General features: G+C 40.1%; 10 protein-coding genes across 11 annotated transcripts; 9 read left to right on the plus strand and 1 right to left on the minus strand.

Moving 5' to 3' along the window:
• Positions 1–1,289: 1,289 nt before the first annotated feature.
• LOC310830810 (olfactory receptor 14I1-like) lies at positions 1,290–2,153 on the plus strand (the record flags this gene model as incomplete). The annotated part of the gene is made up of 1 exon (XM_083710646.1): positions 1,290–2,153. The coding sequence occupies one exon, from the start codon at positions 1,290–1,292 to the stop codon at positions 2,151–2,153; it is 864 nt and encodes a 287-aa protein (XP_083566772.1).
• A 7,001-nt stretch (positions 2,154–9,154) lies between these two features.
• LOC310830483 (olfactory receptor 14A16-like) lies at positions 9,155–10,111 on the plus strand (the record flags this gene model as incomplete). Its single annotated transcript, XM_083710263.1, has 1 exon — positions 9,155–10,111. One exon carries the CDS (start codon positions 9,155–9,157, stop codon positions 10,109–10,111), a length of 957 nt encoding a protein of 318 aa, XP_083566389.1.
• A 5,427-nt stretch (positions 10,112–15,538) lies between these two features.
• On the plus strand, positions 15,539–16,507 carry LOC310830484 (olfactory receptor 14A16-like; the record flags this gene model as incomplete). Its single annotated transcript, XM_083710264.1, has 1 exon — positions 15,539–16,507. One exon carries the CDS (start codon positions 15,539–15,541, stop codon positions 16,505–16,507), a length of 969 nt encoding a protein of 322 aa, XP_083566390.1.
• A 4,789-nt stretch (positions 16,508–21,296) lies between these two features.
• Positions 21,297–22,286, plus strand: LOC310830485 (olfactory receptor 14A16-like; the record flags this gene model as incomplete). The annotated part of the gene is made up of 1 exon (XM_083710265.1): positions 21,297–22,286. The coding sequence occupies one exon, from the start codon at positions 21,297–21,299 to the stop codon at positions 22,284–22,286; it is 990 nt and encodes a 329-aa protein (XP_083566391.1).
• Positions 22,287–27,597: 5,311 nt separating this feature from the next.
• Positions 27,598–28,554, plus strand: LOC310830486 (olfactory receptor 14A16-like; the record flags this gene model as incomplete). Its single annotated transcript, XM_083710266.1, has 1 exon — positions 27,598–28,554. The coding sequence occupies one exon, from the start codon at positions 27,598–27,600 to the stop codon at positions 28,552–28,554; it is 957 nt and encodes a 318-aa protein (XP_083566392.1).
• A 4,197-nt stretch (positions 28,555–32,751) lies between these two features.
• Positions 32,752–33,720, plus strand: LOC310830487 (olfactory receptor 14A16-like; the record flags this gene model as incomplete). Its single annotated transcript, XM_083710267.1, has 1 exon — positions 32,752–33,720. One exon carries the CDS (start codon positions 32,752–32,754, stop codon positions 33,718–33,720), a length of 969 nt encoding a protein of 322 aa, XP_083566393.1.
• Positions 33,721–39,955: 6,235 nt separating this feature from the next.
• Positions 39,956–90,520, minus strand: LOC310830488 (olfactory receptor 14I1-like; the record flags this gene model as incomplete). Its single annotated transcript, XM_083710268.1, has 5 exons — positions 39,956–40,615; positions 46,428–46,750; positions 46,863–46,873; positions 47,178–47,374; positions 90,455–90,520. The coding sequence occupies 5 exons, from the start codon at positions 90,518–90,520 to the stop codon at positions 39,956–39,958; spliced, it is 1,257 nt and encodes a 418-aa protein (XP_083566394.1).
• On the plus strand, positions 79,817–108,280 carry LOC310829574 (olfactory receptor 14A16-like). 2 transcript variants are annotated; one of them, XM_083708220.1, is made up of 5 exons: positions 79,817–80,642; positions 82,602–82,814; positions 84,500–84,626; positions 105,012–105,106; positions 106,625–108,280. In XM_083708220.1, the coding sequence occupies exon 5, from the start codon at positions 106,656–106,658 to the stop codon at positions 107,613–107,615; it is 960 nt and encodes a 319-aa protein (XP_083564346.1). In that variant the 5' UTR covers positions 79,817–80,642; positions 82,602–82,814; positions 84,500–84,626; positions 105,012–105,106; positions 106,625–106,655; the 3' UTR covers positions 107,616–108,280. The 2 variants fall into 2 exon arrangements, with proteins under 2 accessions (XP_083564346.1, XP_083564345.1); XM_083708219.1 differs by lacking the exons at positions 105,012–105,106; positions 106,625–108,280 and adding an exon at positions 85,463–86,405.
• On the plus strand, positions 100,891–101,865 carry LOC310830811 (olfactory receptor 14I1-like; the record flags this gene model as incomplete). The annotated part of the gene is made up of 1 exon (XM_083710647.1): positions 100,891–101,865. One exon carries the CDS (start codon positions 100,891–100,893, stop codon positions 101,863–101,865), a length of 975 nt encoding a protein of 324 aa, XP_083566773.1.
• A 4,302-nt stretch (positions 108,281–112,582) lies between the features above and the next one.
• On the plus strand, positions 112,583–113,557 carry LOC310829605 (olfactory receptor 14A16-like; the record flags this gene model as incomplete). The annotated part of the gene is made up of 1 exon (XM_083708311.1): positions 112,583–113,557. One exon carries the CDS (start codon positions 112,583–112,585, stop codon positions 113,555–113,557), a length of 975 nt encoding a protein of 324 aa, XP_083564437.1.
• Positions 113,558–117,287: the final 3,730 nt, after the last annotated feature.

A 117,287-nucleotide genomic window follows, 5' to 3' on the forward strand; every position in this document is an offset into this window, starting at 1 on the left:
CATTATTACTTGTCCTTCAATAGCACACCATTTTAGAAATATGTCTTCCTTTGCTATGCCTTTGCTATTTCAACCAAACAGCACCCTGTTTTCATATGCTGAAACAGATGGCAACCAAAATGTTCAAGATTCAGGAACAACTACCCTCTGGGGTTTGGTTATAATATTTGGATGGGGGAGGGAAAGAAGTTTCAACTTAGGAAACAAAGCTGAGTTGGGGGGGACATAACAGAACTGTATAAAATTATTCATAGTGTGGAGAAAGTAAATAGGTTTCTCCATCTTTCATAATACTTGAACCTGGGGCTATCCAGTTTTGGATGTTGGAAGATTCAGAAATGGCAATGGAAAATACTTCTTAACATAGTACAGATGACCACCTCCTTGCATGGCTTTAAAAAGGGGAGTAGACAAATTCATGGAAGATAAGTCTGTCTCTGAATGTCAGTTGATGGGGAAAGACAAGTAGGGAGAGGGCTATTGCACATGTGTCCTTCTGTGAAAGAGGCACCTTATCTAAAGCAACACATTAGCTTGTGATAATTCACATAGAATTTGAAAAATGCATAATGACTTTAAGTGTAAATCAACTGAGTAGTGTTCCTTTTTTCATGGATGTAGAATTTCTCATAAATCCCTTTCATTTTACAGAAGTTGCTAGCCTGACTGAGCCAGGAACCTACCAGCTCAGCTGGACATATGCTGGATCCAAACTCCATGCATCCTGGAGGATCAAGCCATAGGATTTTGCCCTTTGGAAGAATATCCACTTCTTAAGATTTACACGAGCCTATATTTGACTGAGCCAAGTTAGGAGCAAGGAATCAGCCAGCTGACCTGGAGCTGTGTTGGAGCTCTGCAGCATCCTAAACTGCTCATCCCCGTAGATCTTGCCACAGGATTGCCCCCTAGTCTGCTAGTCTTTTTAAATTCATCACATGATTCTTTTCAGTGTCTCATTTAACATATTAACAAAAGTACCCATCTTCAATTCACATCTTTTCAAATTCCCTCACTTTCCCCATAAAAAAACTGATGAATAATTGTGAGTTATTTATACTAAAAAATTAAAGACAGGAAAAATCCTTCACGGAGACCTGTCCAAATAGTCTAACACTTTCTGCATGACTTCATGGCTATCTTCCTTTCCAGAAGCAGCTGAGTTTCCTGAGGAGAAAATGTCCAACACAAGCACAGTAACATTCTTTCTACTTGTGGGTTTCTCTGAGATTCAAGAACTGCCCAAACTAAACTTCATAATGTTTCTCATAATATATTTTGTTGCCTTAATGGGAAATATTCTCATAATAGCCACGGTAGTTCTCAATGTCCACCTCCATACCCCAATGTATTTCTTTGTCCTAAATCTATCCATTGTTGACCTTGGATACATTTCAGCCACTATCCCCAAAGCCATGACAAATTCCTTAATGAAGACTAGAGTGATCCTATATGCTCATTGTGTTGTTCAGTTATTTTCATTTGTTCTCTGTGGTGCATGTGAATTTTTCCTCTTGACAGTCATGGCCTATGACCGCTACGTTGCCATTTGTCATCCACTGCATTATGAAACCGTAATGAGCAGAGGCAGATGCATTCAACTGGCATGCTTTGCATGGACATTTGGCCTTCTAACAGCAACATTGCACACTGGGGCCACATTTGCAAGTCCCTTCTGCTCCATCGTCATCAACCAGTTCTTCTGTGAAATACCACAGATGCTCAGACTATCCTGCTCTGACTTGTATATTCTTGAAGTTGGAGCTATTGGTCTGACTGGCTGTTTATATTTTGGATGCTTCCTTTTCATCCTTGCATCTTATGTGCAGATATTTAAAGCAGTGATGAGAATCCCCTCTGTACAAGGAAGGCAGAAGGCCTTCTCTACCTGCCTGCCCCATATAATTGTACTATTCATGTTCTACTTCTTTGGCGTCTTTGCCTACATGCGGCCAGTCAATAGGATTCCATCACTGATGGATCTGATTGCTGCTGTAGCCTATTGTGTTGTGCCTCCATTGATGAATCCAATAATATATAGCATGCGAAACAAGGATATCAAAGGAGGACTCTGGAAACTGATTGCCCGGAAATCTCCTGGGAAGACAATTGTCCAATTGTCACTGCTCACTTCAGCATTTTCTTCTTCATGAAAATTCTCAAATTGTAATTATTTATTAATAATGTAGCTGGTGGAAAATAAGTGCTGCTTAAACTTTTCCTATATTTATCTTTTTAATAAAATAAAATAAAAACCTGAAGGAGACTGAGAGAGATATCCTCACTGAAGATGGGTGCTGGGTAACATGACTTGTATTTGGGGTGCATTAATAGATAAAATTCACCCTTGTGAAGAGGTCTACAATTAACTGACTGTGGTAGCATTTGAGATTTCACAGCAGCAAGGTATTATTGTTCAGGGAACTCTGCCCAGTGTCCCCTCACTCCCCATCAGAGGTTCAAAGTATATGGAACAAAACTTTGGTGTTTTTTATTACACTCTATGAGGGTTTAACACTGGATAATAACTGGATAATAACTGTAATAAGGAAGGCACACATCTTGGTTTTAAAAACAAATTCTGAACATTTTAAAAATGGGTCCTCTGATGCATATTTGGGTTAAAAGTGGGTCCTGAGACTAAAATGGTTTAAGACTACTTGTTCACTGGAGGGCACAATGTTGGCTATTCCTGCTTCGTATAATAATAATATAATATAATATAATATAATATAATATAATATAATATAAATCAAATCAATACGAGGAGTCAAGTGTTGGAATAGACGGATGACTGGGAGCAACTGCCAGGATCATATAACACCAGTCCTAAAGGATCTACATCGGCTCCCAGTACATTTCTGAGTACAATTCAACATGTTGGTGCTGACCTTTAAAGCCCTAAATGGCTTTGTCCCTGCATATCTGAAGGAGCATCTCCACCCCCATCGTTGAGCCCGGACACTGAGGTCCACCTTTGAGGGCCTTCTGGAGGTTCCCTCACTGTGAATAGTGAAGTTACAGGGAAACAGGCAGAGGACCTTCTCAGTAGTAGCACCTGCCCTGTGGAACACCCTCCTGTGAGATGTCAAGGAAATGAACAAGTATCTGACTTTTAGAAGACATCTGAAGGCAGCCCTGTATAGTGAAGTTATTATGTTTGATGTCTTACTGTGTTTTAATTTGTTGGTAGCCACCAAGAGTGGCTGGGGAAACTCAGTCAGATGGGTGGCATATAAATTATTATTATTAATAATAATAATAATAATAACATTACTAATACTGCTGTATATTAACAGTGCATACTCTGATGTAATGAAAAACCATTTCCTCCTCTACCACCCACCCACAAATAATTTAAAGTGAAGCTGTCTTTCTGGGCTGGAGGAGCATTGGACAATTTCCTGTTTGGGCTGGAGCTTTCCTCAAACAATAAGATCTTCCTGCTTCTGGAATGTTCCTGTGTTGTCCTTGCCTTTGATGCCCAGTTCAACTCTTTGTTTCTCGTTGACCTCAGCTTCCTGTGTGTGGCATAGTAATGAATCCAAAGGACTTACTCAATGATACCTGTTTTGTGGTATCTATCCAACATTTTTTCTCACTTTCTTATATTCCTTTATGTTTGCCATCTGTTATCCATGTCTAGACCCCCCTTCCCTTCAGGATTATATCATTCTGAAATTTCACTCATGATACATTTAGATTTATTGCTGATGTACTCAAATATCAGTTGAAGGCAGAAGCTGGAAAAGTTTGTGAAGAGATTAATCTATGGCTGTAATTAAGAAGGGTTTGAATAAAATAATTTGGTTGGAATTGACACTTCAAATATTTCAGTAGCTGTTTGTTGTAAGCATTACATCATTTCTAAAAGAAAAGTACATTTCCCCTCATTATTTCACAGTCCATTGTGCTCAGCTAAATTAGTTCAAAGGTATAAGACTGTCCCTTGAGGAACAGTTAAGCTAAATTCTTCCATCAAGACCACAAACACCTGAAAAACTGCCTTGATAATTACACTTCATTATATTGATTGGAAAGCATTATCTCAATAATGTTCACCTATTTCCCCTCTTATTTCTCTTCAGAGAAATAAAATAAGTGTACCATTTAAAAATAGTTGCAATAGTTAATTCAGAATTTGAATCCTCAGCAGATGAGAACTTTAATAAATCATGCTCACCTAGCATTGACCCTGAAAATCTTCCAAGTCTCACATTAAATGAGTTGTATAGAATGTGTGTTGTGTGTTCTCCTTATTTCCCTCAGAGACTAATTAAAACAGTTTGTAGATGCTAATGATTCATTATTTGTGTTTCATTATTCCTGCCATCCTAGTCGGGGGGGGAAATGTCAAAATCTTACTGAGGTGTATATTTCACAGTTTTTCTGCAGAGAAAAGGAAAATAAAGCTTAGATTCAAACACTTTTTTAAAAAATCCAATGTCCCATTACATAGGCCTACACTTTCAGATTGTGATTAGGTCAGGTGCAATCCTATAGTACTTACATGGAAGTAAGTCCCATAAAAATCACTGGGCTTACTTCTCAGCAGTCATGAATAAGAGTCTGCTGTAACTTCCCAAAAATATGAGAATCACCCTCACATTCTCCAAAGTAACAGAAATATGACCAATGGTGACACCAGGAAAATGGGGCATAGAGTGGTGAGAATTTGCTCCATATAGTAGATTCCTGAAAGAGAATGAATGCTATAGTACTCTATTTCACAGTCAAAATACATTTTCCCTGAAGGACACCTTATAGATTTTGATGGTAGACTTTCAAGTAAGGCTATGTAGCATTCCCTTGTTTTGAAACCTAGCTTAAGATAGTGTTTGCTGAATCACAGAATCGAAGAATTGCAGACTTGGAAGGGACCGCAAAGGCCATCTAGTCCAACTTTCTGCAATGCAGGAATACAACTCATGACCCTTAGATTAAGAGTCTCAAGCTCTACCGGCTGAGCGATTCTCACTGATCTCTACTTCTCAAAAGCTTTTCTCCTTCAACAAAAGAGGATCTTGTTTCTGTCATTTGGAGGGCAGTTGGGATTTTTTAAAAGAATTTCAGAGGTTGGAGGGTTGAGCTTTCCTTACTGTTGCAAGGTGGTAGAAGACGGAAGGTGTGTTATTCTAGCCATTACATATTTGTTCTGCACTCTGCAGTCTCAATGGTCACCCATATTTTCTGGGGGCACATTTTCCATCACTTTCTGCTCTAACGTTCTCAACCAGTTTTTTTGTGAAATTCCACAATTGCTAAAACTCTCATGTAATGACAATTATATGGCAGAAGTTGGTGTCCTTGTATTTCTTGAATCTGTAGATTTAGGTTGCTTTATTTTTATAATTTACTCGTATGTACAGATCTTCACCAACATACTAAGAATCCCTTCTGTGCAGGGAAGAAAGAAAGCATTGTCTACCTGCTTGCCAAACCTCATTGTTGTCTCCTTATTTATCTGCCCTGGCACCTTTGCCTATATGTGTCCAACTCAAAAAGCCCCAAAACATCTGGTCATGATGATTTCTGTGTTATATTCTATGTTGCCACCCATGATGAATCCAGTGATTTATAGCATGAGAAATCAAGAGATCAGATCCGCACTGTCAAAACTTTTTGGATGGAAAAACTATGTTCCAAGCATCAGATGAGAACCATCATTTTATGATCCTGTGCTAGTGTGTTTCACAACTTAATTTCCTAAGAGAAATATACCCATATCTAGATAACCTATACCTAGAGTTGCCTTAAACAGGGACAGACTACTTGTCTATCTAGCCTCATGAAATCATATATTATTTCTGCTTCTTTGCTCATCATTGTTGTGTGTGTGTGGTGAGTCAGATAACATTAGGCAGTGTGACAGAAGCAGCCCAGGGAGCAAAGATCGGCACTTCTGAATAACTATAGAAAAAAGCATGTTTATTTCACACTATGCATACCAACCAAATTATTTGTGTATTGTCAGGAAATGCACAGCATTCAGCTGTGCTATGCACATTCCCAAAGACATGCTGTGGATTCACTGCACTCAATTTGGCACCTGCTGTAAACATTTTTGTTTAGGCAAACCTTCCCAGAGATCTAAAAGGTTAATGTTTATTTCAGTCTGTTTTTAGTCTGTTTCAGTCTGTTTTTAGTCTGCTGATTCTATTTTTTTGAATGTTTAAATAGTTGTTTTTAACTGCTTTTGCCAATATTTTTTTTATTCTTTTGTAAACTGATTTGATTTTTTAAAACAAACAAACAATGTATAATTTTTTCTAAATAAAATATATCATTTGCCCTACAGAATCATGCACATGAGCAGGGTTGCCATCTCATCCTCCCTGCCCTGCCCTATACCCAATTGCAAAAAAATGAGCAAATGCAGATTTTGTGGCCCTGGAATATCAAGACATTTTTTTAAAAAAGATGCTCTACCCTTTCCCACTGCATGCTCTCATATACAGGCAGGGGGGTAACTGCTACAAGTCTAGGCTGCGGTGGAAGCTTTTTGCATGCCTGGAAGTGGGCTTGTCCCAAAATGGGAGGAGGAGGAAGAGAGAGTCAAAGACAGGTGGCAGGGAGAGAATGCTAGAGAACCTCCACGCAGAAAGGAAGTGGGAAGTGGATAATGGCATAACCTCTCAACATTGTGGGAGGGCAATTTGAGGCACTCCCTCCATGCTGCCAGCCTTGTTGCTCTTCTTGCTGCTGACACCTTCCTTGCCTGACTGGTCACTTGCCCCCTCCCTCCCCCTTGCCCATTTGTCAGCTGTCGTCCTCCTCCTCCTCCTCAGCCTCAGGGAAGAATTGGGAGATGCCACAGGACTTGCCATGGGCCTGACGCTACCTGGCATGAGGTTGCACCAGCCTGCAGAGTGTCAGAAGATTCCTGTCCACAATATCCTTCTTAATAGGTTGTCTGCTTGAAAGACTAGTGGTAATTTCATTTCCTTACTTCTGCTCCTCTTTGGAAGTTTGACTGTCATCAACAGTGGTTTCTCTTGAAAGTGAAATATCTCTGGAAGGGAACTTTTTGATATCCCCCCCCCCCACAAATACTAGATTCCTTCAGAAACTTAATGTACTCAGAAACATAGTTTAAAATATGCACAAGAAGTTGCTGAGAACCAATTGAGCGCCTCTTCAGAGTATTTTAAAGGGTTAATTTGTCTTTCCTACAGATTTGAACCACTTAAGAGGAATAGAATTAAGAGAATTATAATAAACTAAAAGCACTTTCCCCCTCTATTTATAAAAGATAATTTCCCAGTTGATCTTGTACGCTGAGACATAGTGGTCCCAAGGCAACAAGTTTCTCAAGTGCTCTGAAACAAAAAAGGAAGAAATGTTGCAACAATCAAAACAGCTTCAGTCACATGCACACATATATACCTCCTTGGCGGACTTGAATACTAGAATCAGTGGAAGACAGTCAATTAGATGTATATTTCAAATCCGAAGCTCATAGCGGTACGTATTAGGAATGCACTAGCTGTGAATTTCCTCCACTAAATGGATGGACTTGATTGCCTACAAAGCCCCTTTGCACTCCACGATGCTGCAGTTAAGACATTAAAAGTACTAAATTGGCAGGTATTACTTTAAACCATTCACTGTTTTATGCTTTAATTTTGGGTGATGGAGAGCCACCTGTTCAGTACTAAGGGCTGGTGAATTTGAAGGGCAGTGGTAAAACTACTGATGATTAATGATGCATTTCCCATATTCACAATTAGAGGCAGATACATACTCTTGATTTTAAAAATAATAATTTTCAATTCTTTTTATGACTTCATGGTTCTTGTACAAGATGAAGCTACTGTCCTGATCTAAGAACTAAGGAATTTCTACATGTCTCTCCTCTTGCTTTATGGCAGGAGAGTGAAAAACATTTCCCCCTTATTATTATCACATTTCCTTGGGGTAACTAAAAAGATGCTGGATGCTAGCAATGGTTGGGGACTATGCCAGTGGAGGACAGTGTGAGAGACAAAATTGCATGGGGCCATCCACTCTTTCCTTCTGCAGCCCCTTTTCTCACCCCCCTCTCTTTCTCGCACAGAATGGTGCTGGGGAGATACAGATCAATTATGCCAGAGGGTCTAAACTGACCATTACCTAAGAGCATTTGAAAATATATTGATGAATGCAGGTTGTGGTTTTTTTTAAAAGACAAATGTTCAGGTAACAGATGATATGGAGCAAGTCAGATATTATGGGTCATTTGTTCCAAATCTTTCTCTGTTACATTCTCCCTGTCTCATATTCTTTTTTTATGTCTACTTTATTTATATTCCTGAGTCTTGGCTTCCTTCAATTATCGGTTCCAAATTCAACACTTGTTCTGCACTCAGCAAATGTGGGAGGATCTGTCCTGCTGATAGTGCTCAAAAGATTGGAAAGGTGGTGTTTGCCGTTGTTCTCATTGATAACTTCTTTTGAAACAGTGAATATGAGCTAGGGCACACAAACATTTAAGTAGTTGATTTCTTTAAATTTTAACAAATGGTGTCTGAATGTGTGAATCAATTCAAATGACATGATGGTTAATTTGATTCATTGTGATACCAAAATATGACTTTTTATGGGCCAACTGCACATGAATGTCCTTATTTCTTGGGCCAATGATTAATGGATAACAATAAAACTTTAGGTAGGGCTAGAAAAGATTCTGCTCTGAATCGTGTCAGCCTGTGTAAACAATACAGTGGTACCTCAGGTTAAGAACTTAATTCATACTGGAGGTCCGTTCTTAACCAGAAACTGTTCTTAACCTGAGGTACCACTTTAGCTAATGGGGCCTTCCATTGCCACTGCACCGCCGCTGTGCGATTTCTGTTCTCATCCTGAAGCAAAGTTCTTAACCCAAGGTACTATTTCTGGGTTAGCAGAGTCTGTAACCTGAAGTGTCTGTAACCTGAAGTACCACTGTATTGATTAAGATAGGTGTGACTCAGCTTCCTATATTCCTAGCTGCATATGGTGCCAGCAGCAAATGTGGAAGAAGGCTTTTGCCCTTGTTTACCGCTTATCTACTAAAGAAAAAAAATGAGCTGGACTGAATAAGGTTTTGGTTTCATCCAGCAGAGTTCTTATATCAAGGATCAGGCACCTCCAAATTCTATCAGTTCTTTCTCTCCTTCTTCCCACAGGGTAGATGATGTCAAATGAGACCAATTTTCTTCTTCTGGGATTCTCTGATATGCGGGAGCTGCAAATTTTACACTTTGTGATATTTCTTCTGATTTATTTGGCTACTGTCATGGGAAATCTACTCATAATCATACTCATAACCCTCAACCGTCAACTTCACACACCAATGTACTTTTTCTTGATGAATTTATCCATCGCAGACATTGGCAACATCTCCATCAATGTCCCCAAAGCCATGAGCAACTCCCTCATGAACACCAGGTTGATTTCATATCCAGAATGTGTTTCCCAAGTCTTTTTTCTCATCTTCTTTGCAGTGACTGACCTGGTCCTCCTCACAGTCATGGCTTATGATCGATATGTCGCCATCTGCAATCCACTACGATATGAGACAGTGATGAACATGAGAGCCTGCATCCAAATGGCAGCTAGTGCATGGATGACTGGCCTTTTCAATGCTATGTTACACACTGGGGGCACATTTTCCATCACTTTCTGCTCTAACGTTCTCAACCAGTTTTTTTGTGAAATCCCACAATTGCTGAAGCTCTCCTGTAATGACAATTATATGACAGAAGTTGGGATCAATGTATTTGCAGCATGTGAAGCTTTCAGTTGCTTTATCTTCATAATCTTTTCTTATGTTCAGATTTTCACCAACGTACTAAGAATCCCCTCAGTGCAAGGGAAGAAGAAAGCCTTATCTACCTGCTTGCCACACCTCATTGTTGTCTCCTTATTTATCTGCACTGGCACCCTTGGCTATTTGTGCCCAACTCAAAATGCCCCCAAAGATCTGGTCATGATGATTTCTGTGCTATATTCTATGTTGCCACCCATGATGAATCCAGTGATTTATAGCATGAGAAATCAAGAGATCAGATCAGCACTGTCAAAACATTTTGGATGGAAACCATGTTCCAAGCATCAAATGAAAATCATTTTGCAATCTACTGTGTTTTGATATGGGCATTAAGGAGGGATAATAAATTATTTTGGATTGCATTTTAACATCACTCACCATACTTTGTCAGTCCCTGACTTCCTAATCGATTGGAACATGACTCTCAGTGAGATAGTGCATTTCTCCAATTTTTGCAATGCAGTGGCAGGTCAAATAAATGTGCAAGAATATGTTTGTTTTAATGAAAAGGTGCATAAAGAATAGGGTGAGAGACAATTTAAACAAACAAAATGCACATTTTAGGGGCAAAATGGATACCTCAGGTGAACAAACCTACAATTTTAATTGGATTTTAGTAAAAAAAAAAAATTAAAAGTGAGTGGTTTGATGAATAAATCATTGTGTATATGCAAAATTGACATGGAGTAGAAATATTCTGGCCCATTTACAGCAAGTAGATATCTTCTTAATAGTATATGTTCTGTAGTAGCAATGGTGGATTTGGTGTGGTTTTTTTAAAAGGTATGGACTTATAATTATTTCATAATCGAAAGAAAGAAAGAAAGAAAGAAAGAAAGAAAGAAAGAAAGAAAGAAAGAGAGTCCTTTTTGTTTTAGGGCAGAAGTACTGGGATTTAAATTCCTACAATTCTTACCAGTAAGGCCCAAAAGAGCTAGGAATCTGACCAGGGGCACCGACTCGCTCCCCATTGAGGGGGTGAGGCTACGTGACATGTCACGTGACTCTACCCAGCTTGCCCGGCAGGATGCACAGAGGGCGATCTTCATGTTTGTTTGTCCCAGCTGCTGCCCGGCTCCTGTGCTTCCAGGCTGCTGGGCAGAGGCTGGGGTGCACGGACATTGTGCAGCGGTGGCAGAGATTGGTGGCAGCCCTCCCCCCCCCCAATATTGTGGGGCACTGCCCCCTGCTGAAAAATAGTGGGGGAGCTGAAGCCTCCTCTGCCCCTTATACCCGGTGCGCCTGGATCTGACTATCTGAAATACCACTTCCTATTACACATGCCTTCACATGAAGTGCTCTTCCATCAGACACCAGTTATGTGGTGTTTGGTGTCCATGCTTGTTGCACTTCTTGGTTTAAATACTTTCCCCAGAAAAGCTAATCTTTCACCATACTTACATTGTTTCAGCACCACTGAAAAGGCTTGGTTATTTGTAAACAAGGTTGGTTTACATTTTCTATTGACATTCAGAAACACCGTATGTGTTCGTATGTGTTTGTTCATTTATTTAATTAATTACATTTACTTTCCATAAAATATCTCAAAGTAATTTCATAATAAGAACATAAACAATAAAGAGATTTAAAAACAGGCTGCTGTTTCTAGCCATGAACCTGAATAATTGCACTCCCAGCCTCTGAAGATTGGGGGCTCAAATTGGACATAATGGGAGATAGCAGAGGCTTGCTTCCCCCTTAATTCCCCCAATGAATTTGGGGGGTGCCTTGAACCCACAGACACCTTCTGCTGTCAGAGTTGGAAGACATCACCAAGAATGGAGGGGCAGGGTGCTGTGTTATGCCGTGACTCCATTTTGAAGAAAGCCTTGATCAACTACCTAGTTCACTGTGGATCCCCTTCTATTTTGGATAATTGGGTTAAGTAAAAGGCACCCCAGCTGGCCTGATGTTGACAAAAGCTGATAACAATTTGACAGCTAATTTGCAGGTTAAATTGCTGCTGGGATGGGACTTTGAAAAAAGAGGGGTAGAACCTTTGACCACCATTTACTTACCTCCATGTACTTCTAAATCCTAAATTATTTCTGTCAGAAATAATGGGAGCCATGTCAATGAAGTACCCTCCTAACTCCCATTCCCTCAGGATGATCCATGGTTGACAATACAGGAAAACCAATGGGGCAACATTTCCCCTTCCAGCTCCTGGCCCAAAGCGGTTTCCATGCTGAAGCCTGGCCAGAAGCCAGAATGGAAAGGATCTCAATTATCAATTTCATATAGAAACATTTGAAACTATGTCAAACAAACAAACAAGCAAACCACTTGTTCACACAACTTGTTCAAAAAGGGGGTGTTGAACACAAAATGACAGTTCTTCAAATTGGAGGAGTCTGATTATGTTTTCATTTTCAAAAGAGGCCATATTATCACCTTATTTAGTACTTCCCCCGAGATAAGTGTTTATAACTTTGCTAGCCCAAGTGTAGAAGTCTAAACATCCTGATTTCAATGACTAGGATGAGAATACAAGCAATTAGCTACACTTCTCCCAAGAGCCTGTCCACATTTCAAGGTCAACAACAGTAGAAGGTATTCAAGAAGAGAGTGAGGGGGCAGGGTAGGACAACATCAGGGCCTCTTTCTATCAGAATGACCCCCTCTTAATGCTAAAGGACACCATCTGCCCTGTGAGAAATTAGAACAGAGTGATATATGCAGGCAAGCAATTTCAGGTCCTCCTCCAGTTGAACTGTCCTCTAACACTACCCCAATTCACCTTTATATTTTATATCATTTTATCATTTTAAAATTGTAAATGGTCTTGGCCTCAGCAGAAAGGTAGTATAGCTATATGTAACAACCCCCCCCCCCCCCGAAAACATAGCCTCCTCCAGAATACCTACTGAAAAACTAGAATACAATCAAAATGGATCTCAGCAATGCTGTCTGCAAAGTGCTTTGCAAGCATATGTCAGTGGGCCTCAGTGTCATCATCTATTTTCTCTTGAGGAGATAGCTACTGTCTCAAAGGCCTTTCGTAATATGGAGCAGCTTCTTGCAGCATAGAATCCCTGTACTCTTGAGTCTGAACCTGGACCTGAAGCTATGAGAATGAATTACTGACATAGGTCTAGCTCCCATGAGTTGAACAGTCCCATTAGTTTATCAGTGCCAATTATCTAGGCTAGGGTAAAGGAAATAATAATAAAGGGAAAAGAAGAAATATCAACAAACTTTTCTGATTAGCTGCAATGAGCTCCTGGGAACACGTCTCCAAGAAACCAAAGACAGACATATAAATTCCTTTCCACAACTGAAAAACTGAAAAGCTACACTGAAAGACACAGAGTCTTGATTCAAATGAAGAATGGAAGTGATGCAATGAAGAGACAAATGCAAACACTTCACTGATCCAACTGGAAGACAAATTGCATCTACAGTACTGTTGATAATACACAGTGTTTTTTTCTGGGGGTACTCAAGGGCATGCAGTCCTGAAACTCATCCCCCCTTCAATGTTTAAAGTGCGGTACTTACTGTAGCAACTTCATGGTGAGTACCAGTACCATTTTTCTTTTTAAAAGCACTGATAATATGTATGAGGAAAAGTAAATAAACAGTTTCTTATTCCCACCCCCTTTCTTCTCAGCATTCTCACCCCCATTCTCTTGTCTCTTTGCCCATTCATCTTCCAAGCACAATTTCTCCATCTTTTACTTTTCCCTCAGATGTTCAGGGCAGACAGAAGACACACAATGAACAGAATGAGTTAGCTGGGATATATATGGGGAGAGAAAGAGAGAGAATAGAATAGAATAGAATAGAATAGAATAGAATAGAATAGAATAGAATAGAAAATAGATAAATAAATAGCCCAACTTTCTTGAAACCAAATGTGCTTGCTTGCTGTGTTTGTGAGACACTTTATATGAAGGTCTTACATTCCTAGCAAAAGAGACAGGAAAAAAAATAATTGAATGTTGCAGGGAGTTTTTTGGGGGGGAGCGTGGGGAGGGGGGGGGAGAAAGCAGGCTTTGATACAGCACAGCATGATGTTTAGATCATGTAACAGCATTGCCAGAATAGCCATGGGGAGAGTTGTCATCTGAACTGACCACAGGGCCTATATCCTGTGTCCATATCTTTGTACTGTGGCTTGTTGTTGCTGGTTATAGGTTGGGATACTGGTCTTAGAAAGCAGACCCTCCAAGTGTCCCTTTTTTCCAGGGATGGCCCTGATTTAGAGAAGCCGTCCCAGTTTCTGATGTGATCCTGGAATGTCTCGCTTGTCCTTATGGTGTTCTTATTTTCATTGGAGAAATGTTGGAGGGTATGGTAGGATGTCCCTTTTTCATTTGTGAAATGTTTGAGAGTTTGGAGTTATCCAACCCCTGAGCCGTCTGAAGGCAATCCTGTATAGGGAAGTTGTTGTTTTTTAAATGTTAAAAGTTTTATTATGTTTTTATATATGTGGGAAGCTGTCCAAAGTGCTGGGGCCACCCAGTAGTATATGTGAGGTATAAATATTAAAATTATCATTATGGAGTGGGGTGTCCCAATTTTCATCGGAGAAATGTTGGTGAAAGTAATGTGTGAGTACTATCAGGTGGGAAGTAAAAGTGAAATCAAGATATAGCACCTGTATAAGTCAGTAGGTTTCCTGTATAAAGTGGGGGGTTCCCTTATATCTCCAGTATGTTGTTGCAGTATATTCTCCAAAAAGTGAATGTCTTCCATGGATTGGTCTAGGCTCGGGTTGTTGCTGGGGTGTAATTGCTGTTGGAATAGCCTACATGTCTCAGGTGTCAAAGGTCTCATCAAAGCAGAGGAGAGACTATGGTGGGCAGAAGCTGATAAAGTGTTGTTCTAAGCCACCCATGAGGATGCTAACCTACTGCATGAAAATGCATCATCATCATCATCATCATCATCATCTAAGGTCCCAGGGTAGTATACAACACTATATTAAAATCACTTAAAACAATTTCAGTTTGGAAAAAAGAGGTATAACCCAAGATGTGTGTGTGTGTGTGTGTGTGTGTGTGTGTGTGTGTGTGTGAATATGTTTGTATTTGTGGTATCAAGAAATAGGGTGAAGATATCTGCCTTCAGTATGTGGTGTAAACTGTATAATGAAAGTGCAAAATTCACCTTTTTTGAAAGTGGTTTGTTTAAAAAAATACCCTATCCAAGAACAGTCCCATGAACTTTTAAGGAGACTGGAACTACCAAGAGGGGCCCCTCTGCCATTCTTGACACAAGGCAGAGTCTTGTAGAGAAGGAGGTAATATAAGATATCAGGAGGCCAATTCACTTAGCATTCTAAATAGTAATATGAGTAGTTTAATTGAGCCCAGAAACTAATTTGTAAACCACTGAAGGTGATTTGTGAGTTCAAAATTGAACCCTAGTCAGTAATAAGACTGCTGCATTGTGAAGCAGCTGTAATTTCTGAGATATCTACATATTCTTCTCAAGGCTAAAGTACCGGTAGTTATATAGAATTTTCTCCTATGCCTCAAAGCTTATCATCCATTCAAATGCATATATGACATCCACTTTGTTGTACTATGAGGAAAATGTTGCAGGGGCAACAGGATTATCACAGTCCTCCCTACATAAAGCACAAATTTCATGGTGGATTGCAGCACTGCCCAAAATATTGTTAATTATGAATTTAAATTATCTGCATACAAGCATTAAATAAAATGGAGAATCAGTTCTGATATTTGATGGGATTTTCTCTCACTCACAGGTAGCTCAAAATTTTGTGTGACATGCAAAATGAATAATCTCACTTTCACATCTGGATTTCTACTTCTAGAATTTTCTCAGATCCGAGAACTACAGATATTACACTTCCTTGTGTTCCTAGGACTATACTTGATAACTGTAATCGGGAATCTTTTGATCATCTTTGTAATAGCCCTTGACCATCACCTGCATACACCAATGTACTTCTTCCTCATGAACTTGGCCGTTTCTGATATTGGCTCAGTTTCTGTCATTCAACCCAAATCCATGGTTAATTCAATCATGAATAACAGGCACATTTCTTATGGTGAATGTGTCTCTCAAGTTTTTTTCTTTTTTCTCTTTGGATGCGCTGATATTACTGTGTTAACCATAATGGCACATGACAGGTATGTTGCCATCTGTAATCCACTACAATATGAAGTAGTTATGAACAAAGGGGCCTGCATTCAGATGATTACCATTGCATGGATCACCAGTATTCTCTATGCTGTGCTACACACAGCAGGCACATTTTCCATGACCTTCTGTTCCAATCGTGTTGATCAATTCTTCTGTGAAGTCGCAAAACTACTAAAATTGTCTTGCTCTGCTTTATACCTAGTTGAAGTTGGACTTCTTGTACTTAGCTGGATTTCTGTGTTTGGATGCTTTGTCTTCATTATTGTAACTTATGCGTATATCATGACTACAGTCCTCAAAATGCCTTCTGAACAAGGACGGCATAAGGCCCTCTCCACCTGCCTGCCCCACCTCCTGGTTGTCTCTCTGCTTATGTTCACTGGACTTTTTGCCTACATCGGACCAGCTACTAATAGCTCATCTGGGATGGATCTAGTCTTTGCTGTGATATATACAATACTTCCTCCTATGATGAATCCCTTCATCTACAGCATGAGAAACAAAGAGATCCAAACAGCATTGAAGAAGCTATTGAGCCTTAAACACTTTTGTGACACTGTTCCCAGATATATCCAGAAATGCTTGGGATTCCCTTGAACAGTCCTGCCCAGGCAATGAAAGTGTTGAGATCTGCGAAAGAATTCCCATTACTGGAGACAGATAAAATGTGGGGCCACAGAGGTGGTCTTCCATGTCTGCTATTAGTTATCATGATCGCTAAATATTATCTCTTTTAATTTATATTGATGTTTTTAAAATATATTCTATTTGCTCTATTTAGCTTTGCTTTTATGCTGGGGTGGTTTCTTTATTATTGATGATGTGTGCTTGTTTTAAATGATGCTGATGCTGGTTTATTTTAGCCTTATTGATGTACAGCCTGAGATCTCTGCGTTAAGCATAGATGTAAATATTTTGCCACCCATGTTTAACTATGTTTGCTTGCACCATTTTAGCTTTTCAGCACATGTATGTGTAATCTCCCCGCATTCCATGCATGTTTTTTCTGGAGCCTTTAAGCAAGAAGGATTGTAGGATTAACTTCCTGTTTTTATATTAATGTGCGATGTTGATGCCTGGTATTAATGGTGTATTTTTCTCAAAAGTCTTATGTGGGAACAGTTGAGGTAATGCCATTGCAATTCAAAACTGCAACAGCAAGTCAATCGACCATACCAGCTATATTGTACCAATATTTCTGCGAAATCCAAAACTACTAAAATTGTCTCGCTCTGCCTTGTTCCTATCTGAAGTTGGATTTCTTTTATTTAGCGCTATCATAACATTAGGGTGATTTATTTTCAGTGTTATAACTTCAGGCTGGATCTTAACTGCTGTCCTCAAAATCCATTCTGAACAGTGGAATACTATTATTATAGTATTCATATTTAATATTAATTAATATTAATAATATTAATAATGGCACAAGGGCCTCTCCATTTGCCTGCTCCTCTGCCTTGTTTTCTCTGTACTCTTGTTCACTGGACTCTTTACCCATGCAGGACCTCCTGGCAATAGCTCATCTGATCTGGATCTTGTCTTTGCTGGGGTATATACTAACTAGAAATAAATAAATGCACAGGATGGTTATTAGAAGTAAGAAGCTGCTCAGAAATCCAAGTCAAATTGTGTGTGTGTGTATATGGACATACTGATACAGACTAATATTGTTGTAGGATTAAAAGATTTGCTTTGAATATTTGGGTCCTCTTTAAGCCCATTATGTTGTATTTCCATGAATGGACTCCGTAGGAGAAGGCACTGCAGTCCATTGAGTTGCCATAAAGAGACAGTGATTCATGCTTGCAGAAGGAGGCAGGAGGCTCCCCCTCTTCAGCTGAATGCCACATCATCCTAGTGGTAGGAAAACCATAGGCCAGAATAGCTCTGGCCCAACCTTTTTATGACTGGCAGGCACCTTCCTGAAAGGTGATGGTAAGGGTCACGCCAAATCACCTCCAGGAGGCTCTGCCTGCAGCTATGGGAAGCAGTGGTGAAGGAAGTTGCAAAGGTACAAGGGGGGGAGGGAGGAAATAGGTGAGTGACAAGGGGCAGTGGCAGGGTAGTGGTGGTTGTGGGGGCATGATACATACCAGCTCTTATTTTTCTTTAAGACCAAACCAAAAAAACACTTAATACAACAATGCTGTATCTTTTTTTCATGTTATATTGAAGTATTTTAATTAGTAAATAAAATGCAAAAGGCTAAGGTGGTTCAATGATTTTTCTCTGCAAGGGAAAACCAGTGCTCTGTCACAAAAGCCACCTTGTAGATATTCCTGTCATGTTCCTGAAAAGGAATAACAGTCAGCACTCAAGGAACTACCATCAAAAGAGTGTCACCTTGTGCTTATTGCAATCTTTCAAGTGCTTGAAAAATAATAATAATAATAAAAGATTCACCACCCTTTTCCATTTTGTGTTTCTTTTAAATTTTGAATTGGAAGATTAGACGGAATCTGAAGATTCATGCTGTTCTCCCACAAAGCACTGTAGAAAATGCAATACCTCACTTTCTCTTTGAGAGCCAATATGGATAGGAATGGCTTCAGATTTATGATTATGCCACAGTGACAACACAGCTGATTTTGTATCTCTAAGACTGGGGTTTGTATTGGGAAGCCTTTTGTTTGGTTGAGGGGAGGTTGTGGCCTCACCTGCCCCTCCTCAGTAAGGGTATCCAGTTAGAGGGATCCGGGGTGTGATTTTTTTTCTGGAGCCTTCGCATGGGCTAGAGCCATGTCACAGTTCCCTACGGGAACCCCTGACTTAAGTTATAGGGCACTTCCTAATGGTGGACTCCCTGCAGACAGGCAGGAGTCAAGATATAGTCTGGCTTCACCCAAAGCCTAAGCCAAACCACTCACATCTGTAACCAATAAAGTTGTGGTCTTTTTGAACCCATGAACCATAATATTCTGCATCAGTGTGATTTATTGTTCTCCTGGGAACTTTGTGGCTCGGTTGCCTTGGGATGCAAGGAACTGCTGAAGTGGTCAAACCAGTCTCTTTAGTAATGGCCCTAGTCAGCTTGCTAAGAATACACGTAAAATGTCTTAAGTATCAAAAAGGAGAATTATTTTAGTTTTTTTTTTGGAATATCCCATACTTGTTTTTATAATATTCAGTATTGTCCAGAAATTCTTAATTTACAGTATTATTAAGGGTCCCTGAATGGATTCCCAGCAAAGTACTTTCACGGTGAAAATGACACAAAGCAAAGGAAAAAAAAGCAGTAAATTCATTCATTCATTTTACATACATGTCATAAAATAAATAAAAAAGAGAACTGTCATTGTGAAGTTCTGTGTTTCAGGTTGTGTCACCACCAAACCCCTTTGCTGAAGCTTGGTCTTTCTGTTGACTCAGCTCCTCAACAGTTCTGTCAAACAGATTAACATTTGGGAATCAAATTATAAAACCCTATGTAACATAGAAACATCATTTACAACAACCAACTGCATCTGCAAAATGCTTTGTTGAGCCAGCCTCTCAACAATGTTCTATTTTCTCTGGAGGGAACAGCTGTAAAAGGCAATAAGGAACAACTCTTTGCAGGCATAGTACTTGTACTTTAAGCCTTAACTGGAACATCGGGGGGGGGGGGGGAATAGAATTAGACATCAACATTCCTATTGCCTTATTGGTGCCAATCATCTATGTAGGATAGTGTGGGAACAAACAAAGAGAAGGTAATGGGGGGGGGGGAATTCAACACCACTTTCTTGATCAGGTGTACTGGGCTCCTGAGAGCATGTCTCAAAGAAGTCAGAGAAAACAGAACTATAAATTCCTTCCCACAGCAGAAAAACCTCAGTGTTAATAGATACATACAGAGGATTAATTTTCAAAGAAAGAATTAAGGAAGTTCAAAGGACTGGGTGAACTACGTGCCTTGTCTGCCCATTGAAACATTGTTGAGACAAGATAAAGTTCAATCTACAGATACATGCAACATAATACTTCAAAGCCTTCTTCCTGAGCAACTGGAATATCTCTTTTGAAATCTGCTGCATTTGAGCTGATAGGAGACTTCTGCATGGAACCAGTGATGGTTACTTTAACAATGAAAGTGAGTAAATCCATTTTCAATCATTTAATGATAAAACTCTATGCTCAAAGTAGGTCTCATTAAATTTAGTGGGATTTACTCTCAGCTAAGTGTTCACAGTATTGCAGCCTACATTACTAAAATGTATATATGATCTGTTATGCCAAAAATAAAAGTTTTATTGAGGACTAATAAATTTATTGTGCAGGGAATTTTCATATATAATACATATTGATCTCTTAAGAAGTCAAAGGCCAAAGAAGAAGAAGAAGAAGAAGAAAAACCTCCTATACAAACTTATCCTAACTTTTTGACTTCATGGTTAGTGCACAAACAACCAGACAAAATTGAAGATGCCATTGTAGGTTTGTCATCACATTCCTGAACAGTATCAATAGTCTGTTGGTGCCTGAAAAACTTACACATTTATTATGGCTTTTTGGGAACCAAGGTCCACAAATCATTATCTTGAGTATACATGTGGCTGTGGTTAGCTTTTGTGGTAGGGGATGGAGGGTGTAAACAGTGAATCACTAAAAGTACAGAGACAGTGAAAAATAGACAATTAACTAAGTATATGGATTGGTAAACCATTTAATACATGTTTAGTTATTAAAAAGTACATTGGAACAGTTCAATTTAGAAGTTATAACACTGTACCTCTTGCAATTTAGTAGTTTCATGGTGCAATCTCCTTTTGCAGTTTCTTTTTTCAGGTGCAACCATATTAAGGTCAAAAAACACTCTCTCCGAGTCCGGTCCCATGAACTTCTGAGGGTGCTGGAACTACCAAGAGGAGCCCCCTTGCCAATCTTATCACAAAGCAGAGTCTGTACGGAAGGAGGCAATATCAGATATTAGGAAACCAACTCGCTTAGCATTCTAAATAATATGAGTAGTTTAATTGTGCCCAGAAATTAATTTGTAAACCACTGCAGGTGACTTGTGAGTTCAAAATTGAACCCTGCTCAGTACTAACACTACTGCATTTTGACCATCTGAAATTTCAGAGATATGTACCTATTTTTTTCTGAAGGATAGAGCAATTGTGCAGATTTCCTCCTGTACGCCAAAGATTATCATCTACTCACGATGCATTTATGACATCCACTTTGTTGTACTATGAGGAAAATATTGAAGGGGCAATAGGAATATCACAGTCCTCCATACACGAAGCACACATTTCATGGTGGATGCAGCACTGCCCATAATATTAATAAATATGAATTTAAAATACCTGCATATAAGCATTAAATGAAATGGAGAATCAGTTCTGATATTTTGTGGGATTTTCTATCCCTCACAGATAGCAGGCAATCTTGTGTGACATACAAAATGGACAATCTGACATCCACATCTGGATTTCTACTTCTAGAATTTTCTCAGAACCGAGAACTACAGATACTACACTTCTTTGTGTTCCTAGGACTATACTTGTTAACGGTAATCGGGAATCTTTTGATCATCCTTGTAATAGCTCTTGACCATCACCTGCATACACCAATGTACTTCTTCCTCATGAACCTGGCCGTTTCTGATATTGGGTCAGTTTCTGCCATTCAGCCCAAATCCATGGTTAATTCAATCATGAACAACAGGCAAATTTCTTATGGTGAATGTGTCACTCAAGTTTTTTCCCTTTTCCTCTTTGGGTGCTGTGATTTTACCCTGTTAACCATAATGGCACATGACAGGTATGTTGCCATCTGTAATCCACTGCAATATCAAGTTGTTATGAACAAAGGAGCCTGTTTTCAGATGATTACCATTGCATGGATCACCAGTATTCTCTATGCTGTCTTACACACTTCAGGCACATTTTCCATGACCTTCTGTTCCAATCATGTTGATCAATTCTTCTGTGAAGTCCCAAAACTACTAAAATTGTCTTGCTCTGACTTACACCTAGTTGAAGTTGGACTTCTTGTGTTTAGCTGCATTTCTGTTTTTGGATGCTTTGTCTTCATTATTGTAACTTATGTGTATATCATGACTGCAGTCCTCAAAATGCCTTCTGAACAGGGACGGCATAAGGCCCTCTCCACCTGCCTTCCCCACCTCCTGGTTGTCTCTCTGCTTATGTCCACTGGACTCTTTGCCTACATCAGACCACCTAGGAACAGCTCATCTGGCCTGGATCTAGTCTTTGCTGTGATATATACAATACTTCCACCTATGCTGAACCCATTCATCTATAGCATGAGAAACAAAGAGATCCAGACTGCATTGTGGAAACAATTGAATCTTAAGCAATTTCCTGACACTATTCCCAGGTTTATTCTGAAATGTTTGAGATTTCCTTTTATACCCCTTCCTAGGAGTTGAGATCTACTGGGGTTGTCCTTCTTAGGGAGCAATCCAATATTCAAGAAGCAGGCATGAGAAGTATGCAGCAGAATCATCTGGTAGACATATTTGTTGTTGCTCTGTACCCCATAGATATTATTTTGTTGAGTTTTGAAAAATTAAACCATTATTGCAGTTCATAGTAGTGTCACCCAGATATACTGTGAACAGGGTAATTTTGCTATTGCAGCAATCCCTACCCTGGACCTTTCCGTATTTTGTTGGCATCCAACTACTATCAGCTAGGACCACTTATCATCCTGTTTTTGGTTGAAGGGAGATGGAGTCCAACAAAATAGTAAAGGCCATTGGTCCTCACTCACTAGACTACTGGAGTGCTACTTAAATGGCTTGGTTTTGTATTGTCATCTAAAAGCAATGCATGGTATTAAAGTAACAGCATTTATTTTTCCTGTGTTGTTTTTTGTGTTGCTATTGGATAAGGGTAAACGAAATGGAAAGGTATCAATTCTTTTGCTATATGGAGAGGAGTTATAGCTCAAATCACCTGGAAGGTTGATCTTTAGTGATTCTTTCTCAATTCCAAACTCACCTCTTCTTCCTAACTGAGTGATTAAGGTTGACCTTTGTGACTCTAGATTCACCCCGGACAACAGCCTAATGTGATGTAGGCTACTGTGTCAATTTCACTAGCAAATTCCCATGGCAGTTTAGCCAAGCTCTTGCTCAGGGTTTTCATTGGGAGTTAGCTGAGGAAACTAAATGAAGCCCAGGATTTTCATCTCTCAGGAGGGAAAGAGATTGTCGATTTTAGGTTGATTTAGGCCTGCAGAATGTAGTAGAAGCTACCTTCCTATATTATATTAAGTTTAGAAAGTAGGAGCTACATTTTATTTTAATTTTACTACAGTTCTAAGTTCTGTATATTTTACATATACAGGAATGGTATCTTCAGGCAACATTAATGTAAACATGCAAAATGATGTTCTCAATTATATATGCAATATCAATTGCAACAAGTTCGCAATGTGCTCCGTTTTGTGAGTCCAAATATAGACTAGGATGAAGGATTGATTGACTGAGCCCTTAAAAGTCCCAGTTGCAGAGATTCCAAAGGAAGATTCACAAAACACCTGAGTGATCAGTTCCAGTGCTTTATCATAAAGTTATATCAAGAGACTTACATACAGCAATGCAATGTAGGATTCCTTGCTGCTACACTTCAGATCGGACACTTAAGCAGCAAGCACCATGGCTTTGTCTGTGAAGGGCCAAGTGGATATGGGCTGCTCTTTTGCCAAGAACAAAATGGGTTCCATCTTAATAGATTTCTGAAGTAGCAACATACCAACAGTGTAGAAGAAAGTTTGAATTTATTGAGCAGAATAGGCCTTTATACACACATTTTAAAAGTGCAAAAACTCACCCAGGATCAAATAAAGAGGCAGACAATAAATTCTTAACACAGAAGACTAAACAGCCAACAACACACACAAACCATCCCAAACAAAACATTAACCCAACAGCCAACATCCAATAGCAGACAACCAACTGAACCCCTCCAGCCAGCTGCAGGGAGTCCCAGGGGTATCAGGGGCTATGCAGGACCAGCAATAGCATTGGCTTGCATCAAGTCTCCCTCTTGTCTGGCTCAAACCCTGCAGTTTTTATCAGCTCCAGGCAGTGGCGTAGCTAGCCGCTCATGTGCTGGGGGCGGCACGCACATCCTGCAACTGGGAGTGGGACGAGCCGCCCATGGGGGTGGGGCGCACTGCATGAAGCCTCTCCACCATCACCCCCTCAGCCATAGGGCAGCTGAGGGAGAGGTGGAGGGCAGACACATGTCCCATGCTGCCATTTTAGGCAGCGCGGAGCCTGCAGGCACCCAAGCCACCACGTCAGTCACTGGTGTGGCGCCTAGTGCCAGCCACATTTCGTTACATTTGTTTACTGATCTAAAAAATTTCGTGAGCCCATTTTTTTAAAAAACACACTCATAGTTGTGTCATTTTGTCACCCCCTCCCCTCAGTGATGACACCCGGGGCAGTCAGCACCCCCCCCCCTTCCTCCACCACTGGCTCCAGGCAGATGAGGCTTAATGACTGAACTGCAGCCACCTGGAGTGGTTGATCCTATTTTCACCTGGCCTGTGAGTTCATGATCCAGGCCAGTAAACCAGCTAAACCTCAACTGCCCCCCCCCCCCCGGAACAGGAGTGCTCATGAAAGCATGTAAGTTGGTACTGAATCAAGGATTACTAGCATAAGGCCACCTATGCCTCCTCGATTGCGATTCTTTTGCATTTCCACTACAAATACTTATCCAACAATCAAGCAATGCAAGCTTGCAAAAAGAGTCCAATTAAACACCCTTTGCTTAAAGGTCTGTTCCCCACTGCCATTCATCTCTTATATAAGGGAGTCAGTGCCAGGCAATCAGCGTGAGAAGTCTCAACTCTCCCAACCAAAATTAAGACAATTAAGACAAAATTCAAAACAACCATATAAGAATATATGATCTCATTCTACAACTTGCATCAGTTAGTCGCAGGGTTATCTCGACTACCAAGATGTTGTTTACAGGCATTCCAGGACAAAACATCATTTGGTTCTACAGTAAATGGGCCTCTGAGAAATCCTTAGTTTTGTTAGGATAACTTAACTTTAATATGTCCTTCTTAATACAGAAAAGCTCCATGCTGATATAGCACCTGTTCCCATGCTTGAACTCCAAGTCTAAACCTGAACATCAGTAAGGAAATTAAAAATGATTGACATTTATTTGGCTCAACAAGCTTTTCAGATCAGCTGTGCAAGGCTCCTGAGAACATGTCTCCAAGAAAGCAAAGCAAACAAAAATATAAATTCCATCCCACAACAGAAAAAAACACAGAAAATTGGCAGACACACAGAATACCAAGTTTCAAAGGAGCAATGAAAGTGCTTCAGTGAACAGACAAATGCAAATATTTATTTTATGCAAAAGCAGTTGGGAGAGAAAATTAATCTTCTGTTCATGATACTTTGAGGAATAGTAAGTAAAAGTTTTCTCATCCCCCTTTCTTCTCATCATTCTTATTCCTATTATCTCATTTGTTTGCCCACTCATCCATCTTTATTTCAAAAAACCAATTTCCCCTCCTAGCATTCTCTCACACCCATATCTAAATATGGTAGTGGCTTATATTTGTGGTTAATGCACAATCAAACATATAGTAGTATCTAAGAGACACAACAAGCAGATTTTATTTTCACATTTTCAAGCAAAATCATCATTTTTGTAGCACCTGAAAGACTAACACATTTATTACAGCATATTCTTTTTTGGGGGGAAGGATTGCAAACAGTGAGGTCAGTGGAATATGAAATGCAGTAAGTACAAATAATGAAATTTATATTATCATGGTGGCAATTCACAGAACAGTTGCTGATAAACAAACCTCCTGAATTGTTAAGCAGTTTAAGGCATGCAGGATGTTCAAAGTCCACTGTTCTAATTCAGTCAACAAACCTCTTGCTGGATTGTAGCCCAGTGTTTTCCTGTTATATTCAGCTTTTGAAGCCCATTTATTCTTCAGTGCAGAGACTGGCCAGTTCATCCAATGTAGAATTCAGAAGGGCGTGACCGGCATCTGATGACATATATCACATTGGAAGCAGGGTGAATGAAGCCCTGTTATTCTGGATAACACCATGGCAAACCTTTACACAATGTATACTTCAACCATCCAGTATGTTTGTGTGAGAAGAAATGATGCTTTCAAAGAGCAGGTAATGAAGAGTAGCACTTAAAGAAGAAAAATAGTAATGCTGTATAACTAGGGCAGTGAATTATGCTTACGCTATAAATGCAACATGGCAGCTGAGGGATTTTTATTTTTATTTTAGTCAAAATACGCTTGAAATTCTGTGTTATTGCTTCCAATTGTGACATTCTCTTTGAAAATAGGCTGGCAACACCTAGAGAGCAGGATGTTGGGAAATGCTGGTTCACAGCTTTGTCATCTGTTGAAAAAATAGGACCAAGGAGCAAGTCCTGCACATTTTGGATCACATTCCTGATTCTCCTGATAAATCTTTTCCAGTATGGTCCAAATGTTTTGTGTTACACTGGAAGGAAAGAAGTCTATTTTGGGGGTAGGGAGCAGAGGGAGTGGAAGTCAAGAGTGAGGAGAGTATCATGTCAAGAATGTTTTTCTGAGTGATGGCAAGGAGGGCAATTTTCCATTGACAAACACTGGCAGGATTTTCTGCAAGCATTCCCGGACCAGCCATTTTTTCACCAGAGATGCAGATAAAAGAATATCACTTTTCCAGAGATTGAAGATAGTTGGGGAAGGGTAGGGAAAGAAAACAGCACTACATGTGGATGATAACTATTATATCCTATAATACTAGTGATGCAAGAGTAGACACAGGAACAGAGTGGACTTCTGCAGTGCCCACAAAGTCTGGTCACTTTGTCTACAGTATATCCCTGTGAAGTGGACTGCTCTGGCTGATGACTGATGATAACAGCTTTAGTTTGGGACACTGTCTGCAACAAGTACAGACCTATTCTTAAAGACCTGTGAGAGGGAAGTGTAATTCAAGTGGTTTCAGCTGGGAACTATCAGGGCAAGAAGTGGTGTCTTGTCATTTTCTCTTCTAGGCCTCTCAAGAGGTAGATTATTCCTGGATACATGTCCGGCCTTCATTATCATTTTTCCCCCACTTCAATTGATGGACGTTTAACCAGCTCAGGCTGATGGTGGGTTGTTAGTGTTGTTCTAGATCAATTGTGATGATGCTAGCATATCCCATGACATCTCTTGTAATAGATGTCCTCCTGAAAATTTTAAATACCGTAATTGCGTAGAATGTCCTCCTGTACATCCCATTTCTTGTACAATGAGGAAAATATTGATGATGCGAAACGATATCAATCATTCTCTCTTCAAGGAACACACATTTGCCAATGGATTATAGCATTTCCCATCACATTAATCAGCATGATTTTAATGGCTCTGCAGACAAGTATTAAAATAAATGGAGAATTAGCTGGATAGCTCAGTTGGTTGGAACATATGTGCTGATAACACCAATGTTGCAGGTTCGAAGTCTGTATGGGACAGATGTATATTCCTGCATTGCAGGGGTGGGCCTAGGTGATCCTTAGGCTTCCTTCCAACTCTACAATTCTATGATTGTATTATTCTAATAGATTTTATTTGCTATACATACAAGTATAAAAATAAATGGAGAATCACTTTTAGTATTCTTATGGGTTTTATTCTCTCTCTCTCTCTCTTTCTCTTACAGGTAACACACCGTTGTTTTCACATACAGAATGTCTAATCTGACCTCCACTTCTGGATTTCTGCTTCTGGAATTTTCTCAGGTCCGAGAACTGCAGGTCTTACAGTTCTTTCTGTTCCTAGCATTATACTTAATAATCATAATGGGGAATCTTTTGATCATTGTTGTGATAGCTGTTGACCATCGTCTACATATACCAATGTACTTCTTCCTAATGAACTTGGCCATTTCTGATATTGGCACAGTTTCTGTCACTCTACCCAAATCAATGTTTAACTTACTCATAAACAGCAGTCACATTTCCTATTTTGAATGTGTCTCTCAAATTTTCTTCTTTTTAGTCTTTGAATGCTTAGATTTTGCTATTTTAATAATAATGGCACATGACCGGTATGTTGCTATCTGCAATCCACTGCAATATGAACAAATCATGAATGAAGGAGCCTGCGTTCAGATGACAACCATTGCGTGGATTGTCAGTATTCTCTATTCTGCGTTACACACTGCTGGCACATTTTCAATGAACTTCTGCTCCAATCGTGTTGATCAATTCTTCTGTGAAATCCCCAAATTAATGAAATTGTCTTGCTCTGACTTATACCTAGTTGAAGTTGGAATTCTTGTATTTAGTTATATCATAGCATTGGTATGCTTCATTTTCATTATTAAAACGTACGTGTGGATCTTCACTACAGTCCTCAAAATCCCTTCCAAACAGGGACAGCATAAGGCCCTCTCCACTTGCCTGCCCCACCTCCTTGTTGTCTCTCTGTATGTGTTCTCTGCAACCTTTGTTTATGCAACACCACATAGTAATATCTCACCTGACCTGGATCTAGTCTTTGCTGTGATATATACTATACTTCCTTCTTTACTAAATCCCTTCATCTATAGCTTGAGAAACAAAGAGATCCAGACTGCATTGCAGAAGCTATTGAATCTTAAACACTTGTATGGTACTGTTCCCAAATTTGTTCTGAAAAGTTGAAATGCTGTAGAGCCCTATCTGGGAGGTGAGATCTCACATGGTGATGATTATTAGTGTCCCATCGCTAGATGATGTACACAGTGTGGGGACATGTGGGTGGCCCTGCTCCATGGTGGCTCCGAAGCTTTGGAATTCCATTTCCCTTGAGATTACTCAGGCATTCATGATGTTTCCTTTCTAAGCTTAACACAAGGGTTTTTTTGGGGAGGGGATTGCTATTGAATTGATGCTGAGTTGCTTGTTTATGTGTTCTTGATTTTAACTTGTGCTGATTGTATTCTGTTGTAGGTTCCTGGTTTTAAACTCTGAAATTACTGGATTGGATTGGGATATTTATATTTTAAATACATAAGGCGTAATGTCCTTATTTTCTTAGAATACACCCTTACCAGATTGTTAACCTTACTTTTTAAAAAAGAAGCTGTAGATACACACAGTGGGAACATATGTTGTTCTCTACCCATATTATTTTGGCAATGCTGCTTCTGTTCAGGTCTCCCAACAGTTCCAGCCAGCATGGCTCATGGCTACATTGTTCTATACTCACTTGAAAGTGAGTATAAATTTCCCTGAGCACTTGTTGAGCACTTCTACATTGTTTATACTCACTTGAAAGTGAGTATAAATTTCCCTGAGCACTTGCTGAATTTGGAAATTTATATCATGAAAAATGAAAGTTGCTTTGTGGAAACTAGGGGTTTTTCTTGGTTGTTATTATTTAGAATTAAACTCTTTAAATTTTGACGATATACACACTGTAAACATGAAGACGGGACTTAACATATTTTCATGTGTTGAGACTATGTGGCTCAAGAGATAAAGATTTAATTTACCACAAATGTTAGTGAAACAAGGCACAATTCATGTGATATGTTTATTCTAAATACAAAGTACCAAGGAACTGAACATTATATTTATTCATTCATTCCATTACCCCTAGCCAAGATACCTTTTGAACTAATGAAATACCTGTACATCTTTTTCCCCAGACAGAAATAAATAAATGCACAGGCTGGTTATTAGAAATAAGAAGCTTTCCAGCTATCCAAGTTCAATTGTTTGTTTGTGAGTGTTTGTGTATAGATGGGCAGATTGATACAGACTAATATTGTTAAAGGACTACAGGATTTGCTTTGAATATGTGCTTCCCCTTTAAGCCCATTATATTGTATCTCTATGATTGGACTCTGTGGGAGAAGGCACTGCAGTGTCTTTAAGCACCCTTTTTACATGTCTCAAGAGTCCATTGTGTTGCCATAAAGGGTTTTGAAGCAAAAAATTCTTACAGGTGTAAATGACATAAAGCAAACATAAAACAGCAGTAAATTCATTCACTCATTCATTTTACATGAATGATAAAATTTATGTAACTGTCATAAATAAAATAAAATAAAATAGAGCACTGACATCCTGAGGTTCTGTCACCACCAAACTGTCATGTGACAAGGGTCTTTGAGAGCAAAAGCAGTAAAAGGAAGCAGTAAAGAAAAACTGCAAAATCACTCTAGCATGCTGAATATCTGTGACTTATCCAGAGGATGACCCATTCTCTCTATAAATGTTTTGTATCTGTTTGCAGGCAGACTCAGTGGAGCCATGAGACTCTGAGTCTCTCTGTGTGTGGAGCCTGACTCAGGAATGGTGCCTGTGCTCAGTGAAGCCTGTACTCTGTTTTATGCTCTGAATGTGGTTTAATTTTCTGTTACACTATGCTGTTATTTGCAAACAAGTTTATTTTAAATCAGTAAAGCTTTTATTCTTTTACCGAAGAAGACTCTGCATTATTAATTTAAGCTGTGCATCACAAACCCCTTTGCTGAGGCTTGGCCTTTGTACTGGCTCAGCTCCACAATAGTTCTGTCAAACAGGTTATCATTTGGGAACTAAAATTTACAAAGTGTGTTCTCCTTCATAGAGAGCATATGTTGTGGTGGGGTCTGACAGGCCACCCCTCTGTCGCTGGGCGGATTAGTATGGATGACCATCCACAGTGATTGGGCAGTTGGGTTACTGGGCAAATTTTGGTGTTGCCATTTAGGGGGATGGACCAAAGATTATAAAATCAAGTCACTGACTGGGCTTTTTCACTGCGTGCATCAGATCACCCGCCCACTCTCCCTAATCTAGGGCTATTGCGTTGACCTAGCTATGCCTGTCATGGGGTTGTCTGCTTTTGGGGCAAGAGCCTGGTAGGAATTTTGTCCATTTGGCTGATTGGCTGGTGCCATTTGGTTTTTGCCTACTGCATAGCAAATTGTCACAACTTGTAAGGTTGTGGTTAGGCATTGGTTAAAAAATTGGTTGGTGGAGGGGTAAGGATTAGTGGTGCCTGCCCCTCCAATGCTGCTGCTGCAAGGGAATTCCATTAAAGGAATCCAGGGGCTTGCCATTCTTTCGTCTGTACCCCTGAATGGGACTTGGGCCTCGCAGGGGAGAGGTGAGGGTCTGGTGCCCGGCTCCATGGTCCCCCCAATATTGTTTTCCCTTACTGGCTTTTGCTGGAATCCGGAAGTCAGTTCTGTCCTGGGGCAGGGGACAGATAGTCGGAACCAATGCCTAAGCAACCACTCACATTTCTGTATTTTAATAAAGTTGTGGCCATAATTATGCCAAAAACCTTAAACAAAAACTATGTGTGAATTGTCAATTATTTAGGGGTGCCTTGGGGGACCTCGAAACACAACCCTTTGTAACATAGAAACATCAACAACAACCACCAATGGCATCTGCAAAATACTTTGTTGAGCCAGCCTCTCAACAATGTTCTATTTTCTCTGGAGGTTACAGCTGTAAAAGGCATATAGAACAACTCTTTGCAGGTACAGTATAGTACTTGCACGTTAAGCCAAAACCGGAACATCAAGGGAACAAAATATAATTAATTATAGACATTAACATTCCTATTGCCTTATTGGTGCCAATCATCTATTTAGGTTAGTGTGAAAACAAACAGAAGGCGAAGGAAAAAAATTCATTTTTCCGATGAGGTGCACTGGGCTCTTGGGAGAATGTCTCCAAGATGTCAAAGAAAATAGAACTACAAATTCCTTCCCATAGCTAATAGACCTCAGTGTTGGTAGAAACACACAGAGGGCTAGGTTTCAAAGAAAAATTAAGAAAGATCAAAGAACTGGGTGAACTATGTGCCTTGTCTGCCCATTGCAGACATTGCTGAGACAAGATAAAGTTCAACATACACATACATGCAACATAATACTTCAGAGTCTTCCTCCTAAACAACTGGATTCTTTCTTTTGAAAATTGCTGCATTTGAACTGATAAGAGATTTCCACCTGAAACCAGTGGTGCTTATTTCAATAATGTAAGTGAGTACATCCATTTACAGCCATTTAATAGTAAAATTCAATGCTCAAAGTATGTCTCATAAAATTTAGTGGGACTTAATCCCAGCTAAGTGTTCACAGGATTGCAGCCTACATTACTAAAATATACATGTTTTGTTATTAAAATAGCAATTGTAAGAATTCAATCCAAAAGTGATAACACTATACCTCTTGATGAATTGCAATTTAGTAGTTTCATGGTGCAATCTCCTTTTGCAGTTTCTTTTTTCAAGTGCAACCATATTAAGCTCAAAAAATACTCTCTCCAAGTTCGGTTGAATGAATTTCTATGGGTGCTGGAACTACTAAGAGGGAATCTTTTCCAATATTAACACAAGACAGAGTCTGTTGGAAAGGAGGCAATCTCAGATAATAGGAGACCAATTCACTTAGCATTCTAATATGTAATATGAGTAGTATAATTGTGACCAGAAACTAATTTGTAAACCACTGCAGGTGACTTGTGAGTTCAAAATTGAACCCTGTTCAGTAGTAACACTACTGCATTTTGAACCAGCTGAAATTTCTGAGATATCTATCTATTTTTCTGAAGGATAGAGTAATTATGCAGATTTCCTCCCGTACCCCCAAAGATTCTCATTTACTCAAGATGCATTTATGACATCCACTTTGTTGTACTATGAGGAAAATATTGAAGGGGCAATAGGAATATCACAGTCCTCCCTACACGAAACACACATTTCATGGTGGATTGCAGCACTCCCCATAACATTAATAAATATTAATTTAAAATATCTGCATAAAAGCATTAAATGAAATGGAGAATCAGTTCTGATATTTTGTGGGATTTTCTATCTCTCACAGATAGCTGGCAATCTTGTGTGACATAAAAATGGACAATCTGACATCCACATCTGAATTTCTACTTTTAGAATTTTCTCGGAACCGAGAACTACAGATACTACACTTCTTTGTGTTCCTAGGACTATACTTGTTAACGGTAATTGGGAATCTTTTGATCATCTTTTTAATAGCCCTTGACCATCACCTGCATACACCAATGTACTTCTTCCTCATGAACCTGGCCGTTTCTGATATTGGCTCAGTTTCTGTCATTCAACCCAAATCCATGGTTAATTCAATCATGAATAACAGGCACATTTCGTATGCTGCTTGTGTCACTCAGGTTTTCTTCTTTTTCCTCTTTGGATGCTCTGATTTTACCCTGTTAACCATAATGGCACATGACAGGTATGTTGCCATCTGTAATCCACTGCAATATGAAGTAGTTATGAACAAAGAGGCCTGCATTCAGATGATAACCATTGCATGGATCACCAGTATTCTCTATGCTGTCTTACACACTGCAGGCACATTTTCCATTACCTTCTGTTCCAATCGTGTTGATCAATTCTTCTGTGAAGTCCCAAAACTACTAAAATTATCTTGCTCTGACTTATACCTAGTTGAAGTTGGACTTCTTGTGTTTAGCTGTATTTCTGTTTTTGGATGCTTTGTCTTCATCATTGTAACTTATGCATGGATCTTGAGTACAGTCCTCAAAATGCCTTCTGAACAGGGACGGCATAAGGCCCTTTCCACCTGCCTGCCCCACCTCATGGTTGTCTCTGTCTTCATTTTCACTGCAGTCTTTGCCTACATCAGACCACCTAGTAATAGCTCATCTGGCCTGGATCTGGTCTTTGCTGTGATATATACTATTCTTCCCCCTATGCTCAACCCATTCATCTATAGCATAAGAAACAAAGAGATCCAGACTGCATTGTGGAAACAATTGAATCTTAAGCAATTTCCTTTCACTGTTCCCAGATATATCCAGAAATGCTTGGGATTCCCTTGAACAGTCCTGCCCAGGCAATGAAAGTGTTGAGATCTGCGAAAGAATTCCCATCAGTGGAGACAGATAAAATGTGGGGCCACAGAGGTGGTCTTCCATGTCTGCTAGTAGTTATCATGGTTGCTACACATTATCTCTTTTAATTTATATTGATGTTTTTAAAATATATTCTATCTATTTGCTCTGTTTAGCTTTGCTTTTATGCTGGGGTTGTTTCTTTATTATTGATGATGTATGCTTGTTTTAAATGATGCTGATGGTGGTGTATTGTAGGCTTATTGATGTACAGCCTGAGATCTCTGCATTAAGCATAGATGTAAATATGTTGCCTCCCATGTTTAACTATGTTTGCTTGCACCATTTTATCTTTTCAGGACATGTATGTGTAATCTCCCCACATTCCTTGCATGTTTTTCTGGAGCCTTTAAGAAAGAAGGATTGTAGGATTAACTTTCTGTTTATCTATTAATGTGTGATATTGATGCCTGGTATTAATGGTGTATTTTTCTCAAGAGTCTCACATGGGAACAGTTGAGCTAATGCCATTACTTTTCAAAATGGCAACAGCAAGTCAATCTACCATACTAGCTATATTGTACCAATATTTCTGTGAAATCCCAAACTACTAAAATTGTGTTGCTCTGACATCTTGTGTTTAGCTGTATATCTGTGTTTGGATGCTTTGTTTTCATAATTGTAACTTACATGTGGATCTTGACTGCAGTCCTCAAAATGCCTTCTGAACAGGGACACCATAAAGCCCTCTCCACCTGCCTTCCCCACCTCCTGGTTGTCTCTCTGCTTATGTTCACTGGACTCTTTACCTACATCGGACAACCGATGAGTAACAGCTCATCTGGCCTAGATCTTTTCTTTGCTGTGATATTTACTGTTCTTCCCCCTATGCTCACCCCATTCATCTGTAGCATGAGAAACAAAGAGATCCAGACTCTTGGACTCTGTGGAAACAATTGAATCTTAAGCAATTTCCTGACACTATTCCCAGGTTTATTCTGAAATGTTTGGGCAATCCTAGGAGTTGAGATCTGCTGGGGTTGCAGGCATGAAAAGTAGAATACACATGTGTTGTTGCCCTGTACTCCATAGATATTATTTTGTTGAGTTTTGAAAAATTAAACCATTATTACAGTTCATCGTAGTGTCACCCAGATAGACTGTGAACAGGGTAATTTTGCTATTGCAACAATCCCTACCCTGGACCTTTCCATATCTTGTTGGCATCCAACTACTATCAGCCAGGACCACTTATCATCCTGTTTTGTGTTGAAGGGAAATGGTGCCCAACAAAATATCAAAGGCCATTGGTTCCCCACTCACTTAAATTGATTGGTTTTCTATTGTCATCTAAAAGCAATGCATGGTATTAAAGTACTAGCATTTATCTCCCCCTGTGTTGCTTTCCATGTTGTTACCAGGTAAACCAAATGGTCTTTGCTGTGATGTATGCTATACTTCCCTCATCATTAAATCCCTGCATTTATAGCTTGAGAAACGAAGAGAGCCAGACTACATTGCAGAAGCTATTGAATCTTAAACACTTGTATGGCACAGATTTGTTCTGAAAAGCTAAAATATTGTAGAGCCCTGCCTGGGAGGTGATATCTTACACGGAGACACTTATTATTGTCCAATCACTGGGGGACATGTGGGTTGGCCTGTTCCCATGGCATGTGGTTACATTTTTCATAGTGGAACAGTTAGGGCCAGAGGCGCTAGCTTGCGAGGGATGTGGGAGGACAATGTCATGAGTGCGACATTGTGGTGTCCTGTTGTTGACCACATGAGCATTGCACCTCCCACCCTAAGCTGGGCATAAGCTTCCCAGACTTTGTGAAGGAGATGCTAGGGGTCTGACAGGATGCTGGAATCCTCCTGCCTCCTTCCAAAAGCCAGATAAGGTTTGGGAAGATGGCAGGATGGATCTTGGACCCATCAGAGCCTCGTGCCTAACTCCCAAATCTGGGCAGAAGCTTCCTGGGCTTCAGGAAGGAGGCACCAGGGGAACATCTAGGGGACTAACCTAGGACTCAGCTATACAGCTCTAATAAAATGTTTTAAGTGTGTTTTAAGTGCAGTATACAATGTGACACTAGATGGTGATGGTGAGCCTTATGGAAAATTCAGTGTGTTTTTAAAAAAGCTTTTAAAACAGCATTTTCAGAATGGTTTTTATATGTGTGCAGATTCCACCCTAGTCTCCTTAGGCCAATGACTGCATGCCACTGGCCTGCTCCATGGTGGCTCCCCAGCTTTGGAATTACATTTCATTTGAGATTTCACAGGCATCCATGGTGGGGGTTTCCCCCTGACCCACTTCTGATTCATTTCAAGCTGAGCTCCTTGTTTTATTATTGTTAATGTATTTATGTTTTCACTGCTGTTGATTAAAGTTTATTGTAGCTTGATGGGATAACAGGATATCAGTATTTTAAATAAATAAATAAATAAATAAATAGTAATGCCCTTTTATATATCAGAATACTCCCACAGTTCACTGTTAACCTTGCCTGCAGAGTCACACAATAAGCGTGAGTCATCATCATCCATATCATTATGATGTATGCCATTATTATTTTTAAAGTGTGCCATAAATGTATACCATGGACAAGTGGAATTTGTCAACACTCAAGCATTACAGTCAATGGAGTGGCACCTTGAGTTTATTGAAGTGATAATAATAATAATAACAATAATTTTATTATTTGTACCCCGCCCATCTGACTAGGTTGCCTCAGCCACTCTGGGCAGCTTCCAACATATTAGTATATAAAAAACATAATAAAACATTACACAGTCTTTCAAGTGCTTGAATAATATTTTTAAAAAAATTAGTCACCCTTTTACATTTTGTGCTTTTTCTTTTTAAGATTTTATTTATACTTTTAATTTTACGACAAACACAAAACAAGAATTTGAATTATTCCACTTCATATTTCGACTCCCATCTCCCCTATTTGTGGTTTCTTACATTTATACTGTTTTTTACTGCAGTTCTAAGTTAACCTTATTTATTGTTTATCCCAGATAGTCAATATATGTTTTCTGTCACTGTACATTTTACTTTAGTAATAATAATAATAATAACAATAATGTATTATTTGTACCCCGCCCATCTGGCTGGGTTTCCCCAGCCACTCTGGGCGGCTTCCAACAAAGTTGGAACAAAGTCCTGCTAATGTCTTAATTTGTTTACAATAATTGTGTAAATAGTCAATAAACGGTTTCCATTCTGCATTAAAAAAATTATCTTGATTTCTTATTCTAAAATTCCTATAATTCCTAAAAGAAAAGCCTCTGGTTTCCTAATAAAAGTTATTTTAAACATTTTTTTTTTCAATTCACCATATATCATTTCCCAGTAGACTTTTACCTTATTACAAGTCCATCACATATGGAAAAATGTACCGTAACTTCTTTACCTTTACATTTCTAACAGGTATTTTATTTAGAGTTACACATTTTTGCTAATCCATTGGGTGTCAAATGCCATCTATACATCATTTTCATATACAGGTAGTTTTTCCTCAACCATAACTTGCTATAAAACTTAGATCTATATTCCACAACCACTCCCATGCCAACATTTCAATATTATGACCAATATTCATTGCCCGATGTATCATTGAGGATTTCTCTTGTTCATCCACTCTGTGCTTCATTTTAAATCAGGAGATTAGACTGAAACTGTAGATTCATGTTGTACTCCTACAAAGCAATGTAAAAAAAATGCAATGCCATGATGTAACTTTCTTTTTCAGATATAAGATAGATGGGAATGGCTTCAGATTCTTGGCACAATCAAACTCATTTGATTTTGTATCTCTAATACTGGAGACTGTGGGAGAAGGAACTGCTAAAGTGGTCAAACCAGTCTCTTTGTTAAGGTAATGACCCCAGCCAGCCTGTTAAGTATCCTTATTACATGTCTTTTGACCTAGACAAGTTTGTCTAGTCTCCAGTGGAGCTATGAAGACAAAGAGATTTGACTTCCTCTCTGTGCTGAAGCTAAAGTTATGGGTTTGGGGCTCTGTGGGAACCTAACAGAGTAGAAAGATAGATTTGCCCTCACGGTCACATAACGGCCATGGCAGGTGAAGGGAGGGCCACAGGAATGAACACAGAAGACTGGTATTGGGTTGAATTAGGCCAAAACTGATTACAGGAAAGAGTTGGTTTGGCTAAGGCACTGGGCATGTATCCAGCATCAGGGAGACTGCCTTCCACCTGATAGGAATGTGATGGGGTTGAACTTGTGTTGGACAAGGAACTGCAGTCTCTTTTTTAAGCACCCCTTTTCACATGTCTCAAGAGTTTGCTCCTCATTCCCTGCAGCTTGATGCCACATCATCCTAGGTGTAGGAATTTGTCATTGTGTAGACTTATATGGGGCTAGGAACACACAAATACATGATTAACTGAAACCTAAATTATGGCATGGGGAGCGAAGGACTCCTTAGAACCCTGAAGGAGGAGAAAGATGTGTTGGGCAGTTAATGTTATGGCCCTTCCATCCTTTGCTCAGGGGTTTCTGTGTGTGTGTACCATATATTAAAGACCAGACTCCACTGACTTAGTGACTTTCATTCTAAAAACACCAAAACAGAAGTTAAGTGCTTGTGTAACTTATTTTAAATATATATATTGTATGACTACTACTACTAACAACAACAACAACAACAACAACAACAACAACACTTTTATTGATCTTGAACATTGCACTTTGTAGCCAAGACGTTGTACATCAAACAACCTTTCTTGTCAGGAAAAAAAGAAAATAAATGAAGTAAAAAGGGAGGGAAATAAGATAAAGAAAAATGATGTGTGAATGAGAAAAGGGGCAACATAACAAAACAAAATAAATAGATTGAAAGGGAAAATATCATCATTTACATTGTCATTCCAGAAATGTAAAAATAAAACCCATAGCTCAATAAATTTGTTTTCTTGATAATTATGTACAGTATTGTTTTATGTAATTATGTAAGTTTATCCTTAAGATAAATTTGCCAGGTTTTCCTTAGCCAATGAGTTGTACCTTTTTCTTGATTTTATGTGTGTTTTTTTTGTAAACTACTTTGAGTCTTGTTTTTTAAATAAGTGTGGGGGGTATTTTTTCCATTTTTTGTGCAATATACCATTTTGCTGTTAGCAGTGTAGCAACCTGCTGTAAATCAGTATTACTGACTTCAGAATGAACTTTCAAAAAGAAGAGTTATTTTAGGGTTTCTGGGAAGATCATAGCCTGTACTTCTTTCAGTATTTCCCCTCAGACATTCTTAATGTATTTTAATAAGGGATTTTTAGTGAAGAACTTATACAGATGAAAGTGATATAAAACAAACATCAAACAGCAATACATAAATAAGGCTCTTACATGAATGATATAATTTACACAAGTGTCCTAAAATAAATAAAACAGAGCACTGTCATACTGAACTTCTATGTTTCAGATTGTGTCAGCAGACAACCTTTTCTGAAGCTTGGTATTTGTTCTGGCTTATCTCTACAGCAGTTCTTTCAAATGTATTGACACTTGGGAACTAAAACTTGCAGCTAAAACAAAAACATCAACTAACAAAAACTTACAGTGCTGCAGACATTCCTAACTCATTTTAAAACTTATGGGGAACATCATAAGATTCAGGGCCTTAGAGCAAGGAGACAACAGGCGTAACCCAAATTACTCTGAGATAATGAATTTGCTGCCCATAATAGTGGCCATGTCTTGCCTCAAATCTCCCACTGAGTATGTGCAACCTTGTTATACTGCTATACATAAGTGGATTACCTTCTGCCCTCGTAACAACATGTAGTAGATTCCAGGTCAGTATCCCAGAGGCATTAAAGAGATGTCAGAAATTTGTTCTAAGAGTGGCACTCAACCTCTCATGAAAAAACATTTATTTGTTCACTGGCAAATAGTCTCTTGGTAGACTTGTCTTACCTGGAAGGAAGCATTCACGTTTTTCAAAATGTCTCTGGTCTTTTAATGGAGGAATTTGGGGGCAATTGGAGAGAAACATGTATATATACCAAAATGTTTATATGCATTTAATTTAGCGGATGCCAATCCTAACCTAAACCTAAACTCCCATCATCCTTTACCATTGTGCACACAGACTGAAACTGATGAGAGTTGAAGTCTAAAACAGATGGAAGGCATCAGGTTGGCTAAAGTATAAGTTTGTATGAAGAGCTATCACCAAGAAGTTTGTGCTTAGGGATGAAATTCAGAAAAGGGATTCTTAGAAGAGCCCTTCAGATTCAACATTTTCCACAGGGCAACCTTGATATCTTTGTTCCTCAAGCTGTAGATCAGTGGATTCATCAGGGGTGGAACCACAGAATATATAACTGCAAACGCCAAATCCAGATCAGATTGTGAATTAGTGGGAAGCCTGAGGTAGGCAAAAATTCCAGTGAATACAAACATGGAGACCACAATAAGGTGGGGAAGGCACGTGGAGAAGGCCTTTTGCCTTCCCTGCACCGAGGGAATTCTCAGCACTGTAGTGAAGATTTGGACATATGTTACAATGATGAAAATGAAGCAACTGAGCACTATGCTGACACTCAGCACAAGAACACCAACTTCAACTAGGTATAAATCAGTGCAGGAGAGCTTGAGCAACTGTGGGATTTCACAGAAGAACTGATCAACCACATTAGAGCAGAAGGAGTTTGCAAAAGTGCTACTTGTGTGTACTATTCCATAGACAAGGCCGCTTATCCATGCGCTTGCAACCATTTTCATACAGGCTACTTTGTTCATTATTGTCTCATACCGCAGCGGGTTGCAAATGGCAGCATAGCGATCATGTGCCATCACTGTGAGGAGGGCAAAATCTGATGCTACAAAAAAGAGTAGGAAGAAAACCTGGGCAACACATCCAGAATGAGAAATCAATCTGGTATTAAAGAAAGAATTAACTATGGATTTAGGTATAGCTACAGAAATTGAACCAAGGTCCAGCATTGCTAGGTTCATCAGGAAGAAGTACATGGGAGTGTGGAGGTGATTGTCAGAGACTATTGCAGATATGATGAGAAGATTTCCAGTCACAGTTGCTAAGTACAATGCCAGGAATACAAAGATGTGCAAGAGCTGCAGCTCTCGAATCTCAGAGAACTCCAGCAGTAGAAAATGGGACACGAAACTCATGTTGGCTGTAGTTTCCATCATTACAAATTGTATGCTATGTCAAAGAAAAGGAAAAGAAATAGATACATGTAACACTTCACTAAAATCTGCCAAGTACAGAAGTTAAGCAATGGTACTTGATTTGCATTCATGTCAACATTTGTGGTCTAGGTGCTGGGTAGCATGGGTCTTACCTGAGATACTTGAGGAATTCAGTTTCTGTGAATTCTGAGGTGAACTCAGTTGATCTACCCCTGCTAGACTCTTGTGCAGATCATGCCAAGATTATCCTTTACATTCTGCATTCTTTTGAATTCTGCAATACAGTTCCAACTCAACGCCCCCCCCCAAAAAAAAACACCTCTACTGGAATGTGTATTTGGATACAATATATTTAGAAATGCATATACTGATGTAAGATGTATAAGTATACATTTTATATCCATGTATGCATTTCTAAATATATTGTATCCAAATACATACCATATTTGGATTTAAGTAAATATATACGTTATATAAAAATACTTTACAGTGGTACCTTGGTTTACAGCCATGATCCGTTCTGGAGGTCCGGTTGTAAACCAAAACAGGTTGTAACCCAAGGCTTAGGTTGTAATCCAAAAAAGGGACACGCATCCAGGTTTGATGTGGTTGTAATTCAAAATGGTTGTAAACCAAAGTACCATTGTATAATAAAATAGAAGTTGGAATCCAAATCATAGTCTGGGAGTACTCCTACATTCCAATTTATCACTAGCAGTGGTTCTCAACCTTTTTTGGGGGCCAAGGTCCACTTAAGCATCTCTAAAATCCTGATTCCCCCCCCCCCAACATATAATTGTTATTATTCAAAAAGTGAACTCCTATTCACATGGAGGAAGTCTAAAAGGCCATTGACTTGGTCTGACTCATTCTCAGATTGCCCCCCTTAAAAATGAAAATGCTCCCCTCTTGGGCGTGTGTTGGGAACCACGGCACTAGAGTCTCAAGTCTCTGTAGCCAGGGGTGCTTATGCCTGGTTGGCATATGACCATTATTGGGCCATGATAGCATAGCCTCAGTTGTCCATGCTCTAATGACCTCCTATGTAAGTTATTTAAAATGTACTCTGCATGGGGCTGCTCTTGAAGATAGTCCAGGAGCTACAGTTAGTGCAGAAAATAGCTGCTAAGTTGGTAAGTGCAACAGTCTGATTGGACCATGTGTCCAAATGTGTTTTGGCTTTAACAACCCTCTGCACTGGGGTATGTATACTGTAAAAGCAGTGCTTTTACATGTCTCAGTATGTGTTTCAACAGCCGTCCTTTATTACATTATGATTATATATCTCCAAGTTTGCAGCAGCATGCGTGAGCCCAGTTACACGCTATATCAAGCCTAGTTTTCCCCAATAGCTCCTATTAGGATTGCTCTGCCTATGCTCTGTAAAAGACCACTCTATTTCTATTAACAGAATGCTCTAATTAAACTAGCAGTACAAACACAAAATGCTTCACTTGAGCCCAGGATAACCATTTTAAATTTTCTAATTTCAGTGAGTTCAGCGTTAACATAAATATCTTCCCAAAATAGTTTTTCTGACTATAGTAGTTCCTAACTGAGTGGATCTTGCCCTAATAGTTAAACTCAAAGTGTACTGAAAGTTGGCAGAATTTCGAATGCACTACAGCCCCAGCCCCACCAATTTCACATGGGTTCGCACCCCTTATTCTGCAAAGAGGCTTTTCATAGGTTACAAACTGCTGCCTGAACTTACTTAAGGCAAATTATGTTAGGATTCAAGCAAGAGTTTTTAGTGGCTACAAACTCACCAAGTCAGAACCACAAAGGCATACCATAATTAAGCTCCAATCAATTATAACCATTATAAGAGTTTCCTTACTGCTTTTGCAAGATATCTGAATGTTTCAATTTCATTTCATTTTACAGTGCAGTCTAAACCCAGGCTTTACCGAAATGATGGAATTTGGATTTGGTAGATCTTGGGCATTCCCATCTGAGCTGGGGCTATGCTAGCATATGTTCTTTACCCCACCTGAGCTAGAAGTATACTGGTATAAGTCCCTCAACCTCAGCTCCAAAAGGCAGATTTCCGTGAACAATGAAGCTGCCCACAGAAAACTACACTAGCAATTTCTAAATTTTCATTATATAAATAACTCACCATCTTCTTTCTAGACAATGCAGTCACCAGATGCAGCTTCTTCATTTGCTGCTTCCAAGTGATGTGTATCTGTCTAGCTATCCGGGATGTTTTGAAGTTCTTCAGCTCTTCTTTGTTTTGAGACTCATGAAGATCTTTTTAAACAGATGATACAAATTTGACACCCTGAGGCAGAGTTTTGTTAATCAGTTTATGTCTTCGTCTCAAGAGCCCCAAATAATTCCCCCAGATAAGCATGCAGATAAAAGTTAACTTACCTGCACTGTGCACTATTTCAAAGTTATCTACTCCTCACAATGTCTCTTTCTGTACTACAATAAAGATGTAAAGGCTCATTGGTAACTAGCGTAAGAATGGCCCTCTATTTGAATAGTTGTCAGAGGGCAGTGCTTTTATGTTCTCTATTTGATATCTACTTACAATTACTGGGTGCCAAGATCCAGGTTTGGGGCAAGTATACACTTCAGTGAAAGAATCCCGGCAGAGATTTAAAGTCACAAAATATGCAGGAAAGTAAAGTATAGAAATATAGGCTGCTTGACGTTTAAAATATACCCTTCAAAGTGAGTTCCAAAGTTTCATTTTCTCTCAGCATAGGAAAATACCACATTTTTGTAAGTTAGAAATTGGTTTCCATGTAAACTTTTCAAAGGTCAGGTTCACATGTTTTTCCATACATCAGTCAAAAAAGTTGCACACGCAGTAAAATCAGGCTTAGTTGCAAAGTGGTGAAAGTTATTGGTACAGAAACTCAATAGTTTATAGGAACTCAATAGAGGCTTGTTAGAGCCATGTGACTAAGCCATGTGATGCACCCATCACCCTATTTGCCTCTCTTCCTACACTGAGGAAAAGTTCCGTGCCTATAATGTAATGTATAGTTTCAGTTGTAGATAAATATAAAACGTTATTAAACCCATTTAGAGAATAGGTTGTCAATGGTAGAAATCCAAATGAATTTCCCCCCAAATTGTCTATGGGGGGTATTACTTGAAATACTTAGGTAGGGAATGAATGAAACACCAATTTAATAATTAAAGGCATTTATTTGCTAAACAAGAACAAAACGAAGCAAAGTATATAAATTCAGATAGCTTTGAGCTACTGGGAAATTTCCTCCGGAGCAGCAGCGCATCATTTTACTCCTTCGGTCAAAGGCTGGCATTGGTATCTCTTTAAGCAGGGGCACTACTGGTCCTAATATACTATCTGAGTGTGAGAATATGGAAGACAGCCACATTCTTGGGGTCAACCAGGGAAAGGACCAATGACTTACATCAAAAGGTTGGCAAGCTGCCATCTCCACTGTCAGTCTAATATGCACTTATCCCTATCATGTCCATGATCTTGCTAACCCATAAATCAATGACAAATCTTGGCAATCAGCCCAGATTGACCCCATGTACTGATAAGATACACCACCACAATCATGCCAGTTATCTCTATAGTCCAAAAATAAGCTTGCATTCCATTATATGACGTCTACCATATATAGTTAATTCCTCAAAACATGCAGCTTAAAATGTCAAAAAATTGCAGTGGCTGTCCATTAGCTAAGCAGGTTCAAGTTTTATACATGTCCTACATAAGACCCCAGAGGTGTAATATGTTCAAATGCCACTTTTTCCGCGTGATCACATGCCTTAAATATTTTACAATACACCTACATCACCCTTTTGTTTTGATGATCAATGGGGCAGTGAGAACTGTCATGAGTTACTTGGACTTGGACTTGCCTGTGTACTAAGAATGCCAGAGGAAGCTGTTCTTCATATTTCATCTTTAGAGGGAAAACACCATGTATTATTATTATTATTAGTAGTAGTAGTAGTAGTATTAAAGAATTTCATTTTTAAAGAAATAAAGTGATACAGAGAAAAAAAGGGGAAGTGATGGGGAGAAGAACAAAGATATGTATACGAAAAATACACAGAGGTACCTTGGTTTAAGAACAATTTAGTTTATGAACAACTTGGATTAAGAATGCGGCAAACCCGGACGTACATAGGTGTTTTGGTTTCTGAACTTTGCCTTGGAAGCAGAACATGTTCCGCTTCCTGTTGAGTGTGTTCCATTTGTAAATCGAGTCCCCTGCTGCTATGGGAAAGCACACCTTGGTTTAAGAACACTTTGGTTTAAGAACAGACTTCTGGGACAGATTAAGTTCATAAACCAAGATACCACTGCATATAGAAAAATGCAATGTACTTTACTCCCATACATTCTTATATAAATAACCTCCTACATTCTGTATAAATTCATTCCAAATATTGTCATATTTATCCAAAAAAGTCTAAGTCTGTAAACAGTCCGTCCACAAGTTGTGAATGTTGTTATATTGTTGATCCATTGATTAAAGGGTATCATATATTTATTCTTCCAATTCATGTATGATGTATGATTTCTGTGATGGTGACCCAAGTATGGAATCACTTCCAAAAATGGGTACTCTTAGCACCAACATACTATTCTTTTTTTTTTAACAGAAGGTTAAAGCTTTATTGTTTTCCCAGGCATTTTTATTTTTGATTATGATATTTCTAACCAGGTTGAATGTCTTTATTCCTCTTCATTTCATTGTATTGTTGATCTGTTATTTCTCAATGTATTTGTCATTTTACATTTATCTCAATACCCTCCTAAATTACTGATTTATTTTTAATGGAAGGGATGGATAAAATATAATTGCATTTAAAAAACAAACAAACCAAAAAACATGGTGCACCATTGCTTAGATAAAGGCTAAGACGTGTGGGTACACACACAGTTAAAGAAGAAAACTGGATGATGTGTTTTGGCTAAAACCTAATAGCTTTGACAAGGCAGCCTTGATCTCCTTGTTTCTCATACTATAAATCACTGGATTCAACATGGGTGGAACCATAGAATATACCACAGTAAATACCAGATCCTGATCAGAAGGGGTGTTAGATGTAGGCCTCAGGTAGGCAAAGAATCCAGTAAATAATAATGTGGAGATAACAATGAGGTGAGGAATGCAAGTTGAGTAAGCCTTTTGCCTTCCCTGTGCAGAGGGAATTTTCAACACTGCATAGAAAATCTGCACATAAGTTACTATGATAAAGGTAAAACAGCTTAGTCCTATGATAATGCTCAACATAACAGCTCCAATTTCAATTAGATATAAATCGGAGCATGCAAGCTTCAGTAATTGTGGAATTTCACAGAAGAACTGATTGACAACATTGGAGCAAAATGGGGTTGCAAAGGTGCAGCTGGTGTGTAGTACTGCATGGAGAAGACCACTAGTCCATACACATGCCAGCATTTGTATGCAGGCTTGCTTGTTCATCACCATCTCATAGTGCAATGGATTGCAGATGGCAACATACCTATCATAAGCCATGAGTGTAAGAAGAGTACTTGAGCAACACATCCAGAATAAGAAATGTGTCTAGTATTTAAGATAGAATTGGCTATGGATTTGGGGATAATAACTGAAATAGAACCAATGTCCTGCATGGCCAAGTTCATCAGAAAGAAGTACATGGGAGTATGAAGGTGATGGTCAATAGCTATTGTGCAAATGATGAGAAGATTCCCTGATATAATTGCCATGTACAACACCAAGAACCCAATAAAGTGTAGAATCTGCAGTTCCCGAATCTCAGAAAATTCCAGGAGTAGAAATTCAGTCACTGAGGTTGTGTTCCATTGTTTGCCCTCAACAGTCTGTTGCATAATTTCTGCAGAAGAAAACATAATGGAAATTATAACACTTATGATCTACTCTGCTAACAATGTCAGTTTCAATTTCAATAATTCAAAGTATGATGATTTTGCTTCCAGCCCTCTCACTCTGTTTTGTGCTTCAGGTCAGAAGAAGAAGAAGAAGAAGAAGAAGAAGAAGAAGAAGAAGAAGAAGAAGAAAGTCAGATTAGCCTCAACCAGGGCCAGGGCCTTTTCAACACTGGCTCCGGCCTGGTTGAACGCTCTGTCTCATGAGACCAGGGCCCTGTAGGATCTGATTTCTTTCCGCACGGCCTGTAAGACAGAGTTGTTCTGCCTGGCCTTTGGCTTGGAACCAGCCTGATCCCCTCTCCCTCTTTCCTTTTCCTTCTGTGATAGAACCCCTATTTGGGGACTTCAAAATGAATAGAGTAAGAAATTTGCCTAGTATTTAAGAGGGAATTGGCCATGGATTTGGGAACAATAACTGAAACTTGTCCGAGGTCCTGAATAGCCAAGTTCATCATAAAGAAATACATTGGTCTGTGCAGGTGGTGATCAAAAGCTACTGCAGAAATTATGAGAAGGTTCCCCATTAAGCTTGCCAAGTACAATACTAGAAATATAATGAAGTGCAGAATCTGCAGTTCCCAAGTCTCTGAAAATTCGAGGAGCACAAAGTTAGTCACTGTGGTGGTATTGAACATTTTTGCACTTTTTAGAAGGCCTGTAAAAGGAAGGAGGAAAATTAAAACTAAATAATTATGGCCAAGGTCCTTAAAAAACCCAAAAACACGTTCTTGTATTCACTGAAATCTCCTTGTTCAGAGAATTTCACACACATGGGAACAGTAAAGTAATAATTGTCACTCTAGAAGACTAATACATTAGATTTGGCTGAATCCTGACCCAAATCAAAAAATTTAGACTTTGGTCCAGTTAGGCGGATTTGTTGGGCTTACAGATTGAGCAGTGGCTGCTGGCTTAGTGATGGAGGGTGCAATTCCGCTGATTGCAGGGTGCTGCTTTGTTAGCCCGTTCTCCACAAGAAATCCTGCACTCTAAGTATCTGAAGTATCTGAAGAAGTGTGCATGCACACGAAAGCTCATACCAAGAACTAACTTAGTTGGTCTTTAAGGTGCTACTGGAAGGAATTTTTTTTGTTTTGACTATGGCAGACCAACACGGCTACCTATCTGTAACTGTGTCATGAGACTCAAGTTCTTCTTGGCATGCATATACACACAACATTTTCCAATTTTTAGTATGAGATATAGGGGCATGTTCTATGACTTGATGTGCAGAGGTCTGAGTACTGTCATGCTTTCTCCTTGAAATAATGAGAAAGCATGTTAATAGGAATTTCATATGTATGGAAATTCATATTCTGCACCTTCATCACAGATTACGTTACAATTATGGTGCAGTGGCCTATGCTTCTACTATCATAATGGGATTTTCACTCTGAGTAAATATCTGAACTTGGCCATGAAGGTCAAACATTTAGCTGTTAAACAACAATAATATGCTTCAGAATGCAGGTGATAACAAAGATAAATTTGGGATTGTGGGTAGACCTGCCTTATGCTGACTCAAACCACAATATTCTTGTTGGCAACAGCTATCCAGGATTTCAGGTAAGGGTCTTTCCCAGCTGTACCTGGGCGTGTGGATTGAACCCTGACTTGCAGAGTAGATGCCCTGCCATTGAACTATGGACCTTTAAATTTCTGACCTTTCACCAGTAGCCCTCATTCTTGGTCCCTCATATAACCTTCTTGATTTGCATTAAGTGGAAATGATTTGAACTTTGATGTTCTCTTTGTAACAGAACAAACCAATGCCAGAACTTTAGAACTTTCCCCATGCAGACTTTTTAATGGCTGCACTCCAGTTACACAGAAGTAATAATTATTATTTATTTATTTATTTATTTATTTATTTATTTATTTATACATACCCCATCCATCTGGCTGGGTTTCCCCAGCCACTATGGGCTGCTTCCAACAAAATATTAAAATACAATAGTCTATCAAACATTAAAAGCTTCCCTAAACAGGGCTACCTTCAGATGTCTTCTAAAAGTCTGGTAGTTGTTTTTCTCTTTGACATCTGGTAGGAGGGCATAGCACAGGGTGGGTGCCGCTACCAAGAATTTCCTCTACCTGGTTCCCTGTAACTTCTATAGTCATAGCTTCTTCACACACCCTTGCCATATAGACAGGCAAAAGTCATTATCACAGATCAGTGACACATTTCCAGCTTGGCAAAAATACCGAAGGAGGGCTCAGAACAAAGTGAGTGAAGAATGTGTCCAGGAGTGGGGTCATTGTATGGAGCAAGGCCATTGAGTGTGTGTCTTTATAATTAGACATAGCCTAAGAAGACCCCTGAGGGTTGAATAGAGAGGTTCAAAACTCTTGATGTAGAGATATCCAGTGTCAACATGTGCAGCATTCTTCATTATCTACTGTACTGCTCCCTGTATAATTCTCTTAGGAACGTGTTTCTGAGAGGAATTCTTTACAGAGTTTCCTTCTTGAATTGTAGGGAAAGAATTTGTTATTTGCTCGAGGTTGGGGATAAACACATTACAATCATACCTTGGATCCCGAACGTCTCAGAAGCCGAACATTCCATCTCCTGAACAATCGAAAACAAGAAGTGAGTGTTCTGATTTTTGAACTTTTTTTTGGAAGCCAAACATCTGGTGTGGCTTCCACTATTGTTTCCAGCGCACCTGTGCAATCAGAAACGAGTCAGAAGCTACACCTTGGTTTCCGAACGTTTCAGAAGTCAAACAAACTTCCGGAACTGATTCCGTTCGAATTCTGAGATACTACTATACATATAAAGTTTATATGTCTGTCTTAGCAGCCCAATGTATTATACAAAAGTTCCCATGTTCTGTGGACCAGATATGCTAAAATGTATCCTAATACTATTGGACACAGGTGGCGCTATGATTTAAACCACTGTGCCACTTGGACTTGCTGAACGGAAGGTTGGCGATTCGAGGCCCTGTGATGGGGTGAGCTCCCATTGTTTGGTCCCAGCTCCTGCCAACCTAGCAGTTCGAAAGCATGCAGTGCAAGTAGATAAATAGGTACAGCTTCGGCGGGAAGGTAAACAGTGTTTCCATGCACTGCTCTGGCTTCGCTAGAAGCAGCTTAGTCATGCTGGCCACATGACCAAGAAAAGCTGTCTGTGGAAGCGGACAAACACCGGCTCCCTCGGCCTGTAAAGCGAGATGAGCACCGCAAGCCCAGAGTCATTTGCAACTGGACTTAACTGTCAGGGGTCCCTTTACCTTTACCTTATCCTAATACTATTTGTAGTTCTATATTTTTGTGATAACCAATGGTTCTTAGCAAATAAATTGGACTAAAGAGCTATGGGCAGGGATAGATTTTGTTCCTTTCAGTGTCCTGACATTCTAAGATAAACAAACAGAGCTAGTTTTTCCTAATTTACATTAGTACAAAAATACAGAACAGAGAGTCACTTAATGTCCCTGCTACTGAGCTATGTTGGACTCCTGAGAGCAAATCTCTAGGAACACAAGACAGATATTAGTAAACCTCCTTAGCATGTTGTCAATTTCATATTGCCTTCATATACCAAAGTGATGGTGAACATTTGTACAGTTTCAGTGGTGACTAGATAGCTCTAACAGTGCTGAAGGAGAAGTGCATCTGAAGTTGAAAGAAATATCTGAAGGAGGAGGAGGAGGGACTGTGATTCATTGGGGCAGAGCCCCAAACTCAGAACCTTGCAACCTCCTGGAAATGCTGGGAAAGACACTTCTGTGAAATCTCATAGAGCAGATGCCAACCAGTACAGACAATACTCGGGTGGATGTATTTGTGGTCTGACTCTTTATAAGGCAGGTTTCTTTTTAAAAAGGTAGGAATATATTCCATTAATAGTTTATTAATTGCTCAACTAATAAAAATAAGTTTATATTATACTGTATACTCCTCCCCTCCAAAAAGAAACACCTTGTTTTTTCTCAATTAATACAATATCTTTCCCCCTCATCATTCTGTATCCCCATGGCATACAGGCATATCTCAGAGTACTTATATGAGTTGTATGCCTGAACACGGGAATATTCTTATACCAACATGTGAATCTTGGCATTCATTCAAGGTAATCTGTAATGTAACCTCAGCAATTTGGAATAAGCTGGCTTTAAATTTCCTTTCCTTTCTTTTTGTTAAATTCCATTTTCTCAAATATAAAAAGATTACAAAATACCAAATATTTCAATACTTAAAAGAAGACAGGCAAAGAGAAGGAAGGAAGCATATGTAGGTCTGGAAAAATAAAAGTTAAGTAAATGAGTAAATAATGAATTGTTTAAACTATTCATGAATAAATAACCAAGTGAGAAGACAAATCCTTACAAATTTAATAAATGTTTAAAAAAGAAAGACACAGCGGTTGTACAAATCATGCAGAATTCAGATCCACCTTAATTGAGGAAGACCATAACCATACCTTGCATTACATTTATTAAACTGGTGGTGAGGAACTGGTGGCCCTGTAGCTGTTGCTGGACTCCAACTTTGGTCAGATCCATTCCTTAAGTCAGTGATGGAGGCAGTTGTTGTCCAGCAACATCTAGAGGACAACCTGACTCTCTCTCTCTTTTTCTCATAAAAGGCAGAAGGGGATGGGGAGAAGTATTGTAGCCTATCTTCCTTCACTTACTATTCCAAAATTTCTTGAACAATGCATATTTGTTTTTTCTCTCCCCTTTCTTACCCATAAGATTCAGGTCTGTTTGCTCAAAGTTGCAAATTCCTATAATTTGATGTACAGTACCATCCTCTTAAGTGAGTCAATTCTCCCCCTCCACTGCCAATATTTTGCAATGAGTAGCAAAGCGGTTAATATCATAGAGAACACAGAAACTCACTCTCTTTAGGAACCATGCCTTTCAAACACAACTAAAGTTGGAGCCTTCAAAAAGCTTTATTAAAGACTTATGCAGTGGCAGACCTATATTTTTGGGGTCCTGCTACTACATCTCATATTTTGATTAAAACTGCTCTACTGGATTATCTCACGTGTCAAAGTCACTGGTGTAGATAAATATTTCCTATGCCTTATAGTTTACAAAGTTAACAGGGGGATGAAAAATAGAGAACTGTCATATACATGTGTGAATAAAGTCTCTTCTGGAGCCTCTCTGGGATTAGGGGCCCTGAAGCTGAAGCTTCATGAGTTTCATAGTAGATTTACACCTGGACCTATGACTCCCCCATCATGGTATTTGCTGGAATCAAAAAGCTATGGCAAAACAGACCTGATAAACCCTTAACACATGGAATATGTTGCTACTGTGCCCACTCTGATAAGGATAGGAAGAGCTGCTTCCCTGTCAGGGTCTCAATTTCTTGGCATGGTCCACACACCTATTGCTATTACAGCCTCCTTGTTTCATGCAAAATATACTCCTGCTAAAAATGCAAGCAAGTGTGTATAAGGTAGTGGTTGAGCTAATGGGTATTTCTATTCAGTGCAAACCTAGAGCAAACCCTGCTATTCTATCATCTTCTGCCACACCTTCCTTCCTTCCTTCCTTCCTTCCTTCCTTCCTTCCTTCCTTCCTTCCTTCCTTCCTTTCCCCTCCTTTCTCCCTGCTTTCTTCTCCTTGCCAATGTCTGGCTGTCAGATTCAGAGCGTGACAAATGCCTCAAAATAACAGCCATAAATTAGAATGAATTCTGCAGACATAAAAACAATCACAGTAATAACAAATTGAAATTTCCCAGTCCAAGCAAGTGAAGCCTGTCTTCTTACAGCACTGTCCTATTATTTTAACAGTTGACTGCTTCCTTCGACAGGCAGCCCACACTTTCATGAGGCAAAAACCATGGTGAACCAGTCCTTTGTATCAGAGTTCCTGCTCGAAGAGTTTTCAGAGGTTCGGGAAATGCAAATTTTTCACTTCCTTCTATTCCTAGTTTTGTATTTGGCTACAGTAACAGGGAACCTTCTCATCATCTCTGCAGTAGCTTTCGATGGCCGACTGCACACCCCCATGTACTTCTTCCTTATGAACTTGGCCATACAGGACCTTGGATCTGTTTCAGTCATTGTTCCCAATACCATGGCTAATTCCCTCATGAATACCAGACACATTTCTTACTCTGGGTGTGTTGCTCAAGTTCTCTTATTTATCTTCTTTTTAGCATCCAACTTCTCTCTCCTGACCGTCATGGCATATGATCGGTATATTGCTATTTGCAACCCATTACAATATGAGAAGCTGATGAACAAGCAAGCCTGTGTCCACATGATTGCCTGTGTATGGATCACTGGTCTTCTCTGTGCTGTGTTACACACTGGATGCACCTTTGCAACCCCCTTCTGCTCCAGTGTTGTCAAACAGTTTTTCTGTGAAATCCCACAGTTGCTAAAGCTCTCCTGCTCTGGTTTGAACCTAAAAGAAATTGGAGCTATCGTGCTGAGTATTTTCATTGAATCAGGTTGCCTCTTCTTCATTGTTGTAACTTATGTCTATATTTTCAGCGCTGTGTTAAAAATGCCTTCTATTCAGGGAAGGCAAAAAGTCTTCTCAACTTGTCTTCCTCACCTCATTGTTATCTCCATGTTGTTATTAACTGGGTGGTTTGCTTACCTAAGTCCTATGTATAGTACCACATCACAGCAAGATTTGTCTTTTGCTGTGATATATTCTGTGGTTCCACCCCTGCTGAACCCAGTGATCTACAGCATGCGAAACAAGGATATGAAAATTGCCTTGTCAAAATTATTTGCATTGATCAAAACTTCTAAGAAAGAAATCTTCCATTTTCTTCAGTAGGTGTGGATTCCCTTTCCAGAGCTACCATTCCCAGAGTGGTTTAACAATTGATCCCTCATCACACGAAACTCCAATATTGATTATTTAAGTTGCGATAGAAAAATTAGAAAATTTGCAGCTCCCATTAGTATACTGGGTACAGGACAGGAGTAATTATCTTATCTGCATGGAAGCTTCCCTCATCCTTGGCAGTAAATCTGTTTGTTTAAGATAGCAGAACCAGAACCACCTTCATACCCTCTAAATCCCTCATGAACTTGTTGTGAACAAAGTGTATTTAAGATATAGAAAAGGAGTTGATCTGAGCTACAGACAAGTACTAACACTCCCAAATGTTACATTTGGACCATAAGCCTGAAGATTTATGTTGCCTTGGGGCAAACCTGGAGGCACGGAAATTTTGTCTCCCACTTTTTGATCAGAGCACCTTTGCAGAAGCAGCTGTATTCCTCTACCCACATCACTGGGCCCAGAAGGTGTAATTTCTGACACTTGTTATTTTTTGCAGCAGTACAGACATTTTATTTCTTACTTTAGCATTATGAGTGAGTTAGAATATCAATAATTATGCTGCCCTGCACAACATTAACATGGTATCCTTTTCCTTATGATTGCACTAAAAAAGAGCTTTGTTTTAGTCTTGTCTGGACCTTTATAATTGGGTTATACACAGAATGTCCCTATTTTCTGAGGAATGTTGGATGGTATGCTATTGACATTCAGTGAATGTTATGTTATATGCTATGTTCACACTGGTTCAATAGAAGTAAAGTTTTCCAGTACCTACTAAAAGTGAACCAGAAAGTATATTCACGTAAATCTTGTAAACATGTTTTCCCCCTCCCCCTAGAAGTAGAAACTATGGCCCCTGAAAGTTGATTCACTACTCTATAATTTTCAAATAACGGTTATTAATCTTAATTTTAGAAGAATCAGCATACAATTTTTTTTCCAGATTAGAAGCACATGTGATTAGATTCTGAACCTGGTTCTCTGCTGACGTCCCAGTGTGCCAATCAGAGTAGGATTAGGTCCACTGGGAGGCATGGCTATATCCTCTTCTTTCATCACTTTCAAGTAGAACATATTTCTCCACAGTTTCTGTGTTGATGTGATTCTTATGTGAATGTTTGGTTGTGTGCCAGCTGCAGGGACCATTGTAGCAGGGAGTAGATCTGAGAATGTCAGTGTGTGGCTGTGGACTGGGGAGACTCAAGTGGCTCTTGGTGCTGCTTTCATTGCTGCTCCTACTCCCTTCTCTTGCATCCAAAGACATGAAAGGCAACTGTAGTTATGATAGAAGCATCCAAGATAAATTATACAATCCAGGAGAAATTATAATAGGTGGAATCTTCTCTCTAATATATACTATTTCTGAATCATTCAGCTTGAAAATAAAACCAGAAAGGCATCGTACAACTTATAAGTAAGTTATTTTTTAACTAAAAAGTAGTAGCAGAAAATGTATTCGCCATATAATGATTAGGGACATAATCTGCTGCATAAGACCAGAGCAGAGTATAGGAAGCTACTAATACCGAGTCAAAGCATTGGTCTATCTAGCTCAGTTCTATCTCTGCTCCTTGGTAGTAGTTGCCCTGTGTCTCAGGAATGAGTCCTTCCCAGACCTTCATGGAGATATCAAGGATTGCATTGAAGACTTTGTGCATGCAAAGTATATGTTCTTCTATCATACTCTTGTATGAGACAACATTAGCTTGCTTCTACAGAAATGGGGAAGTTGAATTTCTATTTGTAGAGGATTTTTCAGGCATCAGGGGGCTTGACTGATGAATTATTATTTTTTACAGTTCAAGGATCCCCGTCGAGCATTCATCAACATTAGCATTCTTGCTTTCTTGTGTTAATTATTAAAGCACAAGTGACACAAACTAGCTAATAAATCAGTTATTGGTGGAATGATATATCTTCTATTTCCCCTCAACCAGTTGCCCAGCTTCTCTGTTAACTGTACAGATGCCTTCAGATAAAACATACTACTCAGTTTTCTACTACTCAAATGGGGAACCCTACAACCTCATATATACTGTAATTCTTTTGTCATTTGAGTGGGGATCAGGTCTTCAGCAACCTTTCAGGGTGTAAGATTAGTGCAAATAATCTCTGGTAGAAGGCCTTATGACTCACTGTCAATCTCATTGCAGTCCAGTGCTTAAAAATTATCAGCCAGTCCTCTCGCTGATTTTCGCCATTCGTGAGATCAATAAGAACCCCAAACTCTTGTCTAATGTCTCTCTGGGTTTCAACATCTATGACAACCTGTTTGATGCACGCAGCACATATGAGAGCTTGCTGGACCTACTGTTCACACAACAAATGAATGGAATTAATAATAATAATATGAATGAGGATGTGTTGTCTGTCATTGGAGGTCTTACTGTAGAAGATGCCAACCAACTGGCCACCATCTTGGATCAATACAAGATTCCTCAGGTATGTATGTGATCATATACAAACTGGAGGCAAGGATCAATAGATCTCTTATCTGTCACTTAGCACTCTCATTGTAGAAGATGTAAGGCAGATTTCAACATTTTGAATCTGTACAAGATCCCACGGGTATTTGTAAGCATATATTTTCGGTGATTTGTAATTAACCCCCCCCCCCATACATACACCATGGAGGTTCTGAATTTATTTTGTTTTACTGAATCAATCAGGTTTGGTTATGAACATTACAGCTAATCTGCCACACTCTCATTTAAACAATATGTATTGTAAAAGTTGTACTATTAGATGAATTATTTTAATCATGTTGAAGAGAAGAATAGGGCGATGCTGTAGTTTGGCCCAACCCACTGCTATTTATGTACTGGATGGAAGCAACTGGAACATCCAAGTTCCCCAATCCTGGGAGATCCTTCCTGTGTAAAATATGTCTCACTTTACTGATGGTACCCCTGAATCATGGTAAGCAATGGGTGTGTGATGGTGCAGAGATGACCAGTGGAAATAGTTCTGTGTTCAATGAGTCTGACTTCAGTGACACGTGCATAAGTTTACAGACTAAAATGTTTAGTTGGGAATCATATACTTTGGGGAAATACTAGATTTTGTTATTTTTCCGAGATCTAAGCAGCCATGTTTTCCCCATCAGCTCACTTATGGTGCGTATGACACAACACTCAAGGGTAAAACTAATTTCCCTTCGCTCTACCGGATGACTCCAAGTGAAACCATTCAGCCCAATGCAATTGTCCAGCTGCTCCTACATTTCAAATGGACATGGGTTGGCCTCTTTGTTTCAGATGATGATGACGGAGAAACATTTTTGCAGATTTTAACACCTCTACTTGCCCACAATGGCATTTGTGTTGCCTTCTCACACAGGGTTGAAAACCTAAAACGTGATTCAGAAAAAGACGTGTCAAAAATAGGGTTGCTACTTTTAAGAGATGTCAACGTGCTTGTTGTCAGTGGAAATTCCCGCTCTCTTTGGAATTTAATAACCAAAATAGAGCATGCTGAGTTCTTCAAGACTGACAACTTTGCAAAAGTTTGGATTATAACTGCTCGGTGGGATTTCAGCCAACAACGTTTCTTCAGATTTCCTACAGCTACTTTCAGTGGCACCTTGTATTTCTCAGGCCACAGAGATCCAGTGCCAGAATTCCATGATTTTCTCAAGAACATAAAGCCTGATCCATCACTGATGCACTTCCTTTGTATATTCTGGCGATTTCTATTTACCTGTACTTTTCCCAATGAAAACTTTGCACATTGTGAATATGGGAAAAGGTGTACAGGAAAGGAGGAACTGGAAACAGCATCTGTGATTATGTTTGAGATAGATATGACTGGGGAGAGCTATAGTGTCTACAATGCTGTCTACGCTATAGCACATGCTTTACATTCCATTCATGGGTCAAGACAAAGAACAAGGCTGCAAGGAGGCACAACAAATGTTCAGCCTTGGCAGGTAAGCTCTATTATTCTAATGAATTTCTTGTCAAAGATGAAATCTGACTTTTAGAAGATATCTGAAGGCTACCCTGTTTAGGAAAGTTTTTAATGTTTGGTGTTTTATCGTGTTTTTAATATTCTGTTGGGAGCTGCCTAGAGTGGCTGGGGAAACCCAGCCAGATGGGCGGGGTATAAATAAATTAATAGTAGTAGGAGGAAGAAGAAGAAGTCTGATGACTAATGTTATATCAGGAGTTGACCCATTGAAATTAAGGGACATTACTATCTTAGGACCATTAATTTCCATGAAACTACCTTGACTACAATTTAGTTGGATATGACACTAAAACTTTATATATTATTACAGACAAGAAACTTCTGGAGAGCTTTGGGTGGAGGACTAAATAAAAAGAGTGCACAATGGTGCACAGTGTATGATGGTAAACCCATAGAAACATGAGCATCTATGCCCTGTTTCTCTATTATTGTCTGCAAGTCACATTTGGCACCATTCTGAGTGATTACACAATCCTCAGGAGTGTCTTTTAATGGAACACATGGAACTGTCTTAGCAAGGGAGAGGCAGGAAAGTACTATTGAATAAATGGACTCCTGCTGTCCAGATCCAACTCCTTCTTGTATTCCATAGCCTCACATTGGGCAAATGGTTCTGGCATTGCAAGGGTTTGAACTAGATGACCCTCATGGTCTGGTCAAATTTTACAATCCTATGATTCTATGATCTTAAGCTGACTAAGAATTCATACTTTTGAAAGGAAGTCAGCTGAAAAGAAGCTGTGGAGAACTCCTTGCATCCCAGATTTATAATATTCATGTCTAATTGCAAAATGTTATACAACAGAGTAGTAGATTAAACCAGTTTAGGATAACAGATTAATTGTATCCTCTGCCAATTTAGCTCCATGCTGCCCTGAAAAGCATCTGCTTCAATAATGGTGCTGGACATGAAATCTTGATTGAAAATGGAGAGGTTTCATCTGGTTACTATGATACCTTCAACTGGTTTGTTTTCCCCAATCACTCTGCTCTGAGAGTTCAGGTGGGGGGGAAATCAGCAAATCAAAAACTCAAAATTATGGAGGATGCCATTTTGTGGAACAAACGATTCCAACAGGTAGGAATACAGATACCAGCAGGTATACACATCTGTATGCAAATGAGTTGTCTGAGGCACAACAGAGCTGGGTTAATGGCTGAGATCAGCACAGCCCTAGCTAAGCTGGGAAAGATCCACTGAATTCAAGCTTTATCATCCCAGTGGATCTTGCGTTTGAATCAAGCTGTTAATGTCATTATTGCTATATAAAATACTTGAGGTTTATGATGTGTGAACTAGGTAACTATTTCAATACTGAAATCTCCCCATATAGTCCAGGGTAGGGAATTATTTAACCTTAGGCTTTCATGCCCCCTCCCACAACCCAATTAACAATTTATTTGTGGATCAAGAAATTCCCCTGCCTTCTGTTTCTCTCCCCAGCTGATACCATCAACATTTCATGGATTCGGAAGGCCACTGAGCCCACTCAGGGCTGCCTGGGAGTGGAATCCAGCCAACAGAATGGCTGAGAGAGATCATCAGGGGGGGTTGGGCTGAGTATTCATCAGTATGTGGATGATACCCAGCTCTACATCTCTTTTAAATCAGAACCAGTGAAGGCGGTGAAGGTCCTGTGTGGGTGCCTGGAGGTGGTTGGAGGATGAGTGGTGGCTAACAGATTGAGGTTGAATCCTGACAAGACAGAAGTACTGCTTTAGGGGGACAGAAGGAGGCAAGTATGGAGGACTCCCTGGTCCTGAATGGGGTAACTGTGCCCCTGAAGGACCAGATGTGCAGCCTGGGAGTCATTTTGGACTAGCAGCTGTCCACGGAGGGGCAGGTCAATTCTGTGTCCAGGGCAACTGTTTACCAGCTCCATCTGGTACACAAGCTGAGACCCTATCTGCTCACAGGCTGTCTTGCCAGAGTGGTGCATGCTCTAGTTATCTCCTGCTTGGACTACTGCAATGTGCTCTACGTGGGGCTACCTTTGAAGGTGACCCGGAAACCACAACTAATTCGGAATGAGGCAGCTAGATTGGTAACTGGGAGTGTTCGCCAAGACCAGATAGCACTGGTCTTGAAAGACCTACATTGGCTCCCAGGACGTTTCCTAGCACAATTCAAAGTGTTGGTGCTGACCTTTAAAGCCCTAAACGGCCTTGGCCCAGTATACCTGAAGGAGCATCTCCACCCCCATCATTCAGCCCAGACACTGAGGTCCAGCACGAGGGCCTTCTGTCAGTTCCCTCACTGCGAGAACTGAGGTTACAAGGAACCAGGCAGAGGGCCTTCTCAGTGGTGGTGCCCGCCCTGTGGAACGCCCTCCCATCAGATGTCAAAGAAATAAACAACTATCTGACATTGTAGGCAGCTGTAGGCAGCCCTGTTTAGGGAAGTTTTTAATGTTTGATGCTTTATTCGGTTTTTAATATTCTGTTGGGAGCCACCCAGAGTGGCTAGGAAAACCCAGCCAGAAAGGGCAGGATATAAATAATAAATTGTTGTTGTTGTTGTTGTTGTTGTTGCTCCATTCCTGTCAGGAAGTATTATTTCTTTATGTTTTATGTATTGGGGGGGGGGGGAAATACCTTGCTGACCACATTTCTTCAAATGTTAGTTAAAAAGCACTTGGAACTCCTTTTTGTGACACTTTGAAGTCTATTCAAATGAAATATAATTTGGCTCTAATTTTAAAAGTCTTGCATCCCAGCAGGATCTGGGATCCCTCAGAATTTCCAAGCTGTCAAGCAAAAATATAGCAATACTAGTTAATATAAAATGTTTAGTGCTACCTATCTCTGAATTTTATTTCATTCATTAAATGATAAGGTACCACCACAGTCGAAGTGTGTTGAGGGCTGCCATCAGGGACACAGCAAGATAGTTCGGAAGGGGGAACCACCTTGCTGTTATGACTGTGCTCTGTGTCCAGAAGACATGATAGCCAATGAGACAGGTATGTGACAGTGCACATTTCTTTAGCTTGGGAATATTTAACAGTGAGTGCTTATTTTTAACATTATAAAATCAATCTTTAAATTGATCTGTAGTCTCATATCACTTGAACCCATTAGAGTGGATATTATCAAGTGGTAAACTTAATGTTACATGATAATACACTGAACATTTGATTTGTGGTCATGTAAAATAATACTCACATCAAAGAATGGTATTGCAGCATGCCATCCCTGATCTCCAAGTGGTGTAGATTCTAGGGGTTTGAGAGGTTTACACAGGATTTTGTTTCATCAGAATGAGGGACAGTGGAGACTGTAGTGTCTTTAGAATTTATGCTTTATGTTGGTTTAATGTGAATGATTTTTTTGGACTAGGTGGAGCCTGAGGTTTTGTTTACTTCTTAACTGATGGTTCTGAATATTGCCTTGTTTAGTATTTGATTATGATTTTTTTCTTAATGGATGTTATGTTATGTGAAATATTAATGAATTATATGATTCCTCCCAATTCCCCACCCCCAAGGTATGATATACTGTATATACTGTGTGTGTGTATATATATATATATATTGTAATGTCACTTGGAACCCTTCAGGTAACAAGCAACTATTAAGTCTAAGAAATGAAAGAAATTACACACACACACAACCTGAGCCTACAATGGAGTGGCTCACAGCATTCACAGCAATAAGGTCTTGCTTCTCCCATAGCCACAGACTTGGGTGGAAAAAGAAATCAAGCACAGTTCTCCCTCCCAGGCTTCTGCCTGCTTCTTGTTTCCAGATTCTAGCTCTCACTCACACACAACTAGGGCCTTTGTCCTTCTCATCAATAGCCAGATGAGGGAAGGGACCCACCCATTTGTCTTCTGGCATAGAGCTACTTCCTCTGTTACCTTCATGATCCCTATTTAGGCCATTACTTCACCTAGAGGTTGGCCTGGCAATTCCAACAATAGAATGCTTGCTAGATCTAAGAATTAGAAGGCACTTGGTCATATAGCCTATCCCTCCCACTGCAACCACACACACAAATCCCCTAACAACCTCACAACAGTATGGTAATGACTAAGAATTTTTTCCACACTGGCAAAAATGACTTGTTATCTTAAGAGGTAAAAAGGGCAACAGAGTCAAAGCATCTTTATGATGAAGTGGGTACATTGCATTCAATGCAACAGGATTAGTATGTGTGTTTACATTAATATGAGTTTGCAGTAGTCTGAATATATTCTGAATATAGCATTCTGAATATAAATATCCAAGATGTCGTCATAGATCTGTCTATTTAATTTTAACTCAGTTTTTTATTTTATTTTTATTTGTATTCATATAATAAAGAAATAACATGTTAATAGTAATAAGAGTAATAGTAATAATAACCATACCATGCCCATGTACCTAAATTGTCAAATATATTAATAAAATAATCAATGTTCTAATATAACCCATTCAGTATATAAGATTGCTTCATAAACTGCAAGACCTGTGCTCCTTCACACTCCCTTTCGTATAGTCACTTTTAACTGTTTGTCCGTTTCTATATTTTAAAATATATATGATATAATCACCTTTTAATTCCTAGTTTTTATCCCTTACCCCTTTTGGGTCCCATGTGTTCAGTTTATCTGTATGTTTTATCTTATGCTGGTCTGGAACCAAATTAAAGTTTGATACTGATACTGATTGCTTCATAAAAATCATTCTAATTAGATAAATTGCATGCATTTACCAAGAAGGCAGCTTATATGTTTCTAAAGTGGCAACCCCATAAAAGTGAATGAAGTTTGACTATGAATAATGTTGCATCTCTACAAAAGGCAAACATTGCTGTATGGATGAATAGAATATATCAAACTGCTTTGGTTCTTTTAGATGCAGATAAGTGTGTCCAGTGCCAAGAAGATCAATATTCCAATATGAACAAAAATGAATGTATCTACAAGTCTATCACCTTCCTAACCTATGAGGAGCCATTGGGAATTGTTTTGATTTTCATAGCTCTTTCCTTTGCTGTAGTCACAGGTATGGTGATATACACTTTTATGAAGAACTGGAATACTCCCATTGTCAAAGCCAACAACCAGAACATTACCATCACTCTTCTCATCTCCATCCTGCTTTGCTTCCTTTCTTGCTTGCTCTTCATTGGCAAACCTGGGAAGGTGACTTGCCTTCTACGGCAAACAGCCTTTGGCATCGTGTTCTCAGTTGCAGTTTCTGCTGTGCTGGCAAAGACCATCATTGTGATCCTGGCCTTTCTGGCCACAAAGCCAGGCAACACAATGAGGAAATGGCTAGGGCAGAAGGTGGCAAATGCTGTTGTTCTCTCCTGCTCCCTCATCCAAGTAGGCATTTGTACTGCTTGGCTGACAGTCTCTCCTCCATTCCCAGATCATGACACGCACTCTCTGGCTGGACATGTCATCGTTGAATGCAATGAAGGTTCAATCACCATGTTCTACTGTGTCCTTGGCTACCTGGGCTTTTTGGCCATCATCAGCTTCACTGTCGCTTTCCTCGCCAGAAAGCTGCCTGATTCTTTCAACGAAGCCAAGTTCATCACGTTCAGCATGTTGGTGTTTTGCAGTGTCTGGGTCTCCTTTATTCCAGGTTATCTGAGCACAAAAGGGAAATACATTGTGGCAGTGGAGGTGTTTGCCATCTTGGCTTCCAACACCGGCCTCTTGGCTTGCATTTTCTTCCCCAAATGCTATATCATTGTTCTAAGACCTGATCTAAACAGCAGGAAGCAACTAACAGGAAAAGGGAATTGATGATCAATTCTTATTCTAACCTTTAAATGCATTTTTGTACTTTTTACCTTTGGTCCATTTCTCCATTGTCCAATCCAATTTTAAGGCACTTTAATCACTGAGCTATATTTGTAAATTAATGCTGGCTAGTGAGGTTGGTTCTGGGCAATGGGTGGACTTAATCACAGTTGACATTTGGTTTTAGCTTGAGCCATTATGGGATGGTGCTCTTATGAACAGTTAACAAACTTCAATAATTATAAGATTACTCTTGCAGCCCTTATGAATATATGAATTCCTTTTTATATATTTTAAATCTTTTTTAAAGTAATTTTTATAGAAGTTCATTGAAGATGCTACTGAATATCATATAACAAATGAATACCCTATAACAAGATTTATGCTGAATAAAATAAATTGTCAATAAACAGAAAAGATATATACTGTCATCAATTTCATTACTGGAGGTAACCCCACATTGCTGTTTGGGATGCTGGTAGGATTTATTAATGTATGTTGAATCGAAATAATGCAACACCAAATAATCCTATTTTGCTTTACCCTCAATGACTCACCTATGTTGGGTCAAATGTTAGGATAATGCTATGTCTTGGGGAAAAAGTACCACCCCACCTCTGTTGGCATTGAACTCCACTTGCTAGTTCCAGCCACACTGCAGACAGTAAGATCGCTAATAATTCTATTTATTGGATTCTGTGATTATTACCACTTCCAGTTGAGAAGAGTGTCAAAATCAGGTCTAACTGGAGGATTTGCCTGTTAATTTTACCTAGCACAAAACAAAACAACACCTCCTTCCAAAAAAATTGAGCTATAGGGCAATTCCTCCACATAGCATATGGCAGGGATGTTCAACTCCCAAGGGACTGCAATCTACTCACAGAATAAAAAAATCTGGCAGTGATCTTCCCCTTTTTTTGGGGGGGGGGGTGTTTCAGTTGTTGAGCTTTATTTTTTAGGGAGTGGATACTAAAAAATTGAACTTTGTTAAAGGGGTATGGGAAACAATCAGCCTCAGAGCGAAATCCCCATCTTCCGTTCTAGCGATCATGCATGAATGGAGGATGGGGTAAATGGGCAGGCCAGATGCTAAAAGGCGACCGCAAAAGAAAAGGATAACCTGTTGGACATCCCTGGTATATGGAATTGCGGTCATCCTATCAGTCTGTCCTCGGGTCCATAGCTGCTGTTGCTGAAAGCCAGGTCGGCTCTGTGTAAGACCTCCCTCATCCATCTGATTATTGATGAGGAGGCCAATCTGTTCCTTATCTCTGAGGCCTGGGTGGGTGAGCAGGCTGGAGTTGCCCTCTCCCAAATGTGCCCACCCGAGTATTTGGTGCAGCATCAGAGCAGATTTGAGGCTTGGGGAAGGGGAGTTACCATAATCCACAGATATTCCTCCTCTCTCCCCAGGCTTTCTGTTCATTTTGGAGCAAGGAATGTGTGTTCCTGGCATTGGGCAATTGGGACATATTAGGGATTCTGGTGGTTTACCACCAACTTTGCTGCCCATCAGTCTGTTTGCCAGAGGTGGTCTTGGAGATGGTGTTAAGAACTTCTGGACTTCTGGTTTGGGGGACTTCAATCTAAAGAGTTGGCAGATGACTCAGGAGGATTTTCTGGCTGATATGAGAGGTGCTCCTGTTGAAGCTCTGGCTGACCTCTGGGACATATGAATGGCTTGGGCCATTGACACAATCGCCTATGAGACCCTCTCCCACTTCATTGAGCCTGTTTGGCTCCTTGCAATAGAAAAACTTCAGTCAAATGCAATCAAACACTGGTCTATACTTTGCTGCTCCCGATGCATCCTCATTGTGGAGTCCAGCAGAGCTTTTCTGGTTACTGCGGTTAATCAGAATTTTGGGGTTATCCAGAGTTTTGGTGTATACTGACATCAATATGCTGATGGCACAGAGCTCTGAAATTCCTTTACATCTGCAGGTGTGGCAGTTGGATGTGCTCCAAGTAAAAAAAAAACCTCCTTTCTCAGATACAGGCTACTATTTTTACAGCAAAAGTTTTAGCTTACAGCTCCTTTTCTAGACATTAGGCCAAATGTCAAGTACCAGAAACAAAGGTGTTCAGAGCAATGCAATAGAAGGAAACTTTCCCCGTATTTCCTTAGGGTGGACTTAAAACTTTTCTGAAATGATCTTGTAAACATGATTTTTTCCCTAGAAGCAAAGAAAGAGATTCAATGAGATCAGGGAGCTGCTTAGCTAGGCTGCAATTTTCAAAATTACTATGATTAATTCCAATTCTTGTAAGAAGAACAAAGAAAGAGCTCAACTTAAAATGATGGGTGATGCAACACTGAATTGTGCTGAAGTCTTTGTTTATCATCAGTTCATCTCCTTCAAGGCTGGGCTAAATATGACTCCTGCTCTTTGGTCCCTTTCTCCACAGTTCTGCTTGTGTGTCTCTCATGAGAAACTTTAGCTGTGTGTCTGATCTAGGGAACCACTATAGCTTGGGGTGTAGTTCAGAATGTTAGCATGCTACTGTGGGCTGATGAGGCACTTCCTTGCCCTTCAGTGGGTATTGTTGCTGCTGCTGTTGCTACTGCTTTTCCCTTCTCTTGTATCTAAAGACATAAAAGATGGATGCAGTTATGACAGAAGCATCCAAGACAATTTCTATCATCCAGGAGATGCTGTAATTGGTGGGATCTTCTCTCTCATATTTCCTCAATTTGATTGGCTCAGTTTTAAAAATCTTCCAGTTAATCATCACAAAGCATATAGGTAAGTTCGTCTTCACTGATTAGAAGTACAAATTCAACATGGAACCTGTGCCAAATATCTAAAGGATCTACTACTCTCTTCCCATTGAAGAGCCTTCATGCTTGTGAGACTAAATGCTTTCTCTTCTCCAGTGACCAAATGCCAATTCTCACACACCCCATATCAAACCCGTTTGTGTGTCTGCAACCAAGAAGTGCCTGATTCAATGGACCACATTCTCTTATATTGTTCTTTACACAGTAGACTTCGCCAACTGATGCTGAGCAAAATATTGGACCTCAAATGAGGGTTCTCCTAGCAGACTGGGACAAAGATATCACTGCTCTAGTAGCTTCCTTTTTAGCCACAATCTTACCCGACAACAAACCATTTTTTCAGGAAACAGGGTGTAGCAGAATATCTAAGTGCACACGATCACAGTGTGATCTTATAACCCTTGACAGCTTCACCCTTGAAACGTTTATACTGTGATGCCAATAAAAGTATTTGATTTGATTTGAATTCAATTTGCCCAGTTATGATTATGGTTGGCCATTCACAGAGTGATCTGCGCATGACCACAGTTCATGCAGTACACATTTGCATCACACTTGCATTTAAGAAACTCAGAAGTGCCCTGAATACTTTTTTTTCTGAATTCCTTTTTGTTTTTTAAGGAAACCTAGAAGTGCAGTGACTATCAGAACATATTATATCAATGCCCAACTCATTCATGGAAATTATGAATAGAAGTGGAATTGCATAAAAATGACTCTTTTTGGGGGGGAGTGGCGTGGATGTGGGTGGGTGGGTGTGTATATTACATGAACTTTAAGGTTAGCATGTTATATGCATTGCTGGGAAATAACACTGCAGCAAATAAATGCTATACATATTGACAAATGAATAACAAACATAGTTCGAGTAGATACAGTTGCTAAGCTTTAAAAACAAGATTGAAAGGTGCATTAGCTGCCACACACACACAAAAAACTTGCAATTAAGTTTAAAAGTTGGGAGGCAAAATGGTAAGCTTTTGCTGAGAAATGGTTCTGTAAATATACATGAGTCATATACATCTAAATGCTGCAAGTTGAAATGGTTTCCAAGAGAAAAATTGCCATCTATATGCACAGATATCCTGCAGTTTAAATGCTTGTTATACATAAGTTCACTTATTCAAACATGATGAATTAGTACCCAAACCTTGCTATACAAACTGCAGATTCAGATATGCAAGCAGCCGGATATGCATCCGGTACTGTACAAAAATAAGCAGTCTTAAACAAGCCTTACTTGTGTGTGTGTGTGTGTGTGTGTGTGTGTGTGTGTGTGTGTGTGTTGGTCTGCAACAGCCATTTTGCCAGAAGCCATGATGGATGGGAGAGAAGGGGAGGAAAGGGGAGAGACTGGACAAATAAGATAGCGTTTTCCCCCCCTCCTTGTTTGCCGTGGGAAGGTTTCAGAGGGTTCACGTAGTTTGTCAAGCTTTTCTTCATCATTTTGGGGTCAAACACCTGTGGTCAGGAGCACATTAGAATGGAATTCATCAATGTGTCATGCAAAAGCTCTCCTAACAAGCCACCCTTAGCTAAGTTGGTAGAGCATGAGACTCTTAAACTCAGGGTTGTGGGTTTGAGCTCTGTGTTGGTTGAAAGATTCCCATTACAGGAATTTGGACTAGATGATCCTCGTGCTTCCTTAGAAGTTTACAATTCTACGAACCCCTGATTTCCTAAGAACACATTATATATTCCTTTGTGTATGTGTGTGTGTGTGTGTGTGTGTGTGTGTATATATATATATATATATATATATATATATATATATATATAGGGTGCACATATGTCTGGGGAAACCTGGACATGTCCTCTTTTGGGGGGCCAACATGCCATCCAGGTGGATTTTTAGATTTTTACATTTTAAAGGAAATGTCTGGGTTTTTAAAAATCATGCTTGCTCGTGCTGTTCAGACTCGGGTTCATTTGAGCTCAAGCTTGCTCAGGCTCAGGCTCGCTGGACTCAGGCTTGCTGGGCTTGGGCTCACTCGGGCTGCTCTGTACACCGCAGCAGTTGCCAGCCCAAGCAGGGAAAAGAGGCTCACAGGCACAGCAGCAGCAGCCCTACATGCACCCATGTGCCTCTTTCCCCATCTTCGGCTGGCAATGGCTTGGGTTGTCCTCTTTTTTGCTCTTCAGTATATGGCAACATTAATAAAAATGTTGTTCAGTAACATGTATTTGAAGCAGATGATTTAATCTGTAGCACAATTTCATCTGTTATTTTTTTGCCAGTCAGTGTGCTGTCATCTTTTACTTGACATTCATTAATAAAACAAGGGGAAAACAAAGTTTAGTGAAGGGAATAGCAGATATGATTTGGTGTTTGGGATTTGTAAGAAAAGCATCTGTTATAATAATATTAGTTCCACTTGTAAACTATGAGCCAAAGAAAAGTGCCTTATCTTGTAGATGATATATTCCAATTTATGGATGTCTGAACACTAGTAATGACTTTCATGTTGGGCTTTGATTAATATTATTTCCTCATATAATATCAAACCATGAAAAACAACAACAATAAGAGCACAGTTCAGTCACTAATCTCATGGGGAATAGTCAATGCATGCTTATATTTATTTTAGATACCACTTTAGATATACCACTTGATACTAAAGAAAAACCTCAAAGTGGTTTCCTCAAAGGGATTCAATTTTGACAAGCTCGCACCTCATCGAATATTCTCCCTATCATTCATATTTCCACACCTACAGCCAGATTCAGAGAATGATAGAATAGGAGAGTTGGAAGGGACTGCAAGGGCCTTCAGGTCCAACCCCTTTCAATGTAGGAATTTCAGCTGAAGCATCCATGACAGATGGTCATCCAACCCCTGCTTAAATACCTCCCGGTTCCTTTTGTTCCAAAACAGCCATTTCATATTCTCATGTGGATCAGGTGGACAGCAAAATTTCTACATGAAACTGAGAGTGAAAATAATCTATATAATAGTCTATGACTGCTTGTCTATTTCATTGTAGTGCAGTGCTTCATAATTATCAGCAGGTCCTCTCATTGATTTTTGCCGTTCATGAGATCAATAAGAATCCCATGCTGTTGCCCAATGTCACTTTGGGTTTCCACATCTATGACAACCTTTTTGATGCAAAAAGTACATATGAGACCATCCTGGACCTATTGTTCTCAAATCAAATGAATGCAATTAATAATTATGATATGAATAAGGATGTTTTGTCTGTCATTGGAGGTTTCAGTGTCGAAGATGCCTACCAGATGGCCACCATCTTGGATCAGTACAAGATACCACAGGTGTGTTTATGTGTGTGCATCTCAGCTTGTGCATGCAGGAATGTATAAATATAAATAAGGGTAAGCAATACACTACAGCTCCCAACCTCACACAAATACCACAGAGACTGTGAATTACTGTAATCTTGCTGAATCATGCCAGTTAGGATAGGAAAATTATAGCTCATCTTCAAGGGTACTATTTTAACAAAATGAAAAAGTTTCATGTTAAAATAATGATTAAATAATGTGGGTGGGCATGTATGGCTGTGCCAGTTACCCTCAAACCCACTAACTATGGGTAGATTCCATACATGTGCAGCTGTCTCATTTTTTTTATATTGCATGAAGGGACAATGGGAATATGCCAACTGGGGCAAAGTCTGGGGCACTGTCTCCAGTCTCCTTATCTACACCTTTTCATGGATGGAATCTGTGACTACGCCTAAGTACAGTGGTACCTTGAGTTACACACGCCTCACGTTACAAACACTTCAGGTTACAAACTCCACTAACCTGGAAGAGTTACCTCGAGAACTTTGCCCCAGGATGAGAACGGAAATCGTGTGCCGGCTGTGCAGCACCAGCAGCAGCAGCAAGAGGCCCCATCAGCAAAAGCACGCCTCTAGTTAAGAACAGTTTCAGGTTAAGAACAGACCTCCGGAACGAATTAAGTTCGTAACTAGTGGTACCACTGTACTGTGAAAACTGAAGATTAGTCAGTCCACACATACAAGTAAGCTTATGCAATTAGTAATTAACAGCACAAATCTTTGTATACATTTACTCAGAAGTAATATGTACTGCATTATGTTGAGCTTAGTCTGCTAGAGCAATAGCTTAGTCTGCTAGAGCTTAGTCTGCTGGAGCAATAGCCAAAAATATTAGGTTGGAAACCCCATACTATGTGTACTTTTGTCTGTGTGGAGGTAATACTGAGAGTATTGAAAACGTTATTTCTAAAGAATATGCTGGAGGAAAAATAGTATTACTAAATATTTGATGGGCATTGTATTGTTATTTCTCCAAGTTCTAATAAGCCATGTTTCCTGCATTAGCTCACTTATGGAGCCTATGACACAACACTGAACAGTAAAGCTCATTTTCCTTCATTATATCGAATGGCACCAAGTGAAACAATTCAGCCTATTGGAATTGTCCAGATACTTCTTCATTTTCAATGGACATGGGTTGGCATCATTGCTTCAGATGATGATGATGGAGAAGGCTTTGTGCAGATTTTAACACCTCTGCTTACCCAGAATAGCATTTGTGTTGCCTTATTGCTCAAGATTGAAAAAGTGGAACTTGCCTATGGTGGGAAACCTACTACACAAATGTCAAGGATTGATGCAGCACTTGAGTCTGAAGTCAGTGTGTTTATTGTCAGTGGAAGTTACCATTCTCTATGGGACTTAAAACTTAGATTGCGAGTACGTAAATTTTTTGAAACTGTTAATTTTAGGAAAGTTTGGATTACAACAGCTCGGTGGGATTTCACTAAGGAAATAAGTGCATTCCGTGGTTTTGATGACACATTCAATGGCACCTTGTATTTCTCAGTAGAGACAGATCCCGTTCCCGGATTCGAGAATTTCCTGAAGAATTTAAAACTTGATGAATCAGTGATGCTCTTTCTCTGTTTATTCTGGCAATATGCATTTAGCTGTTCACTTTCTCATGGAAAGTTTTCACGTTGCAAATATGATCGCAGATGTAAAGGAAAGGAAAAACTAGAACGATTACCTGCATATATGTTTGACATGGATATTACTAGTAAGAGCTATGCTGTCTACAATGCTGTCTATGCAATAGCTCATGCTTTACATGCCATTGATGTGTCAAGTCAAATGCTAATGATGGATAGAGGCAAATTCAAACACTTGAATCTTCGGCCATGGCAGGTAAAGCCCATCATTCTGATGAATTTCTTGCTGCAGGTGGAATCAACTCTGACGCTTGCAATTTTAGAACAATCTTGTAACTAGGTAATCTTCCAGAGATCATTGAAAGATCTTCTAGAGATCTTTAAATACTAGGGGTGCACTTTGTATCTGTGTATCTCCAGGTTAAAGGTTGACGTTTTTATGTTCCCAGATTGGGCTATGCCATTAACCAGCTCCTTGAGTTCAATCAGCAATTCCCTGAAGTCCTGTTTTGCTCTGTTTCACAGACTCTTAAATGGCCCACCACCACCACACACACACACACACACACACAGAGAGAGAGAAAATCAAGCTGACTTGGAAAATGCCCTGAGCTCAAGTGTAGAGGGGCATGAGAGTTGCAGTGTCTTCCATTTGGGTGGACATAGCTAACTTTTAATCTGGTGAACTATTTTCCCATAGCACCCCAATTACTGACATGACATGCCCTTGGGCGGGGGCGGAGGGGAACTGTGTCCACATAATTACAACATTGGAGTAGAAGTCAACTCCCACCAACACCCCTTGGAGTAATGTGGTCTTTCTTGGGTGTGACATTTTCAAACGCAAGTGCTCCGTGAAGATTTGTGCTATTTCCCTACACCATTTCCTATATGCAAGCTAACTGAGAGATACATCCCAAGAGAAGAGGGTGTATTCCCCAAAACTCCATGGCTGGGGACAGAAGCCCATGCCAGCCAATGGCCCAAGGTGTAACAGGTCCTTTGCCGGGTTGTCAAAAATTTCCCCACCCAGTCTTACCTGAGAATCTGGAGGAGACTGCCTTTATGTGACTGCACTTAAAATACTGTGTACAGTTCTGGCACACTCACCTAAAAGCAGATATTGTAGACTTTGAAAAGTTACAAAAAGTGGGCAACCAAAATGATAAGTGAAGTGTAGCAACTTCCCTATGACTAAAGGATACAACATTTAGGACCTTTTTATTAGAAAACAAAGGTTAGCAAAAGGTGGCACAATCAGTATCAGCATCAAACTTTATTTCAGTCACAGGCCAGCATAAGATAAAACACAAAGTTTAGAAAAATTATGCATAGTCTGGAGGAAGTGGATGGAGAAAACATTTTGTCCTTCTCTCATAATACTAGAACTCAGGGACATCCAATGATCCTCAATGCTGGATGATTCCAAAAGAAAGTACTTCTTCACACATCACATAATTAAATTGTGGAATTTACACTAAAAATAGTTAGTGATGGACTCCAATCTGCATGGTTTTGAAAGGAAATAAGACACATTAATAGATGATAAAGCTATCAAGAGATTGTAGCTATGATGGTCATGTTTTGACTGTGCAAAGGGAGTGCCTCTGAAAATCAGAGAAAAGGATGCTGGACAAAATGGGTCTTTGGCCAGACCCACAGGCCCTTCTTACAATATCATGCTTTAATTGAAAAGTATTTGTCTCTGACTGGATGCTAGTTTAAACAGATTCAATATAATATGCTCAAATTTACAGAAACACAATAACATTTTTCTCACTTTAGGTCAATTCTTTATTGAAAAATATCCACTTTAACAATGGTGCTGGGCAGGAAGTCTTGATAGAAAATGGAGAAGTTTCAGCTGGCTATGATATCATCAACTGGGTTCTTTTTCAAAACCAGTCATTCCTCAAACTCCAGGTTGGAAAAATTTCAGCAAGTCACAGTTTCACCCTCAGAGATGATATAATTAGGTGGAATAGCAAATTGAAACAGGTATGAATTAAACTATTTTTAAAAAAAAAAAATCCCAGGAACACACCCAGGCAAAACACTACAACCAAAATCCTATTTCATGTGCAACACTTATAAAAGTGTGAGTAATTCAAGTTTCCAGGGGGTTCCAGGTGCATTTACAAAGGTCTCTTGTTTTCTTTTGGACAATGAGGCACAGTGGAGACTGTGGTGTCTACATGAGATATGGTTTATCTAGACATATATACAACCTGAGCTTGCCATGGAGGAGTCAGAGCATCAATATTCCAAGAGGCCCTGTTTCTCCCATAGATTCAGCAGCATTCCTGCCCTGCAACTTGCCTTCTTAGGTCACATAACGTCTAACTGACCCTCCTATCTCCCCCTGGACTACACTTCTGCACACATTATTTCCAAGTGTCTATTCTATACTCCTGTCTTTTGCATGCAGGGTGAGAGAGGGCCCCATTCAAAAGCCTTTTCACACTTAGCCCTTTGATCTTGTGTTGTGTTAACAACCCATTTCTCCAGGCTAACACCTCAAAGGAAATTATCTTTTGAAACACATGTTGATTCTCATGGATTGGGAAGTTTTAGTGCACAATTCAAGTTTCAGCAATGCTAATTCCAGAGAAATAAAATAATGTAACACATTCCAAATACACACATGGGTCTAGTAATCAGTTTTAACCCACAAACCTTAATTAAATCCTATGACCTACTGCATCCAGAAATTACAGTGGTTTGGCCAAAGTTTCTTCCTTTAGACCAAATCAGAGAGATCAAGAGTGGGGTCTTGTCATATTGTGGCAAACCAGGACCTTCATGCACAATCCCCATTCCATCCCGGAGACGCCCCTTTGGTGCTGTTAATATAGCAACAAGAATGCAGTTTCACTTCACCTCAGAGGCACACTCTGCCATCTCTTGCATCAGACAGATGCAAAAACAACAACAAATGCTAAACCCACAGGACTCTTGATACTACATTCAGTTCTTAAACTTTTTGTATGATCAGATACCACCCCAAGCAAAGTGTGTTGAGAGCTGCCCACTTGGATACAGGAAGATGGATCAGGCAGGAAAACAGGCCTGCTGCTATGATTGTGCTCCATGTCCAGAAGACATGATATCTAATGAAACAGGTATGTGATGTCACTCTTTAGGATGTGTATCATATATCTATATCTATATCTATATCATCTATATCTATATCATCTATATCTATATCTATATCTATATCTATATCTATATCTATATCAATCTATATCTATTAGATATAGATATTTGTTTCATGGAATGAAACAAAGATATAGAATGGTTACAAAAAGACTAATGAATATAAAATGAGATACACTATACAAATGCCAATCCGATCATGTTAGCAGAACAACATTAGCAGCTAAAGCAAATATAATCATCCCTGTAAAGTGGGGGGATTCTGAGGAACCAGCAGGGCCAGCGGGGTGCAGACTGGATCCTAAGCCCATTCAGCTAGGTCACATGACCTGGTAACCTGATGTAAGTTAAGCTACCTTAACGAGTATTCAAAAGGCTTGTTTTCCCTCTAAGAGAACAGTTCAGTCAGCAGGAACACAATTTCAACAGAGCTTGGAAGTGGGGAATTTTGCATTGGCATAACTTGTGCCAGATTTCTTTACACGTGTTTCTGTTGAATAGGTTTGTTTCCGATATTTCTTCCTGGGGGAGGGAGAGGGGGAGGGGAAGGGGACTCCTGTGCATGTACATTTCATCCACTTTAGTAAAAAGTAGAAATTCATAGTCATTCAATCGGAAACCCAGCTTCATTTTGCATAGACCAAGTGGCTTGGATCCCAAAAAAGCAGACCTAAGGGGAGACAGCACAGATGGATGTGGAAACATATCATTGTTTAAGATTGAGAAATGAGAAATATAGTGTAAAATCCTAGTGTTTGCTGCTCAATTTAAAAGCTTTCATTCTTGACCAAAAATACCTTTCTGGTGTGGTGTAGTGGTTAAGAGTGGTAGACTCGTAATCTGGTGAACCGGGTTCGTGTCTCTGCTTCTCCACATGCAGCTGCTAGGTGACCTTGGGCCAGTCACACTTCTTTGAAGTCTCTCAGCCCCACTCACCTCACAGAGTGTTTGTTGTGGGGGAGGAAGGGAAAGGAGAATGTTAGCCGCTTTGAGACTCCTTAGGGTAGAGATAAAGCGGAATATCAAATCCAAACTCTTCTTTCTATCTCTTCATTTTGATATAGATCAAGAAAAGCCAATGTGGTGTCCTGCAGATTTTGTTCCATTGTTCCTGGTCAGGGCTGTTTGCAGCTCAGGGAGTCCAACAACACCAGTGGGCAAAATGCAGACATAAGCATATTTAAAGCATTAAGTCTTTTTTTTTATCTCTGCATGAAATGAACAGTGATATAGAAGCGGGGTGGGGTGGACCTAATGATACTGTGTTTTGTCTTTTTAGATGCAATTAATTGTGCCAAGTGCCCAGAAGAGCAGTATCCAAATGCGGACAAAAATGAATGCATCTACAAAGTCAAAACTTTCCTAACCTATGAAGAGCCCTTGGGAATCGTTTTAGTTTTCTTAGCTCTTTCCTTTGCTGTGGTCACAGGTATGGTGATATACACCTTTATGAAGAACTGGAATACCCCCATTGTCAAAGCCAACAACCAGAACATTACCATCACTCTTCTCATCTCCATCCTGCTTTGCTTCCTTTCTTGCTTGCTCTTTATTGGCAAACCTGGGAAGGTGACTTGCCTTCTACGGCAAACAGCCTTTGGCATCGTATTCTCGGTTGCAGTTTCTTCTGTGCTGGCAAAGACCATCATTGTGATCCTGGCCTTTCTGGCCACAAAGCCAGGCAACACAATGAGGAAATGGCTAGGGCAGAAGGTGGCAAATGCTGTTGTTCTCTCCTGCTCCCTCATCCAAGTAGGCATTTGTACCTCTTGGCTGTCAGTCTCTCCTCCATTCCCAGATCTTGACACGCACTCTCTGGCTGGACATGTCATTGTTGAATGCAATGAAGGTTCAATCACCATGTTCTACTGTGTCCTTGGCTACCTGGGCTTTTTGGCCATCATCAGCTTCACTGTTGCTTTCCTCGCCAGAAAGCTGCCTGATTCTTTCAACGAAGCCAAGTTCATCACGTTCAGCATGTTGGTGTTTTGCAGTGTCTGGGTCTCCTTTATTCCAGGTTATCTGAGCACGAAAGGGAAATACATTGTGGCAGTGGAGGTGTTTGCCATCTTGGCTTCCAGCACTGGCCTCTTGGCTTGCATTTTCTTCCCCAAATGCTATATCATTGTTCTAAGACCTGATCTAAACAGCAGGAAACAACTAACAGGAAAAGGGAATTGATGATCAATTCTTATTCTAACCTTTAAATGCATTTTCGTACTGTTTACCTTTGGTCCATTTCTCCATTGTCCAATCCAATTTTAAGGCACTTTAATCACTGAGCTATATTTGTAAATTAATGCTGGCTAGTGAGGTTGGTTCTGGGCAGTAGGTGGGCTTAATCACAGTTGACATTTGGTTTCAGCTAGAGCCATTATGGGATGGTGCTCTTATGAACAGTTAACAAACTTCAATAATTATAAGATTACTCTTGCAGCCCTTATGAATATATGAATTACTTTTTATATATTTTAAATCTTTTTAAAAGTAATTTTTATTTATCCTTATTCTAAACCTTTAGTTGTCTATGTTGTGTACATTCGGTCTGTTTTTCCTTCTTCCAATCCTGTTTTTATGCATTGTAATCATTGAAATGGATTTGTAATACTAACTAGTGATTTTATTTCTGGGAAGTGAGTTGGATTGTTCATGCAACAGGATTGTCCCTTATTTCAATGGAAATTGCCACATCCTGTGTTGATATAGTTTTGTCCTGTATTTCAGGTAATCTCTCTCTCTCTCTCTCATTGTTCTAACACGTGATCTAAACACCAAGAAGCAACTAACAGGAAAAATAAATTAATGGTTAATTATTATTCTAAATCTATATATATATTGTGTAGTTTACATTTAAACCTATCCAGTTTTAATATACTGTAATCACTGAACTATATTTGTAAATTAATGTTGGCCAGTGAGGTTGGTTCTGAGTTGAATTAATCACTCCACAGTTGATTTGAATAGAAATGGTCTCAATGACTAATACCACTTCCAATGCAGAAGAGTGTCAAAGTCAGATCTAGTTTGAGGATATGGTTGGTAATTTTGCCTAGGTCAAAAATAACCTTCCACAATTTTTGAGCTATAGGGCAATCCCACCACATGTGAAGGACCAAACCTTTTTCATCACATTCCCTCCAGCATAGTGGCAGAGTTATAACATATGATAGTTTAACAGGTGTCCAGCACCTGTATAATTTTTAAAATCAGAAGTGAAAAGAGCAGTTGTTTGAATGCCCTTTCTTAGCCGTTTCCCACTGCTTCTTTGTGCAGCTGCTTGCAAAGGGCTTTCAAACAACCCTACACTGCTCCTGCAGCTGTCTGAAGCTTTTTGCAAACAGTTTTGCCATTCTCCTCCTCTAAACGTCTGGTTTCAGAGAAGTATGAAGCTGCTTCTAAGAGCACCGCTGGAACAGATAAGCAATACTCACTGAATGGAAACAACTTTCTCCTCCTTGAGGAAGGCATAAACTGAGATTTAAAGGAGCAATGTGGGTGTCTGAACACCCTTTGCAGCAAAGGGCTTTCACAAGCCCTACACTGAATTTTGAAGTGCCAACAAGTAGGGTTTCAAAGCACAGCATCGCGTCTCTGGTTCACGTCTCTGTTCCTCCACATGCAGCTGCTGGGTGACCTTGGGCTAGTCACACTTCTTTGAAGTCTCTCAGCCCCACTCACCTCACAGAGTGTTTGTTGTGGGGGAAGAAGGGAAAGGAGAATGTTAGCCACTTTGAGACTCCTTCAGGTAGTGATAAAGTGGGATATCAAATCCAAACTCTTCTTCAAACTCTTCTTCCTGTCCAGTGTCTGTCCTTCCATGTATTTGTGAGATTTACCACCCCAACCTTCTTCCAAATAAAGATCAGAGTGGTTGTACCCTTGTTTTATAAACCTGTGGGGTGCTGGAGTTTGAGGCGTATGGGGTGACAAAGTTATGATGGTTGAGGGTTGGCATTGCAGCTAGGTGGGCTTCTAGGGGGAGGGGTTTTCTGCATCATGAAAAACTTAAATAAGAATCTTAACATGCACCATCCCATGACAGTGATACTGATGTAGAATAGGGGAAAAAATATTTACCCAAATATTCCAAATGTTTCTGGATTATAAATAAATTCAGTACATTGATTTTGATGAACCATTTAAAAGGAAAAGCGCATTAGAAGTAGAGCGGTTTTCACATAGAAGGTGGAATAATCAGGGAGGTTTTTCTCTGTTCAGTTCAGGGCCTGCCCCTCTAAGCCAAAACAGAACCTCCGTTCTCAGATGCAAGCTACCATTTGTATTGCAAAACCTAGCATTTTAGGCCCAAGTTAGGAAGTTAGGCCCAAGTGCAAACGCCAGGAGAAATGTGTTCAAAGCAATGCAGTGGAAGTAAACTATCCTCATATTTCCTTATCATGAACCTAAACCTTTGCCATCAAAGAAATTTTGTAAACATGTTTTTCCAGAAGCACAGGGAGGCCATTATTGAAACCAGGGAACTGTTTCATTACCCTGAAATTTTTGAAATCACTGTTATTAATTTCCAATCTTGTAGAGTCAACATTAACATCAAAGGGTTTGTTTTTTTAAAGGCAGAGTAGAAAAGATGGGTCATTCAGTTCTGAACGTGCAGAAGTCACAGTGTGCACCTCTACTCTGGAATATGCTCCCTAGGGAAATAAGACAAAATCTACCTCCTGTTCTTTAGTTGCTGTCTCAACAGTTGGTGCATTTGTGATTCTTGTGAGAAATTCTCCCAGTGTGCCTACTGCAGGGAACTATTGCAGCTTGGAGAGGAATTGAGAATGTCAGAATGCTGCTGTGTGCTGAGGAGGCATGTTGTTGTGCTTCGGTGGTTATTAATGTTGCTGCTGTTGCTGATGCTTCTCCCTTCTCTTGTATCTCAAGACATGAAAGGTAGATGCAGTTATTATAGAAGCATTCGGGACAATTTATATCAACCAGGTGATGCTGCAGTTGGCGGGATCTTCTCTCTCATATTTCCTGAATTTGTTTTGCTCGATTTTACAAATCTTCCAGAAAAGCATTACAAAGCATTTATGTAAGTTCTTCTTCATTGATTAGAAGTACAATTCCGTTAGCCCAGTGATGATTATGGTTGCCATTCACTGAGTGAAGGGTGGGATTTCAGCATGACAACAGTTCATGTATTATAAACTTGGATTTAGGATACTCAGAAGTGCAATGACTATCACAACAGATTACATCAATGCCCAACTCATTGGTGACAATTCTAGATATCAGCAAAATTGCAGAAAATATTATTTTGGAGAGGAAAGGATGTGTGTGTCACATGAGGTTTACAATTGCATTATTGTAGACATTGCTGGGAAATAACACTACAGCAAATAATTAATAAAAATAGTTTGAGAAATGTGTAGATACAGTTGTTAAGCTTTTGAAACAAGGTTGTAAGGTGTATTAGCTTCCATGAAACTTGCAATAAAGTGAAAATGTTGGGATGCACAAAGGCAAGCTTTTGCTCCTGTAAATGAGTGAGTCATTTCAAACAGAAATACTGCCACACAGATCAGACATCCATAAATTTGAGTAGAAGTTTCATACTGGGTTTTTTATTAATAGTACTTTCTGGATATCCTCCCAAACCATGAAAACAAATAAAGAACAAAAAAACACACAAAAAAAACCAAGAGCACGATTCTCAACACGGAACAGGCAAGGGCAGGCTTAAGTTTATTTTAGATATATTTCATACAATTTATATACCACTTGATAGTAAAGAAAAATGTCAAATTTCCTCAAAGGGGGTTAATTTTGACTGAATCATGCCTAACCAAATACAGGGTGGCTCAAAAGAAATTCATCACAACAAATTATATGGATACAGATAACTAACACACAACAAAGTGGCAGTTAAATTTCAGGCTGGCAGTTGGAAAGAATAGTCCAGCAGTTGGAAAGAATAGTGGAGTCAGAAAAAAAGGATTATTTTTCCTTACTGATATTGTGAATGATGACAGTGAACTTGAGTCAACAACAAAGAAAGTGAACTCTAAAGCCGTATACCTGCCACTCTGTATTATCCCTTTTGCTCACGTTTCGACACCTACAGCTACATTCCCATATTCTTTTTGTTCTTAACATCCCTTTCATATCCTCATGTGGATCAGGTGAACAGCAAATTTTCTACATGAAACTGAGGGTGATAATAGTCTTTGTAATAGATGGTGCTATGACAACTTGTCTATCTTATTGCAGTCCAGTGTATAAAAATTATCAGCTTGTCCTCACATTTATTTTTGCCATTCATGAGATCAATAAGAATCCCAGGCTGTTGCCCAATGTCACTTTGGGTTTCCACATCTATGACAACCTTTTTGATGCAAGAACTATATATGAGACCACCCTGGACCTACTGTTCTCAAAGCAAATGAATGCAATTAATAATTATGATATGAATAAGGATGTGTTGTCTATCATTGGAGGTCTCACTGTAGAAGATGCCTATCAGATGGCCACCATCTTGAATCAGTACAAGATACCACAGGTGTGTTTGTCTCCAGTCTTCTTATCGGCTCCTTTACATGAATGGAATTTGTGACGATGCAAACATGAATGGAATTTGTTCTGTGCAAACTGATGGTTAGCTCATTCACACATACAATGTAGCTCATGCAATTAACAATGCAAACCTTTATATACATCTAGTCAGAAGTAGCATCTACTTCATTAAGTTGAGCTTAGTCTCTGAATTATTCAATTAGAGCAAGAGCCTAAAGTATTCTGTTGGAAATCACATGCTGGGATGTGAGTGTGGAATTAATATAGAAAATCTTATTTCTAAAGAATATTCAGAAAATTTAGTACTACTAGATACCTAATGGGCAATTTCTTGTTATTTCTCCAAGCTCTAATAAGCCTCCTGTATTACAGTAGCTCACTTATGGAGCCTATGACACAAAACTGAGCAGCAAAACACATTTCCCTTCTTTATACCGAATGGCACCAAGTGAAATTATTCAGCCTGTTGGGATTGTCCAGATACTCCTTCATTTTGAATGGACATGGATTGGCATCATTGTTTCAGATGATGATGATGGAGAAGACTTTGTGCAGATTTTAACACCTCTGCTTGCCCAGAATAGCATTTGTGTTGCCTTATTGCTGAAGATGGAAAGAGCATCACAAGACCGTGATGAGGCCTTCAATAATCAAATGCCAAAGATTGATGCAGCACTTCAGTCTGAAGTCAGTGTGTTTATTGTCAGTGGAAATTATTATTCTCTGTGGGACTTAAAACTCAGAGTACATGTTTGTGACCTTTTCAAAATAATTGATATTAGGAAGGTTTGGATTATAACAGCTCGGTGGGATTTCACTCAGGAGATAGATCTAGCCTCTGGTTTTGAAAGGGCTTTCAGTGGCACCCTGTATTTCTCAGTACAGAAACATCCTGTTCCCAGATTCCATAATTTTATCAAGAACTTAAAATTGGATGAATCACTCATGCACTTTCTATGTTTGTTCTGGCAATATGCTTTTGACTGTTCGATTCCTAGTGAAGGGTTTACACGTTGTCAAATGTGTGAAAGATGTACAGGAAAGGAGAAACTGGAAACATTGACTGCATCTAGGTTTGAGATGGATATGACTGGTGAGAGTTATGTTATCTACAATGCTCTCCATGCAATAGCTCATGCTTTACATGCCATTGATGTTCCAAGCCAAAAACTAATGCTGGCTAATAAAGGCAAATTCAAACCCTTGAATATTCAGCCATGGCAGGTAAAGTCTATCATTCTGATGAATTTCATTTTGCAGGTGAAATCAACTCTGATGCTTAATTTTTTAGCACACTCTTATAGCCATGATATTCTCTAGAGATCTTTTAGTGGAGAATTAAATCCAATGGATGTACCTTGGCTCTGTGAAAGGGTGAAGTTTTCACATTCCCAGATTGTATTTTGTCATTAACCAGCTCCTTGAGTTCAATCAACAATTCCCTGATTGCTCTGAGCCACAGATTCTGAAATTGCCCAATATGTTAAAGGAAGGAAGGAAGGAAGGAAGGAAGGAAGGAAGGAAGGAAGGAAGGAAGGAAGGAAGAAAATCAAGCTGACTAGGTAGATGTCCTGAGCTCAAGTGGAGAGGGATAGGAGAAGTGGAGTGTCTTCCATTTGGATGGACTTATTTAAGTTTTAATCATGGTGAAATATTTTCCCAGAGCACCCCAATCACTGACATGCCCTCCCCTGGAAATTTTATTTATATCCCACCCTCCCCAGCCGAAGCCAGGCTCAGAGCAGCTAACAACAGTAATCTTTGCTCAATGGGAGAAAGCTCTCATAAGGCTGAAGGAAATGTCCTAAATTCTACATTTTGGCCTGATCCAGCAGGCTCTTCTTATAATATAAAATGTTTGCCTCCGACTGAATGGTAGCTTAAACAGATTCAGAATAATAAGCTCAAATTTACAGACACACAATAATGTTCTTTCTCAGTTTAGGTCCATTCTTCACTGAAAAATATTCATTTTAACAATGGTGCTGGGCATGAAGTCCTGATAAAAAATGGAGAAGTTTCAGCTGGCTATGATATCATCAACTGGGTTGTTTACCACAATCGAACTGGTCTCAAACTCCAGGTTGGAAAAATTTCAGCAAATCATAGTTTCATATTCAGAGGGAATATGATTGTGTGGAATAACAAATTCAAACAGGTAGGAATTTATATATTTTGAAATGTTCAGGAAACAGCCATTAAACATGCCCCAGGTGATATTCAAAACATAAACACTACAAATTAATCTCTCATGCAAAAGGACATTTTGTGACACTTGTAAAAATGCCAGATTCTGCAGATCTACAGTTAGGAGACACACAGACAGAGTAAGCTGATTTTAACAGAGTAAGCTGATTTTAAAGCTGACATCGTCCCCCATAACCTCTGAGTGGTTAGAGATTCCACTTACCGTAGTTCCAAGCATGCTGTGTTTCCTTCTGGACAATGAGATGGTGTCTATATTATATATCATTTATTTACACATAAATACATAGGCACAGCAGGATCTCTGCCCTGTAGCTTGCCTTCTTAGGTCACATAATGCCTAACTTACCCTCCTACCACCTCCTGCACTATGCTTCTGCACACATTATTTCCAACTCTCTATTCTAAACGCCAGGCTTATATATGCAAAGCAGGAAAGGCCTCATTGAAATGCCTTTTCACACTTAGCCCTTTGATCCTGTGTTGTCTTAATTACCCATTACACCAGGCTAACACCTCAAATAAAATTAACTATTAACACGTACTGCATCCAGAAATGACAGCTGTCTGGTCCCAGTTTTATGCATAGCTGTCAAGTGTCCCTTATTTGAAGGGACAGACCCTTATTCCAGCGCCATGTCCCGCTGCTGTCCCTTATTGATAGATGTCCCTTAAATGTCTCTTAAATGATGTCCCTCAAATTTCAAAGGAAGCAGCTCTTCTCCCTCCCTGCCGGCCAGGGAGGAGGGAGGCTCCAACTGTGTTGCTTGGCTGTGTTGCTCACCCAATAAGAAGTCTAAGAATGACTGGGGGGTGGAGCTTGCATGCCTTGTGTGTGGCTAGTTAATGCAAGCTGAGGGTTTTTTTTGAATGTTGGGTGCCATTTTGTTGCATGTGCTGCTGCAAACTTTGCAGTGCAAAGCCAGGCCGGGGAGCCATCTTAAGTTGAGGTTGCATAGGCCTTGTGGTGCATGTGATTCAGATTCTATTCAGTTGAACCTCTGGTTACAAAGTTGGTTCGACAGTGTTCTCGAAGCTACCAGCATGAGTTTGACCAGACTGCAGGAGGACAGGAAGACTGGAGTGCCTGGAACAGGTGAGGCTGCAGGTCCCTTATTTTGGCTGCTGGTCCCTTATTTTCAAGGCTGCTGATCCCTTATTTTCAAATCTGTAAGTTGACAGCTATGGTTTTATGGCTCTGATTCCCTTTGGGCAACATCAGTGAGAGCAAGAGGAATGTATTGTCATCTGGGCAGCCCAGGACTTCCATATACACTGCCCAGCCTTGTGTCCCGGAGAAGTCACTTCAGTACCACTAACGCAGCAAAAACGATGCAGTTGTTCAGACTACATCCCCAGAGGAACACTCTATTGTCTTGAGTCAGACATATGCCAACAAGAACAGACAGCAAACTCACAGGAGTCTGATGCCCACAAACACATAACAGCATCATCAATTTTTGATGCTGTTTAAAATTCAGTATGTTGCCATTTGTAACTGCTTTGCATTACAAAAAGGTGCCCCATGAGGGATTGGAAGTCATTATTTCATGCCCCAAAAAGAGAAATTATAAATATAGTAGTTGGTCTGAAAAGACTGATGCCACCTTCATTTTAAAAAACTTTTTGTTTGAACAGACACCACCTCAAGCAATGTGTGTTGACAACTGCCTCCTTGGATATAGAAAGATGGCACAGGAAGGGAAACAAGTTTGCTGTCATGACTGTGTCCCATGTCCAGAAGACATGATATCTAAAGAAACAAGTATGAGACATCAATTTTCATTGGGATGTGTGTCGGGGGGTGGGGAGGCGAGAGAGAGAGAGAGATTCGTTTTTTCGAATAAAGTAACAACATATAGAACAGTTAGATAAAGACAAATGAAAATGAAATGAGATACATTGCACAGATTCCAATCTGATTACCAGTCAAAGCAAAATATAATCACACCTGCAAAGGGGGAATTCTAAGGAACTAGCAGGGCCAGTGGGGAATAGGATCCAAAGCACATTCAGCTGGGTCACATGACCTTGCAAACTGGTGTAAATTAAGCTAGCAACAGTGGCGCCAACTTGGATCCCAGATTATGGGTGCCCAGGGTGGTGCTATGACGTCATGATGTCACATGTGTGCGCCGTGACATTATGATATCACATTGCACGAACTGTAGTGGCAAGTGGGCCTGGCCCAGACCCTGAGACGTGGACACGAGCAGTCTCCATTTTTCATTCTCTGCAAAAATAAATCCCTTCACATGGCCCTAACTCCTAGGCTCCCCTACCCACCCACATAGGATAACTGTTATTCCACACACCTACAAAGAAAAGTCAATGAAGGAAATCCAGGCATGCACATTTCATCCACCCTGGCAAAAAGGAGAAAATTGACAGTCATTAAATGGAGAACACAATATCATTTTAAATATACCAAGCAGCTTGGGTACCAAGAGGAGATAGCGCAGGTAGACTCGGAAGCATGTCATTCTTAAAATTTAAAAATAATGAAAAATACAATGTTTATCATTACTTCATTATCTTCATACACTAAACAATGACATATGAATGGGGTAGACTTAATGATGTTATGTTTTCCCCTTTTAGATGCAATTAATTGTGCCAAGTGCCCAGAAGAGCAATATCCAAATGCGGACAAAAATGAATGCATAAACAAAGTTAGAATTTTCCTATCCTATGAGGAGCCCTTGGGGATTGTTTTAGTTTCTCTTGCTGTTTCCTTTGCTGTAGTGACCGGTATGGTGATATACACATTTGTGAAGAACTGGAATACCCCCATTGTCAAAGCCAACAACCAGAACATTACCATCACTCTTCTCATCTCCATCCTGCTTTGCTTCCTTTCTTGCTTGCTCTTCATTGGCAGACCTGGGAAGGTGACTTGCCTTCTACGGCAAACAGCCTTTGGCATCGTGTTCTCCGTTGCAGTTTCTTCTGTGCTGGCAAAGACCATCATTGTGATCCTGGCCTTTCTGGCCACAAAGCCAGGCAACACAATGAGGAAATGGCTAGGGCAGAAGGTGGCAAATGCTGTTGTTCTCTCCTGCTCCCTCATCCAAGTAGGCATTTGCACCTCTTGGCTGTCAAGCTTTCCTCCATTCCCAGATCTTGACACGCACTCTCTGGCTGGGCACATCATCGTTGAATGCAATGAAGGTTCAATCACCATGTTCTACAGTGTCCTTGGCTACCTGGGCTTTTTGGCCATCATCAGCTTCACTGTCGCTTTCCTCGCCAGAAAGCTGCCTGATTCTTTCAACGAAGCCAAGTTCATCACGTTCAGCATGTTGGTGTTTTGCAGTGTCTGGGTCTCCTTTATTCCAGGTTATCTGAGCACAAAAGGGAAATACATTGTGGCAGTGGAGGTGTTTGCCATCTTGGCTTCCAGCACCGGCCTCTTGGCTTGCATTTTCTTCCCCAAATGTTATATCATTGTTCTGAGACCTGATCTAAACACCAGGAAGCAACTAACAGGAAAAGGGAATTAATTATTTATCCTTATTATAACCTTAATTGTGTGTGTGTGTGTGTGTGTGTGTGTGTTGTGTACTTTCAGTCCTTCTCCATTTTCTATCTAACTTTCATGCAATGTATTCATTGAACTGTATTTGTAGATCAATGCTTCTAGTGATGTTGGTTCTGTGTCACAGTTGACAGTTTGGTTTCAGAGGCATCATGGGGTGGTGCTTTGAATAGAAGTGAAAATAATAGCTGTGCATCCCTGCTGTTATAAAACATCAAAAACTTCCATAGATATAACAACGCTTTCGCAGCCCTCACGAATATATTATTATTAAATTTTTGTGGGTGTGGCAGGGGGGTATGCTGTATGCTTGAGCCCCTTTACAATTCCTGGATGCAATATGCATCCAGTTCCTGGAATATCAAACCTATCTTCCTGGTGAGATAATGGCCCTTTAGGTATGGGCCATTAAGGTAACAAAGGCAGTTGTTCTGTGGCATATGGCAAATGGGTTGAACCGCCTTCCTCAACTCACTGGTTAATAGAAATACAAAGGGCATCATTGAGAGTTGAGTCTTGGAAGGTATAAACTAGAATCTGGAAACTTCAAGTTGGGCAGCTGGGAAAGACTGATTTCTGTTGAAATCCCAGTATGTGGCTCTGGGAGCAGCAAGACCCTCTTGGAATGTTAATGCTGTGAACCCCTCCATCACAGGCTAAGGTTCTATATATGTGCAAATAAACCCCTTAGCCTAAAGACACCACATTCTCCACTGTACCTCATTCCAAAGGAAACTGAGATCCTGGGTAAGCACCTAGGACCCCTGGAATCTCGCAACACTTGGTGATTGGAGTGGTATGCAACAATATGGATCTGTCCTACACTTCTTAGAAGCTTTTCTTTTCTTTTCTTTTCTTTTGCCAAACTGTCTGAACAGACAGACACTCTCCCCTTTTTCTTGAGGAAATTTCAGGAAACTTACTCCTAAAGGGAGGGAATGCAGCTGGATATGGCTAGCCTTCCTAGCCAATCACAAAGGAGACTGGCATCCTGGCATTCAAGTTTGAAACATCTACTCATTAGTCTTCCTTCTTCTTGCAACATCCAGGCTCCCAGAATTTAGGTGGCCTAAGCTGGGTGGATGAGGTGGCTGAGTAGAATTTTTATTTAGAGGGGGCTGCCTCTGTCTGTGTTGGAGAAAGAGGCTTGGAAGAGAGATTCCTAATCTCCAGGGCAGTGATACCTCAAGTTACAAACACCTCAGGTTAAAAATGCTTCAGGTTACAAATTCTGCTAACCTGGAAGAGTTACCTTGAGTTGAGAACTTTGCCCCAGGATGAGAATGGAAATTGTGTGCTGGCGGTGCAGCGGCAGCAAGAGGCCCCATTAGCTAAAGCACGCCTCTAGTTAAGAACAGTTTCAGGTTAAGAATGGACCTCCAGAACAAATTAAGTTCATATCAAATTCAAATTTATTTATTTACGGCTATTAGCCCATAAAATATGTACAAACCTAAAAGCACAGAAACATAAAAACCAATACATCTAACAACAGAAGGGGAACACCACGATGCAAGGGTGGGTCATTGAGCAGTGACAAATAACAGCTTGGGGCCCGGAAAAATCCAAGGGACGGTTCACAGAAAAAGGAGAACTGGAGACGAGATCCGTCATGCACTCTCATCATAACTGTCCGATTAGTTTTTGTTGTTGATGTTGTTTTTTGGTGGTTTTTGTGTGTGAGATAACCGCATTCAGGAATCTCGCCACCTGCAGAGTTACAGAAGGATCTGTATCCTGCAAAAGCAGTGCGGCATGTGACTCAACAGGCCTGCCAACCAAGCGCAGTAAAGCAGGACCCAGGAATTTAGTCCTGGCTATGCTATGTAAGGGACAGTTGAACATTATATGTGGAAGAGATTCAACTGTTTTCCCGTCACACTCGCATAGCGGAGACACCAAACCCTTGGAAAATCTGTGGCTCAGCAGGTTCGATGGAAAAACATTGAACCTTGCACGAATAAATGCAAGTCGGTGTGGTACAGATGAAAGAGATGACATATATGATGGAAGGCCAAGTGGTGGGGTTATTCCATGATACCTGGGGGAGCAGACACCCCCACCCCTGGAGAGGTTGTGTTGATTTTCAATGTCTAGTTCATAACTAGAGGTACCGCTGTACAATTGTGATTGCTACCAAGTACATAGTTAGATTTATACCTGCCCCCATCCATCTTTAAACAAACATTCCACATGAAAATACTCAGGCTAGAATGAATCACAGACACTTAGCTTTGCAAATAAGTGAATTGTTTCAGTTGTAGTTGTTGTTGTAGTTGTTGTTGTTGTTTATATACCACGATATACCTACAGGTCTCAGGGTGGTTTACAGAATAAAATCAAAAAATAAAACCACAAAAAAAAACAACCCAGTAAAACCCACTGTGGTTTACTCACAGAGTTTCCAGCAGTGGCATGAAACAAATTTTCATCAACTGGGAGTAAAACAAAGAAGAAGAAAGGTTCCAAACGTCTTAAAAAGAAAAGTACTTGGTTTCTTTACAAAAAGGATCATGTAGTCTTTGGGTTAGCAAAGCTTATAAAATCCTTTCTTAGAGAGATTCTTCATTTCATGTGCAGTATTTGCCGAGTTGGGAGCCAAACTATGGCTCCTTCTTGTATTGGTCCAAGAAGCACACAAAGACTGAGAAGGGGGAATTGGAGGCTGCTGAGAGCCTGCTAAGCCACAGCCACTTTAAACATGAGCTCAGGGCTCAGGTTAATGCTTTTTTATATATACAAATAGAATGCTCCACACAATGGAAACCCCTGATAAAGCAGAATACTTGATAGTGTGAGGTGTTCTATTCACATCAAGATAAATGGATGTGGATGCCCACTGCAGTGGGTGGGATTTCGTGCACAAGGATGTTGAGATGGGGTGTCCATGTACAATCTTTGCCTCCATTCATGGATACAATGTCCGTATGCTTAGGCGAACTGGCATTTATCATAAAATGATGAGCAACCTTGGAGCCCCTATGGTTAGGTAGAAAGGCAGCATACAAATATTTTAAATAGGGAAATAATTATTAGCAAAAGGTTGTCTCCAACTAAGTTCTACTCTAAGTAGCCCCATAGAAATTAATAGTTGGAAGTTTGTTATGTCAATTCATGTCAATGACTCTGCTCTAAATGTGAAAGATATTGGACACAACCCTAGTAGTCTTCCATCTGAGGTCACCAGGCAAAATTCATTTCTATTTTTTCTGAGACATTTTCCGCAAAGCACCTTGGATCTCTTTGTTTCTCAGGCTATAAATTATGGGATTCATCAGAGGTGGCAAAATGGCATACAAAACAGCAGCCAACAAATCCAGAGATGGAGAGGACAAAGTCTTTGGTCTCATGTAGGATAGCATAACAGTAGAAACAAACAAAGAAAATATGGTCAAATGTGGGATACAGGTGGAAAAGGCTTTATACCTTCCCTGTGCTGACTGAAGCTTGAACACTGCAGAGAAGATATAACTGTAGGACACCAAGACAAGCAAAAAGCAGAACAACCCCACACAAAAGACACTGGCAAGCGTGAAGCGCTCACTAGCTTCCGTGTTAGTACAAGATATCCTATACAACTGAGGGATATCACAGAAATATTGTTCAATCACATTAGACTGGCAGAAATGTAGCCTAAATGTGTTTACAGTGTGGATCACACCATTGAGGACACTGCTGAGCAACGAAGCAGCTGCCATTTGAAGACAGGCATTCCAGTTCATAATCAGCATGTATTGTAGAGGGTGGCAGATTGCTACATAACGGTCATAAGCCATAACAGTGAGAAAGGACAGCTCAGCCCCTGCAAATGTGACAACCAAGAAAACCTGGGTGACACAGCCAGAGAATGAAATCACATTGACATTAATCAAGGAATTGACCATGGATTTGGGCACAGTGGTAGAAATGTAGCAGGCATCAATGGAGGATAGGAAAGCCAGGAAAAAATACATGGGAGTATGAAGATGTTGGATTCGGGTTATGGTTACGATGATGAGGAAGTTCCCCATTAAGGCTGCTAAATAAAGAGAGAGAAACAACACAAAATGTAAGATCTGGAGCTCTCGAATATCAGAAAACCCTAGAAGGATGAATTCTGTCACAGATGTTTGGTTTACCATTCCTTTGGTTGGAAAATATTCTGTGGAGAGAACAGGAGGAAATGTTGGCAAGAAAACAAAGATTTTGCAAGTTTCTTTGTCACCATTGTGTGTTTAGCAAACCCACTATGAGCTTTTATTTTTTGGTAAAACACAAAATGTAAAGCAAAGATGTGTAAGCGTGGCTATTTAAGGTGGTTGGGAGAAGAACATTATCTAACTGAATGGCTTTGACATACAGTGGTACCTCGGGTTACATTCGCTTCAAGTTACATATGCTTCAGGTTACAGACTCCACTAATAGTACCTCCCAGAAATAGTACCTCGGGTTAAGAACTTTGCTTCAGGATGAGAACAGAAATCGTGCGGCGGCATGGCGGCAGCAGGAGGCCCAATTAGCTAAAGTGGTGCTTCAGGTTAAGAACAGTTTCAGGTTAAGAACTGACCTCCGGAACAAATTAAGTACGTAACCAGAGGTACCACTGTACTCTGGATTCCTAATTCACAGTTTGTCTGTGCTTGGGAGATGGAGAGTCTTCCCTGTTAACAGAACAACTTGAATAATTAAAATAGAGTCCAAAGATAAAATGAAACAAAAACAGTGCATAATTTGAGCAGAGGGGGAAACAGAGGGATTTTGTCTTTTTTATGTCAGGCCTTGTACAGAAAAGGCAGATGTTCAACAAACATACAGAGGAAAATTCCCTCAAAGCTAACAAGACAATAATAACTCATGTTATATCAGCAAGGATCATGCCATTCTGATGGGTAGGTACACAACATCTCCTCCTCCACCACCACTGTCAGCAGAATTAACCCTTGAGTTACCAGCTGAATGATCCCTGTTGTTGTTCTTCCAACAGTTCCTAGATATTTTATGCTTATACTTTAAGTAGCAAACCAGGAGTTCAGAGATGGCAAACCAGGCACCATTAAGAGGTTTGTGGATTACAGCTCCCATAAACCCTGTCCATTTACCATTGTGGCTGGGTTGATGGGAGTTGCAGAATCCGGAATCTGGAGGCCACAAATTTCCCATCTATGTACTAGTAGAATATACATATAATTGGAAGAAAAGAAAGAAGAGATCATGAAACAAGGAAAACTGTCTTTCTTTTCTACATTGCAACTTGTTCATTGAATTAGCTGGTTATATTGTCAGTCTTAAAAGAATGTATTATTTTGCTTTTCAAATCTCATTTGCCACATTTCTTTCCTACAATGTACATCCTTCCTTTTTATTTAAATTTTTGAATCACAGTTTCTTATCAGTTTGCAGGTCTTCTGCATTCACAATCTAGAATGGTTTAAAATTTAATGGGGAGGCTGTCACACTACTGTGACTAATGACTAGTAAATACAACCTTATAAGCAATCTACATGTTTTCAATAGCAGTTGATGAAATTTGGGCAGCAGTAAACCGCACGTTTGTTTTCTAGTTCCTCATTGAATTGCCTCCTACTATAATTGTTCAAATTCACAATTTATTCAAATTTACTTAGATTTCAGTGAATTAGCTAGAGAAACAAAAACCAGAAAATCATTTCCAAACCTTAACTTACCTGTTAATTTCTCTTAAGAATGCCTTTTTCATATAATAATGCAATCACTGTGTTTATTTGGAGACGATTGATCTATCTCTGCTCGTGTTCAGATTTCAAGAATCTGTTCTTCAGAAATCTGCATATGTAGCAGCAGAGACCCAAAGGGAGAAATTAAAACAGAAATTGAGTAGCATGGACTTACCCACAAGGGTGTTGTGGATGTCTACAGGGCTCTCACCACAAGAACCTTGGAAGATAAAGCAACTGTCTAATAACCACTTAACAGAACACAATATAATGAAACATTTTCATTTCTTTAAAGCTCCACTTATAGTTTTGGTCTCCCTAGTTTATTGCCTTTTTGCCCCTTTCCTTTTCAGGGGCCTTGATATGCTCTAGAAAGTCATCCTCAATCACTGTTTCCATTGACATTCTGTGGAGAACTGTACAGTTCTATTCAAAGTGCATGAAAACAAAACAAAGGGGTTGAGAAGCTATGGAGAACAAGGAAGGAACAAAAAGGAAATGGGTATAAGTGTGGCTCTCTTTTTTTAATAGCACAAAAAGGTGGAAGTGCAATAAGTCTTTTCCTTCCTTCCTTCCTTCCTTCCTTCCTTCCTTCCTTCCTTCCTTCCTTCCTTCCTTCCTTCTGACAACCTGGAGGTGTGGTGGAGAGGCTTGTCCAAGATGTTTAATATGGTAGTGACAGCCTCCTCCAAAAAAAAAACACATGTCAAGGACATTTATCTATGGAATGCCTGAAAGAATGGACTGTGTGGAATTTTATGAGGATTTGCACATTGCCAATTAAAGAGAGCTCAACTTTGATTTATTATGGTTTTGATGAGACACCAGCTCATTAAAAGCAAGGAGATGAATATTGGAAGTGGTTCAGAAGTCACAGCCGGACCTGGACTGCTTTCGATTTCAAAGCAAGATGGAGAGTTGTGGCATACTTGCAAAAGAGCACTCGGCGGAGGAAAGAGAACTGATTCCAACATGAACAAAAGAAGAAGGAAAAAATACAGTGGTACCTCTGGTTACGTACTTAATTTGTTCCGGAGGTCCGTTCTTAACCTGAAACTGTTCTTAACCTGAAGCACCACTTTAGCTAATGGGGCCTCCTGCTGCCGCCATGCCACCGCCGCACGATTTCTGTTCTCATGCTGAAGCAAAGTTCTTAACCCAAGGTACTATTTCTGGGTTAGCAGAGTCTGTAACCTGAAGCGTATGTAACCTGAAGCATATGTAACCTGAGGTACCACTGTATTCCACACAGCTATATGAAATAAATTCTCTCTGCAGGGTAACTGATATGGATTTATAGAAACATCTTTGAAAGTCATTATATCAGTGGCTGCAAGAACAAAGGATTAGATCGGAATAGTGGAACTTGGATTAATTAAAAGAATTGGTGCAGGATCAAGGGAACAATATCAACTCCTGACAGCCAGAACACAGGAAGTCAGCCAAAATGTTTAATTCAGACTGTTTAATTGGCTTGTATTGAGATTGGGCATGATTTGGAAATGTATTCATGTGGTTACCATTGGATTGTTATTAATGAAAAATTAATAAAAAGTATTTAAAAATATAAGCATAAATAATGCTTGTGTGTGGTCTACTTCATCACTAGGGCTTCAGGAATGAAACTGCATTGAGAAGAAGCCAGCCACAGAGCCCGTGGCTCCACGCTCAGTCTCCTCTGCCCCCTGAACTGTTAGCATTTCACTGCTCCATTGCTGGATGTGTAATTACATGTCTATGTTTAGTTTCCAGGCTTGGAAACTGTGAGAACGGAAGCTAGTCTTATCTCTTCCACTGTTGTACTGCTGTACTTTCTCTCTCTCTTTTGGAAAAAGAAGAGAGGAAACGCCATGATTCCTTTGTCCTGTATATATTGTTTAATAAATGCTTAGATAGCACACACCAAGGTCCACTTCATTTCTGCTATACTCTGTTGAGTTGAGTCATTGAGTGTGCACGTAACCATCTGATATGTGTCGCTGGGAGCGTGCCGGGACTGGAGATTTATGGACGTCCCAAGCTGCGCGTCACCAGGAAGGCAACGTAGAGGCATCCTGCACAGTTCACAAGTTGTTATTAATAAAGTGGCCCTAGTTTAAACCCACATCTTTTGTCCTGCCTATTTTTTTCCCACCTGTCTCCTCATGAAAACAAGACAGTGGTGGCAATCTTGGTGTGTGTGTGTCCCCAAACCTTCCCCTCCCAATTTTTCATCAATCTCTGTTCTAAGTAAAAGGCCAGTGCTGGGAATCTTTTTTCCTGGATCATCTTGTGGAGGCCATTGAAGGCCCATATGTATCCAACCTGTGGTCTTTTGTAGAATGGGTCTGACAGTGATGATGGGGGGTGGGCTGGAGGGTTTCCTTGCAAAGCATATGCCAAGAAATGTGAAAGGGATTTGCTGGTGAAGACCAGTAACATTCCCAACATGCTTCCCAATTAAGTTTGTCACTTACCATAATACATACCATGGTTCCACCACTGATGAATCCAGTAATTTGCAGCTTGAGAAGCAAGGTGGTAAAAGGTGCTTTGTCAAAAGTACTGGGTTTGAGGCACTCTTCTATGAATGCCCTCTCTAGCTTTCTTCTTCAAATGTGAAGGGCCTGGATATGTTTTGCTTAGTTTTCTCTGTTGCCCCAGATGGAAAGACCTGCATCAAGAGGTTGGATTTGCAACAAAGGACATTTTTATGGAACATTGCATTGGCAGTAAAATAGGTTTTATCAAAGGGTGATGAAGTCCTTTTTAAGGACTTGGTGCTAACAACACCAAGGTCATGGGTTTGGCTTCTGTATGGGCAAAGAGGTCTTTGATTCCTGCATTGCAAAGGGTTGGACTAGATGACCCTTGGTGTCCCTTACAACTCTTACAATTATATGATTCTATGATACTTTTTTAACAAGACAGTGTGTGAGATAGCATCTAGGTGTAGGGCAAAAGCATGAGGAACATTCAGGCATTCTGGAGAGCCAATGCCAGTCAGTGTAAAAAATGCTAAGCTACATAGACCAATGGTCTGACTCAGTACAATACAGCTTTCTATCTTCCTGTAATCTGTAATTCTCATGAACTTTTGTCAGTCTTTACTAACCATATTAGCAAAAAACAGAATTAAAGTTGCTTAGTATGCCTTACTAATGAGAAGTCTTGGATTCCCAAGAGAGCAGATCTCCAAGAACGCAAAAGGGACATGATTGTCCCTGTTAATGGTTTCAGAACTCACAGGGTTAAAGAGTTCTGGGTGACGTCCCTCAATTCCTGTCTCGTGACTCTGAAGGAGGGAGGAGTTGTTCCTCACTGTTCCGTCTCTGCTTCCGAGGGAGACGGTAGCAGCCATGAGTGCTAGAAGTCCAGGAGAAATCTGAGAAGTGCTGTTTTGTATTTTACTGCTGTAATAAAGACTGTTAAGTAAACACACAGACGCCTAGGTGTGTTTGGTTCTTATACACCGAGAAGCAACAGCTTTCCGCTGTGTTTACTCTGCACTTGTGGCTAATGGAGGAGGACCAGCAGAGGGGTCGCAGACGGAAGAGTGCCGGACTGCCATTCAAGGAGCTGCGCCTAATTGGGGTCGTAAACCAATTAGCCACGCCTTTTCTGACAGGTTATGGACGCTGTTTACTGCTATAAAGCTGTTGCGAAGTGTGCCGGTGTGTTTTGAAGTCAGCTGGGAAGAGGCTGAGTCCTGCCTGACACTGAGAGGCAGAGCAGCTGGCTGGAAGGAGCTGAGAGCTGAGAGCGGCTGAAAACCGGGTGCTGGAGAGCTGACTGGTTACGTGAGTACAGCTGGGGCCCCGGGAAGAAAAATGACGCAGTCCCAAAAGCATGGCTTTGAGCTTAAGCTGCCATGTGAGAAACTGACGTGCGATAGTTGGTGGAAGTGGAGCTTTCACGTAGAACTTTTCCTGGTCAGAGAAAACCTTTGGGAAGCAGTCCAGCCCCCACAGACAGCGGCTGGGGCAGCTATAAAGGCTGCAGGGTTGAGTGAAGCTGAAAAGCGTGTGCTTGCTTTTCTGGCAGAAAATGTGAATGCTGCTCTGAAGCCAGTTATCCTGGATGCTGAAAGGCCTGAGGCTGCTTGGCTGGCACTCCGTGAGGCTTGTGAAGCAGGAGTGGAACGCAAGAGCCAAGACGTGGCCACATCCGAAGGGGAGAGGCAAGATGGCGCTGGGCACATTCTTGAGAGCCGACACACAGCTGAGGGAAGCTGTGAGCCCCCAGAGGGGGACGAAGGGACTATTGCTGGCAGCTGTATGAATGCTGCACCATACCTGTGTGAGGAGCCAGGTCAGAGGCCAAGCGTTGGGAGCCCTTTACCCACCAGAGGGGGTGCAGGAAAACGTCCTGGGAGCCCTGAGAGCAGTGGGGGGGGGGGGCAGTGAGCGGTGGAAGCTCAGAAATGGCTTGTTTTCCAAAGGCAGCCAAGAGTTGTTTTCGTCATCAGCCGAGGTCTGAGAAGCTGCGGAGAGTTAGACGCTTCAAGGCTAGCCACCTGCACAACGTGCAGATAAGCCCTACAGAGTTGCGTGGGAACGCAGAGGCCAGTCCGGTCTCCAAGGCAATGGAGGAAGTTGCTTCTACGGACAATTGCCTCCATCCAAAAGCTTGGAGGTAACCCAGAGTCTGACAGCAACACCTGTGTAGCCTTAACTACGGAAGGTCCTGAACAAGGCGGAGTTGGTTGCCGTGACAACCAGAGAGAACAGCTGCAGAAGCCCAAAGGGAGGGGGCAGCGAGACGTTTGTTGCTATGGTGATGTTGAAGGACAGCTCTGAGAGAGACAATGACCTATGCTTTGTCATAGACTCAGGAGCTAACCGCAACCTGATTCCTGAGACCCCTGCTGTCGAGATGTGGAATTGCAAGGCAATTCCAGGTGGAAAAACTGTTCAGTTTGCAAATGGAGAAAAGAAAAATGTGACTAACGTTGCAAATGTCTATTTTTCTGTTTTGCAGGAGCAGATGGAAGTTTGCGTTGTACCTGGGATGCATCACTGTCTTTTATCTGTGCCTTATTTGTTGAAAAAGGGGTTTAAGGTGTACTTTGAAAATGATGTTTGTACGATCTCCAAGGGAGGGAAGCAACTAGTAAGAGTTAAAAAGGGGCAGAATGATCTCTTTATTCTTAAAACACCTCTGAGGGGTGAGGGGAAGGCTGAGAGGGCACAAGCTATGCGTGCTACAGTTCCCACTCATGTTTCATGTGCATGTGCATGGCACAAGAAGACAGCCCATAGTTCTCTTGAAGAAATCCAGGTGTTACAGGAGTGTACCAAAGGCTGTAAAATTCAGGAATGTGGAAGATCCATAAATTGTAAGGCTTGCAGAAAGGCAAAGGTAAAAGGGTGCAGTTACCCCAGGGTGGACAGGGTAACCACAAAACCTTTTGAGCTTGTTCACATAGATCTGTTGGGTCCCATGGCAGAGCCAAGTCTGGGAGGAGCCAGGTTTCTGCTGACGATGCAGGATGATTTTAGCCAGAATTCCTGGACACATGCTCTGAAATCCAAGGAAGATGCAGCGCAACTGATTAAAAGTTGGATTGAGGAGGTGGAACTAAGGTTCTCCACCAGGGTACAGGGAGTTCGAAGTGATCGTTGTGCAGAGTTTACTGGGTCTGCTCTGCAGAAGTTCTTTCACCAGAAAGGGATACATCACAAGATGACTTCTCCTCAAGAGAGGGGGGTGGCAGAGCTCAGAAGTGAAGCTCTGGTTAAGGCTACACAGGTGTTGCTGTCAGACTCTGGGTTACCTCCAAGCTTTTGGATGGAGGCAATTAAGAATGTGAATTTCACCTGGAATCGGTCCTACAGTTCAGTGGTAGGTGACACCCCGTTTTTCATGCTTCACGGGAGGAAACCTCAGATTCATTTCCTCCGTCCGTTCGGGTCGCCGGCATCTGTGCCAGTGCCTAAAGCGCTGCAAAGGCCAAGTGGACCCAAGTTCCAGAAAATGATCTTCTGTGGGTATGAACCAGCTTCTAAAGCATGGCGGTTTGCATATCCGGGAGGTGATCAGAGTAAGCTTCTGATCAGTAAACGTGCTGAGTTCTATGAGCAGGATGGTTGGTCAAAGACTCCTGCAAGGCGTGATGTTCTCTCAGAATGCCTGTCTGATTCAAAGCAGGAAGATTCCGATGAGGGAGAGCCAGGGGCTGAACCTGTTGATGAAGACCAGGTCGATGACCAGGGTCAAGAACAGGGTGGGGCGTCTCCACAGGTTGTTAAAAGAGAGCCCAAGAGTGAGCCTGCGTCTCCTGTTAGCGTAATGCAGAGAATTCGAAGACGCTTTAGGTCAGAGGGGGAATCCCGTGAGGCAGAGGACACACCTGCGTTTGTGCCCAGGCGGTCCAGTCGCACGACGAAGGGCATTCCACCTGAGAGGTATCAGGCCACAGGTGTGTGAGTTGGTTTCACACAGTGCGAACCTGGGAGTTGTGAGGAGGTTTCACTGGTACCTGACAAGAATGCCAGGAGGGGGCACAAGAGGTCTGTAAAGGTAAACACCCAAGTCACCTCAGGAATGGAGGGAAGAGGGGGTGTTAATGGTTTCAGAACTCACAGGGTTAAAGAGTTCTGTGTGACGTCCCTCAATTCCTGTCGCGTGACTCTGAAGGAGGGAGGAGTTGTTCCTCACTGTTCCGTCTCTGCTTCCGAGGGAGACGGTAGCAGCCATGAGTGCTAGAAGTCCAGGAGAAATCTGAGAAGTGCTGTTTTGTATTTTACTGCTGTAATAAAGACTGTTAAGTAAACACACAGACGCCTAGGTGTGTTTGGTTCTTATACACCGAGAAGCAACAGCTTTCCGCTGTGTTTACTCTGCACTTGTGGCTAATGGAGGAGGACCAGCAGAGGGGTCGCAGACGGAAGAGTGCCGGGCTGCCATTCAAGGAGCTGCACCTAATTGGGGTCGTAAACCAATTAGCCACGCCTTTTCTGACAGTCCCTTCCCATATTAACAAATTGATATTGTCATCATAGATCCACACGCAGGGTTTATAAGGTGTCATGTATGGCTCAACTGATACATGTTCAATACTTCCACTGAAGGAGGGGGGGAGAGAATATGAAGCTGAGAGAAATTTGTGAAGAAAAAAAGGTATGCTATTAGGTGCTTACATTTTTCTTATGATCTTAGTAGTCAACTGCTCTCAGTATAAAAACAATGCACTCTCCTTCCTTCCCCCTCTCTCATTCTTTTCTTTCCCATACATTTGCTCCTCCCCTAGCACTCTCTATTGTCAATGAAACTCAAACAGAACAGAATATTACAGTTCATTTTAGATGCTTAGAATGGGTAAAGAGTCTGTTGTGCAGTCTTTGATAAGGATGGATGAATCTCTCAATTTAGATTTTTCTCCATTTCTCATTTTTACAATCTTAAGTTCTCTTTGCACTATTTCCACATCAGTTTGTGTGTGTTTCTTGCTGAATAATCTGAATGAATATCCATACAAATTGCCATGCACATTTTTTTCTTAAAATATTCATTTTCACACAATTATATCCAGTACATACATTTTACAAGAACTTTCCCCAAACGCAATATATCTTTGTACATTCCCCCCACTAACATTCACTGTTGTGTGCATTTTTATTGCAGTTTCCCTTAATATACACTATACAAACATTTTAATGTAATTTTTTTTTGGGGGGGGGGGAGATTGCAGAACTGCACTGCAAAATACAGAAAAGTGGAGATTTCCAAGTATTTCCTAGATTTCCTAGAACCTTAAGGTTGTTAAATTTAGGATAGACAAAAGAAAGTACCTGTACTTCTTCACATAGTGTATCCTTTAGCTATGGAATTCACTTCCACAAATTGTAATGATGGTCACCAACTTGGGTGGCTTTAAAAGAGAATCAGACTAATTTATGAAACAAAGTGCTAATGGCATCTACTGGCCATGATAGCTCTGTTCCACCTCTAGTGTCAAAGACAGCAGTCTGCCTCCAAATATCAGTAAAAACTAGTGATTGCTCTTCAACTCAGGCTTCTCATAGGGATCTGGTTGGTCACTGTGAGAACAGGATTCTAGAGGTCTTTTGCCTGATCCAGGTGAGGTCTTCATATGTGTTTAGTTACATACTGGCAAATCAACCAAGAATGCAGCCTGCTCCAGGTTGCCTTTCTAAATATATCAGGGGTGGGCAGCCCCCCATGCCCTTTCCCCAATTGGTTTGTGGGTAAGGCCTGCCCATTTTGAAGGTCTGGCACAGCAAGGTGGAGGGTGGTATTAGGCAACCGTCCCCCTCCCCCAGCCATGCAGGTAGGTGGTGATTTCCCCTGTCTGGACATGGCCGTGCTGTGTGGCAACCCCACCCCCACCGCAGCCCCAGGTGAATGGATATTTTTGTGGATTTGGGGCTCTACTATAATTTTTTTTTTTTTTTTTTTGCACTAAGGAAAGTATTGAGAAAGTGCACCTCTCAACAACCAAATCAGAATGAATGTTCAATAAACAATGGCTATTATATCACCTTTTTGTAAAATTTGAACAAACAAATCAGGATGAATTCTTAAAAAAGAAGTAGAAGTGATCTAAGTCAATGTATACTCAATTACAGCAATCACCTATTTTTCCCCTGCCTGACCCTGTCTCATTACCAATTCTAAAGTTGCTTCCATCTGCATATTTTAAATTATACCACTACCTTGGTGTACAGACCTAGCATAACTTCTTTTTCCAAAATACATGATGTATAGCTGTAACTATTATTGCTATTTTAAAATCAAAAGTGCAAGTACTGTAGGTCCACTACTTGCAATGTTTCAATTTCCTCTTAACACCTGTCCTTTTTCCTTCTACAGACAGCATGGATACTAAGGAGCAAAGCATAGTTAATCAATCCTCTCTGTCAGGATTTCTTCTAATGGAATTTTCAGAAGTAAGGGAACTACAGATTCTACACTTCTTCATGTTCCTTGTGTTTTATCTGGCAGCACTTACAGGAAATCTTCTCATCATCTCTGCAGTAGCCTTTGACTCCCACCTGCAAACACCGATGTACTTCTTTCTCATGAACTTAGCTATACAGGACCTTGGTTCAGTTTCAGTGATTATGCCCAAATCCATGGCCAATACCCTCTTAAATATTAGATACATTTCTTACCCAGGATGTGTTGCTCAAGTCTTCTTCTTTCTCTTCTTTTTAATATCTGATTTCTTTCTCCTCACGGTTATGGCATATGATCGATATGTTGCCATTTGCAAACCGCTACAGTATGAGATGTTGATGAATATGCAAGCCTGCATCCAAATGGTTATTAGAGTATGGATCAGCAGCTTTCTTTGTGGAGTTTTACACACTGGATGTACCTTTTCTTCCCCCTTTTGCTCCAATGTGGTCAATCAGTTTTTCTGTGAAGTCCCACATTTGCTTAAGATGGCCTGCTCTGATCTGTACCTTTTTGAAATTGGAGCTATTGTGTTAGGATCTGTCACTGTGTTAGGCTGCTTCATCTTCATCATTGCAACCTATGTGCACATCTTCACTGAAGTGCTGAAAATCCCCTCTGTTGAGGGAAGGCAAAGGGCCTTCTCAACATGCCTTCCCCACCCCATTGTTGTCTCTCTATTTGTGTTCACTGGCTGCTTTGCTTACCTCAAGCCCACCTCTAACAGTCCATCAGATTTGGCATTTACCATGATATATTCCATGGTTCCACCACTGATGAATCCCATAATCTACAGCATGAGAAACAAGGAGGTAAAAAATGCTTTGTCAAAACTACTGGGTTCGAGGTTCTCTTCTATGAATGTCTTCTCTAGTTTTTTTCTTCAAAGGTGAAGGGGCTGGCTATGTTTAGCTTAGTGTTCCCTTTGCTCCAGATGCCAAGACCTGCACCAATAGGCTGGATTTTCTACAAAGGATATTTTGATGAAAGATTACTTTGACAGTAAAATAGGGTGATGTCAAAGGGTGATGAAAATGAGTCATTTTTTAAGGCAAATGCTGGATGGTCATCTGTTAGGGATGCTATGATAGGGGTTTTCCTGCTTCAGCAAAATGACATTTTAAGACACTTTCAACTCTGATTTCTGTGAAACTCACCATTTATTTCATGGGTACATTTGGGTGTGTAGACACAAAATTCTCTATGTGTTCACAAAGTCATCCTCCATCCATTCCTCCAGGTCAGTTGCACCATTTACACCTTTGTTGTCTGCTCAGATTGGCTGGTGTTCACCATTGCTCCTGTCTTGACTGGATTTATCTTTAGTTGCCCTTCCTCAGTTAAACAAAATTACAGTGCCATTTTGTGCATGTCAGATTGTACATAGTCACCACTTAATTCAATTAAGTTTACTTCAATAATTAAATGGCTAATGATTGTACCCCTGACATTCATTTAATTTGGGTTGAGGGCTCTGGCTCAAGGCACAAGAATATTTTTTCTGTGTCTAATGTGTTAATAATCTCACAAGCTTTTCCTATAAATGTGCAGTATTTGTAAATCCCAATGGGGAACTGATATTTTTGTGATGTTTGCACTATGTACACATATTTAAGCTGTAAAATTTAGAGTATTTGGTTTTTTTAATTATTAAATGCTGCCTAATTACTCACATTTCCCTTCTAATTTATAATACATTTTGCACGTGAAATACATTTCAGAAGTTGAGAGTATTGTAAATTAGACATGTTAAGGTTTGAAATACTCTGTAACTCAACATTATTCTGAAGTGTTCATAAGTAAAGAGGCATTTATACTGCTTTTCTCTTTATATGTTAATTTACTTTTTGCTCTGTTTGTTGATATTCTAATTCTTATAAATGTAAGCTAATGGTTTGTGTAATCCATACTGGATTGATATCACTCTTGTTTATTGTACTCTGAAAAACAAATCTCTGTTATTTAGAAGTAGGGAGGCTAACAGCACACTATTTGGAGCCCCCCCCCCATTTTTTCAGCCCTAGCCAAGACTTTTCTGAATTTGACAAAAAGTACAAAAGAGAATGTTGATTCCATGTTTGGATGAGACCAGCACACAGTCCCTAGTCATCATGGTAATCGTTTGATGAATAACGTGGAGAAATAGCCCTATTCTTCAGCTCATCTCCATGAATCAACTGAGAAGTAGGTGTTCTTTGAAATGTGTGTCTCTGTGTGTGAGAGAGAGATTGTGGGGTGACTCCATCCATCACCCACATTTCACCCCTGGAGGTTTAACCAAGGGTAAAAGAAGTCCTGATTTAGCACAAATATTGTGAAATCCAATTCAGATACCAACTAGGATAAGACTATCCACTTAGAAGGCATGTTGGAAGATGAAAGTCTTCAACACATGCCAAAGAGGCAATATAGACATCACCTAATATATAAGTAGAAGGATTTCCACACGGTAAATTCCACCACACTAAAGGCCCAAATGGAACAGATGAAATGGTATCTGCAGGAGACCCTCTGTTTACAGCAACCTTCTCTCTCTCCCCCCCCCCCCATCCCTGTGTATTATTTTGGTGTGCCTGTGTGTTATTTTGGAGTGACCATTAGCTTATTCTGGATGGGGCTGATAGGAGTTGGTCCAAAACATCTGAAGGGCACCAGTATGGGGAAGTCTGTGATCATATTGAAATGGGTTCAAATTCCCACTCACACAAAAAGTTCACTGTTTGACCTTTGGCCATAGCTAGTGTTTTCCTTACAGTTCCTATGAGGATAAAATGAGGGAGCAAATGATGTAGGTCAGCTGGAGCTGTTTTGTGGTGGGATGAGATACAGCTACCTCTTTGGAATTAATAATAATAATAATAATAATAATAATAATAATAATAATAATAATAATATACTGCCCTGTACCCAGAGGTCTCAGGGCAGTTCACAGAATAAAATGCTATCACCATTCACGTCCTATGAATGGAGGAGAGGGATAGATGGGTCAAAAAAAGATACCTTCCTCATTTGAGAAAGGGAGTAGACCTAACTTGACTTTTCCCCAAACACCTCATTCCATAATTCTATGTCCCTGATACTAATTAAACATGCAGCTGTGACCATTCCTTGCTGCAGTTCATGTTGTGGGTGCTTCTGGAAATGGGCATATATCCATCCTAAACTATTGTTTCTTTGAATTGTCATATCTGAAATAATTTTGTTTCTGTACAGCTCTACTACTGAGAGGCTTTCAATTCCTCTGAAACCAAATCTCTAGGAACAGAAATGAGTTATTAATAAATCTCCTCCCCATGCTGACAAATTTTATTGCCCTTATAGTTCCAAGTGTAGGAGTATTTTTATATAATTGCATGTGTAGCTGGTCTGATATGCAATCGTTTAATTTCACTGGAGGAGAAAAAGTGGAAAGAATTCTACAAAGAAAAATAGTAAGCTGTTTAGTGTGTTTTTTGTGTGTTTTTTTTGCGATTGCACTCTATATGAAAATAATGAATCTCCCCTCCCCCTGTCCCTGTCTCTCTATCATAGTCTTTTCTCCACATACTGTATAGGCGCTGTGTCATGAAAGTTCCTCTGTATTCTTGAGTCTGGAATTGCACAAAGTACTTCAGTGTATGCAATTTGTCTATTTTCTTGAAATATTCAGATATTTTCACACAATCAAGTGAATTGCAATGTGGATCTGCTGTATAATCTCCATCTTGGAAGGCTACAGGTTATTGATAGCAAGACTGAATATTAGCATTTAATGTCAACTAAAAATTGAATTGGACACTACACCAGTGTGGTGTAGTGGTTAAAAGCGGTGGACTCGTAATCTGGTGATCTGGGTCCGCATCCCCGCTCCTCCACATGCAGCTGCTGGGTGACCTTGGGCTAGTCACACTTCTCTGAAGTCTCTCAGCCCCAGTCATCTCACAGAGTGTTTGTTGTGGGGGAGGAAGGGAAAGGAGATTGTTAGCCGCTTGAAACTCCTTAGGGTAGTGATAAAGCATGATATCAAATCCAAACTCTTCTTCTTCTTCCTCACCTGAAGTATCTTAAGGAGAGGACCTTTCTACATTAAAGAAAAGCCTTGGAAGTTTGCTAAAAGTAATCCAGTGTTCCTGAGGAAGGATGTCTACATCTCAGGTAGACGTTTTCTGAAGTATTGGAGATATACTGTGAATAAAGCCTGGATAGCTCAGTTGGTTAGAGCATGGTTGCAGGGTTGATCCCCGTACGGGACGGCTGCATAGTCCTGCATTGCAGGGGGTTGGACTAGATGATCCTCAGCCTTCCTTCCAGCTCTATGATTCTATTTTCTTTTGTGTCAGATTGCTGAATAACTTCACATTATACCATGTGAAGCCTGGATTAAAAAATAATAATCCATTATTCCATTTCAACCCAGCTAATAATTACATCACATATAATTTTGTGATGTCAGAAATGGTGTGTTTCTAAGACAGTTACTTTTTATTTGTGCCTGTCATACAGCTATCAGGTTCAACAAGTCCAAATTCCTCTCCTTGCCCACATTCTCATTCTTCATTTTCCTTTGGCTGTTCTATAAACATTCCTCAACCATCTATATGCTTCCTTTCTTTGAAACCCTTTTCTCTTTGGTCGAAAAGAGGCAACCAAAGGGCTTCCAAGGGAAGGGGTGGGATTGCTGGAGACACCCTTCCCATGATGAGTTGGGAGAGCTCAGTCGGTAGAGCATGAGACTCTTAATCTCAGTCATGGATTTGAGCCCCATGTTGGAGGAAAAAATCCCAGCATTGCTGGGGGTTGGACTAGATTTCCCTCTTCCAACTTTACTGCTCTATGATTCTATGATATTACTCACACTCCCTCGCAGCTTTTTGCAAGGCTTCAAAGGGTTCATTCCTATCTTCATGTAAAGCTCAGGGGGTGGGGTGAAAGAAATCCTGTCTGAAACCCTGGAAAGCCACTGCAAATCAGTGTAGAAAACCTCTGTAGGACACTACAGTGTCTGGTAGCAGCTCTCCAGGATGTCAGACAGTGACATTTTTCATTCCATCTTGGAGATGCCAGGGAGTGACTTGTGTAAGCATGAATGGAAGGACATATCTGTGAATGGGGGAAAGTATCAGTAAGTTGGAGGCATACTCTGATTTTACTAAGCAACTGTGCCTGATGAGAAATCAAGAAACACAATGGATCAGTAAAATCCCCCTAGTTAATTTGCCAAATGTTAAAGATGACCAGTTTGGGATGGTATGAGTTAGTTCTTTTTCCTTTTATAATTGAGCTACCACATTATTTTCACACTGTTAGAGAGGCAACATTAAGATCGTCTAATTAGGCAGTGAATGTGGACAACATTCTTGGGTGTATGAAACGTGACTTGAGTTTACACACTCAGGGACTCGATGACTGGAAGGTGGGATATTTGGCAGTTGATTTATGGAAACTTCAAACTGTTAAATGACATTGTGCTTTAGTTACATCAAACTAGTATAATGAGTTTGCAAACATCAATTCTAATAATACATTACACATATTACAGTTATCAACATCAGCTTTTCTTCCTCAGAACATTGCCTTATTCTAAAATAATTTAGAAATAATAATAATAATAATAATAATAATAATAATAATAATAATCTCATTTTTAACAACTGCTCTTCTGTTACTTTCCAGAGGCAGCATCGATGTCAAGGAGGAAAGAATAATGAATCAATCTGCTCCGTCAGAGTTTTATCTGCTGGAATTCTCAGAGATTCGGGAACTGCAGATTCTACACTTCTTTGGATTCCTTGCTTTTTATCTTGCTACAGTTACAGGAAATCTTCTCATCATCTCTGCAGTAGCATTTGACCACCACCTGCACACTCCTATGTATTTCTTTCTGATGAACTTGGCTATACAGGACATTGGCTCAGTTTCAGTCATTATCCCCAAATCCATGGCAAATTCCCTCATGAGTACCGGACACATTTCTTACTCTGGCTGTGTTGCTCAAGTCCTCTTGTATGTCTTCTTTGTAGCATCAGATTTCTCTCTTCTCACAGTCATGGCTTATGATAGGTACATTGCCATTTGCAAACCTTTACATTATGAGATCCTGGTGAATAAGGAAGCTTGCATCCAAATGATTGTTAGTGTATGGATCATCAGCTTTCTCTATGGAGTGTTACACACCGGAGGTACCTTTGCACCTAAATTTTGCTCCAATGTGGTCAATCAATTTTTCTGTGAAATCCCACATTTACTTAAGATGGCCTGCTCTGATTTGTACCTCATTGAAATTGGAGTTGTTGGGTTAAGTGTTGTCATTGGGACAGGAAGCTTTATCTTCATCATTGTATCCTATGTGCAAATTTTTACTGCAGTTCTGAAAATACCTTCTACTGAAGGAAGGCAAAAGGCTTTTTCAACTTGCCTTCCACACCTATTAGTTTTCTCCCTATTTATATTCACCGGATACTTTGCTTACCTCAAGCCTGCCTCTGACACCCCATCACATGTGGATTTGGCATTTGCCATGGTCTACTCCATAGTTCCACCCTTGATGAATCCAATTATCTACAGCATGAGAAACAGGGAGATAAAAAATGCTGTGTCAAATCTATTGAATTTGAGGTTATTTCCTTTGAATACCTTCTACAGTCTTATGGTGCTGCAAAGGTGATTTCTATGTATAACTCTTATGATAGAAAACTGGATGTCTTATAAGGATCGGTTAAAGGAATTGGATATGCTTAGTGCAGTGTTCTCTGTTGCTCAAGAAGGACAAGAGCCACACAAATAGGTTCAAATAATAAGATTTTGTATATTTTGTAATTAGATTTTGATTTGGAATTAGTTCCTGATAGAACGAGTTGTTTGGCAGTAGAGCAGACTTTATCAAAAGTGGGTTTCTTGAGAAGCCTGGGTGGCTGTTTGTCAGTGATGTGGTAGTAGTGGATTTCCTGCATCGGCAAGAGATTGTACATGTACAAGATAACCTTTGAAGTAGCCAAGCAGGGCCAGACTTAGGGGTGCACAAGATGGGCAGTCATCTAGGTCACCAAGGTTAGCGGCGGACACCAAGCTGAGCTCACTGGCTGGGTTCTTTATATTATGTACTGTCTGTAGTAAGCTAGGGTGGCAAAAAGCAAGTATTTATAACCTTTTTTTCAAGATTCTGTAAATTGTATGGGCAATAACTTTAAAAAAAATGGTCTTCCTTCAATTAGCTTTAAAGTAAGCTTCTGTTTCAGTGCTAGGTAAAAGAATCAATACAATGCAGCTTTACTTTGAGGCCATGTTACCAAGCACTTAGAATTTCAAAAAAGGTAAATACCATAAATATTATATAAATAATAACAAATTAAAGTTGTAAGCTTTAGTAATTCATCTGGGTACTTTTTTATTTATAAATGTTTATTTATCTTATCAAAGATAAATATAATGAATATTCTAAAATAAAGAACGCTAACCAAAAGATAGGAATCCCAACAAAATAAAACAAAATACTTCAAGTACTAGTTCCGTTGTGTTATGTAGTCCACTGTCACTGCTCAGAATGGGTCTTCTTGTACTTTGGTTTGTGCAAACTGTAGCACAATGGCTGAGAGACCAAGGTTTAGGACAATATTGTTTTCAATGGATAGTGTAGCAAGTGTGTTTCTCATCTGCCATGGCATATAACAAAGACATTTTGAATAGATGCAGCAAGCTTTGTTTACCACTAGCAACCTAATCTTAGCATGTAATTGTGTCATACAGGGACTTCTCCCTAGCCACAACGAAGTGTATATTTCACATACTTCTGTATAAAACAGAGCAAATGCTCAGTTAAAGCTTAAGTCATTGTTTAAAGCATTGGTGTTCATTCAGTGTAGTAATGAACAGGTTAAATTAATTTTGTCTCCTTTGCTAAAACTTAAGTTAGCTGTAAAATGTATCCTTGGAAGGCTGGAGGGGGCCCCCTCCTCCTCCTCCTTCATTGAATTTTTATACTGCCCTAGACCTGGCGGTCTCACAGAAAAAAATCACAACAAATATTAGCTATCCCGATCAAGGTGAGGTAAAATCTTTATGTTTGTGCAGCAATAGAAATAAGATTGGTAAGGCAGGCTGAGGATTGACCAAGTAGCCCCCCTTCTGGATTGACCCAACAGCTGAGCAGGGGTGTGGGTGTGGACGAAAGCCATTTGCATAGCATGCTGCAGGATTGCCATTCAGCTCAACAGGTGATGAGCAAAGGGGTTGATCCTGAGATGTGGGTGATGATCTACAATGGTTTTCAAGGTGCTTATGAAGCATCGCTCCCCCAGGTAAATACCAGTTGACAATCTGGGGGTGGAGATGATGTGCTGCAAGCAACTTTCCTTTAGATGGTGATATATCAAATGGTGTATGAGAATTCTCAACTTTTACGAGATCTTGTAAAGCTATGCAGATAATATTCAAGGGAGGATCTAAAGAAAAATGTATGGGAAACTGGAGATTGAAACAGGTAGTCTATGAGTATCATCATACACACACACACACACACACACACACACATATATGCCATATAGATACCATATATATATCTCATACACTATATATATCCTGTGTGATTCCTGCTAGCACACACACTTGGGCTCTTTCTCCTTCCACCTGCCCCTCCCAAGCCCTCCAAATTTGACTCTCGGTTGGGTTAGAAGAACCCTCCAAATAGTATGTGGGAGAGAAGGGGAATTGTTTCATCAGTAAGCTTCTTTACTGATGGGACATTCACAACATCACAATGTTAATTACTACCCAGATATAAAAACAATTCCAAATCCAATACAGATACCAACTGGGATAAAAATCTGCACTCAGAAGGATTCTTGAAATATTAAAGTTTTCAACAGGCACCAGAAACATTATAGAGATGGTAGTTCTCTGATGTGTAATGGGGGAGGGGCCCTTCCTGATTAATAGAGGCTTGCTGGGATTTTACCAAGTATCTGTGCTTGATTAGAAATTAAGAGAAGTTGTGATATGCATGACTGACATCAGCTTGGCTGCAGGCTCCCCTCCCCACATACTCCCAGAACCAGGAGAGGGGGAGCAAAGGCAGGCCACATGCAGGTGCAGTCTCCAATTGTTTTCAAAAAGCCCTGGAGAGAAGGAGACACAGATAGCTGTGGGGAGGCAGGAACTTTCAGTGTGGGCAACAGAATTCATGTAGTCAGAACTACTGATTTCATGGAGTCAGTCATGAGCTGCTGTGGTCATTAGGCATGAAACTCAGATCTGTCTCACTAATAAAGAGTTAACGCCAGCTTGAACTGTGTGATTTATTGACCAGCTTGCCTTGTAACCCAAGGCTTTATGTGGTGCTGCTCACCATTAACACTGGCAGTTAGAGGTTTCCATGCCAGAAGAATTGCATGCAAATGAGTACATTTGCTAAAACTGTAGTGGAATGATTAGTTCCCCTCTTAGTTTCGTTATTCTCATGCTACCCTAAACAAACAGGCTTTCAGTTAGCAAAACTGACCAAAATATGTTATTGTTTCTGTACAACCCTAATGCTGAGATGTATTGAATTCCCATGAGAACTAATCTCTAGGAAGACAGAAGATATATTAATAAATTTCTTCCCCATGTTGATAAATGTTTATTGTCCTATTAGATACCAATGTAAGTGGATTCTTATAAAATTGCACGTTTGGCTGGAGTGGCATTTAGTCATTTAATTGCACTGGAGAAGTAAAAGAATATGAAGAAAAATAGTAAGATACTTTCTTTGAATTTTCTGAAAGAAAGAAATGAACTGGTCACCCTCCCTTCGTCATCTCTATCTGTCATATTCTCTCCTGCACCAATAGTCACTCTCTCCTGGAATTCTCTACCTCTGTTCACGGTTCTAGCATAATACAAGGTACATCAACATGTGCTGCATCTATCTTCTGGATATTTTCAGATGTTTTCATACTAGGAAGTGAATTGCAACTTTAATTGAATTAATTTGCTGTAGATTTCTAACTCAGAGGTCTACAGTCGGCAATGGGACTAGTCACTGATATTGAATGTAAATTCACATTTAAATTGAATATCCATTTTTCTCATCTGGGAAAATATCTGAGGAGTTTTAAAAACAGGATTTTATTTTATTTTTAGTTCTTAAAACCCTGGTGATGTTGAGCCCTGTCAAATATTTAGGGGAAAGGTCTTGTATATCTTAGGCAAATATTAACTGAAATAATACTGTGAGTGTCTGGATGATTTTGTGGCAATTGTGGTGCAGCTTCACATTATATCCTGTGAAGTCTAAATTCCTTTTTTTTCTTTAGGACTCTATTTTCATTTCGTCCTAGCTGATGATTATATGATGTGTATTTTACTATGGTATTTTCTCTCTCTTACTTTTGAATTGTAACTGACATGTTATTTTTTTCTTTGGACTGGTTACAAGTCCAAACTTCCCTCTGTCCATATCACCCGTCATATTTCTACCACTGTTCATCTGCAGCCATTTGTTGGACACCAATTTCTTTCCCATTCTTTCAAAATCCTCCATCTGGTGGAAAGGAGGCAACCATTGTCACATAGGAAAGTGCCTCATGCTGAGTCAGACCATTGATACCTCTACCTCAGCACTGCCAGTAGGGGAGGTCTGCAGCTTGATGGTGGAGCATCCATGTTGTATGCTGAAGATCCCAAGCATTTTCAGCTAGGGCAGGTGGGAAATACTGTCTGATTGTCATTACTGTAGTCAAAACCGAGCTCCATGTACCACTGGTTTTGACCCAGTATAAACTGGATACCTATGTTGTTATGTACACCAGCCTCCCTGAACCTGCTACCTTCCTTAGGTTTTGGACTACAATTCCTTTGACCCAGGCAGCACAGCCAGTGCTCAGGAAGTTCTAGTCTGAAACATCTGAAGGGCACCAGGCTGGGGAAAGGTGGGCTACCCTGATTGGCAGCAGCTCCACAGGATGTGAGGCAGTGATCTTTCTTAGTCCTCCTTGGAGATCCCAGATGTTGACCTGTGTAAACATGTGCTCTTTCCCTAAGCTGGGACCTTTCCCATTAAATTAGAAGCTTACTGTAGTTTTACCAAGCATCTGTCCCTGATGAGAAATCAAGAGAAACAAAGGAATAGTAAAAGCCCTCCTTAGTAATTAGCCGGATGTTAAAGATGATGACTGTTGACTGTGATGAGTAAGCTCATGTCAGATTCACACTGTCATCATGGTTTCTAATAATTGCCTTCTAAAATTGAGCTATGGCATTATATTAGGGGGGCCAGAATATCAGTCTAGTATTGACTGGAATTTGACAACGTTATTGTATATGTATCTGATCCACATTCAAAAGATTCAGTCAGCAGAAAGTGGGATATTTGGCACCTAACTCCTTCAAATAGTCAAGCTCTTAAGGGAATTAGTGAATCAGTGGTATCAACAAACAATAATGACCTTGCAAACATAATTGCATTGCTAATAATAATAGCACTAGTATTCACAGCCATCATCATCATTTTCGGGCTCATCCCCCCCCCCAAAAAAATTGACTCCTTTAGAACGTTGCTGCCTGCTACAATAACTAAACATCATCATCAGCAACAAAAACTTAAATGAGAGGGGTAACCATCTCAACAATGGTATTTCTGCTTCCTTCCACAGCAACATGAATGTGAAGAAGCAGAGCATGGATAATCAATCATCTTTCTCGGAATTTCTCCTCCTAGAATTCTCAGAAGTTCGGGAATTGCAAATTCTACATTCCATTATATTCCTGGTATTGTACTTGGCAACTGTCACAGGGAATCTTCTCATCATCTCTGCAGTAGCCTTTGACCACCACCTGCATACACCCATGTACTTCTTCCTGATGAACTTGGCCATGCAGGACCTGGGACAAGTTTCAGTCATTAATCCCAAATCCATGCTCAATTCCCTCATGAATACCAGGTACATTTCCTACTCTGGGTGTGTTGTACAAGTACTATTGTTTATGTCATTTATGGCATCTGATTTCTTTCTTCTCACAGTCATGGCATATGATCGGTATGTTGCCATTTGCAAACCATTGCAGTATGGGATGCTGATGAATAGGCAAGCCTATATTCAAATGATTAGCAGTGTATGGATCAGCAGCTTTTTCTATGGAGTGTTACACACGGGAGGAACCTTTGCATCCCCCTTTTGTTCCAATGAAGTCAATCAATTTTTTTGTGAAATCCCGCAGTTACTTAAGCTGGCCTGCACTGATTTGTATCTAATGGAAATAGGAGCTCTTGTGTTAAGCGGTGTTATTGGAGTTGGCTGTTTTATCTTCATCATCATAACCTACGTGTACATCTTCAATGCCGTGCTGAAAATCCCCTCAACTGAAGGAAGGCGAAAGGCTTTCTCAACCTGCCTTCCCCATCTCATAGTTTATGCCCTATTTGTATTTACTGGATATTTTGCGTACTTCAAGCCTACCTCTAATACCTCACCATATCTAGATTTGGCATTTACAGTGATGTATTCCATGGTCCCACCCTTGATGAATCCAGTAATCTATAGCATGAGAAATAAGGAGATTAAAAACGCTCTATCAAAGCTACTGCGTTTGCCTCACTCCTCTATGAAAAACTTTTCCAGTCTTATTTTGTGAAGGATAATATCTGTATAGAGTATAACACTAATTATAGAAAACCTGAAATTCTATGAGGAAACTTTGAAGCAGCTAAATAGATTTTTCTCAATTGATCTAGAAGGGGTACATTGCTTATATTGCAAATTGTGAAAATATATTGCTTATATTGCAAATTGTGAAAATTGGTGTAGTGGTTAAAATATCCGTCTTTGCCCTGCAGCCCTCTGCATGCTTTTTTATGATTTTGATTGGTTTTAGAGATTTTACAAATTTCACCATCATAATACATAATACATACCTTATTCCTTTTAACCTTAATACTTTAACTCTAAACAAGTTTGTACTTCCCTCCTTCCTTCTTCTGGTTTCTCTATATTTTCTGTATATTTATGCATTTGTCATGTTTACATTCTATGCGTACTTAATACTATGGAATAATACTATTCAAAATTTAATTAAATATACATCCTTCAATTGTTGTAATATATTTATTCAATGTTCTTAAATCCAAAATGAATGATTTTTAATAAACATTATGCGGTTTATTTCAGTCCTGCGAGTGTCTATTTCCAAACTCTTCTAAAACTAGTAAATCGGTGTTATCCAATTTTATCCAATCACCCAACCATGTTATACAGGCAGCCTCATAGTAAAGTTTAAGGCCCTCTGCATGCTTTTTCTCTAGCTCCCATCATAAGTGACTTTGGGCTATGCTGCCCAGGCCTTGGGCTAATTCAATAATCTATGGCCTTTAAAAGTGGGTGGGGTTGTTGTTTTTGTCTGTTACTCTATTGTGGATTTTTGTGTTTTTATATTGTAAAGTGCCCTGTGATCCGCAGATGAAAGGTGGCATAGAATTGCTGTGGTTGTTGTTTTGCTTAATCTGAATTTTATTGTATTTCACTTAAGGTGTAATAACTGTAATAAGTTGAATGAATGAATTTTCTATGGAAAAGTAAAGCAATGGGAATTACCGCTCACACCTTTAGCAGTGGGCGGAGTTTGCAACCCAGCTCAGGCTTCCTGCGTTCTACTCCCTCCCTGGCTAGCTAATCAGCTGCAGGCTGGGGGGTGGAGCAAGGGCCAGGTAAGATGGGCTCCAACTGACCTTCCTCCCAGTTGGTCTTTGGAGTAAAGCAATGGGAAACATTTTAACCCACACTTACACCACTACACTTAATTGTGGTTGCCTATCCACGACTGGACATAACGGTCAGGGCTACCTTTACCTTTACCCTCCAAAATGTCCCTATTTTCATCAGAGGAATGTTGGAGGGTATGTGTTTTCCCTGACTTTTGCCTGGCTCATGTTAATGGTTCAGAGTGTTTGTCCTGCTTGCACCTTTGATACAAGAATCAGCTCCTAGTGAACTATGTATAGCTCTTGATATAACATCTTTCTTGTCCATTGTAATGGAAGGCAACAGTGTTTCTCTTTTTTGTAATAGTATTTTGTTCTTTTTTCCATATCCAAAGTTACATTTGTTACTCAACAATTATATTCCAATCCAGCAAAACTAGTGACTTCCCGCTCACCCAACATCGATGTTTATAACTCAGATTACATACAATTGCATTTTAAGGTTTTGTTTTATCTAATTTAATTCCCTCTAACATGTTTGTACATATATTCTGCTGTTTTCTTACACTTCAGTGCCATCAATTCTGCCATCTCTGCATATTCCAAGATTTTCATCAACCATTCTTCCTTTATTTCATTTCTGCTGCTATAGTCACATATATAAATATCATTGAGGGATTCAATGGGATTCCTTGGGATTTCATTGTCTAATATCCCCAACAGAAAGGATTCCTGCCCCCCCTAATTTCATTATGTCCCCAAAAGTCTTTGAAAAGACAACAGACTTCCTAACTCCAAATGTGCAGGGAGGATCAGATGAACACATTGCAAACTGACGGGAAAAAATGGAGTCACCATTAACCTGTAGAGGTACTCTGCTGCACAGGAACACTGAGGATTGCATTTTGCTTAAATTTATGACTTAGAAACCAGGAAGATAAGACTCCCTATGCCCAGCATTTCAGAAGTTCTCATCTTCATCCCAGCTTTATCCCATAGAAGCAGCAGAATAAATTGCATATTTCAAAAAACCCTTTTCTCTTTAGTTTTGTTTATTGGCTGACAGCTCGAAGGAGAAACAGGAGGTTAGTGATAAACACACAATCAGTATACAATCTTCATCCTCTGAATCTTGCCTGTCTGCAGAATAAGGCATAACCTTTCCTCTACCATCTACTGGTTATGTTCATCCCTTAACATTCCAGGGAGCTAGGATCACTTTCATCTCTATATTAGAGAGGATGGATGTATCAGTGATTGGTTGTGGCCTGCACTTGCTGACTTTGCAACAGACTGTCTAAAGTTGAACATATCTTTCTTGAATAAACAAATCTTTGGTTATTTCTAGGTGTGAGTTCTTTAGTGGATACAAGGGTTTACAATAAACAAAATAAGGCACATTTATGTCTCTACTCGAAATTCCTTGCAGAACTACTCATGTGGAGTTGACATGCAGGTGGGACTTGCTGTGATAGTTTCATTCTCACTTTAACCTATTATAGGCTCAGGTAGCTCCTTTTGTGATTCAAGGACCCGCCACCCACTTGAGAATAAGAAAGACACAGGGACACAGTATATTAGGTTAATGGGCTAAAAAAGACCACAACTTTATTGATTACAGCATGTGAGATGTATTGGCTTAGGCATTGCATCAAACAACAGAGCGTGACTCTCCCCCCCCCCTCAGGGAGGTGTGAGTCTAACCAGGGTTAACCACCAGTGGGAGGAGCCTGTTGATGCAAATACAACTGAAAGCTCCCCCTGATGTCACCGGGGGTCATGCCATGGCCCTAGCCACCAGCATGGGGAATCAGGCAGGATCCATGACTACCAGATTCCTTTACTGGAATACCCATAAAGTGGAGGGGTAGGCGGTGGCCATACCCTGCCCTCCAAATACACAAACATATTCCAGTGCCTAACCTCCAATACCTAAAAATTTGTGACAATTTGCTATAAGGTAGACGAAAAACCAAGTGGCCGGTGCCATTTTGACAGTTGGATAAAAATTCCTACCAGGCCCCTTGGACAACCAAGGCGACCAACCAAAGGTCCATAGCAATGACAAGAACCAAGGAATGAACTGAAGGGAGGGTGGGTGGGCGATCTGACGAAAACCAGCAACACAATGAAGGGGAAATGCTGCTTTGGCAGCATTTGAGCAGCTAAACCCCGCCCCCAAGCATCCATCTGATTGGTTGGCTGCCAGGGGGCATGGCGTGGCAGCCGGGACAGCTAGGCAGGGGCCAGAACGCCCCCTGCCAATGTGGGAAACAGCTCCCACCCACAACTCCTCCCCTCTGTAAGAAGGAGAGGCTTTACAAAAAGGTTTATGAAATGTGAAGAAACTCCATCTGGGTGCAGTGCAAAAGCATCAGGAACATTCAGACATACAGTTACTACTTATCCCACAGGTGCTGGTTTTAAGAGGCACTCTTTGCCAATGAGTGGTATTCCTCATGGTCATGATCACACCTGCCCAAAGCCAGAATTTCCAGCCTGAGTTAGACACCAGCCAGCAGCAGAGAGGTTCGGATTCTCTCAGGCAGAGGAGAGCTGGCACTTGCCGACTCCCCCTGCTCTTGTTGAAACTAAAAGGAATGCAGATAAGAAAGTAGCTAGAAGCAGGCTGGAACAAGCCAAAGCTCTCAGGCAGGCACAAAAAGC

This window comes from Podarcis gaigeae (assembly GCF_964106915.1).
Source record: "Podarcis gaigeae genome assembly, chromosome: 13".
In the NCBI taxonomy this organism is placed as follows: Eukaryota; Metazoa; Chordata; class Lepidosauria; order Squamata; family Lacertidae; genus Podarcis; species Podarcis gaigeae.

What these genes read in the sequence shown, in the direction of transcription:
- LOC310829574 (XM_083708219.1), top strand. Translation starts at nt 80,286, where the DNA reads ATGAAACTGAGGGTGATAATAGTCTTTGTAATAGATGGTGCTATGACA. An exon ending in ATCAGTACAAGATACCACAG is followed by an intron (nt 80,643 to 82,601) that starts GTGTGTTTGTCT and finishes TTCTCAGTTTAG; the next exon opens with GTCCATTCTTCACTGAAAAA. An exon ending in GGAATAACAAATTCAAACAG is followed by an intron (nt 82,815 to 84,499) that starts GTAGGAATTTAT and finishes TTGTTTGAACAG; the next exon opens with ACACCACCTCAAGCAATGTG.